The 144,179-nt window shown below is 38.2% G+C and overlaps 2 protein-coding genes across 3 annotated transcripts; both read right to left on the bottom strand.

Annotated features, from left to right (window-relative positions):
• Positions 1 to 58,662: 58,662 nt before the first annotated feature.
• Positions 58,663 to 84,870, bottom strand: TMEM168 (transmembrane protein 168). The gene is made up of 5 exons (XM_017817815.1): positions 84,796 to 84,870; positions 80,313 to 81,579; positions 69,539 to 69,681; positions 66,809 to 67,083; positions 58,663 to 63,215 (listed from the first exon to the last, which is right to left on the bottom strand). The coding sequence occupies exons 2-5, from the start codon at positions 81,447 to 81,449 to the stop codon at positions 62,668 to 62,670; spliced, it is 2,103 nt and encodes a 700-aa protein (XP_017673304.1). The 5' UTR covers positions 81,450 to 81,579; positions 84,796 to 84,870; the 3' UTR covers positions 58,663 to 62,667.
• Positions 84,871 to 87,076: 2,206 nt separating this feature from the next.
• BMT2 (base methyltransferase of 25S rRNA 2 homolog) lies at positions 87,077 to 123,693 on the bottom strand. Of its 2 annotated transcripts, none has more exons than XM_017817816.1 (5): positions 123,530 to 123,693; positions 112,069 to 112,210; positions 102,000 to 102,173; positions 94,895 to 95,009; positions 87,077 to 90,138 (listed from the first exon to the last, which is right to left on the bottom strand). In XM_017817816.1, the coding sequence occupies exons 1-5, from the start codon at positions 123,678 to 123,680 to the stop codon at positions 89,509 to 89,511; spliced, it is 1,212 nt and encodes a 403-aa protein (XP_017673305.1). In that variant the 5' UTR covers positions 123,681 to 123,693; the 3' UTR covers positions 87,077 to 89,508. The 2 variants fall into 2 exon arrangements, with proteins under 2 accessions (XP_017673305.1, XP_017673306.1); XM_017817817.1 differs by lacking the exon at positions 123,530 to 123,693 and adding an exon at positions 122,628 to 122,746.
• Between the last annotated feature and the right edge of the window lie 20,486 nt (positions 123,694 to 144,179).

The following is a 144,179-nucleotide window of genomic DNA, read 5'->3' as shown; positions in this document are numbered from 1 at the left end:
AAAGATTTGGGAAGGGTTCTACCCACATTTGTTGCAGGCGCGTTGGTGGCTAAAAAGGCCAATACGATACAGGCATGTCCGGTTGCAAAAGGCACAGCAGAAAGACTCCTTAGATGGTATATTCTGCAAGGCACGATTCTTTCTGCGTTGTCTTTTCTCCTCAAGAGTGATCCTGCGTGCTTTCTCAAAAGCATCAGCAGCGTTATAGATGGTGTGTCTCCAGACCTCCTGATTGGAGGCCAGAGTAGACCAGTTATGGTGATCAATATGGCCCAGGCTGAGATGTTGTTTTAGGGAGCCCTTGTATCTTTTCTTCGGGGCTCCTCTCTTGCGGCAGCCAGTGGCAAGTTCACCATAGAGCAGGATCTTAGGGAGGCGGTGGTCCTTCATCCTAGAGACGTGCCCTGCCCATCGCAGTTGTGTTCTCAGCAGCATGGCCTCAATACTCATAACTGCTGCTTGTTCTAAACAGACGTATTAGTCACATAATCTGACCAGTGGATGTTTAGGATTGAACAGAGGCAGCGTTGATGGAAGCGTTCTAGGAGATGCAGGTGGTGGCGGTAGATTACTTTTTTCCTATTAATTAAAAGCTTTTGTGTTTTTTTTCCCAGAGTGTTTTTTATAGACTGCTGATAACCATAGCAAATAATATTGTGGTGAAAATGCTAACAAAGGAGATGGATATTCCCTTTTTTTTATGTTTCTGGAGTGTCATTCAAAAACTTGTTTGAAGAACTCAAAATGGCCTCTTTTTCTATTCTGTCTAAATATAAGGCGTAGAATTTCTGCATTCCACAGATACTCTCTAATAATTTCCAGAAATCCATTATTCATTAAATGTTACACTTAATTTTAGGTCTCTCATTTTGCAATGTTATCCTTCACCCTCAAAAATGTAGTATCACTTACAAAAAGGTTATTTTAGAAGCCTCTATTAGACAGACTCACATTAGCAATCCAAACCATTTCTTCTCTATGCAGAGACTTCCAGCCAGGACAATATTATTAAAATGCAGAAGTTAACAGTACTTTTCTTCAACTTTATTTGCCTTTTAACAGTCCTGGTAAAATACTGCTTCATTTGCAAATGCTTCCTATCATGAAAACGGAATATATCAATACTAAATTCTCTTAACTCAGCTGGCTAGGATACACTTCAGCAACATCTCAGATTGTAGTGCTCACCCAAGACAGTAAGTAGCACAGGGGCAAGCTGATGCTGGATGTCGTAGTGTAACATCTACGTTTCTCTGAGGAGCCACACTAGTTATTTTTAAGTTGGAGTTCACACAGCTTTGCAAATCAGAAATTTGTCTGCAGAAGAGACAAGTTTCAGAGCCTATGACAATAATATGCCACAATGTGATTATAATCTCAGGGTTCAGGGCAAACTCAGTTCCAAGTAATGGAATTAAACCTCCACAGCCTACAGTTTCTTTTGTAGATCAGTGAGCATATGTGAAAATATTTGCAACCTTTATTATATAACTTCTCCCTATAACTTCTCAGCACTTATTGGACCACATTTAGATAGCACATCCAGTGTTAGGCCCTCCAAATACAAGGACCTTATAAAAGGAAAGGGGCTTCTTAGGCCTGGAGGAGAGATTGCTTTGGGGGCATCTAACAGCGCCTTGCTAATATCTGTGAGGAATGTATCAAGGAGACTGAGCCAGACTCTACAAAGCAGTGCATGGCAGGAGGATGAAAGATAAGGAGCATAAACTGAAACAAGAGAGGTTCTGACTGGATATAAGGTACATTTTTTTCATGAGGACAGTCAGACACTAGAACGGGCTGCTTAGAAAGGTTGTACTGTCTCAGCCTTGGAGTTTGTCAAGAACTGACACTATAAATCCTTAAAGAACTTGGTCTGAGCTCACAGGTGATCCTGCTTTGAGCAGAAGTTTGGACTATAGACCTCCTGAGGCCTCTACCAATCCTAGTTATTCTGTGATTTTGTTTGTTTGCATTTGTTGACATTATTAAATTCCACATGTATTGCAAGACAGGTTTTCAGCGAAGTAGTCTTCGTTTTGATCCACCACTGAGAGGTGCAGTAACTCTGGTGGTCCAAGGTCAGTTTGCCAGGATGAAAGATTCCCAGGATATTGTGGATCACAGTGTCATCACTGAATGCAATATGACATCAGATGATTTGTTGGAAAGTCTTTTTAGGGATTCCTCTAGCACAGCATTGTAACTCTGAAGAGAGAGAAGCACAACAGCAATCTGAAGAAATTGGATTTTTATCCCTTCTTGCTTGTTTGATATGATTAGGTAGCTCCCTACGTAAAGTAGTGGCTCAAGCAAGTAACTCCCAAGTGTCTATTTTTAGTGTAAGCTCTTTGCGAGAGGTGCTGGGTTTTTTTTGTTGTGATTGTATTTTGACTCAAACAAAGCAAATTCAAATTCAGATGGTTTAGGTATCATAATATACCAAACAAATGATAATCAAGTCAGGAAGATGTACAACACATCTGTGTATTAGTGGTAACTGGAAGATGTTACAATTCCCTTAGTGCAAGAAGGAGAAAGAGAGCAAGGTAAGCAAGATTCCTGGAGGACAGAGCACTTCATATATTAGAATACTATAAGCCAATCACTCTGGCTGGCTGCTTCAGAACTGTGATTTTTTTAATAAATGCTACTATGGTAAAAGATGAATTTCACCTCCAAGCTGTGAACTGGGGAGACAATCAAAGGATAGGTAAAAAGTGAGAGGGAAACTTGACGGAGGAATAATTGTACTCTCCCAATTCCTATATTTTAAATGGCTATCCATGTGTGAAACAGAAAATAGTAACACAAGTTTAAATAAGAGCATGAATATGGAATCGAAGGTAAAACTATGAAATGGGTCAATGGTAATAGTAAAGATACAATTGTATCATTTGTGTGTGTGCCTGTGTTTTCTGATAGGCTGACAGGAGTTGGCTTATGCCTAAGTAGAATTACTAGTAATCTGTGTAGAGCATTGTGATGCTTTGGAAGATACAGAAATAACATTTAAACAGTGAAAAAGTATCTATTGTACTCTTACTTCTGGATAAGGGAGCCAATGCTGGTGCACTGACAGCTTCCCTTCTAGCATTTTCTGATTTCTGAAATAGCAACTCAAATATTCTTTTGCCATAAGTTTTTTATATTACACACAAGACAGATGCATGTGTATGGACATGCCCAAATGGACACACGACAACTATATTGAATTCACACACATTTAAGCACATAAAACATTTTTTAAGAAGTTATTGCTCCTCCAAAATGCTTTTACAGATGCAGTTGCAAAAACAGATTAAATAATCCAGCAGTGTCGGGTCTTATGGATGTAACATTTAATTTTAATGCACTTTTTTAGGAAAAGTGATCATATTTCCTTTTGATTAAAAAAATGTTTCTATCCAATGGGGGCAATTTTACATTTGTCTGAAAGATTGTTTGGTAAACATGAGACAAACTCCAACTGTTAAGTGTTATGTCTGACACTAAAATGATGGGAAATAGCAGACTGAATATGTTATAGGAAAAATTTTCTTATATTTCAAGGTTCAGAATCACATAAATTGTAGAGAAGCAAGATTCAGGGTGGGAACAGTTCCAGGCATGGAGAAAAGCATACAGCAATGGGCAGGACTTTCATATGGACTTTACTGTTATTATGTGGCTTCACTGTATTCACACTGTGTATGGCCAGTCTTTGTGAGCGAAGATTTGGGAAAGGTCATTAACCCTTCGAGCCTGCGCAGTGGATTTTTTAGGTGAGACACAGCGTGCGCTGAACTGAGCCCACCCTTTAATCCTGAGGTTCATCTGCCGGGGCCGAGCAAACTTGGACAGTGGCAGTGAGGTCCCCAGGACATAGGTTTGTTTAGAGTGACCTTCTCTTAGATGGATGGCCTTTCAGGGCTGATGAGCTCCATCTGCCTGGGGGAGTTTCCCTGACTGGGAATCGAACCTGGGCCGCAGTAGTGAGAGTGCTGCATCCTAACCACTAGACCACCAGGGGTCCCCTGTATTCACACTACACAGTGCACAACTGCACATGCCCAGGCTTGCCATGAGTTTGCCTGCTGCCTGCTTCCCCCACTCCTCCCCCTTTTGCCCGTGTCCGATTCTGGTTTGTCCCCCTGCTTGTCTCCGCCCTATGTTCTGGACCTTTCCGCTCCCGAGCTGAGAAAAAGAGTGTGTGTACGCCTGAATAAAGGATTCTGTTTGTACCTTTCCTCGTGTCCCGTCCTTCCTTCGGGCTGCGACAATAAATGTCTTATCAACCTTCCTAAATTTACAATTAAAAAGAATGGTTTCACCTGCTCTTGTACTGAAAATAGCTCCTCTTCCAATTTCTACGAGTTTTCTTTTTACAATGAAACAGATTTCAATTTTTTTTTTCAAATTAATATCCTCCTGATCTTAATTTCACCATGCAAATGAAGAGAAACACTGGTACCCACAGACAGTGAGGGTACTTTAGCCTATTTGCTGGTAAGTCAATGGATTTTCTGTCTTGATCTATGAATTCTCAACAAATACCAACAATAACTTGAAACTTTTTGTATACACTGCTATCGTGTATAAGATCATAGCCACCAACCAACATGCAAAGCTAAAACAGACATGACTGCTGCTATCAGTTACTTAAATGGGGAGTGCAAGATTGCATCAAGCTTTCTGTAGATTTATGTGGTGGTGAGAACTATTTTTTTTCTTCCTTACATCTGAGTTAGTGAAAACTTCTACTCATCTGAGCACATTGCTTCCTTCAGATAATATTTTTCCCTTGTGGATACAATGGGAATTTTGCCACTGGCTTCAGAAATTACCACCAGTTATGTCTAGATCTAGGTACCTCTAGACCATGGAGGCTCTTGGAAACTTGCCCAGTGACTGAAGCTGGATCTATCTCCCTGTGGCTCCTGGGAATTACTGCCTAATTACTGCTCCTGATTTACTGCCTAAATGGTATATGAAAATGTCAGTTGAGGAAATATACATAAAAAACCTTGCAGAGGAGCTGAATCTGCCATATCCTGTTAGCAATGTTCTAGGTTGCTTGTCGTATATGTTCTTTTCCATCTTGTATTATGAACTTGTATTTGAGTCATAAAATATTCACTCTTAGTGTGCAGTATCCAGCTTCACAAAAAGAACATAGAATGTTCCTTTGCTCAGATTACTTGTAGCCCTGTGGAGACAGCACTCGGTTGTGTGTGGGTTTCTGGCACTATGAAGCCAAAGAGCTTAATTTGGATTTGTCTCCCCCGCTTCTTGCTCCCTGAGGAGTGCAGAGGCAGCTGCAGGGAGAGTCCTGCTGCCTTGGGGACTGGAGGCAGGTTGAGTGGACTGCCCAGTGTCAGCTTCCCTGGGACCTGCAGCAGTAGCAGGGAGTAAGGTTTCTAGGGTCACCCCATAAAACTCTGGTTTCAGTGCTGCTCAGGGGAAGTATGAATAGTATTCTGGATCACTGCCCTTGGCTGACATTTACAGTTTCTTAAGGCAGCCTATGGCGTGAGGACTATAAAAAAAGAACATTGTTAGAGCGAAAGAGAGAAAGAAAATGGGTCCAACAGAAAAGGTGATATGAAGAATATCACTGTATTACTGGGACAGGCATGCGAAACAGGAGCAGAGCAATTGCAGTGTAGCCCAAATTGTTTTATGCATTGTCAGCTCTCGTGTGGGATATTAGCATCATTCACTCTTTAGAAGAAAACTGAGATAAGCAGGAGGTTTCATCATGTGAACAGACTTAAACCAAACTTTGCAGTACTTTCTCGATGCACCTGTTCATCTATTAAAAACATTTTGCAAAGGCTTCAAGTCCTGGAAGACCTCCAATCGCATTTGATGTGATTTTGGGGAAAGTTTTAACAATGAAAAATATTTTGATTTTATAAAGAAAATCATTCTTCCAATCTGAAGTTTGAACCTTTGCCCCTTTTTCTGCTGTTTTGAAATCCAGAGACTGCTAAAAATATATTGAAATGTTCAGTGCTATAGAGAATATTTTAGCATTCTAAAATCTCATTGAGAGTGTAGTTTCAGGCTTACATTTTATTGATATCTTGCCAGAAATTATTTCATAAAGATTTTTAAAAGTTTGGAATATCCAGCTTTATATATGAATGTGAATGAGTTATATATTGAAAGTCCTGGAAATTGTATAAAGTACTGTTAGTCAAATCTGAAAAAAAAAAAATCAAGGCAGGCTGAGATTGCTTCTAGTTTTTCAAATCTACTTTAAATAAAAAGCTATTTTAGTATTATGGGATTTTTATCCAAAACTGCATTATACATTACTACCTAAAAATGATAAAGTGTATTTATATTAGAATAGGACGTTGAGTAAGTCACAGTATGTGAGCTGCTACAAAAAGAGAAAATGGGTATATTAAGGTCAACTTAGCTGCAGGTTATCGCTTTAAAATGTTTTTCCATCTATGTCTTTTTGTGTAGAAATAACTAAACAGTTCAATCACTGTAAGCCTAGGAATGCCTTTTGAATTTTAAACAACAAACAAATGAAAAGAGCTGATTCAGTTTTATATTTTTATTATTTCTCCATGCCAAATACTTCTAATCTGGCAGGTTGAAGGATCTGCAAAGGTCATGCATATCTAACATCCTGAGCAACCTCAGGCTGGATGCAAATGTCACAGTTTAATGGAAATTCCATTTTTGGTATCACTTCCCGCTTTCTGACAAATGTGAGGAAAAGCTGTCCTTACATACCAAAGCTGCTTCCTTTTTGATGTATTTTCTGACTTCAGTGGCAATTAGGTGGCAAATGTCCAGACCAAAATTGTTCTTCCTCAAATAGTTTCATTGAGTACAGTTTGCTCAGAGCAGCCATGGAGATGCCTATGGAGTTCCTGGGGATGTTGCCAGATGAAGGATGTTACATCCATGGAAACTCCCACTCTGGGAAGATGAAACAGACATCAACTATGAATTAAGTAGGGTTCCCTGATGATGTGTCATCCCAGTAACACAAAGCAGATAAAACAACCTGTTGCATCTTATAAAATAACAGGCTCTATTCCCTTTGCAGCAGCAGCATCCAGTGTAATTCCACTTTAATGTGCGGAATTACTGGAGTTGCACTGAAAAAAACTAACAGGTGTGAACTGGGCATTGTAGTTTTAGTGTCTGTGGGAAGACCAGTTTTGGACAGAGAGGCTATAGCCAAAAGAGATCTCTGTCTATTAAGTGTTGTGTTTCTTTTTACTCTAGATAATTTGGGAAGGGCATAATTACATATAATACAAAATGTGGTCTATTCTTCACTGTCCTGCATAATCTGTAGTCACTTGGCCAGTACAAATGGATGTTGATCATTACCACTTGGAGTTGTTACTATTTTATGCTCACAGGATGCAGGTCACCTTAGGAAATGCTGAGGTGGAAAGGGTAATGTGAGTAATGTAAACTACCTATGAGCTAGGGAGAAGGGAAGATCCTATAATAAAGGAAACATCTTCATATTACAATACATGTGTTTGAGGTTCAGTTTTGTCATTCTTTCCCAGGAAACCATTGACTGAATCCCATTTTTGTAAGCAAGGAGAATAGAATACAACACTTCATAGTGTTTTCTGAATTTTATTAGACACTTAACCAGTAATCTTAGGAGCTTGTCCCTGGTCGTTTCCCAGTGTCCTTTATATACTTCTATTCAAAGGACAGGGATATTCAGAAAAAAAAATACAAATCTGGTATTTTTCTGCTAGAGGTCTTCAGTGTTTAATCACATTAGGAAATCCATCAAATTCGTGACCATCCAAGTTGGATAGCAGAGTATTCTAGCCCTCTTAGCCACAACTGTAAGTTTAAGTGTCCAATGACACGTATCTGGGATGTCACTGAACCCAGAAAACCAGAAGACTCTGGCAACATTATTTTACAGCAGCGCCTCAAGAACCTCTTCTCTTCTGCTCTGCCAGTTCTACTACAAAAGAAGTATCTACTATACTGGAAAAGATACAGTCCAGTTGTCCCAGCTCAGCTTCCCAGGATGGTGTAGTGAAGTAAAGCTGAATCTCCTTCTTGGTCCAACACAACAGTTTCAGAAGTTCCTTCCTTTGCTGGGCCTTTTTAGATACTGATCCAAGTTGTTCACAAATATTATTTTAGTTCCCCTGCTTAAGACAAAAGTTATTTGTCTGTTTGGCCACTTGCACTGGCAGATTGCCCTTTAACCCAAGGACGTGTAGGACATTCTTCTACCAACTGAAACTCTTTCTGAGTTTATTTTATCTGGCTTTGTCTGAGTTACTTGTGGCCTTCTGGACGCTGATTTAAGGAAGGAGAGGGCAGGGGTGATGCCTTATGGTAAGAGCTTCAATATAAAGCATAAGGCAAAGTTGGATGCTTCTGGTCTTCATCCAGAAGATGAGGATCCATACACACCTGGGAAGTTCAGAAAGTAGAGTTAGGAAGCAGCATTTGTCTTCAAATATTGGAAGAGGCTGCAGAGAGGAACTATTATCAGAAGATCAATCTAGAATTAAAGAAAGGTTCTTAAGACCAAGTGCTCGAGCACTGAAAACCAGTCAATACCAGAATGAAAAGCTGCAGGTTGTCTTAGCTTTTCTGTCCTGTTTTGTACATGCTTGTTTTGGTTTATCGTCACAAAACAAAATTAGAGTTCAATAGCAATAGCAGCAGCTGCAGCTGCAATCCCTGTAACTTCTCCTTTTTACCTGTTGAATAGGACAACCACTGCCCTCTAAAAGGTAACTGAAAAGAAAATATATAATTAATTCTTAATACTTTCAGTTGCTAGTGCTTTCATTTTTCCCCTTCACTGTCCATGCCTTTGATAAAGAGAACAAAAGATTTTTAATGGTAGTCGACAGTAAGCAGGCTTCAGTACCAGCACTGACAGACTATAAGCAACTACTGAATTTCATATTGTGACAGAGCTGTGTTAACGGTTTTAATTTGCAAAGCCTGTGCACTGCATGAAAATGAATCCAACAACTCTAAAGGACAATATATTCCCTTCCAGTATTGAGGGGAATTTTTGCCTGTGAACTTCAGTAATATTCTGACTGTATCTATCTGACTTTCACCAAACTTTTCAAGTGCTTTTCCACCTAGGAGGCTCTGCAGTCTTGTGCTCCTATGGTCCCCACATAGACCACAACAACAGTAGTACTGTTCCAACCAGGAAAACTAGGCATGTAAGGTAGGCAAAAATTGCAAGGAAAGGTGACATCTTTTATCAAAGACCAAATACTGTTGATATAGCTGAGAGTGTCACAACCGAATCTAAAAAGGTCTGAGTGCTGATCTGAGGGAATTTCAACAGCGAGAGGTGACTTAACCTTTGAGAAAAAACAAGTACCCAGTAACAGGCTTTAGAGTAATGCCCTCCTACACTTTTAAACTACACAGAGAAGAACTTAATCCTGGAGCTATGCACTGACATTCTCTTCATGATATGGAGAAGAAGACTAGGTGGGTGTCCCACATCCTATGAGTGTGCCTAACCCATTAGTATTCTATCTTCTACCTTGTGTTGACTTGGCAATTTTGATCAAAAACATTCACCAAGTCATTCTATGAACAGCATAGAATAAATATTCGTCTCAGGGTCCCCAAAAGGTGGGAACTTCTGAGCTCTATCAAAATTAAGACGTCTCAGCCTACTCAGAAACAGACATTGAAGTATCCAGGAGACATTACTGTAGAAAACTTTGTGCTTATGATCTTATGCCTACTATGGCAACTTTACAGCAACACTGTGAGAAGGTCATCACACATTCTCCTGATCTTGAACCTTACCCATAGAGCAGTTTTGTTGTTTTTAAATATCTCTGAAAAATATTGAAATACATAGTGAACAGTATTGTTCAAAGATTAATTTGCTGCTGAGATTGTTTATGCAAACTATATCTTCTGTTGAGTACTTTAATGTTTTAGTGAGTCATATTGCAATTACATGTTTCCCCTTAGTTAGATGGTAGTAATTAGCTATGCTACAGGAAATTGCCTAAATGGAAATTTTATGTAAGCTTCCTACAAATTTATAGAATATATCATGGAAATGGTTTTCCTATGCAGCTGAAAGATATAAGACTTCTCTCCCTCATCCCAATTTTACACTGTTTTAAATCTATTGACTTCAGGAGAGTTCTACATGATTTAACAAAAAACGGCTTTTATCTCCAAATGAGAACAGAATCAGGTTCCTGATTCTGTAGCAGAATTGTCAATGAGGCAACATTCATGAATAATGCTGTGGACTCGGAGATGGTCAGTGCAGAGAAAGGTTAAATACATTGATTTGGACCGTGTTTACCTTTTAACTATGCTACTTCTTTTTTCTTCCTAACGCCTACCCATGCTACATAACTGCAAGAGAGAAATTCCCTTTGTTTTCTTTCTAACCATTTTTTGGAATGCATCATGGAAACTACATTTTGAATCTTCTCTGAGCGTTAGCTTGGTGCTGCCTCTGCTGCTAATCTGGCCCCACGCTTGTATGCACTTAGTACATATATATTAAAGCTATGGCTTGTTTTATCTTATGTCAAAATTGTTACATTCTATTTTAAAAAAATTAGAAAAACACAGATTATACTAGTCCAAAACGGTCAGAATAGTAAGGTTCCACTGTATATGATCATTTTAAGACACTTCCTGGGATTTAATTTTTATCAAAGCTAAGTATTATTGTTCTTATTTTAATAAAGACCTTCTAATTCTGATAATTGTCTAATGCAAATTCTAAACTTGACTCTCCTAGAGTAAAAAATATTTTCTGTTTGATGTATCTGTCAACAAGGATAGCAGCCTTTATAGCTTACTCTTTTCTGATTAAGAAATGACAACATGAAAATAATACAATCAATAAAGTTGCCATTTTTCTGATTCACAGAAGTGCCTTGAGCCCTTTTTGGTAGCTTTACTATTTGCATTCCTTCTGTAAAGCTTATTATCTAAATGTTCTTCTATGTTCAGTACAAGGCCACAGGTTTTGTGAGAGCACAATTTCTATTTAGTTCTTAGCATGGTGTCTTTTTGCAGGTTACTATACAATTCATTAAAGTGTTGCTGGTTCTTGTTCTGGAATAATTAAAATTGTTCAGTGAGAGATACCTCTAAATTCTGCCTGGAAAGAGATATGAGAAATAGCCAGAGAGTCTTCATAAGTATATATACCAGTCACTATCTGTAAGGAGACATGCAGCCTACCCAGCATTTTGATAATTTCTTACTCGTCCCATAAATACATATATTTAAAGAGACACTATATGCTGCTTAAAATGTTTTTCTGGGATACGTTTGCTTATACACAATGATATCTGTGGATCTGACTTTATTTTAAATAATTTTGAAGGACTAAAAATATGAAACTTTGTGCATTTAAAAGCAGGAAGTATAAAAGGAGAAAACTAACATTTTTTAAATTATGAAATTACGTTATGTGTTGACTACTCATGGAAGAGCATACAGAGCTCTAAATGTCTGGTTTGCTGACTGCAAAGCATGCATCTACTTTTTTGTTGTACAGCTCAAGTGTGATTTTGCATCTTGGCGAGAGATTAAATGATCTATGAGAAGAAAATGATTCAGTGAAAGCAGACCTATAGACATAACCCCACTGCTGAAAACAACAATGATAACGATCAGCTAATTGCAGCAGGAATTGTGAGTATGCTGAAATGATAGAGTGCTTTTTTCTCTTGGGAGAATAGGTTTCTTAAAACAACAGGGATAGCGGGTGTAAAATTGCCTTGTTTAGATTTTAGCTAGGCCTGAGTGTTACCCCTCTCATATCACATAAAGAGAGGAGGGAGAGATTATGTGACAGAGAAAGAAAAAAACCTTTATGTGGCCTTTTTTGGTAGTAAGTGGCATCTGCTTGAACAAATCATAATTTTGGAATACTATAATTAACATTGATGGAAAGATATGATGCACCAAATTAAGCAGTGTGCCACTGGATATAACTATGTGACACTTTCAAGGTTAAGTTCCAAACTTTGGTGTAATTTTGCCCAAGGATGCTGTGCTAAAAATTTTCATACTGGCTGCCTGATTCACACAGGATTTTCTCTTTCTGTGGTCCACTACTGTTCTTTAAAGTCTCAGCTGTTTCTGAGAATGAGACAAAAGGAAAAGTTGTTGTTCCACTAAATCAAAAAGAATTTTGGCAAACTGTTCTCTGACCAGGCTTTGCATCAGTGTTAAGTAGGGCTTGGAATTGGACAGGAAGTAGTATTTGTGACCAGAATGCCTTATGCAGTGCAATGTCACTTCAGATTGGTCACATTTCTGAAGTGCCTCAGTTTGTACATTATTGTAGTATGAATTGTCTGTTGCATCTTTCTTCTCCTGTGTTCAATTCTAATTCCTCTCTACCCGCTTTCATATAAGATACAGTTCTGAATGTAAATAGCTAAGTTTCCATCATTTTTTTTCCATTTTAGTTCTGTTTTCATATTTTTGGTGAAGTCTCCCGTTTGTTTCTTTCACTTATAGCTGTATTTGTTCATTATCTCAGTAATTTTTCCACTGCAAGGATAGCTTCATATGAAATGTACAGACATCTGGTAGTAATCTGCTTTTATAATAATTTATAAATTGTAAACCGCTGTTGCCATTGGCTTTTCTGTTCAATGCCCCACAGACACTGGTTATCTGTCCTTTCCTTGTTGCTTAGGCTACTGTAGGTGAGAGGGGGGAAATTTCTTCTTTACTTTGTGGTTTTGTAGAATTATGCTTTTGTGGATACAATTATTTCTGATTTAATATCTATTACAAAATTGTGATTTCTTACAGTTTTCCAGTCCTGAAATTCTTGTAGATAAACAATGTATGCGTGTGAGAGAGTGTGACAGCTCATGTACTAGCACTGTATGTTACCTGTGTGTATAAGTAGAATTACATATCTCTAACCATAACACTGGGTGATTTATAGGAGGTATGTTGTGAAAGGTAGAAGCCTACAACTTGGGCTGCCCTTCAGTCCTCAAGGACACTGTTCACACCATGGGTCTGTGTGTGACTTCAGTGGAACTAATGACATACACTAGGGAAAATACGGACTGGTGTGAGATTGACTCGGGAATCACGATAACCACGTCTCTTAGCAAGATAGCAATTTATGTGTATTGTAGACCAAATAATTCCACTGTGGTTCATCTAAACATACTGGCAAAACAGTCATGAGAATGGTCCTTTGGAAGAATCAAGCAAGCATTGCACGGTGAGTGTTTCTGCAGTGGTGCCCCCAGGCCCTCAGGTCATTTACTTTAACCACTTTGCATGCTACCTGGGAGCTGCTCCAAATCAGAAGATTGCAAAGATAGAAATTAAACTGGTGTTTTCTAAGGAGAAAAAATAAAAAAGGAATTAGCATGGAGAATTTGGGATCATTCCTGTCCAACATTTAAACATTTAGAAAATTAGTTTATACACGGTGAAGGACAACAATTATTTTTTGATAATGACAAAGACATAATGCCAGAAGAAATATATTATTTGGTTTTCTGATGGTTCATTTGAAATTGGATGTCAGTAATGAAAATTGGGACTGTGCCAAAACAGCTTGTTGGTAAAAACAGTGTTTTAGATTATAAATACTTAGGAATTAGATATTAGAATGCTGAATATTTGTTGCTACTGCTGCTGTTGGCTGAATGCTTATTTTTCTTTTTGTGTGCCAGAACAAGAAGATAACTCTCTTTAAAGAACATATCTTCTCCTGTGATTTATACCTCCAGGGATTAAAACTGCATAGCAATTTAGTCCCCAGGTGGACAGACTGATCTTCTGTAGAAGCATGTGATTGACTTTCTACCCTTTTCACAGCATTGCCTCCATAAGACTTGTGCATTGATCTTTATACTTACACAGATCTTTTTCAAAATTGTTGTGTGCTATAAACAAGCAGACATTTCACACAATATGTTGGAATTGAAATTATTTTGCTTCTTTATGCTTGTCAACAATGAATTATGGCTTGGCTAACTCACATATTTTTTTTGTGGCGTTTTATTTAGATTCCCTTACCTACTAAAGGGTAGGCTGGTCTTCAGGAATGGAATTCTGCCATCTTCAAAATTTTAATGGAACAAGCAGGAGACGGGAGGGACAAAGGGGCAATCAGTGTACTAAGAGAAAAGTGCTGTGCATCATTGCAGAATTTCCTCTCAAACTAAATGCTTTCTGAGAAAGCCTATTAGAGATAATCTTCCTTAGGAAGACATTACATCTTCAAGAAGTTTTCTGAGTACTTAAATTTCTGAGGCGTCTTTCAGTTTGAGCCTTGTTAATCTAGGTGGCAATACAGATGATCAAAAATGACCAAGCAGGGGTTCTCAAAATGTTGAGGTGAAGATTGATTTGACAAGAGACAATCTTGTGATCCAATGTCCTTGGGACAATCATAGTAGATAAGTGTAATGAAGAAAGAATGTTGTATATAACTAAATATTTACCTGCAGACAGCACTTGGAATCAAGGAAGAATAAGTATTTAGGACTATGAGTGCACTCATGAGCTCATGGCCAATCCAAGTTTGATATTTCTCTGTAGTGCATTGAGATGGTTGCATTCTGAAAGGATAGGTTTTCTCATAAAAAATAGAGAAATGGATCATTATCCTTGATCTGAATTTTGAGTATTTAATGCTTTGGAATCTAATCTAGAAGTAATCCAATCTCATCTACGTCTAATTAGATACCAATGCTTTGGAGAGATGACAGCTTTTTACAATATAATGTTATGAAATTCTATCTGTTAGAAATTTGATCTATGGTTTGCCCATCTTACATGCTTCAAGAAGAAAAAAAGAATTCTCCAATACTAAAAACTGACCTGAAAGGAAAGAGGCATAGCAGGAGACAATTGCTATCCTAATGTTTCCTAATGACTTTTTGACTGGAAAGCAATGCCAACCAGTATATTTGCTTTCCTAGATGTCTAATCAATAGTTTTGTACATTTTCTGCAAATTTCATGAGCTAATTGTGCTGAACTCTTTTCAGACTCTAATAACCACTGCAGTATTTGTGGCTGAAACAGCTATTTTTCCATTTTTCATTAGAGAAAGCCAGTACTGAAAGTGGGTGGTTAATGTTTTCTTCGGAAGGCATTATATTAATGGTGCTGTTCACCATTTTACCTGCCATGTGTTTTTGACCAGGACAGAGCTGGAAAACAGATGGATGCAGTTCAGTACTGTAGACTGAGGTGATGGTAAGAGGTTGAGGAGACCTGCTGGAAGACACGGAAAATGTTACCTCTTCGTTTCAAAGATGTGTGATTGACAACTGTGATTAAAGTTCTAATTTATGGAAAGTGCATATTGCTTGCTGCTCTTAGCTAAGCATGGCAGGTTTTACACAGGATTTTTCTGTTTCTGCTGCCCAGTAAGCCATGAATATTTGTTTTGGAGGAGGATGTAGGTGCGTAACTCCTATATTAGATACTGGTTTGTGATACACTGTTTACTGTGCTGTCTTGAAAAAGAAAGTGATACTGTGGAGAAAGGAGCAGTGTAATTTTTTCCAGGAGCATACAACAATTATTTCACCATGCAGTTTGAGACATTGGCTTTGACCTGAAAAACTCCTGAGTCAGCTTGGGATTTTTTCTGATGCAACTCCAGGAATGGCTGGGACAGTGAGAGCACTAACAGTGCTTAAAACTAGCTGTTTAAAACCACAAAAAGCTGTCAGCTGAAAATTTTCTGCAATGGGCTCTCAAATTTGCAACCTGATGCTTTCCCTCATTGATAGATGTCCATTCCACTTAGGACAGCAAAATAAGAGCATCCAGTGATAATTAATGGTGGTGAAAAAGGTTTATTAGTTCAGCACTAGGCTTTTGCTACTTGGAATGGGATGAGATATAAATGTTTTCCCTATCCTTTTATGCAATTCCTTTTTTATAAGGCAAGGAAGCCTAGAACCTACAACAGCACCTCCAATGTCCTGTAATTCTGATTAAGAAAGTATGTTCAGAGCAGTTGTGTGGGAACACAAGGTCCCTGGCATCATTTCCAAGGTCTATGTGGCTAATGGCAATCCAAAAACTCTCCTGTAATTTTATTTATTTGTTTATTTCAAAATAGAAAGTGAATGAATTAAACTTTTATTCTGTATTTTTTTGATGAGAGCTGTGATAGCATTTTCCCTCCACTTGCATTTGTAATTCATACTGAAAAGAGGCTAAATATCATGTTCACCACACTCCAGACTCAGACCAGACTTCTATAAATCAATGAAACATGCGATGTAAATCTATTTTGAATGCTGACAAGGAAGCATACCAAATCACATCATGCAGAGGTGGAAGGTGTTTATATTTTCTAAAGAAAAAGTATGTAATGCTTAATATTGGATTGTATAGAACCACATATCTCAAAATGATGTAAGTACTATTTTTCAGTTTTTTAAATTACCTGTCTACTCTCCCCACTATGAGTTGTAATTTTTTAGTACATTTTATATGACAGAAGCAGTATTCAATTTATTAAGATTTAAAAGGAGAACATGCTGATCCATAGAGAGGAACAAAAGACCTTATTAGGCTGGTTTTCAGGTAAAATATGAATGATCTTATTTTTTTCTGGTAGATTCTGTGTTCTCTGGACTCAGTGTCCAAGGACCGATTTTCTTAATTCTTCTTGGAGGGGAAGAGAAAGATTACTGCATACAACCAATCAGAGATGCTCAAACTTTAGCTGAATTGTAGGATCAACTGTAGGACTCTAAATACTTGAATTTGTAAATAAAAGCGTTCTATAATTTTTAGAATGATTTTTTAATTTTAAAAAACAACTTACGTAATAACTCTTGGTTTAGTAAAAATATGCTTGTTTTTGTGATAACTGTGTTAATAACTGTATATCTTTGTAGTACAGGCTGCTAGATCAGAGAGAGGAATTAGGGGCCGGAACTAAGTCTCAGGAAGAGTTTAGGCACTTAAGCACATTTGTGTTTCTGAAAGAGGATTCCTGCACCTGGAACTGTTGCATGCCTGCAGAGGTGGTCAGACCCATGCAGGTATTGTAGTTCCTTGAATGACTTCAGCCTTAGCCTAAACAGAAGCCAGAAACTGAGGTCTCCTCTGCCTCTGTTGTCAAGACAGTCTGATTCCAGAAGGTTCTGTAATACAGCACTTAGTGCACAAGAAGCTGAGCGTGACTGTATTTTGAAGCACAGGTATTGTGTGTTTAGCAGTAGAGACCTATTCCGTGTCTCCCTCCAAGCTGAGGCATGAGAGATGTTAAAAATTGATCTCCCATCTCCAAAAAAAAGTGCAGTTGCTTGCAGGCCACTGCACGTGGCTCTTTTTTTTTCATCAAAACTGCAATCCTCTGGACAAAAATTCAAAGTCCCTGAGTAATCACACAGGTGCAACTGTAGGAAAAGCTCCGAAGTTAAGAGACCTTCTCCAGACAGATGATGCTCAAATTCTTTGTCTCTGCACCTAGGGTTCTTTGCTTCTATCAAATTATGTGATATAAAATACATAGGAGCTTTAATTGCACTTCTGCCACTGCCCTTGTCGCATGGGCTTCAGTGCCCATATTATTTTTCTGTATTTACCTGAAATCTCACCAGATAATTTCTATTAAAAATATACTTACAGATTCATTAGCTGTCCATAATTCAGAACTGGAACAATCAAAATTTTCTCCTTGTTTATATAAGGTAACTGATTCCCCTCCCCCAAACTTCTGTTCTCTGTGGGAACAATATGAATGGAGTACAGAAAGGATAATTCAAAGAACCTAACAATAGCTTTTTTTTTTAGTATCCTGAAGTATAATCCAGGTCTCAGAGCCTCTGTTAATTGTACTATAACTTTTTTTTTTTTAACTTAATGACCTTTACAGTCACAGGGCCATAAAATGGACTGTCATTACTGGCTACCTTTTTTGCTCCAAGGCAAATTGCTTCCATGTTTTACGGTAACCTGTTTCTGTGCTCCCAAGATCTTCACTGTAATTTGGTGAAAGGTGACTCTTCTACAGATCCTGTCTTTGGTAAAGGCAAAAGGATTTTAATCTTTAAAGGTAGGTGTTATAAGAAACTGTTCACTTTTTATTAACACTATTTGAACTACCTCTTTTGTGAGTAATTCTAGCACCTATTGACAGCAAAATTACAGCTATGATGAAGGTTATTTTTTGTACAATGGCATTTTTTTATGAGTTAGACTTTCATGGTATACTACAGCATGAATTTAAAAGGATTTGTATTTTGTCATTTCAATGCTATGATTCTGAACCTAGATGGGCTAATAGTTTCAAACTGGCTTGTTGAGTGTTATGGTTACTGCTCTGGCCAGCTGAAGAAAATGTAATTTTTCTTGTACTTGTGATTAGGGCCTGCAATTCACTGCAAATTGTGAGCTGTAGATGCTGGTCTGCTATTGTGCTCTCAATAGGGCCTGATGGAGAGGGTACTATTTTAGAAAATGGAAGATGTGGTCTGAACTCTCCATGTTTAAAAGGGGTTTCCATATTGGTCTCCCACATACTACCAGCCTGCTTTCACTAATAAATATATCTCACCGTGATTTAAAAAAGTCTTGCTCTGTTCTTGGTAATAGCATTGGTAAGTACCAGCTCCTGGGAGAATGCTTTAGCCTCTGCTTTCTCTGTGGATGAAAACTAGTTCAGGAACTTACACTCTGCAGAGGTAATAGGATTTTGGATTTCCTGATCTGCATTTGATCTTTCCTGTCAACACCTCTGTTGTTTGCAGGGTGGCATGGCTAAACTGAAGCAGATGCTGCAAACCCAGACAGCTCTGTTTTTCCACCTCTGCTCCCTTCTCTGATCTATGTGCTACAGTTGTCTCTCTTGTGTTGACATCTGGTCCTGCAGAGAAATGGTTCCAACTTTTTGGCAAGTTGGGTCCATGAACTGCTTTACCATGGTGTCAGCTAAGTGACAGCTTTGGGTCAAATGAGAGGCTTGACTGCTCAGTCTGGGAAAGGCAGTGGGACTACCTCTTTTGGTATCAAGTAGACATTAGATACCTTCAATGTATCCCAAACTGCTCTTTTGTGCATATGGGATGTTGAATTACATTTCTGACATGCCAAACTCTAATTTTAACTATCCAGGCTAGAGACAACTGCACCAGTCATATATTTAATGAGAAAGTGCAGAACCTCTTGCGTTATCCAGATAACTTACACAAGATGGTTAGTTTTGAAAACCACTGACACACCTAGTTGTGTCATAGTCTCTGGGGCAGCTCTGATGCACTCCGGATACAGCACATTGAGAGAGCTTAAATATGTACAAGGGCAAGAGACCCAATGCATTCATGACTTAAAACTAATGAATATGTGAGCAATGAATGAATAGTAATCATTTCCCTAGTATGACTTGTTTTGTTGTTTTTTTAATGTGGCGGCTCTTTGTTGTAGGAGTGTGCAGCTGCACTTGGGAAATCCATGGCAGCCTGATGCTTAACCATATAACACTCCTGTAATGAAGGAGAAGATAAGTTACAAAAAAAGATGGAAAAAATGGTATTTCTTTATATCCTTCTAACCTCTTGGCATCCTGATTGTAGAGAAATACTTTTAGAGAAATATTTTAAAAATAAAATAGAGAATAATTCTGAGGTGTTTATGAATGAGCAAATGTAACCCACTGTAGCAATCTAGAACTATTAAATATAATCTGTGTCCTTTAAATTATCCTGACATTTAAATTATCTGTTATGTGTCTTCATACTAAAATGTGCTCTTTATTTTTTTTAATGAAAGCCAGAAGCCAGAAATCAGAAAAACGCATGGATAACACTGAGCAACTCTATTTTCCAAGGAATGGGGCTATGCTTTTAAATGGATTTGACTTTTAAAACTGGTTTGGGAAAAAATTGAAATCCTGATATGATAAGAGTGGGATAAACATCATATCTATTCAATTCATCTGATTTATCTGGTTTCTTCCTAACAAATGTAATGTAGTCAACCGATCAATGTGTGCATGATTCTCTTTGGATGACCATTATTAGTCATGTGCTGTGGTTTCATTTTTCTCAAGATGCGACAATGCCCATCTGAAATAGGCACAGATCTCAGTGCTGTTCAGAAGGACACCCTTATTCAAGTCAGATATTTAACCTGGCTTCAGAGTGGCAATTGTGCAGAAGGAAGAAACTCCAATTTCCTGCCGTACTGGCTGATACCAACTGACACCCAGTGGACAAGTCATGAATTTGCTCCCTTCTGCCTGATGCTGCTCTAGTGTTGCCTCCATTTATCTCTTGCATTAGGTGCAGCATTACCCTTTCAGTGGTCACTTCTAGTGCTGTTCAATGCTAATTTGTTGTTTAATGTTTCTGGGGTTTTTTTACAAGCCTGAAATAAATAATTTTTTTTTTGTAGCTTAGTGCTATGATAAGTTTGCAGCATTTAAAATTAATTTGTCAGATTTATGAGTCATCTCCTTTTTAATTAAGCTTTTTTAATGTAATATAGTTCCTGCACCAGCAGCAAGTTTCATTGTTCTGGTTAATAAGTGAAGGGTTAGATCTTCAGCTGCTGTGAAGCAGCATATTTCCATTTAATCCTGTAAAGCAGAGTTCTTCACAGAAACTAGGAGTCTGTCCTAAGACAGACACTACCTGGAAGTATCTTAGAGGAGGTGTTTGAAGTAGACAGATACTTACATAATGGCTGCACAGGAAAAAGATTAAAACGTAGTTTTTGTTAGGGTAAAGCAAACTTAAGCAAGATTAAACCTGCAAAAATATTTGTGATTCTGATCATTTAGCTGTAGCCTTGCAAAAATGGAATCACCATAAAGAGGCTTTGGATGAACTCACTAAAGCAGTAGAACTTTCCTCTATCTTAAAGGTACATCTATATCTCCACTAGGATTTATGGTATGTTTCTTGCATAATAACCTCTTCTTTTGTGTGAAGAATATCCTGGGTTTAGTGAGCTGCTACATTTTCAATCACGGAGTATATCAGAAAAGTGTTTTTTAATATTTGTTGTCTTGTTTCAGTCTTGTAGTTTTTTATTACAGTCAATTTACTATAAAGTTATTGGCAGCTGCATCTTAAAATATAGCTACAGTACAGCAAAATTAGATCAGTGAATATAATAAACAATACTGCATCTAGAGGCTCAGATCAGACTGAGCTGCAAGTAATCCATCTTCTGAACATATTAAGTTATCCTATGCTTGCTCATTGCATTAAGTATATTAAAAATTGACCTGTGAGATTTTTTAAAATGAAATATTTTAGTGAGTAATGGAAAAGAGAGGCCAAAGTCCCCTGTTTTTTTACCCATGTAAGGCTTATCATTAGATTTTAATCTTAATGGTCAGTGTTTTTGAAATCATGAGTTACCTCTTGATACCCTCAGTATACTCATAATTTTTTAAATTATGCAGTTATGAAACCATTTCTGCCTCTAATGTCAGGCTGATCTTACAAGAATCTGAGAGCTCTTAAAAATACTGTACATTTACAGCACTGGGGTTGCTCACTACTTTCTGGGATTGAATCCTTTCCGTTAAATGATGTTTTCCCTACTTTTTGTAATCTGTTTACTGATGTCAATAACATAATACTACAAATGTGGAAACAGCTTCCTGCTTATGTTTTCATTTCCAGAAGTTATCTGTGATACATTTACAGTTATTGATTAAACACACTTCAGGTGGTAGGTTTGCATTGCCTTTGTACTTCTGTAATCTTATTAACTTCTTTTTTTCATTTTTTTTCCCTCCAAGGGAGTAAATTGATTTATATGATCATGCTGTTAATATTATAATTTCTCGTCTGGCCCCTTGGGTTCTAATGTTTTTTAAACACAATACAATTATGGGAAACATTATAATGGAATGACAATATAAATCATCCCCATAGGAATCTGAGCAGTCTGGGGAGTAATTATATAGAGCCCTGCTGAGGTAAATAAGAACAGTAATTTGAAATAAATAAAAGACCAATAGTGCTAATGTGGATGTCTCAAGAATATCATTAAGTTTGTAATGGCATTGTTTACTTGGTGTAATGATACTCCATATAGTGAAATACTGCTGCTTAAATCATAACTTTATAGTTCATGATCCTGTCTCATCTCTTCAGAGACTATTTAAGGTTGGCTGTGTATCCACATCTGTCCTCCAAACACCATCGCTTCATTGAAAAGCATATGCACATGTGAAATGTGAGATTCTCTAGAATATTTGTTGTATTTAGTCAAAAAATGTTGAAACTCCAGGTGCAAAATATGCCAATAGGAATAATTTTTCTCCTTATTTCTGTTTCTGACCGTAGATGCTAGGGGACTTGCATGTAAAGCAACTTGTGCAATTGAAAGCATTCTCTATTTATGCAAAAATAAATGCAAAATTTTCGTTGCATAAACACAACCAAACCTTTAGAAGAGATTTTTTTAAAAAATTGTATTACCTCTTTTATTAATTTCTGAACCAATTTTGGAGCAAGATTAGACTTGTGCAGTCTATTACACAGATTTATGTGCTGCACGTATAGATACAAATTACTTTTCAGTGATCCAAGTGCTATCAGTACAAGGTGTAAAAGTTCTGGGGGAAATGCTTCTGACATCAGGGACTTCAGTGCAGTATTTTTAAAATCTACAACCAATAATGACAATAGTACCTGTTAAAGCCAGGTAAATAAGAAGATGAAAGATGAGATACGTTGTATTTCCTGCATTTTTAATATCACTTCTCGGTCTGGGACTTCTGATCCAACTGGTTTGGGTTGGAAGGGACCTTAAAGATCATCTAGCTCCATCCTCCCTTCCATGGACAGGGACACCTTCCACTAGACCAGGTTGTTCAGAGCCCCATCCAATGTGGAAGTGTCCTTGAACACTTCCAGAGACTGGGCATCCACAGCTTCTCTGGACAACCTGTGTCAGTACCTCTATCACCCTCACAGTAAAGAATTTCTTCCTGATATCTGCCTGTCATCTCTTATATGGATTAAACTCATTCAGTGGACTTAGTATGCTTTAGTTAAAAAATCAGCATGTTACAAGAGACGGGTTAACTGGAGACCAGGCATGGTAGTGGGAGAACATGACAAAAATGGAACCTTGCTTCTTGGCAGCAGCAAGCTGTTAAGTCCTTTGGAATGTATTGTACAATTTCTTGTTTGAGGGAGGAAATGTCATGTGAAAGGGTTGTGTTAGATGTTACCTGGGAGTGTCTCAGAGGAGACACTTGGAGTATACAGATGGTGAGATATAATGGTTGCACAGGAAAAAGACTAGTAGTTTTCATCAGAGTAAAGCAAACTTCTGGTTTTTAGAAGGTGACCTGTAGAAACTATCAAGGAAATGTTTTAAAAATCCCAATACTCCATGCTTATACTGTATATATTAAATGCTCTGATGAAGCATGAAAAACACCTATTCGTAAGAAAAATATTCACAGTTTTATTTGTTGCTTTCTGTCACTTATTCTGCATTGGTAATAGAAGATTGGAATGAAGCAATAGGTGATGCTAATAAGACTAATTGGATCCTGCAAACCCTCTAAGTAATCATGGTAAAAACTATGTTTATGAAGACCATGAAAAGGTATAGAAATTTTAGTTTGTTTTGCTTCTCATGCTCTGTTAAAAAAAAAAAAAAAAAAAAGAGGTCAAATTAGGCTTTAGTTTAAGCACCTGCAAAGCTGAAATGAACCTCAAATATTTTTGGTTCTTGAGTTTTGATCTGATTTGATCTAATCTTCTCATATTGCGTAGTGTTTAACTAAAAGCTTTGCTTCTGGATCACCTTTCAGTTACAATTTCACATCCTTTCTACAGCAACTAGTAATGTTTGGTTAAAAACCATCAAGCCTTACCAAAGCAGAATCCTCCTCAGCCCATACAGTTTTCTCTAGGGAGAAGATAAGGGAAAAACCGATGTGTGATAGATACTAGTCACATTGCTACATGTACTACTGGAAGGTATTCAGATACTACCGTGATAAATGTGGTATAAAAAAAACACATGGAATACAAGAACAACAAAAAGCCAATATATAGCATCTGATGAAGGGCTGTACTGAATTAGCTGACTTGACCATCAATATCTGCTTTCTGAACTCCATTTTGTTTGCTGTAACATGCCTGTTTCATAGATGTTTTTCTGTTACCACAGGCATCCTCTGAAAACAATTGTCCTTCAGAGGTGAGATACTAGTGGAGACTTTGCAGTAGATGTGGCCCTTTAGAGGGATCAAGGCAACCATCATTATAGTTTCAAACCAGCAGAAAGCTTAGAGTGATTCCCCAGGATGTACTGATGTGATCAGGCATTCAAATTTGAGCTGATTAACCTCTGGAAAGTTGAGATAATAACAGTGATGAAAGAATTGTCATTCTGATACTATCCGGCACACAGTACTGTGGCATACAGTATTTTCTAAAGCTGAAATTTAGGCTTGACTGAAAGAATACTGGCAAAAGTAGGATGGAAAGAAATTGAAACTGCCAAAGAATTGGGAGTGTCTTCTGTTTTGGCAGCATGACTAGCTACATTATTTTGATTTTAAGGAGAACAAGGAATTAGAGGTAGATGGAACATTATCATTAAGGTAAAAATTAACACTATTAAGAAACGTGAAGATTTATGGTTACTGAGCAGTGCATATGCACACAGAATAACACAGCTTCACTGGAGCAATTTTAGACAACGCTTTAGTTCAGAGTTAAAGGCTTGATCCAAAAACCAGGTTAGGTTCATCAACCTCCTAACACAACTGAGGCTCAGTAAAGAAAGTACATTTTGAAGTAAACTAGGATCAGTCTTTACTGGTTTTTTTCCCCCCTTCTTTTGTGTTTTAAGAAAAACCTGTAGGTATTTTCAGCTCAGTTTGTATTATTTGCAAAATACTTGGCATGGAACAATATTATAATGTCAGAGAGATTTTTGCTGTTGAGGAATTCAAGTTGCATCTATGTGAACCACACTAAATGAAAATTTGGAAAGTCCCTCGGGAAAACTACAAGCTACTTTACAGAAGAATACGCTTCTTTCACTACATGAATAAGTGATTTTTGGAATAGTCCTTACAAGCAGATCTTAGAAGATAGATCATGGCATTCCACCAGCAAGATAAACCTTTTCAATTCCATTCATTTTTGAGAGGTTGTTAACATCTACACTGCACAGACAAAACAATAGTTTCTCTGTTACCAACATGGTCAATGATGACAAAGTATCTGAAATTTAATTAATCACTCTTTAAAGCTGAAGGAATGAAGTCACTTTGCTGGTTGGGTATTGAAGCTATGATTTCAGGGTCTCGCCAAGCAAAGTAGATGATTAGATATAAAGCTGTGAAGGAGTAATATAAAGAATATGCTTAATTTTAAATACAAAACAAATTCTGTAAAATTCAGTTTGACTTAAAATTAATTACATGGCTCCTGGAACCAATGTTTTAACTCCGATCTTTGGAGTCAGACTTTAACACATACATCTGGAGTATTTCAAGTTCATTTGCTAGATAGCTTGCAATATTAATATGCTGCTGATTACAGTATAAGATTGTGTTGCAAATACTCTGGTAATTAATGTGCAGTTAGTAAATAGACACTTTACTTCTAGCACTCTATGAAAGCAGAGAAATTTTATAGAAAATCCTCCGTTATTTCACAGAACAGATGTAGCATAGTGAGCATGTATTCTGCCTTCTACAAAAAGCCTTTCCAATATGCTTTGTCCTTGCTCTGGAGACAAAAGATGTGGAAATGTAAGGTCCACCCATAAATAGCTTTTTAGTGGGACAGTTGAGACTCATAGTGCCAGTGTAGTATGAGGACTCCTTGACTGAGATTGCAAGATTTGCTCAGGCAACTGGCTAGTCTTCACACGTTAAGTGATTCTTAATCACCAGTGACATCATGTGTATTAAATTTGGCCAGGTGGACACCTTTTTCTTGTCATTAATCTCTCAAGGAATCGGGATCCCTTTTTGGAATCTGGTGTCTATAGCTTCTCCACATGCTCAAGCTTACTCAAGGAGTCATCACTATGTTTTTATACCTTTAATACTATACTGTTGATAACCTAGAAAAAATTTCAATTCTTTTCCTTAACAAGCCTTTCAACTGTCCAAGAATATTTACCATTTTTTTTTTGTTGAGGACAATTCCTGTAGTCTTAAAATGGCATATTTCTGTGATAAGTGAGAACTCATTTGATTGTACAGTGAAGTAAAGAGCTTATTTGAAATGAACAGTCAGAGCAAGCTTTGATCTATTATGGTTTTGCTTTTTGGCAGTAAGAGCCCTGGTTATTCCAGTTTTGGCATTTTGGGTCTTTGTTTTGTTTTGTTTTGTTTTTTCTCCCAGTAGCCACAGGACGGGATTGTAATAGTAGAATCACCTATGGGTTACCCCAGGCTCTGCACGTAGATAACTTTCTCCAGTGCAGGACTTATAGCACCACTGTTCTCCAATGCAGATCCTGCAGTGGATAATCAAGGACTAAGAATATAATGGAGAGGAGACAAAGAATGTGACTTGGGTACTACATGCTGTTTTCAAATGAAGAAATGTCTTTCTTTTTTCAAAAGAAGACAATTTGCCCTTTGCTTATTTATATATCTTCCTTTATCATGGAAGTTCCCCTATAAAAAGAGCTAAGAAGGAAGGAATAATGAGGAAAAATTATGGCCTTTTACTGGATGCAGGAGAAGGGATAATACTAACTGAGCAGGCCCCTAACAAAACCCAAAGAATATGCAGACTCGTGGGCCATATTGCTTTTTTTGGGTAAACATGTCCCCTCAAAAAAGAATGATCTGTATGCCAGTCCTCTTGTGATAGTGTCTTCTGAATTAGATGAGAGGAATAAAGTAATAAAACTGCACTGATACAGAAAAAATATTGGGAAAGTTGACACAGAGGAAGTTTACCTTTTGAAATTTTAGCAAAACAGATTGTCTAAAATTCCTTCTGAGAGCAGGTAGATATTAATGATGAAGCGGTGAATCCAAGGAGTAGAAACTTTGTTCTATATGACCATCATCAACTCGAGTGGAAATGGGTATTTTATTAATTACTGCTGAGCTGATACACAAAATTTCTTCTATCTCTGAAAAAGATTAATGTCATCTCTGAAATTAGTAGTGTACTAAAATAAGTTTAGCTTTATGTCAGCATATTTTTCCAAAGCTTTCTGAAAAGTACTAGTCGCAATCTGATTTGACTCCAAAGATGTGAAAATACATGCTATAATCAGTAACTGAATTAAAATCCCGTCTTTGATGTCATGATAAGAAACTAATGTATTAAATTATAAAAGCTTTCATTTGAACTTACCAATTGAGAGCTGATGTGATTAACTTTTCAAACATTAATGTTGCCAGATTGAGATGTGCATTGACTTTATATTTTAGGTTGCTTTTTACAGAATTTGACCCATCACACACATTCATTGTGATGAGAAATGAACACAAAAAAGAATGATGAGAAAAACTAAATTGCTGGTCTGATAATAGCCTGCTGCTTTTTCAGGGTATCTGCACTGTGCATTTCACTAGTTCCAGTCTGACCATTAGATAAACAAATGTAGTGAGTAGCAAAATAAGACTGTGAGAAATCTTAAGTTATTGCATCACATCAGAACTGGTCTTTCAGTTTTTGAGATACAGAGTCCTTCCTGATTTAGAGATGGGGTTTTTATAGCTGGTTAACTGGGTAAAGTGCAGTATTTCTTTGAGAACAAGCAGCTTAAAAGCTGCTTAATCAGTACCTTTAATTGAAAGTTTAGTAAGGGATTGATTATTAAAACTCCTGTAATCTCTCTGCTGTGTTAAAAGGCCATAAGTGAGGCTGCAAAAAGAAACTGTGAATAGTTCTGATCACAGAATCATGGAATATGCTGAGTTGGAAGGGATGTCCCATAGAAAAGTACTATGAAAGAAAGACAGACCAGGCTGTTACACTAGCAAAGTTTAAGAATCAATTAAACTTTTGACAGAAATCAATTAAACTTATGACAGAAACTGATAAAAAGTAATTTTATAAAGCTAGGTAAAAATACTGTCCTTTTGTGCCCTCAGAACAGTCTTGTAGCTCTTATTTATTGAGAATAGAAGAAGGTAAACCAATTTTTTTTAATATATATAGCTGCGGTGAGGTTGAATTAGTATGTCTTACTTCATGTATATTTGACAGTACTTTTACATAAGTAAGATTACTTTTTAGTAAAATTTTCACTTGTTGGAGGCAGATGCTGTTTTGTCCTGAAGGGAAGCTCTGTAGCTGAGCTGTTACCTGTTAATTGTTCAGAATTGTTCTCAGGTCTGAAGTTTGATCATCAGAGCAACATATTGCAATTGTTCCTTATATATAAAACATGAAAGGATGTTCTAGTGAGGTGGAGATCAGTCTATTCTCCAAAATAACAAATGATAGGACAAGAGAAAATGGCCCTAAATTGTGCCGGGGGGAATTAGATTGGACATTAGAGAAAGTTTCTTCACCAAAATGGTTGTCAAGCATTGAAACAGGCTGCCCAGGGAAGTGGTTGAGTCACCACCCCTGGAGGCATTTAAAAGATGTGTGGATGTAGCACTTTGGGATATGGTTTAAGGACCAATGATCTGCTGAGGTAACGTACATGAATTTATTTTCTCACTATGACAGATTTGATGCATGAATATTCTCTTATTTCTGTCTCTGTCCTAAAATTTTTGTATATTGTGGGTAGATTTGATACTGATTTGTACCTGATACATGATATGTAGTTGCTATGGCTACCATTTTTTGGAAACTATGGCAAGATTGTGACAATTACAATAAAACTAAAAGAGGAATGAGCATTCTGTGGTTATAGTGTTGATCTAAATAAGTATGCTTGTTTCTCTCCCCATACTTGAGAAGATCTTATAAACGATGTGTAGCGAGTCACCACCAACAATGGTCTTCTGGGAAAAAAAAAGAGCGCAATATGAGTATCACTTTTGGGCTAAATAAAACTGTCATCAACATACAGTTCATAGAGGATTTTGCAAAATATCTTATGGTAAATATCAGAAACTAAAATATTCCTCTTTTACAATTTAGCTATACCAATATGTGAAAAATCTCTAGTAGCTGGGTGTCGATCCTGTGGTTTATCATTGAATTATTTTAATAGTTATGGCACAAATTTGTTTTTTCCATTAATAAAATGTATTCTGCAGCTTGGAAATAAAGGGTTGCTCATTATTCCTGGATGGTGTGGTCATTATTTCTTGGCATAGTACCTCAGATAGCGCTGTCCTTATTCTTGAATTTGAACTTGTAGGTAACACATCTTTACTTGGTGATATCTGCAGTAAATTATGGGTCTTTACACACTTAGAGAAGAATCTCCTAGTTTCTTTGAATTCAAAGTTTGGGGGCAGATTCAGATTGCCCAGATCTTACCGTTAGAAGATCAAGTCTCAGTCAGATTGACTGTTCTTTGATTGACTGTTCTTTGATTGACTGTTTTTTGGCATTGCCTAACTGTGGATGCAGATGAAATCAAGTATTTTCATTCCTCTACCTTGGTCAGTGTCTCAAGATGGCTTCTAGAGTAAGGCTAGAGGCATTCTGACCCAAGAAGTAGTTACGTAGGTCCTCTATAGGATCTCTTAGGAATTCCACCGAAATGCCTAATTCAATCAAAATCCATTAGTCAGCCCAGACCACTTCTTGCTTAGCATGCATCGACATCAGTGCAAACCTCATCAGTCCTGATGGCTTTCAAAAGGAAATTTGATTCTGTGTCCTTGTAATAAGGTTACTCATACTGAGAGGGAGTATCTCTAAGGGAGCATTTTCTCTGTGTTTTCTAAAGACCACGCTGATGCACTTTTCCATTTAATAGCCATGGAAACCCTGAGATTCTCAGCTATAATAAAAACTAATTTACCAATTGGCTTCGACTGCTTGATTTTTGCAAGTACCAGGTTAAGATACACGCAACAGTGGAAAGTATGCAGTGCCACATTAAGGAAATAGCACATCAAGGGTGTTTTCATTAACATTCATCTTCAGCGCCAATGCATGTTGTCAGATGTTCTTCATGATCTTCATGGCATCACTTTAGTACTTATGTTATAGGTACTTCAGATGCATTTTTAGTTGCTGCTGGAGAAATACTCATCAATAGGTCATTCTGAAAAATTTAGCTATTGAATTAAGTGTGGAAACATATCTACATGGACCTCATCTTCTGTCCTCACACTTAGTTTGAATCAGTTTGTCATGGTCTATGTGTCTTGAGGTTTCTGACATACTGTAGACTTTATATTGAAAATGAGTAACTGTAGTAATGTTGTTATCAGCCATAGCTGAAGGCTTGTCAGGTAGGCTGGGAATAGTTTTTGCTTCCTCAGTGGGTGGCAGTAAGAAACTGTTTGTGCAATTCCCAACAATAATTAGACAGTTGCTAAAAGTTATCAGTATTGAAACATTTAAAAATATTGGCATTGAAATTTTAATCTCTGGATCATAATGCTGTCATTTAAGGAATTTAAAAATTTACAGTGATGCTGTTGTGTGGATCCAAACAGTGATACAGCATGTTCATACATAGCCATGGTCTAGTAACTGCAGCGGTAGTGGATCAAGGGTTGGACTTGATTATCTCGGAGGTCCCTTCCAACCCAGCTGATTCTATGATTCTATGAAAGGCTCATGAAAGCTAGAAATATTCTTATCCAGCCCAGACCACTTCTTACTTAGTGTGCATTGACATCAGTGCAAACCTCATTAGTCCTGATGGCTTTCAAAAGGAAACCATTTATCGAATGAAAATAAAATAAAAATATTTATTAATACCAAATAAGATTAATTTTTATTTTCTTACAGCAGTACTTCTTTGAAGAAAGAAGATCAAATTATTTTTAAAGAATGGATTGGGCAGTAGTAAAAAGAATCATTTTGTTTAGGAAAACTTGTCTGAAGAATCCTCATAATAACAAGAAATGTTTCAATGGCTTTTCTTTTTCTCAGACATCTGTGCCTGGTAAGTGTACCTCACACAAATATGGAAATCAGTTTCTTGTCTGGACATTTATTGTTTTGTTTTTTTTTAACTGGACAGTCATTCATACCAGAGTCATCATTCTTTCACAAGAATTCTTAAAGGCTTTATTTTAGTTTGCTACCTTCTGTATTTTGCCCTTGTCTGCCTAGAATAAATGAAATGCTTAGCATAATGTGAAATGTTGTATATTTTTAGGCAACTCAAATACTAATTTCCTTGCCCCAAAGTATCTCCAAAAATACTAAATTCAGTTTCATTCCATGTTTACAGCAGGTTATAATCCTGGATTATAGGTTCCATAGACACTATAAAATTTCTTCTGGAGGAAAAAGACTGTGTCAACACTGGCACGTGATGTGAATTTTCTTTACTTATACTGTAGTGGAGATTTATTAATTTAACAATGTAGTTACAATGATACTTTTTTTGGTCGTTGTTTAGATAAAACCTTCAACAGGAACTATATTTTCATCAGCAATATTTCTTTTAATATAGATCATTATGATGGCTTATGGCCAATAATGCAATAAAATTGTTTTCTCCTACAAAAACTATGTCTGTAAGGAGAGTTAAAAATTCCTTTCCCTATGGAAAGCCTACCTTTCTATTACCTTCACTGAAACTTAGGAATTCTGAAGGATATTAATCTCTAAAGTTCTACAGTTGGCTCTGGGGAAACATAATACTTACACAATTCCCAGCAAGCTGTCTCTGCAAAGCTCCTGCCTCTGCTAGTCCAGGCCATAGGACTGTGTCTGTATGACTACATAAAATACGTCTGAACCTGTTCTCTGACTCTTAAACCAAGTGTCACATTACAACTTACATTCATATTACCAACCTGTCTCATCCTTATCTACATCAAACACTGTGGCCATATCGCACTCTCTGTGTGCACTCAGGAATAAGTGCCTGGCCCACACTGTCCCAACAATATGGCATAACTTGGGGGAGTGGTGACTGACACAGCAAAGCCATGCTAAAAGTTAAATATGTATGTTAAACAGCATAAAAACTGCAAGACAGAGCTTGAGTCTGTTCTGTGTAAGTCTTTAGCATAGAAGACACAGCTTTTGAGACTTTGTGTTAGTTGGAGGGTGCTGCCTGAGAATTAAGTTTATATCTGCACTCAGACCTCACTATAAGATACTGATTATGAATAACACAAAGAGGGACTTGATCAGACCCTTTTTTTCCTAATTCTTTCAGTGCTGTTATTACTTAAAATAATGAAATGCTCCTTACTGATTAACAACTTTGACTTATATAAGTCATTCTGTCATTTCCTTTTATTCCATTGATGTAGCAGAGCTAGTTTCTATGCCCCCATCCTAGGCTTAGGGATGCACAGCTTACAAAAAAAGTTGCTCCATTTGTGCAACAACACCATTGTTCTGAATACATTAAAGATTTTATTACATACTTTTTCAAGAAACATGTTTCTGACACATCAAACTTGCTCTTCTAAATTTTTTTTTTTGAGAGAAAGACTGGGTTTTTTCAGTGCAGCACTAAGGTAAAAGCATACAATTTAATCACTTCCACATTAAAAAGTGCAGTTTTTTAAGTATGGTACTCTAACTAGATATCCAGACAACACTGCTGTTTTAAGGAGGCTATCAGATGTGGAGACAATGAAGGAACTGGATGCAACATCAGAAGGTAATATTATATCTTATTGACTTGAAATCTATGCCAAAGGCCTATTTCTCTTCCTCTAGAAAGTCCTGTTTTCTTCTTTTTATTGAGAAGCATTTCTATGGAAATAGAGAAGTATATAATGTTTTTATGGAACATAAAGCAGAGTTCTACTTTGTCCCTAAATGAACTGTGGGCTGGGATTTTTTTGGTTTTTTTTTTTAAATTGAAAATAGAGAAAGAATGGACAGGTAAGAAATGCTAATAGTTGTGGAGTTTGAAGACAGGTAGATGACATTTGCTGATTAATCTCTAAAATATAATATATGTACAACTTTGCAACTAAAATAACTGCAGGCAAATTACCAAATTATGACTTCTAAAATCTGGCATAGTTTCTGGTACTTAAATTAATCCTTTTCAGTGCTACTTGCCAGTAATACTGAGTTGCTAATTAGGAGGGGTGGAGTTTTTTCTTCTTAAGTTCAAGAAGCAGAGAATTGCAGAGAAGGATTTTTTCCTTGAATGTGTCAAATTGATTAAACTGAATAAAGAGAGTTAAAAAATAGTAACACCTTTTAGCTAAAGACAGGAGAAAGAAATATTATAACCTCAGGGAAGGTTGAAAGCAGACTTTTTTTTTCAAATATGGATTATATTTGCATGTGTAGGTCAAAAGGTGAAATAACAGAAAAAAATCTAAACTAATTGAAGTGCTAATGTAAACTCATTTCTGGATGTTGTTTCTCTGTAATTTGTTCTAGGTTATTTGTTTGTCTAAGCACTAATGTGGAGGTAAGATGAGATTTATGTTTTCATGAGGCTAAAATAGCTTCATCCAAATTTGTTATTGTAAAAGATAAAATAGCAGCGTTGACATAAGCAGTTCTATACAATTCCATTTTCAATGTTTCCTCTGCATTTTGCCATCATGAGATATGAAAGAAAGTGAAGTTTTGGGCCATACTAATCCATGTCAGTATTTTCAGACCAACAGACAGTTCTGTAGATATTAGGGATCATTGCTGGGAACCCAGACAAAATTCAAAATAGCTTTAATGTACCTGTGTTGGCGCTGATTCAGAGCTGTCAGACTGTACCTAGGCTAGTGGTAAAGGCAAGTGACTTTCAGAGCTGTTGATGCAATCCTAACATGCCCCGAGGCACTGTACTTAGAGCTCACTATGCTTTAGACTGAGACTAGAAAGTTAAATACAGATGAGATTTCTTAAAACACAGGTGTTAAGAGGAGGGATGCCATCCTTGACATGCTTGAAAGGTGGGCCTGTGAGAAGCTCATGAAGTTCAATCAGCATGCACAGAGGTCAAGGCAATCCCAAGCGTAAATGCAGGCTGGGCAGAGAATGGATGGAGCAGCCTTGCAAGAAGGGCTTGGGGTGTTGGTGGGTGAGAGGCTGGACATGAGCCAGCAATGTGCACTTGCAGCTCAGAAAGCCAAATGTCTCCTGGGCTGCATCAAAAGCAGCATGGCCAACAGGTCGAGGGAGGGTGTCCTACTCCTCTACTCCACCATGGTAAGACCCCACCTGGAATACTGATTTCAGCTCTGGGGCCCTCAACATAAAAAGGATGTGAACCTGTTGGAGCAAGTCCGGAGGAGGACCACAAGGATGATTAGAGGGCTGGAGCACTTTACCTCTCCTATGAAGACCATATGAGAAAGTTGTGTTGTTCAGCCTGTAGAAGAGAAGGCTCCAGAAAGAACTTAGTACAAAAAGGGAGTCAAAAACAGAGCTGGAGAGGGACTTTTTGCAGGTGCATGTAGTGATAGGACGAGGGGGGATGGCCTTAAGCTGAAGAAGGGCAGGTTTAGATAATATGTTAGGAAGAAATTCTTTAATGTGAGGATGGTGAGACACTGTCACAGGTTGCCCAGAGAAGCTGTGGGTGCCACAGCCCTGGAAGTGTTCAAGGCCAGATTGAATGGGGTTTTGAGTAACCTGGTCTAGTGGAAGGTGCCTCTGCCCTTGGCAGAGGGCTTAAAACTAGATAATCTTTTAGGTCCCTTCCAACCCAAACCATTCTGTGATTCTATGACTATGAAGTTAGTGTTTTGGAAAACCGAAAAAGAAACTTTCCAGTTTAGTACAACACTGGGACAGATTTATATGAAAAAATGTACACCAGAAGATCAAGCCAAATTTTCTTTCTAAACTGTTGTCCAGGCACAAACACTATTTGAGGAGGAAAAAAGAGTTTTGATCAAGGAGGTTTTCACTGCTGGGAAAACTAGGACTAGGAAAAACCCAGCGTGGGAGAAAATCCTTTCACATGAGCAGTACTACCTGTTTTTGCCTGTGTGTTTTGAGAAGTTAACTTTGCTGTTGCAAGAAGAGATAAAAGTTCTCACACGTGTCAGAGGCCTCTTGGGAGAGAAAGAAACCATAAAGCACAGAGGAGATTATGACTTTGAAGTTACGTGTATGCAAAAGGTGTTGTTATAAAAGCACCGGAACAGGACAACTGGGGCTGCTCTTTTGCCTGCTGCATGATCCTAGCTGTGTATCCAGGGTTTCTGACTTCAGAATGAACTTTTCCTTAATACCTTAGCCGTTCTTTGGTCATCTGGGTTTACCTGTGTGCGTACCACTTTTAATAGAACCAAGTAACAATGGGCCTGCAACTTTCTAGCACTAGTGAAAGAGCTGGCAGCTAATTAGAGTATCTTTTGTATGAAATAAGTCCTGTAGATCTTTACTATGTAATCCAATTATTATTTTTTGTAGTTACAAAACATCTAAAAGTAAAAACATGTTCTCTCTTATTACTTCAACACATCTTTTTCAGCAGAGGTACTGCAGAGTTCAGAAGATGCATTGACAAACACTGCCTGGTTGCTGGTTGCTTGACCAAGATCCTTTGTACTTCTGACTGTATAACTTTATATTATTTAAACATAATGGCATATTTTGTAGGCAGTGAGTTATCTAGGAATAGTGACATGTAGCTGGTAGTGGTAGTCTGAGGTTGAAAGAAAATTAAGTTTTATAGGTATAGGTAACATTTGTTAATTATTTTATTAGTTGGAATATTCTATAGAGCAATGAAGACTTCTCTGACATTGGTCTGAGACAAAATGAGAGATGCTGTTTATTAAGTGTTTATTAATACATAGGTAAAGGAGGAAAATATAATGGTAATTAATATAACTTTATGGGAAAATGACATTGCTAGTTGCAAAACAGATTCTTCCTCACCAATTTCACGTTTTCATATCTCACCAAAGACACTCTTTAAGCTTTAGTTTCACTGTTCATTAACTTTCTAACTTTTCTTTGACCAAGTTCAATTTGAACAAAAAAAATGCTGACTTTCTAACCAGTGACACGATCAGGGATCTTTAAGAGAACAGGGACAGGACAGAACCCTTTGGAGCTCACTTTGGTTTTGTGGTCTGTTATAAATGGCTTAGAGGTCAAGATTTTTATATTTAATAATATTTAAATGTATATCTTACTGTGGTAGATACTATTTTGAGACAACCCCATTCCATTATAACTTGAGCTGCTTCTGTATCTTCACTAATATAAGCAAAACTTTAGATTTTTTTCCACAAATCTCTAACCTGAATAGCAGTCTTGTAGCTGTTGTCTGCTGATCTTATTATCCATGAAGGAACTCACTTGAAAAGGGAGGAATAAGTATTCACTTTAGAGAAACGATTATGATTCCAATTGTGTTGTGATATGGATTCCACAGTCAGAACAGCTTTCCAGGACATGAGGCATAAGGGCATTCACAATGCAGCTGAGGTTCCTCATGACTGCTGCAAACCAAAGAAAATATGACAAGCACTTGGGGTATATTACACTTGAATGAAAAGCCTTGTAGATTATATTTGTTAAAAAATATTATATCTTATTTCTTGTATATTTAAGGACAAATGAGTAGAAGCATTTGATTTTCTCTTTTGTATCATTATTTCTTGTCCCTCTGTAGTATTTTTATTCCTCTCTGATTGAAAGTATTACAGTCCTTTCGTTGTCTTCCCATATGGATGTCTTTCCCAACCTTGTTTTGCAACTGTTCTCCTGACAGCCTTTGCGTATGTTTGTCCTTTATGTGTTTTTCACTTAGTGATTCATTTCTCTTAGTGAGAATAGTACTGTAGGAGAATATGTCAGTGACAGACAAAAAATGTTGAAACACACTCTTATTTTCTCTCAGAATCTTTATTGTTTCTAACACTGTTTGCATTGTTATCTGTCACAGTGGTTTTAATTTCTGAACTGTGGTTTTAATTTCAAGACCTTTTCTCTGATGAGATGTAAAGTTAGTATAGAACTCAGCACACTGTTCCTTTCTACACACATTACCTTGTGTTTGCCAATGCTCAGTGGCATCTGTTTGACATACAGACTTAGACTCTCAAGACCTCTGGGCCTCCTGCCGTTGACCTGCACTAGCATGAGATTTCATTCAGCCTTTTCTGTTTAGATGAAATGAAGGCTGGGCCTCTTACTTTAAAGTAGGTTTAATGTTTCTGTAGGAAGCACACTTATGTTTAATTGACTCAGTTGAAAAACTGAGTGTTTTTTCCAAGACAATATACATTTTGGGCACTGATAAATGCTCATAACTTTACATTTACTTAACAAGGTATTTTTCTCTGAAAGTAAGAAATTGATATATTTGAGAATACTCTTAGAAATACATCGAGACAATCATACTTTTTGAAAATGTCAAATATTTTATTTCATGACTTAGGCTGCTAACTTTGGATGTTGGAGAACTGTTTCAGTTCCTCCCTTCCCCCAAAGAGGATGTGAGCTCACAGGATTTAACTCCTGAAACAGACAATTTTTGCTTAGTGAGAGAGTGCTCTCAATCTCCACTCGAAATTGCTCCACTTTAAAATGGAATACTTAAACATTCTTTGGGCCATAAAGAGGGAATGTGTATTATAAAGCAAGATTTTGGATTTGTTTGTTTCAGTATTTTCCATCAAGAAGAACTGTGTGCATCTCCTGTACTGGTAGAAATGTGGGGGTCTGTTGTTTTGACTGGTACTGCTGGATTTAAATGCATGTGTTTAAATTCCACTTTAGACACGTACATCCTTCTATGAAACTCGAGTTAAATGCTTCCTGACACAGGGAACAAGTTGAACAAATTTTGGGCCTTGACACTGAAGACATATAGTGAAGGCACCTAAATTCTACAATTGCACACATGTATGATCTTTGGGGCTATTTATAAACTTATATTGTTTTTCCATTTAGCTCAAGCATGTGATTTGATTAATTAGCATTAGATGTTTTGATTCTCTTACTTCAAGTTTGAGAAAGCTCTTGTGAACTCACACCCTTTCAGCATATGAACACCTCGTATTTCAGGTTTGCTCTCTTATTTCTATTTAAATCAGTGGCTGTAGGAATAGGAATGTTTGCATGTTTTCTTTGAATTAAGAGAAATTTGTTTCTCTAACGTTAAAGGAGGAGTTCCTTGAACTCCTTTGAATTGTTTGGGGTTTGGCGGCTTTCAAAGCTATTATCAGAGTATTTGTTCAAAGGTGAGTAGATTTAACTCATAGGAACTATCATCCTCTAACAGGAAGTCCTTGTTATCTAACTATGGAATATGCTTCCTGTGGTTCAGGGTTAGGTAATACTCCATTAATCTCATCAAGTCTATGTTTTCATTTAGATCCATATGTTGACATGTGTGTGGAACAGTGACAGAAGTCAGCTAAAGTAAGATGGTCACACAGCTTTTTAAAAGAACCAGTTTCTGAATTATTGGCATGGATAATCTGATGATGATTTTTTAATATTGTGGAATTGCAGGATTACAAATAATTACACTTTACTATTTTTAGCCTAGTCATTACTAGGAAAATAAAATAACTTTCCTACAGTAATATGTATCAATTTTAGTTCTGGACTTGAGATTATTTTATGCTCAGTCACATATTAGTTTGAAAAGCAATTTAATTAAACTTGTTCCTTCAGAATTTGAAGATTTAGCTTCAGACACATTCATACTCTTGCGAAAGTAATGGTCTGAACTATAACTGAAGTGAGGTGGAATGTCAGAAATTCCTCTGAAATTTCTCAGTACGGAATTGGAATGCAGAATTGGAATTCCTAGCATGTGCTCTTGTACTGAGGGACCAGGCTTCCTGACTTAAGATAGGATTTATCCTTGGCAAAGATGAACTTATACTCACAGTTCTTGGTGTTAAAGCTTGGTGTCAACCATCAGAGCATCAGTGTCAGTGTTTTTTAATTTTTGAGGAAGCCAAAATCACTTCAGTGAAAATTTATCATCATGGTAAGTTTCTCTAAATACAGTTTTTTTTCACTAAGGTATCAAAAAGATTGTGTTTGTCTCAAGTCACTTTGAAATAATTGACAAGAGGTTTAGTGTAATGGATTTTCAAAATAATATTTTCCTGTACTTCTTGCATAATTTTATCATAAACATAGTAGGATGGAGGAATGCATTCTTTTACATTATTTTTCTTTAATTTACTTTTAAGTCATTGAAGCCTAAATTATACTTTTCTGTTTGATCTAATACAATATGTTTGACTAAGGACCATACTAAAGTATTCCTATTTTTTAAAATATTCTCTGATTCTCTGAATATTTTTTAAATATTCTCTAATTTTTTATTCTCTATATAGAATTTTTTTTACCAATGACATTCCTTGTGTTTATTCAGGAAATACTTCTGTCTGGGAAGTTGGAATTTGTTCCTCCCTTTGATTTTTGCATGACTGGAAATCTTCCATTACATTCTCTCTTACAAAAGAGGAAAGCCCAATAATTCCATTGGTACTTCTTTTACTTTCTCTGTGCCAGAGATGGCTCTGTAGACAAGAGAGCCCCTCCAGCTGCTACTAAAAAGTCTTTCTCTTCTAATTTCAATGGAGAATGAATCAGGTTTCACAAGAATGGATGACAGCTTTCAGCTCAAAAGCACAAGTATGTTGCTGTGTGATGCAGATGTATCTCAGCATACTTTTCTGTCTGTTCCTTGCGCAGAGAGTCCTGTTGTAATGTATTATTGTCCAGTACTGCAGTCTCGGTCTGCAGAGCCAATACTACTACAATTAAGTGGTCTATAAAAACTGACAATTTCTGAGAATGCTGAGATTTCAACAAGTCTTTGTTCCCATTAAATACAAAATCTATATTTCTAGAGTTCTATTTGAAATTTGCTTTAAAACATTTTCCATTTAGAAAGTGAAGCTGTTTGCTTTGATTCAAGATGAGCCAAATTCCCTCTTTCTACTGCTCTTAAACCTTGTTCCTTCAGGGAGAAGGAAGATCTCTGTTTCACCAGAAAATTATTCACTGGCTGCAATTGAAGGCAGTGTGATTGTATCTTGTGTGAGGGCTTCCCCTGAGGTCTTCCTGTGTAGTACTTGCAAGATACTTCACATCTTAACTCACACCTGTATCAGAATTTGCACCCCTAAAATGAGACTACTAGCTGGGAGAAGACTATTTGGGGTGCTACAGAGCTGGTAGCAGTCAGCATCCTCTGGGAGGTGCTAGTGCTTTACAGTATTCCCAGACTGTACTTTGTGGGGCCTATCTTCCTAAGGAGGCTATTGATTCATAGAGAACTTGGGGAAGATGAGGATGAGAAGAACTGAAAAACAGGTCTCTTAAAAGCATTATACTCATTAAATTCAAAGCATTAAAACATTATAATTTTGTCCTTTTATATCAGTTCTCTGTGTGGCACTGTTACAGTATTTAGAATTGCTGCTAATTTAAAATAAAATAGAATCTTTACAAATTTCCTTTTTGGTAGAAAATGGAAGATTTTTAACAAAAACCCCCAGAATATTTAACTACATTTAACAGTTCCTGTGACAGCGTGTCCATCTCTGATGATACTAATCAAGAAAACCATCTCAGTCACTTATTTTTATCCAAGCCTACTTGCACATACTTTGTTTTTAACTGGCATCATTATGATCCTGCAGCAAAATCTGAAGGTGATCCTCAGTTCATTCAGAGAACAAATAATGTAAAGAAAACAAATTTAGCAAGGCTATATCCAGAAAGTAAATTCTTTTCATATTTTCTTGTCAATCTATCACATTCTTAGTGGCTATTTAAGCTTGCTAAAAAGAGACATTATTGTAGCACTGGAGCATTTGATTTTCATTTTCACAGTGTAAATAACTCAGATAACTACAGTGGCTACACAGTGACTGCTTTCTATACTCTCCCTGCTCTTGCTCTGGAGAGCTCTCTTACTGTCTCTGCTCCAGGTGGAATAGTTTCTGCAGCTATGCTTACATGGCTTTCACCTATATATTATAAAGCTCCTCCTGTTTTTTTTGCACAGATTAGAAAACAGGTTTGTTTATGTGGCAAACCTGTAACAAATGAAAAAAAAGAAATAAAGGTTACATTGAATATTTGTGAATGCTCTTGTGAATACTTAAAAAAATAGCAGACCTATTGTATCACTTTGAGCTATTTCAAGTATTTAGCTTCTTTTAAAGCAATAGTAAATAGATCTATTAGCCTAGGAAGTTTTCACAGTTCTTGAGATGAACATAAGCTCATTCTAAATGAAAACAAAGCAGAGTCACCTCTCGGGCCAACTAGTGTCTGTATGCCAGCTTTCAGTCTGGGAGTATATAAATAGCAGTAGAAGTAGGAAGAAGCATTTGACCAGATGCATGGCTTTGAGCAATTGCATAGCAGTACATTACTGAGCCTTCTCAGAAAAGCTAATTGCTTCAGACTGAGACATTGCACTACTTCTGCAGGTCTTGGTCACAGCATCTGATTACATGACTTCACTCTGCCCCCTTTCCTGGTAGCTTTGCTGCCTTGGTTCCCTGGATCACTGGCTTCTGGTACAAATCACATGGCATCGTACCTGTTTGGACCTGCCACAAGCCTTGGCTTCCCAGACAGTGTACACGTTACCCCGTTCTAGCCAACAAATCCAGGAAGTCCTCGTGGTTCTGCAGGGTTGCTGTCCTTCCCTTTAGTGTTTCCCTACTTCAACTCAGGTTTTACAGCGTCTTGGACAGTGAGGTACCTGGGAAACAGCTACACTGGGTACTGGAGCTTGATGCAGAAATTTTGAAGCCCTTCAGGCAAGAGAAATAAGAGGGACTTTACGCTGAGTTTTCTAAAAGTTACTCTGTATTCTTACTTAAGCAAGAAAGAACACCCAGACTTATGCAAAACAGTAAAATTTAAGCACTTGATTTCCTTTTGAGTGTTTTGGGGGGATTTGACCTAGACCCGAACTCTTTTGACAATCAAGATGGTTTTTCTCCTTGAGAAAGCATGTCCTTTAAACCTCTCATCTGAAGGTTTAGAATCCATCTCTGGCATTTATTTTCACTCCCTCAAGTCTTTAATTTTCCTCTTTTATATCTCCGCAGCCAACAAAAGGAGAAGCAGTTTTCTAACCTAACTCCCTGCATAACTTTTTCTGTTATTGATTTTCTCATAAGGAGAAGATCTGGTTTCCAATTTCCCATCCTGAAGCATGCCAGTTCTGATTTTAAAAAACAACTCCAGAAAGTAAAATGGATACTATTAGGATTGCACACACAACAGAGAGTTCATAACACGCAGGTTTTGTAGCTTTTAACATATGGAAGCAGCACATCTGAATTTTGCTGCAGATAGAACTACTCTATTCAGTACTGGATGGAGAAAATGAAACCAGTAGATTAATTTTCATTTCAATCAATAAAACAAAATGGTAGGCATGAAGTATTTTTTTCTGTTTTGCACATTATAGCCTAATTTGGTGAGATCGGGAGGACAAAGGCCTAACTCTATGAGGGGTATTGGGTATCACAATATGAAGTAAGTCTAGCTGCCTTCCTGCATGTGTTGGTTAATGCTTATGGGTTCTACTATTATATATTCTGAAGGTGCAAGCACAACCTCCTACTCAGACTTACCTGTTCCAGAGAGGACCTCAGAAATACAGATGGGAAACTTTAAACTACATTGCAGCAATTTTGAACAGAATTCTGAGTGTCTGAACTCAGAAAATGCAGCCAAAGAAGGTCTTAAGACAAGTCTCTGCTAGGTTTGTTAAGTACAGGAACGTAAAATTTCATGCCTAATTTAAGTTAAACTGATGGTATTAGATTTACTCACTGAAACATGAGACCTAGTTTTCAGAGATTCTGTAGACCCAAGCAGATCTCTTAGAAATGCATGTATCCCTTTCTCCAGTATAATCCAGTTTGTTGCTGTAATGCAGAGGAACTGTCATGCTCCCAGTTTCTGCCTTGCTTCTTCCATTTTTGTTGTGGTCTTAGATGTGTTTGTTCCAGTAACTGAGCAATTGGATTTTGTGAGTAATCTTTTTAAATTTTGACATTTTAGCATGAAGAGTAGAGGCACACCTAAAGCAGAGGTAGGACTTTCCAAGAGGTTAAGATCATCACAGTTCCTAGGTAATCTCTGTGCATTCATGAATTATAGCCTTCAACTGGATGTGGGAATCACATTACAGTGCTGACTGCTAGAGTGAAGTTGATATGCCCTTCCAATGTAAAGAGTGGCTGTTTTGGAAGTCTAAATTACATACATGTACTCAAGATTACCTTGAAATCTAGCATATCCTGTGCTGATGTGGAATAGCACTTGTGACTTACAGTCAGGCAGTGGTCTGGAGATTCATTTTCCATTTCATAAAATGGCTTTTTAAGTGCTAGCAAGAGAAGGTCCCATCTTTTGGGAAGATGGAACTTGCAAATCAAGAATCTATTTATATCTCACATGTTAGTTACTCAACACTTATCCTAGCCAGAGCAAAGCACCTTTTGCACTTCTGAGGGACCTGCATGGAGAGCTTAATTCTCTCTTTAGGGAGGCTGTGGGGGGTCTCATGGGTCAATAAAATGTGGCCGTGTGAAGTTGCCATTTGACAATTATTCTGGTGGGGACATACTGCAGCCACTGAACTGCAACACCATCTAGTTTATGTAACATTCATGTTTGTCATTGACAGAAATGTCAATTGAAAGCATTGAATTTAGAAAGGACTGTTCGAGAAAACTTCTTTTTTATTTAAGAAGTGTTTATCATTATTTAAAGGAAATATGAAATGATCTGATTTACATGAGTTACAAGTCAGATAGTTTGGAAAAAAACTACATGTGAATGTTTGCGGGGGCAGAGACTACAGGATGAAAAGCTGGGGAGGAAAAAATTTGAGGTTGCAATGAAGACAAAAGCAAATTATGAAAAGGCGAAGTGTTGGGACAGCTCTGGGGAGAATGGCCAGGTGTGTAAAACTGAAGAAATAGGAGGAACTAGGTTTGTTTGATAGAGGTCTGCTGCTTCTTACCACATACCAAGATCTTGGAGAAACCCATCTATCACAAGCCTGTGAACCTGGGGTCCTTCTGCAAGACCTGAAATTAGGCCTTTTATCTTAGAAGCTGGGAGAGCCACTTACCCTAGGTGATCATCTCGATCTCCAGGTCCCAAGCTCCATCTCCAGCAAGGTGAGAAGGGCATTAGACAATGCAAAACAACCTTCAACTTTTACCAGCCACTTTTTGTTTTGTCAGTGAAGAATAATGCCGGCAGGCTCTGGCTTCCTGCTTCCTTTGCAGGTGCTCAGCACAAAAGCAGACAGCCAGCTGGGAGGGCAGAGGGCAGGTGGCTGCTGCTGAGTTACGGGGGCTGTTCTGGGCTCTCCTCAGTTTGGACTGTGATACTGCAATACCCACTTTGTGAAAAGTCCTCATCTGAGGCTACTGATTTTGTTTTGGCTATGTCATTTCACTGGATACCATTACCTGCCCTACAAACATGTCTTGAAGATTACTTTACAAACGACTTCAAGAAAGTGGTATAGAGAATGAATGCTTAAAAATAGCTATTTTCCTGTGACACTGAAATAGATAAGATGACAAATCCAAACCTAAAGATGTATCTTCACAAGGGTATTTATTTCACATTAAGTTTAGCTACTGCTCATAAAAGAAGCTGCAGCAAACTAACAATGCAAACCAATTAGAGTGTACTGACTGCCAAGACAGTGTTTGTTCTTTGGTTTGTTTTGAAGGTTCTTTCAGTTCACTGCTTGTTGATGTAGTACAGACAAAAGGGAAGCTTTTAATGTATGGCAGCCCTTCTGTTGTGTTTCATACCAGGACCAAGTAGTCCTTTTGCCTTCAGGCCTTATTCAGCAGTGGAGAAAACTGTGGGCATTTTCACCTGCACATCCCTGGCTTCAGCAGCAGCAGAACATGGCAGTGGTACTCCAGTGCTGTGTCAGCCAGCACAGGGCAGATCCCTGTGCCTTTGGGGAAGAAGTAAAAGTTCAGGATGGACTTGTGAAGTATCCCCTGAAGGGGTACCTGAACCAGGAGGCATCTGGGCTAGCCCATTTTATTAACACAGTGAGGTAAAAGCAAATTCTAGAAGATCCAAAGAAAAAACAGCAGGTTTCATGAGTAGCAAAAACCAAAAGAAATGAGTTACCTGTGGATTTAAATCTCAAAGCTGGATGCTGTGGTATTTGATGACACTACCCATGTTTTATGCTATGGCAGTAAGGACATTCAGGATGTACTCACTCCTCTGTGTGGTAACTAGCACCTGAAGTGGGTTCAGCCATTCATTCAAGAGGGATGCCTATGGAATGTCCCTCTCCATCTCCTCTGCATGCTTTTGCAAAATCTGTAGGAACCTAACATCTATAACATGACATTAAACAAGTTTTATATTGATTACCAAGAACATACTCATGCATACAGAGTTAGTAAGTGTCATCTCCATAGGAAACTTGCCAAACCCCAGACATCTAGCAGTACTTTTATTGTATTTGTTTGGAAAAGCTGGGTGGCATTTCATCAGAGAGCAGCCCACAGTGGGCCTCTCTTGGCTGCTGATAAAGCCAGGCCCTCAGAGCTGAGAACAACTTTCTTTTCACAGGGCTGACAAGGGAGAGGTACAACAGCATCTCTCTGGCATCAGCAGCCAACCTGTCTACATTGGCAGTGTTTTTAGTGTGCCACTTACTAGAGTTAGGGTTATAAAACCTTACAGTGAAGTAATTTTATGGATCCACCTAGAAGCAAAGCATCATTTAAAGCAGTTTGTTTCAGTTTTATCATTAGGTTGTTGAGATGACACTTTTGACAGATGACTCAGAATTATGTCATGGTGATAGAGCATTTAATTGCCTAACAAGGCAATTCGACAAGGGAATCCTACAGGGGTTATTATACCTGGTGATTGAACTTCGTACCTATCTGCAGGATACACTGAAAGTACAGCTGTAACACTGCCAGGCAGCACTCCCTTCTCATCTGCTCCACTACATCAAGATATACCCTTACATGCCAGCAGCATTTTGTGAGGGAATCAATCTGCCTGTGTCTTGCTGAGTTTCCGCTTACCTTCTTAAACAAGTACATCTGTGCTTTTTAATACTCCATAGAGTTTGGAAGTGGAACAATTGTTAGTTTACTTCCTGCAGGCATTCAAAGCATGACATTTCTTCCATGGCTTTCCTAAGCATTTCCCTGCCAACATCCTCTGAAAGCCCTCCTTCCCTTTCCCGCTACACTGGTGGGAACTGTTGCTGCTGACAGTCAGCTCTTCTCGATCAATGGTCCACAACAAAAAAGTCACCCACTTGCCCCCACTGGCCACATGTCATGGGAGGATAGAGGGAGGACTCTTGACCACACGGCATCATACTTGAGGAAAACAAGGTGGGGAAACAAATTTTGTCTCCAGTCTAGGGAAGATGCAAGCATCTCTTAACTGAAGGGTGTGGGACACTGCACCTTTTTAGTCATCCAAGTAAGAACATGTTAGTCTGCCTGGTTTTCACAGTAATGCAACATGAGCCATTAGTGCTGTCAAGGATAATTTCCTCCTTTGCAATTCTGAACAAGAAGGAGAGAAGAATCAAAGGAGGAAATGCTTGAACAACATGTAGTAGTTCAAGTCCAGAGGAGGGCCACAAAGTTGACAAAGGGACTAGGACAACTCTCCTACGAAGGCAGGTTGGGAGATTTGGGGTTGTTTAGTCTGGAGAAGAGAAGGTTGTGTGGAGTCCTCATAGCAACCTTCCAGTATCTGAAGGGGGCCTACAGGGAAGGTGGAGAGGGACTCTTCATCCAGAGCTGTAGTGACAGGACAAAGAGTAATGGATACAAACTGAAAGAGGGGAAATTTAGGTTAGATATACATCAGAAATTCTTTGCTGTGAGGGTGGTGAGACACTGGAAGAGGTTTCCCAGAGAAGTTGTGGATGCCCCAACCCTGGCAGTGTTCAAGGCCAGGCTAGATGGATCACTGAGCAAGCTGGTCTAGTGAGAGGTGTCCCTGTCCATGGCAGAGGGGTTGGAACTAGATGATCTTTAAGATCCCTTCCAACCCAAACCACTCTATGATTCTAAGATGCCGACAGCAAGTGTTTTCAAGGCTGTTTTCAGTATCTTACAAGGTTGGAAAGAGAAAGATGAGAGCTTAGCAACATTATAACTGAAGAAAATCTCACCATAAACAAGACAACTTGGGAAAACAAGGATGAGTAGCATTCCTTCATTTTCTTAAATGAAGAATTATTTTCCATCTGTATAATTGAAAAAAGTTCTATAAAAGCATAACTTTCAGCCAAAGAGGTTCTGCTCTTATATTCAGCAATTTTCATGAAATATCTAAAGTATTTTAAAAAGACTCCCTGATATTTTCATGAAATATAGATGTAAGTGTATAAAGAAAATAATTATGATTTCATTGAAATTGTAAGTTGGGCATACTCCAAGACAACACAGGCCCAGTTTTCATGAAATTGTACATTGTATTTCATGAATTGTTCAGACCTCATATTTTACAATATTCATTAAGTTTCATAGCAATATTCATGACATTTAATAGCAATGTGCATACAATATTAAACAAAGCATAAAAAAACCCATCACAGCCACAAGCTTAATAAATCACAGGAATATAAACTCTTTTCCACGTTGTAAGAGAACAGACATCTTCCTTCATTTTTCTTATATTTCATTAAAGCAAGTCAAGCAATGTTTCATAGTAGACTCACAAAATAGGTCTTAAATTCTCACCAGCCGTTCATAGGCTGGCCATTCAGAATTACACAAAGCATGAAGACAGCACTGCTGCAGCTTCACTGAAATTCACTTTAAATTATTAATAATAAAAAATAGCCCCCTCCTGTTGCAGCAGGAATGCTGCTCTGACAGCCTCCATCAGAGACAGCATAATGTTCTTTGGAGAGAGCAGCTCTCCAATTGCTCATAATTTCTGCCTCTGTGCCTTCAAGTCCATAATCTTAACACTAACGTCTGTTAAATGGAATTCTCCAGCCTTGCAACGTGCCTTTCAGTTTTCCAAATTCATCCTTATCTTGCAGCTGAGGGGAAGGCTGTGGTCTATTTGGACTTCAGCAAAGCCTTTGACACCATCTCCCATAGCATACTGCTGGAAAAGCTGGCAGCCCACGGCTTGGAGAGGGGCACTCTGTGCTGGGTTAGGAACTGGCTGGAGGGCCGGGCCCAGAGAGTGGTGGGGAACGGTGCTGCATCCAGTTGGCAGCCAGTCACTAGTGGTGTCCCCCAGGGATCAGTGTTGGGCCCAGTTCTGTTTGATATCTTTATTGATGATTTAGATGAGAGGATTGAGTCCACCATAAGCGAATTTGCAGATGACACCAAGCTGAGGGGGAGTGTCGATCAGCTGGAAGGCAGGAGGGCTCTGCAGAGGGACCTGGACAGACTGGAGAGTTGGGCTGATTCCAGTGGGATGAGGTTCAACAAGGCCAAGTGCCGGGTCCTGCACTTTGGCCACAATAACCCCAGGCAGCGCTACAGGCTGGGGACAAAGTGGCTGGAGAGCAGTCAGGCAGAAAGGGACCTGGGAGTGTGTATTGACAGGAAGCTGAACATGAGCCAGCAGTGTGCCCAGGTGGCCAAGAAGGCCAATGGCATCCTGGCCTGGATCAGGAACAGTGTGGCCAACAGGTCCAGGGAAGTGATTCTTCCCCTGTACTCAGCACTGGTGAGGCCACACCTCGAGTACTGTGTCCAGTTCTGGGCCCCTCAGTTCAGGAAGGATATTGAGGTGCTGGAGCAGGTCCAGGGAAGAGCAATGAGGCTGGCGAAGGGACTGGAGCACAAGTCCTATGAGGAGAGGCTGAGGGAGCTGGGGATGTTCAGCCTGGAGAAGAGGAGGCTCAGGGGAGGCCTCATCACTCTCTACAACTCCCTGAAAGGAGGTTGTAGCCAGGTGGGGATTGGTCTCTTTTCCCAGGCAGCTATCAGTAAGACAAGAGGGCATGGTCTTAAGCTGTGTCAGGGGAGGTTTAGGTTGGATATTAGGAAGAAATTCTTTACAGAGAGGGTAATCAGGCATTGGAATGGGCTTCCCAGGGAAGTGGTGGATTCTCCATACCTGGAGGTTTTCTAAGATGAGACTGGATGTGGCACTTAGTGCCATGGTCTAGTAACCATGGTGGTAGTGGATCAAGGGTTGGACTTGATGATCTTGGAGGTCCTTTCCAACCCGTCTGATTCTATAATTCTATGATTCTATGATTAGTTCACCAGCCATTCAGGACAAGGCTTTGTTGATCAGGGAAGCAGAGGATAAGGTGCGTCTCCAGAGGGAAGATCATCAATTACACCAATTACAGTAGCTGTGGGAAGAAGTAGATGCTTTACAGCATGGAGCATTAATGCTGACAAATGTGTCACTGTGCTAAACAACGCTTTGGAGTAAGGGACTCCACTAATAAAGACAGATACATAATGTAACAGCAAGGAGGAGTAGCTAAGGTCCTTTAACGACTTCCACCCTGTTGAAAACATATCACGTCCTACCTGCACCAGCTGCACCTTCTTTACATCAGCAGAGCACAATCCTATCCCCAGCCAGAGGTAACCTGCTCAGGCCTAACTGCTGGCAGATGAGCAGAGGTAGCAGGTTCCTGGGTGGGGCTGGTGACTGGCTTTTTCAGAGATTAGGAATCTGGTATTAGTGTGCTGCTTCTCTAGCTTTGCAGGTTCTCTGTTGTGTCTCTAGAGACATGATCTGTCTCATGAGGAGGTTCTTCAATGTGAGGAAGTGTGAGGAAACATCTCCTCCCCATCCAAAGAAATGATTTCTGCCTTCTTGAGCCCTGAAACCTTTTTATGCTGCATCAAGGGCATTCAGGAAAACTTGCTACTGGACACAGGTCCATGGCTCCTCATCTATGATCTGCTGGAGCTGTTAGCAAAGCTGCTTCATGTTGACAAGCGGAGTGGAGGCTATAAGGAACTGGTTGCCAAGTGTAGCTCTACAAGACTGTGTGGGTGTCCACAGGGCTGTGGAGCGGATCCCTGTGTCTGACACACACTCTGCTAATGACCTGGAGATGATGGGCTACCTCAGACGGAGAGAGGTAATGGAAACGTGTTAGCAGCTTTTGGAAACCACACCTTGATGCTAACTAGACCTTTATGTAAGTAAGCTCTCAGGTAGGAAGGTGTTTTCCTGTTTTTACTTTTTATTTTTATTTTTTAAATGCTTTGCTATACTCAGCTGTTAATATGCCTATGGATAGCAATAGAGTACAAAACATATCAATTAATGTGTGCAACTACTCATGAGTAACAAATACTCTACCTGTAACGCTAAAACACTGGGACGGTACATTTTGCTACTGCAGGGATGTGTTGTATGTGCTGGGCAATGGGGAGAGACATTGGGATTTCTTCTGGAGTTTATTCAGTTACTTCTAAGGGAAAGTTTCTTCTAGTGGCAGTTTGTAAGAAACTAGCTTAGAATTTGGCTCATGATGATTAAATTATTAGAGAGAAAGCAGTGCTTTGATCTAATTTTTTTGGTTCCTCCTTAGAAGAACATACTTATTTGTCAAGAGAGGCCTTAAAGTATTCTCCTCTGCTCCCAGTAGGCCAGTAAATGAAACCTTCAGCTTTTTCATTGAAAAAGAACATTTGAAAAAATTCTTCAGGATAATTCATGTAACCACTTGAAGCAATCGAATCTCACACAAAGTTTTTCTCCTGCCTATGTACGAGTAAGAGGTGTACTGTTGGCACTTGTGATTCAGACTCCAACACCGACTGCTTTCTCTATCAGTGATAGAACTGCTTCAGTACATAAATATTTAATAGTAATGTTTAATATTTCCAGACATGACAGAGTTGAAGTACAATATACTGAAGTGACCTGCTTTTTTAGTGTGTTGTGGCTGAGAGAGGAAATTTTCATGCTTACTACTTGGAGAAGGGTATCAAAAACTGACATGGGGAAAGAAAAAAGGGTGAGCGTAAGGTGCCAGTAATGCCTGGAAAACACTGCTGACAGTAGGATGTTCCTGTGAAAGCCATTTAGTGCCAGCTCATTAGAGGGCTCTGGCAAGGATATTTGGCATAAAGTAGATCTTATTTACAATTAGCACTTCTGCTGCTCTGCTCTTGGCGTGGAATGAACTTGCAAATCAGGCTGTCTTCTAATATAATGACATTGCCCGGTATTATGAATCATTTTAGTATTAGAGACATTGATCTGAATAAGAAATTTTTTAAGAAGTGGAGAAACATGTAGAGCTGATGTTGAGGGCTGGTACGCACAGACCAATGAAGGATGGATTGCACGCTGTCCCGGCATGGCAGCACTGCACTGCTTCCAAGCCTGAGCTCAGCACCTGGGCCCTGGTCTGCAAAGGTTTTCAGTTACTCCAGTGGCTGCTTTGGCGATTATCTTTTCCTCAGGTTCAATTCCTTTAAAAACTTTTCTTCTTCACTGGACGTCTCAGGTGGCTTAATATTAAAATTTTATACTTGCCAGGGGCTTACTTTTCAATTAGGACAAGTTTGAAAAGTCTAGGGTAGAGTGGAAGAAAGTTTTAAATACAGGGAGATGGTGGTTGGGCATGTGATGCCTCTCTAAAGGTTTGATGAAGCAGAGGGCTCTGTTCTGGCTGCCCATACTCTGTATGGGGCAAAACCCCCATGGGGATTGTTTTGCATTTCCAGAGTAACTCACTAAGTATAAATTTGGCTCACTTCCTAAAGCAAATTCAATATTTAAAAACCACCACCAATAAAAAACATTAAAAAAAAAAGTGAAAAAAACCCCTAAACCAGTCTTTGGAGTAGGTGTCCTCTTTATAAGAAATGGATACATTCTCAGTATGATCAGCTCATTTCCTTCAATATACCTCAAACTCACAAAATTACAAGTGGACAGAGCTTTTTTGGTATTTCCTGGCAAGTATTTCTCTCTCAGATCAAAGACACCACCCAGTCCTGTGAAGCAAGCTAAGTTGTGGAGCACTACATCTATTTTCCTCCAGCCCGAGCATACAGGAATGCAACACGCTTTTCTGCATGTGTGGTGCTTTAGCATTCATGAGCATCTTTATGAAGGCAAGTTTTGAGTCACATGCTGTGTCACACTACAGGGAAGAAGAATATCAATTATACAGCATGCTTAATCATGAGAGGAAATGGATTTGACTAACTGAATATGCAAATGCTAATTCAAAATAAAATTATGAGCTCTTCCTGATGTGCAAAATGCCACTGGTGAAAAATATTTTAATATAATAGTGCTTGACTTCAGGAGAGTGTGGTTTATGAAGGGAAGAAAAAAAATATAATTGAACTTCTTCTTGCATTGTATTATTCCTGAAGCTGTTGCTATTTTTCTAGCTTGGAAAAGCATAGCTGATAGAATCTTTTAAAGCATATTTTGGCATTTAAAATGCAGCTCCTGTACTTGCATTCATGTGTGGTTTCCTGAGATGAAGAGTGGTAAATAAATACTCACTGCTGGTTTTCCTGCAAACACCACAATTGCACAGAATGGGATTTTGCTGTACACAGGGACAAGCTGCTTCTGGAACCTTACATCCCCTTGCCCTAGTAAATCACAGCTGTTTGGCAAGGAGTCAGGAATTTTCTTATTTACCTAAAACTTGGTATTTTCAGCTATTCCCCCATGGCGTGGGTGGTCACAGTTCACTTCCTGTGGCTGCTCACTGAGAACAGCACCTCCCACCCAGTGTTAGAGTAGTCTTTGGGGGAGCAGTCCTCATTGCAGAAGTGTTTCACTTCACATGGTGTGTTGGGCTGCTTCAGAGGAGATGATGTGCTGTACTCAGGAGTGTCACACTCTCCTGAGTGGGGAAACCTAATCCCAAGTATCTTTAAATACTGTTTAAAGTAGCTGAAGTGTTGGCCATCAAGGCCAGTTTCTGATGTCCTCAGTGAGTACTGGAACCCATCATTAATTTAAACAGGAAAATCTCTTTCCTCTCTTACCAGCTCTTGTTTAGGGCATGTGTTTGGAGGTCTTGTCTGATCATACCCACATGGTCAAGCTCTACATGGAGATCATGGCTGCCTGACTCTAGCTGGAGGCCAGATGCCCACCAGAAGTCACTCTATCACTCCCCTCCTTGGCTGGATGAGGGAGAGAAAACAGAACAAAAGGCTCAAGGGTTGGGTTAAGGACAGGGAGAGGCCTCTCACCCGTTACCGTCATGGGCAAAACAGACTCAGGAAAAATTATTACCAATCAAATCAGAGTAGGATAATGAGAAATAAACTCACAACTTAAAAACACCTTCCCCTCACCCCTCCCTTCTTCTGCAGAGTTCAGATGGAGCTCTGGGAAGATGAGGTACAAGCACTGAAATCACCTCAGTGATCTAAACCTTGCACCCATTCACTGCAAACTGCTCTGACCATGACCCTCGTGCCAACCAACAGCCCTACTGCCGGTAGTGCCAGCTGGGCTTCTTGCTGCCCCGCCTTCTCTTTCCCTCAGTAGGGTTTTAAAAACCATTTTAATGGACAAATAGGACTCCGGAAATCAACTTGAATGTTTAACTCCAGAACTGACTACTTCACAGTTCCTAGTCCCAAGTTGCATACTCATCCCATCTGGACTTTCAGCTGGTGTTATTCAGAGTTCATCAATCTCGTCCTGCCGTACTGGTGGCCTGGGAGGCCTGCTTGCATGCCTTACCTTCAACAGGTGAGGGCTTGAAACCCTGGGTGGGGGGCAGCACTGCACCTTCACACCACGCACCAATAGTAGGTGGAGTCTCTGAGGCAAGTCCCCCATTCTCCTGGAGGGAGGAAAATGGCCAACATGATTTCTCAGGAGGGCAGCTCTTCTCTAGCCCTGCACACATCTGAAGGTGCTGGTTTGCTGTGCAATGCATGTGAGGCTGCACACAGCTCAGGTGAGGGACAGAGATGTTGCTGTATGTCAAGGAAAGCTGAACAGAGGGCTAAAAGCCAAGCTGAATTTCTTTGGGTGGCAGGATAATGTTGGGTTGAAAAGTGCCAGCTGGGTCCTACTATGTATCTCACAAAATCAGGAGTGTTTGAGGTATGTTACATCTCCTTTTGACTTGTCAGTAGATAAACCAATGTTTCTTAAACTGCAGGATATACACATTGGCAGAAGCATTGATGTGGGTGTCCAGAGCTGTACAGATACAGGATGCTCCCATGAGAACACTGGGATGTTTTCACTCTGCTGCCTGCAAGCTCAGTAGTTACTCTGGTGGTGCTGTTCTCACAATGGTTTAGTCTGAGTGGGGTTTGGGGTAAATCTGATGAATAGATGTATTTGAGCTTTACACTCAGACTGTGGATTTCTGCTGTGGGAAATACTACCACATAAATGAAAAGTGAAAGACACATGAACCGGAATGAACTGTGAACTGACAGCTTTGTGACTGCTTTTGACTTATTTTCTTTTTGTGGTCTAAAGCTGAGTGCTTTATAAATTCTGAAGACGTCAAAACTGTAACTAACACAACTGAAACCATCCTTGGATTGCTGGAAATATAAAGAGCAGTCACTAACTAGAAGAAAAGAGACACTGAGAAGGGAATGAGTTCTCTCCTTCAAGTGCTATTTTTGGGTACTTACTTCAGTTTTGACATTACAGGTCCAATCAGCACTGACAAATTTTGGATATGCAGGGTCACACAGTGATTGTCTTACAATCTAATATTGACCTAGAGATGAAAATAGTTTCACAGTTTATGGTTCTGGGGTATTTTACTGACTGATCTTAAAGACCCTGGAATCTTCAAAGAGATCCCTGCCAGTTGTCTCATTCCCTATCAGCCATGAGGTGACACACAGCAGACACCATTTGCAGCCACCAAGCAAATGTGCTGGTCTCGGGGGTCGTTCCAGACTTCGCTTGCTGCATAGACACGAGGGCTGCAGGCTTTCTGGGGAAGCAGGATGTAAAATGAGAGCAGCTGCATTGGATCTGGTCAGATCCCCATCCAGTCTGACACCATGTTTCTTAGAGTGGCCAAAAATGGGATGAGCCTTAAGAATGGGTCAAACAGACCTGAACTTAGGCTACTAGCTTTGTGTCTCAGAGCCCATGGTGCAGCTGTCTCCAATGAATTGGTCCTAGATCTCTTGAATCCATAGAAGCATCTGCAATACCTTTTGGCAGGACTTGTAGCTTAACTCTCTATTAAGATAATTTAGTGAAGAACTGGAGAGAAAACTGGAAAAGGAACTATAGTAACAGTACTCCAGCATCATGCAATGACCAACAAACCTTCTCTCCAGTGCACGCAAAAGAGCCACAGGGCACCTGACGCACAGCAGTGAATTTTAGAAAAGTACTAGTTTTTCAGATGGTTGGGTTCTGGTATTTTTTGACCCCTTCAGAGAAATTTCTCTAAGTAATACAATTTCGTAATATGCCATAGAAGCCTTGGAGTAGATTTCCAGGAGCCCCACACTTACTGTCCTCAGCCGGACAAATTGCTTGCCCCAGAACTTGAAATGCTTGAAGGACATAGACATCTATCACCAGTCTCCAACAGGCTAATTCTGATGTTTATGTAGACATTTTTGTGCATTGAGAGCAGGCTGGTCCAGAAGCTTACTTCCTCTTGTCTGTGGGTAGAACCAGTCTGTTCTGGCTTGTTCAGATAAAGGCAAACTCCTGAATGCTGGCCCTGGCCCATTGTGCCCTTTCTGTATTTGCACTTGAGGTAGGCTGCAGGTCCATCATCTGAATCCTTCCTGGTACTTATCTTAGTTTTACTATTTTTATACACCTAAGCCAAACAAGCAGGAATTACAAAATATTTGACTTCCTGCCCTAAATCAAGCAATCTTGTGGTACATCTGGGTGCAAGACATTCAGGATGTGGTTCCTTTATAGGGCTTCCTGCTCCCTTCCCAGTCCCCCTTTCTATTCTTCTCTACTTCACATACCTCCTTCGTGTATGCCAGGACTGTATTCTGTCTTTATTCATCAAACCTCTTATGTTTGATCTTTAAACAATTTATTTCACTGAGCGATTTTAGATATCAGAAACCTGCTTCAAATTCAGCCTGGAAGGTATCATGTTTCCTCATCCAGAGAAGCATGTGAAGACTCACCCAAGAGTAAAAATGAAACAGGTGCAGGGACCTGGTCTTAGCCATCTTCCTCACCAGCAATGGCAGCAGACAGGGAACCTTATTCAGTGCTGCAGCACACATTTCATGCACAAACACCATGGTGAGAATGTGCCTGAGGGGAGTTAACATACACTATTGTCTTCCTACTAATAAAGCCCCACTACTCAGCCAGTTGTAGCTGTGCAGCATCACCTGGTTTCAGGCACTGTATTCAAAATATAATCATATATTTTTAGAAGCTGTCTTTAGAATGTTAGATGGTGCCAGGTCATATACCCAAAATGGAAACTTGCCTACCCTGTCAGGCCATCCTTTGTTAGGATGGGCCACAGCATACTTCTGGCCTGAGGTTACACACAGGTTGCCTCCATAAGAAACAAAACTGACCAGTTCTGAAGCCTCTCTCTAGTTCTCGGTCTGCGATTCCCATTCCCCTGGCCACAGTGCTGCATCTGACATATAACATTACTTTTCCTCTTGGCATTTTTTTCCTTCATTGTTTTCTTCCTTTTTTTCTGCCCTTTCTTTCCTGAGAAAAGAAGTAACCTTTGTCTAAGGATAAAAATCTTTATACTTTTTTGCAATGCAGAAGAAATCTTTAGGGCTTTCAGCTATAAAAACCTAATTTGTCAGGTTTTTTTCCCCCTCCTCATCTCTCTTAATGGATCTCTTATGCATTTATAATGTAGTCAGTACTATGGTATCTAGGGACGTTATACACTATTTATAAAGCAAACTTTTTTTGCAAAAAGTTTCTACTTCTCTTCTGGCTCTTGCCAATCTCCAGATCAGGCTGTTCTCTTCGATTTGCAAAGAAAGCCAAGTTCTCTGTTTTATATTCCCAACACAGACTGTCTTAGAGTAGCCTGGCTTTGCATTTGTGGGATAGCAAAGTCAGGTTCACTGTGATTTTAGCATCTATTAACTATAGAATTGTCTGTACTGAGCAGAGCTGGCTGTATTTCTCCATCAACATCAGCACTGGCAGTTCCTTAGCTCCATGCAGAGCGGTATCAGAGTTCAGAGCCCAGAATGTTTCATGACACCTTGAAGTGACTATATAATTACTACATAAAGAAAATAATTTAGTGTTGTTGAGGAGTAAAATTTTAAATTTCCGTGTCACCAGTTGTAAGCAGCTGGATGCTGCAGGGACCTGTAGGAAATAGCTTCCTACTCAGTATCCCAAATAGTTCAACTGCTGCCTGCAGGGTGACCAACCCTTCACAAACACCTAAGGTGTGCACATCTGGTTGTGCAAGGAAGTTGTACTCACTCTGGGTCTGAGTCTCTAAAGGTGAGCTCTGTAATACTGAGGACTGCTATTGGATCCAGCTTTTCAGTCTCCAGTATAATCCAGCAGTAACAGTGTATTTGTTTTTTCACTCCACACTGGTAGTGGGCAATGTGTCCAAGAGTCAATGGAAACCAGCTGAACATTGATCAATGCCCTTCTTACTCCAAATCAATGAGTTTGAAATTTTTGCTACACTTGTTTTCCAACAATAATGTATGTGTAATAGCATCCAAGCTGAAACATTCTCTCAACATTCACAGGGCTATTTTAACTGACTTTTATTTCCTAGGTAACCAAAAAAGTTTACCCCAAATCCCAAACCTAGTGCCACAGATGGAGAAATGCTTTTTTGGGTTGTCTGACTCTACAGAGACTTAGAATAGCTGCAGGGCAGCACTGAGGGTGAGCTGTGCTGCTGTATAGGGCTACCTCTGAATTTGAAATTGAGCAGAAAAGGACCTAAAGAAGTTTAATAAGAAAAGAACACTGATTGTTAAGCTGCAAAATTAATGGATTCAATTGTGAATTAGAAAGAGTCAAAATTAAATTCCTTCTGTTTAAAAAAACAACAAAAAAAAGTGCCACTAAATCATCATTGTACTCTGCTAGTCATTGTGCTAAAAGCTCTGCCCGTGGTCACTGCCCTTCTCTGCAGCTCTGGACACTGGAATGCCACCAACACACCTGCAACCTCCCATCACAGTAAATGCTTGTCCACTTCCCACCAAAGCCTTCACTTAACAAGTCTCGGCTTGTTAAGAGTAATGCTGGAACTGAGGATGGAGTTTCATGAGGATGGAGTGCAAGAACCTCCTCAGCAATTTCTGTGACGAGCAGATGTGCAGATTTGTCCTCCTCGCCATTCTGCAGCAACACCTTCCTTCTGCTTTATCTCCCAGGTTTGATCCCACTCACACACGAACCCTCCATAACCTTGATCTTACTGGAGACGAGTTTGACTAAATACAAATACTCATGTAAAATGTAGTCTTCAATTATGTCTCTATAAAACAATGTCAAAGTATAAACAGTATTTTTACTAGCTTGTTGAATAAGTGATAAAAAAAACCCAAGGTGAAACGTATTAATAACTGCAAGTAGTATTTCTCATTTCTATTAAATCAGTAAACTACAAATAATCCTTAGAGTATTTTCAGTAAACTCTGTTGCAATTTCTAGCTAAAAATATCCTGCCCCTAAAACAAGCTGTATAGAAAAACCTCATGGAATTCAGGAGGGTGCACAGAAATTTGGGAAGTGATCAAGACATAACAAAAAACATGAAATGGAAATGAGCATCCAAACCAGCAAAATATATTTAAGTAATATCACAAATACACTCAAAAATCTATTTACAGATCTAAAAACTGTATATCCAGTAAAAATCCTCCCACAAAAAGGTATTTATAAACAAGAAAATTAACACAGTTTCATTGTCTACTGCTTGCAACAAAGGTGCTTTACAGCCAGCATAGTGTTAACTATGCCTTTACAAAATAAACAACATTATTTCTGGGAAAAACTTCAACTGGAGACTAGATGACAACAACTACAAGGCATACAAAGCATAAGGAACTGCAAATACATAACTCTAGTAGTGCAAAAACGAAGAACAATGGCTTTTTTCCCCCCAATACTTGTTCAGAGAAAAATATTACTGTGAATATGCAATTTGAGTTCCTATAAAAGACTTAAATCTATGGGACTCAGTACATTTGCGTGTTTCAGCAAGGCTGATACGGAGGAGGTAAATGAAACAAAGTCAACATAAAATTACTAATGTGACACAAATTTATAACAAGCTTTATAACAAAATGTCTGAATAGAGAGACAAACCTCTTGAAAAAAAGGTTCAGATTTTTCTCTACCTAGAAATTTGTACACGCTACCGCTAAACAACTTGTACGCAACTGAGAGAATATGTAACATTCTTTGGAATTAAATTTAAATTTCTCTTTCAGGCATTGCCCCTGTCTTTTATACAAGGAAGAGAAGAGGGATAACTCCTCACATAGATTACAGGAGCTCCTGGTGTTTGTCCTGCAGGTACACACCTAGGCTGGGCAGAGACCTGCAGAGGCACGAGAACGAGGAGCTGGAGAAAAGCTCCATCTGGGAATGTTGGTCATGGTAGGATGCCTTGATGTAAGTCAGCGTAGAAGTGAAGAACTAATGTGGTTGAATTCCTCATCATTTACAGCCCTGGTTTTACTGTGTTTTGAAATACATGACAGTCTCTTTGTACAAAACAGTGTCATAATTCAAATAGCTGTAAACATTTCTTTTAGTTTAAATCAGCATTTTCACCATGCCTTTGTTGTTTAAAAAAATAACAAAATCAAAAGTAGAAATACATTAGCTCATGTTACAACTATTTCAAATTCAGAAAATCAGATGTCTTTAACTGCAAAACCTGCAACAAGTCTGCAAAGACATGATTAGTTTTGCAAATAATATGTTTGCCACATTTTTAGCTGGCTCTTTATCTAACTTTGAGCAAACACCTGAAGATTGCCCAGTTTATCCTAGAAAAAAATCTAACAGTTTGATAAGTAAGCTGGAAACCATTTAATAACCAGAGGCAAAAGAGTAACACCAATTGTTGTGTTTATTCTGCCCAAAGCTAAGCCCATCACTACACTGCATAGTGGATCCTACTCACAGTCTCAGTCCCACACCATTCTTGTTCTCCTTATTGTACAAAAGAAAGATACAGATGATGTCCATGAAAATGTAACAGTAGCAAGTAGAGATTTACCCATTAAGATCTGTCCATTATAATTAGTAGGGAGAGTTATGGTTGATATTCAAAGCTTGTCCAAAACTGAAAGGACTAACTTCTTGACTTCAAATGTTCAGAAGGTGACTATCGGATGTTGCTTTATGGGGACTTAATTAAAAATTTCTAAGGCTCAAGTTGTAACGGTTTATAATGCAATCAGATGAACTTTTACTGAAAGAGCAGTCAAAATAATGGAGATTTTACAAACCAAATGACTGCCTTTATGCATCTGTACTCAAGGGTTGTTGAGCAAAAATGGAAGAGGCAGTGCTGCTTTTCTGCAACCCAACAGATTCTTGTATCCAACTCACACGCTTGAATTAGGAGCTTATGTACCCAGCCCAGGCTCCACAGGACAGCTTAGAACAGAGGTGCCCTAAAGTTATTCAAGAGACATATGGGATTTGTCTGTGCACGAAACCAAAACAAATGTAATGTGCATAATCACAGGAAAATTCATCCTAAAACAGAGGTCAGATCGGTCCTCCTCTGGAAATATTTACTTCTCTTTGTTAATGAGCAGTGGAGCACTTCAGGTCACTAGCATGGATTCAGATGTCTGACTTTTGGACACCTGAAATTAAATGCGATGACTCCTACCTCAGACTCCCACATTAGGAACTTAAGTTGGACACCTGAAGTTAGATGGTGTACCCTCTGTCCTTACTGAGAACAGCCACCTCTTATGAACTGCAATCACAGCACTTAATTAGACAAGACACAAAGGCATTAAGTCTTCACAGGATATCTCTTCTCTCTCATTTCTAGATCCCCTTTTTACATTATGGAAGGGGATGGAAAAAGGGAAAGGGATGGTGGGGTGGTGTCTTGCTAAACAACATCGTGCAATATAGAGTAATGAAGAAACTTAGTGGCTGTCATTTGTAACTCTGAAAAAATCACCATTTTGAAGTTAGTGGGTGCAAATTGCTTTGGCTATTGTAGATCTCATTATTTATTTTGGGAGTTAATGATGGGTATCAGTGTCACCAGATTCTCTAGCTTAGCTAGGTAAAAAGTTCACATGGCATTACAAAAAGTCATGATGGCAAAGACTTAAAGAGCTATTATACTATTTGCATGTATTTAAATTTAAAAAAAGTTACATTTAAGACAAGTATCAGCTAGTACCTAACATTTTTATTAAAATACCGATGAAAACAGAAAAAAGTAAACTCTAGGTCTAGTAAATTGCACACACATATGCAAATAAAAACCCACAAATATTACTGTTTCAGCCACTTAGTTGTTTCACTACTTATGTTCTGTACTTGAGAGATGAGATCAGAAAGCTATGCAGCTTCTCTAACTGAAGGAAAGGCCAGGACAGGATTTCTGAAGTCCCATCCAGCTCTGTAAGTGGAAGGATTAAAACTATGACCTTATGGGTCGGAGAACAGACTTAAGGAATACTCAGGATTCCCTTCTGTCCTAAGGGAATAACGCATTCCTTCCAACAAACTTTGCTTGTGGTTTTAATAGTTAATGAACTCATTGGTCCAACCCTGTACTCAGCATTTTACATTATCATGGTCTTAGGCACAGCAAAGACGACAGATAAACACGGAAGCAAGGCAACACTTGTATTTCCATTTTTTATCTATGGATTATTTTCTTTGTTAAATTCCTTGGATTTTATTTTATTTTGTTTTGTTTTCTTCAGGGTAGCTTTTCAAAGTACAGACTAGTAAGAGCCTGGAAAAGACCAAACCACCCTAACAGGTGAGGGAAAAATGCTCAGTGCAGTTTTTATTCCATATATGAATTAACTACTGCGAATATATATCCAAAGATCAGCAGCAAAGATATTGAATATTGGAAGTAACACTGAATGTTTTTAAAACTCACTTCAGCAAACAATGAGCAGCACCAGAACATCAGAGGGTTGTCTGATTTCCCTGTTTTCTATGGCAAATTTCCACTGATGGCAGTAGAGAACTGAGGCTGGGCTGAAGATATAAAAGCAAGTAAAACTAAACATTCTTGGTAGCTACTTACCTACACTAAGATATTCTTCTACAGTAGCTATTTTTTTTTTCTTTTTGGCTCAGTGCTGTTTTGTAATACTCTTGATACCCCCACATAATTTCAAGGATATGTAAATTGACTGGAGTACTATCTTGGCTCCTTTCCTATATTTGAACTATATAGCGGACACAATGACAGATGAGTGTGCTGTAACATTCCCAGGAGCTCTTGTCCATCAAACTGTGTCTCTGAACAAAGCCTACTCTAAGAAACCCATAGGAACATGCGATCTGTCTCCAGAATGCATGGTCATATTAAATAAGTCTCATATATGTACATACAAACCTGTAACAAAACTCAAAATATCATAATCTGTTTAAGATTGCAGTTTCTAACTTGCATATAGTATAGCTGCTCAAAGAGCTGAATTAGGTGAATGTAGCAGACTTTTTCAGAGAAAAAGAGTAAGATAAAAAATTTTAAGTATGGTACAGTGAGAAAGTTCCCAGAGCTCTCACTTCATTTCCTCTTTGGTTGTTAATTAGGATTTGACAAGTTTGAAACCCTGTCCTGTGTCCAGCACTGTGGGAAGAAACCAACTCATTTTCAGTCTTTTCAAGCACCTAAAGCACGCTTTACAGACCCAGAACAGATTGAGACCACAAAACCAGTTTGCCAAATGTACCAGTGGATAGGTAATGCGTGGGAAGTATATCATCCAGTGTTTGGCAACATCACTTCCCGTTGGCAAATGCAAAGTGTAGTCGCTCCAGTGCTTTGACACACCGTACACTGCTTTCACAGTACGTCCCTTTTCGGACCAGCTGATGTTGCTGTCGGGGTTACAGTTGTACTCAACCCATTGCCTGGTGAAGTCACCAAGCTGTGGAGGGTCTGCTTCCTCAATGTCTACAACTCTGGCCATTTCTGCTCCTTGCACGGCAACATACTGGTCATTTACTTTTCTTACTTCTTTAACCCAAGGCTGAGAGTTCTCACAGTCTAAAACGATGATCAGCCGAGAACAAAAAGTGCCGTTCTTTTCTCTCCACCACTCCAAGAGTGTGTCAAGTCGTAAAGCATCACCCCCTGCCAAAAGGACAAAAAGCTTTAATATTAGGATAAAGAAACAGAAACCTCTGAAGAATTTTTACTGTTTTGACTGGTTTTAAGAATTCCTTACTTTAACAACTTGGACAGATAAGAACACGCTTTCAAGTGATCCTTTCTGGTTGTAAATGTTGCAGATCTCTAGAGAAGTGTGAACTGCTTCCATCTGACTTGCCATGGTAGATAAAACCATGAGCTCACCCTTGATTACAAAAAAAACCAAACACCCAAGGGGGGGGGAAGGCAGTTCCCTCATAGTGTGAAAAAAACCCACAGTCTACTGAAGAAATCTGGAAATAGATAAACAAGGAAAGAAAACCTGAAATGAAGTTTATTTTGTATTAAATCTTTATAATTTTAGGAACAAGGACTCTTTTTAAGATGTCTTTATGAAAACTAAAAAAAGGCTCCTCTAAGAGATAACTTTAGAACAAAACACAGGCTAACAGTTTCAAAGAAAGAATGTCAATGAGAAAGTTACCTACAGGCACAAAAATTCACGTGACCAGAAATGAAGAGATTCTCTCTATAGACACAGTTGTTTTCAGAGCTTCAAGAAAATTGGTATGGATTTACAACTCGGTGAAACAAACCTCACAGAAATTTTCCCACAATATTTATTTCCTATCAGCCCAGAAGATCCTTGCAACTAAAGCGTCCAACTTCTCATGTTCCATCTCAGCTGTTGCTCCAACAGTGCTTTGACAGAGGAGATTGTAATTAAAACAAGTTACCTATAGTGGGAGTCCTTCTGCTTAAGTGTAATGGACGTTGAAGGATCTATGTAGCTTTGAAAAGCAGACTACTTATTGAAGTGTCTAAGGACAATATCTTGAAAACAAATGAATAAATCTCCATTGGCTCCACAGTGATATTAAGTGTGAAGAACTGGTATGCCTAGGTTTTGGACAGTTGGAGATTTACAACAAAAATACTCTAGTTTGAAAATGTCAACTTAAAAACAATGAAGAAGAAGAAAGATATAAAAACGTGATCTAGAATAACAGACAAAGCTTCATTAGCCCAGCTCATGCCTTTGCCTTCACTCAGAGAACATGACCTCCCAGGTCGTTTTACTGCTCATTCTTTATGCATGACTAGTTAACAGTTTCTTTTATACACCACTGTGTTGCATCTCAGCTTCCAACAACAGAGAAACATAATTAGTGAATTAATAAATTCAGTAAGCCTCCTTTGAAAGATGTCATTACAAAGCAAAGAGTACACTGCTACTGCTGTGCTGTATCATGGCATAGGGTGGCAGTGAGAAACTACTTTTTCATTTAGATATGAATGTTTTATTTAATTGTTGCCATCTCTACTCATCCTCTTCACAGGTCAGAGGATAGTACACAGTACTGGAGCTGATGACCAATGTTCCGTCTGTCACAAAATGCTACTGTCCAATACATGGAGCACAATTACAGAGTCAAGCAGTCTTCATCTTTTCAGTTTATATTCCAAGTTATGTACAGGAGTAGTGCTATCTGAGGAAGATCCCATTATACTCCACAATTTAACTAAAATTAACTAAAAAAGGCATGCAAGACCTGTGACAGCTGCCTGTTCTCTCCTTTATGTAGAAGCTGAAGATGTGCTTGGACAGGGAACTGAAAAGGAGCTTTGTCAGAAAACTGAACACTGCATTTACACTCTATCTTTTAGCACTGAAACTTTCTTTTTAACAGCCCCCTTGGCCCTCATTCTAAAAGTGAAGACAGATTTCAATATAGGCTACAGCTACCTACACAGGTACAGAGACACCTGAGCAACCTTGTCATACTCCAGGCTGGCAAGACATAACCCAGGACTGGGCTGGAAGCTTGCCAAATTTTGCAGAAACATTTGGCTCTATATATGCTAGAAAGCTGCTGGTTGGAGCACAGGTGGGAGTTGGAGTTTTGCTGCTCATCCTGCTCCACGCTCAGCAATTGCACAGGGTGGCAGCTGCTCTTATGGACAAACCACCCTATTCCCAGAGAAGTAATTCAGCCACCCTGGCATACACTGCACTTCGCCACTCATGCTAGGCTCACAGTACAACCGTGGCTTTTTAAAATACCTGATACAGATGAAGCCTTTGAGAAAAAAGTAGACATTGCTGTTCAGCAGAACAAATGGTTCAGCCGTGGAGCTTTACCAAAACAGGTACAGAGCCTCCAGATGGAAAGTGACCTGTGCCTGGACACCTACCTCAGCATGACCACACACAAAACTAATATCTGTCTAACCTGTTGAAGAGCACATGCACCTAGAGAGACACTGCTGACAAACAGCCAGGAGCTCACAGGCAGAGTGCTATCCAGGAGCATTAATTCTATCCCAGTTGAAAATTTTCAATGGATTTATTATGAGATTCACTTTTTGCACACAGTGACCTCAGAAGCTCAGTTCCCTACAGCAGCAGAGCAAGGCTAAACCTTCCAATGATTCAACAACTTCAGTACGCTTACCAAAGAACAGAGCTGAGACAAAACTGGCCATTAAAAAGAGATAAAAAATGGGCCAAGAAAATGGAAAATGGTGAAGTCTATGCTAAGCATATGACAGGGCATTGAACTGGCCCTTTATATAAGGGTTTATAGTCTTAAGGCCTGTGCCCACAGTCACTCTCAAGGTCTAGAACACCAGCAAATCATAGCTGTTTTTACAATACAAGGTTTGCAAATATGTTTGAAGACCTGCTTTTCTGGTGTGGACTGTATAACTGCCTCCTATTTCTGTTACTGATTCTATCTTTTACAAAAAAACCCAATGCACATCTTAAGGACTTCATGACTAACACAGTGACACAGAACACTACATAATACATTCTGCCATGTCCAAGGAATGAGAAAAGATCGTGCTTTTCATTACAGTGGATAAATATTCTTGAAATACAGGGAAAAATCTGCCCTTAGAGCAGGAGGTTATTTCCACTTTAAATTTTATGGGGGGGGGAACAGATCTTTAACATTAACTTGTTGAATATGAAAATCATGTGGATGAAAATCAGGAGGATATGAAACCATGTTTAAACCTGTAAGAATACCTTTGGGGTCAACAATATTTAGACAATTTTGAGAACAAGTGAAAGATTAGCTAGCTGCAAAAGGATTTTTATTAAAGTGAAAGAATACTAAAATGACAAAGTTCATGAAGTAACATACCTGGCCGTCATACAAAGCAAGGTAAGGAAAGAACTGCTTCTTTTCAACAACTGCATACAAAAGGGGTGCCTGCATCTCTCCATTCTCTCCACTATCAGTCAGCCCACAACCTGTCCTGTTTTTTCAACTCCTTTTTGCCTCTTAGTCTCTTAACAGTCATGCTCTGTAGTATTACCCTTTCCTTTCTTCCTTCCCTGCCAGGACCTTGTATATAAACCTGTTCTCTGAACACTAATGGTTCTTTGCCATTCTGGACAATGCAATAATAAGTATGACAATGCAATAATAAGTATGACAATGCAATAATAAGTATGACCAAAACATCAAAGTTTTGCAATACAGTATGATTTTTTACAGAATGAATGGATTTGGAAAGTCTATCAATACCAAAACTATTAATTAAAAAATCCCCAAACCAGTTACCTGCCAGTGCCCATTCGCCAGTGCCATGTGAGTGACCACTATAATACAGAATGTAGGTATCATGTCTGGGTCCATCTGCTGTCCGAAGTTCAAGAAAAGACTTGATCTTGGAGTGAAGAGTATCAAAGGTCAGTCCGCTTGTAGAGTAGTCACAACCATATGTCTCAATCATGTGATATGCAAAAAATCTTTGGATGGCATTAAGCATGCCAGTAGACCTCAGATTTAACTCTTGTACGTGTTCAGGTGGAAGAAGAGTTGGTTGGCCATCAGGACTAAAGAGAAAGAAAACAGCTGTGATTATGGTTTATAATTATTTCATGCTTAGTGGGCTTTTAGCAATTGGTGATTTTTTTCCCCTGTGCATATTTTCTCTGCTATGAAGTAGCACTGTTCTAAATTTAAACTGACTTTAAATGCACAGTTTATAAACAAACTAAATTACTGTATTTGTGTAAGGGACCACTATCTCCCTTCTGTCACACTTCACTTCAAAGCATAGTCCTTACTAAGCCCTGTGCTATTCCTGCAGCTGAGAGACAGAGGGAGAGAGAGGAGCTGCAATGTGAACATGTTGGGGAGGTTCCAGCAATTTCATAAAGCCCCACTGAGAAGCACTGTCTACACGAAAGCACTTACATCTGGAAAAAAGCACAGGGAGAATGAGTGCTAATCTGCACAAAACATCAAATGCAAACTAGTTTCCAATAATAGACTAAAGAGAAATCCAAATACACATTTTGCTCAGACATTTTGAAATATGGAACTTGCACATATACAGTAATTATTCCTTGTGTGTGCTGTTCAGACGCTGCTCTTTCAGCGTCTGAAATGCATAAGAAATGCATTTCAGATAACAGTGTTCACAGATTAGAAAATCAAAGTTTTAAGACAGTTAAAAATTAGACCTGGAACAAACCATGTATGTGCATGTGTGTCTCTATACCTATGAATATGCATATATAAGAAAAGAAGAAAGAGTCCTTGGTTCCAAAATGCATTTTATTTCTTTTAATATATGTATATTCTATATAAAATATAGATAAATATATAAAATATAAAATCAAATAGTTATAGTATGTAAAATATAGAATAAAATATATAGTGAAAATACACACACTTTTTTTAGGTCTACACAGCTATTCATTCATCGTTACAATAAGAGATTTGGCCTTCCAAGACACCCAATTATGGGAGCGCTTTTTGGAATGTATTTTCATAAAAAGAAATGCATTCATTGCTCTTCAGCCAATGTAATAAGGGTATTGATAAGGAGCGTGACTGACAGCTGTGCCAAAGTGGCCTGATTTATGTTCAGTTAGACAAGAGCTTTTGTGGCTGAAAATACGATCTTACTCTAATAATACAAAACATGACTTACGGGGGTTTTTTTTCTATACATGTATGTATGTACGTATGTACATATGTATGTATGTATTCTCCATGCATTCTGTTTGTAAGCCAGTTTGTAAAGCCACCTGGTTTCTTCATTGGTCTAGCTAATTCAATTTTGCACCTCCTACCTGCCTAGTGCTTTTATGACAGTTAATGTTCCACTACTACAGCTACATTGAATACCTCATCATTACTGTTTGTCTCAGCAAGTGAAGACTGAGCCCATCACTGAAAGAGGCAAGCTTTATTAATAAGGAAGTTTAGTTCTGTCAAGTCCTAAACAGTTGCTCAAGAGTATCTCATTCATGCAAAATTAGAGGTAACTGCCAGAGCCAGAACAATATAATACAATGAGATAATTATATTGTTGCCATGGAAACAAAAATACTTTATTTTTATTGTAATGCAAATTTTGAACATTTATTTTTTTAATCCCTAACAATAACTGACTACATGGATTCTTTTAAGGGTGCACAGCTGTAGATCAGAAGCTCATAAAATTTGGTTTTTACACTATTTAAGATACATTTATCTAAGATTAGCACAGTAGCTTCGGTTTCTCTGCCTGTAATTTTTTTCCCAATCCACTACACATACTCAAACTGGGCAGTTTTCATAAATTGGGTAGTTCTATTTTTAAGCCTCTTGTTTCAACTGACTACTCTGTTTCTCTTGTAACTTAAACAGATGATTTGCATAGCTCTTCTTTATCATTTACAAAACAAATGGGCCCACACCAATTTTAATTATATGGCTAAAGAAGCATTTGCAAGTTTAAAGCTTATAAGAAAAACACACAAAATGGCAAATAATAATGGTACAATCCCTCCACCCCCAAGCATTTCTCACACAGTAACATTTACGTTGGAATAAAAATCAGCTGTAAATTCTCAATACCAAGACCTGACATGTAGTTCACTCACAAATCTAATTTCATTGCCCTTTAAATGTAGGTGGCATCTCATTTAACAGAATTCAAAATTGTTTTGAACTAATCTGTTTGGTTTATTAAATCTCCTCATGTAAAATATCTGCACTCAGTCAAATGCCCTGATCCTCCTTTGCATGAGACATGGGCTATGGAATCTGCCCATGCACAACTGGTCTGAAGAGCATTCGTAGGCTTTCTAAAAACAAATTAATTAGATATAAAAACTTGGGAGTTGGAGTTACTCATTCCAGAAGATGAGAAAAACAGAAAAATAGAAAATCTCCCTATTATTTAAATTTGTTTTTAATTATTGAAAAATACAAGCCACATTACTGCATTGCCTCCACAACTTAACAGTACACTTACTTACAATACTCTGTAGTTGAAATACATGGTAACTATACCTGCAAAAGTTGGTGGGAATCACAACAGCATACCCAACACACGTTCCTCCTAAGCAGTTTCCCAGCTCATGGAAAAGCCCATGAGCCATGGACTCCAGAGGTAAAACAATGAGAAACGCACTCATGAAGATCCCATTGGCTGGCTAAAAAGAAAATAAAGAGATTTAGGCATTGTACGAAAAATCCTTCCTGTCTGTTGGTTATGGTTTTATGAACCATAGTTCCCTGTGTTTGATCACACATAATTGGGTCCTGAAACATGCAAAATATTATTTGTAATGTATACTTATTTTTCCACATATTACATGGTGAAGTACTCTAAAGACAAACAAAAGACTTGGGGAAAAGGTGGCTGGTAAGCAGGGATCACTCTTCTGAAAGGAATGCATTTGAAAACACTGACAGCACAAGACTTAGCTGTAAAAGCTGTGATCACAGCTTAGTTTTACCCATTCAGGCAAGAAAATCAAATGCCACAAAACTATTTATATGCATAAAATAAGTATATCTGTAGACATCTGCAGAGTCAGGCCTTAATCAGTAAGGTACAACACACAATATTATGTATCTAGAATCAGATTACAGCACACTATATTGCATCCATCCCTAGAGGTATTCAAAAGACATGTAGATGTGGCACTTAAGGACATGGTTTAGTGGTGGACTCGGCAGTCTGGGTTAACAGCTGGCCTCGATGATCTTAGAGATCTTCTCCAACCTAAACCATTCTATGATTCTATGTTCATTGAAAATATACATTCAAATATTCTTGCTTTTTAACACCAATGAGTTTTCAAAATATTCTTTCTGGAACACTATGTATCACACAAAAGATGACTTCTGAGAACATTCAAGAACATTATTTCAATTAAAAAGACCATTATCAGTTACACAAATACCAGAGGAGAAGGAATATCCACTACAGGACTTCTTAGCATTCATAGAGCTAATAACCTATATGGAGTTTTCCTGTTTTGTAGGGAAAAAGCAGTTTTGGAAAAGATTACTCTTACTGATACATAGCTGACTTCTGTACAAAAAAATGCCAGATGTCACTGAGAGGCAGAACAGATACAGATTGATTTTAATTACTTTAGTATGATGTGAATGGGTTAATGAAGCATTAAATATTTTAGGAAAGGTAGAAACAGTATTATAATATATAATTAACTAAGAACTTAAATATTCATGATGCATTTGTTAAATATTAATGTTTGTTATGCAGCAACGGAAATAAATTCATAGCTACGGATTTCTGTCTTGAGAAGAGTCCTGTGGACTCTGACCCTCTCTATGTTTTATTCACCCTCTTTGCATAAATTTACAATATTAATGTTTTTAAAAAATCTGGATATTGCCTTATTGTTTAACACTCAGTGATTAGATAGGGACTGGTAGTTCAACCCAATACATAGTCAAAGCTATTAATAATTTGGAAAGTGAATAATACTGAAAAAAATGACACCTAAACCAACTCAGTTCTTGTTGGCACATGGCACTAACTCAACTACATTCAGTTTTTAAACACACAATGTCTCAGCCTGAAAGAACAGCATTACCCATCTAATGTGCTTCCTGGCTAAGGAAGAATACCATTTGCTACCTGTCCTGGTTTTAAAAAGTGTCCCATCATATTTTGGATGGAAGGACCTCCCCTATGTGTCCTTGAAATGGTGACAGCAATACTTCTAATCACAAATGAACACCAGAGTCTTATACTAAATGATAATTCATAGCATTATTAATGGATAGCACTGACTTCCTCCCAATGCACACAATTATCTGAAATAACCAGAAGACAGAAAAGCTCAAATCACTGTAATAATTAGGGTGCAACCTCAACATTTTCTTGTCAATAAGGAGAAAAAAACCCCTTTAACTAAGAGAACGTATTTTTTGTTTCAAATTTTTCAGCAGTGAGCGCTCTTTTTCATTGCTATTTCCCAAATGCACTTTGAAAAAGAAAAAGACTAGGAGCAGCAGCAATAAAAACTTAGAAAGATTTGGTTAGATTTTATACGGTAGAAACCTTGTAAGAGATAACACTGATGAAACAGGGGAGCTCAGTAGCTAAATTAGTTTCAAGACTTGGAGACTTACTTTTCTAGTTGTAGATACTAAAAGGGTAATTTTCTGGAAGTTACCAAAAAAAAGGGAAGGCTTGGGTGCTCCAGAAATTGAAGGGCTTCTCTGGAAAACCTTCCTATTCATGATCAGTTAGTTAGAGAATTTTCTAAGCTTTGGACCAGGAAGTATTATAATACATTTTTATGACAAATTCAGCTTTTCTAGCATATATAAATATATCTTTTCTTGGATCTTGCTACAGCAAACTGCTCTTACATTGCATTATTGTTTTGATCATGGTGAACATATTACAAAACAACACAACTGCTGATAAAAACTAGAGCAATTATAATATCCTAAATAATACTATTATATTATTACTTTATAAGAATTTGATTGTAGAAGTTCTCTTACAGCATGGCATGTTGTTTTAAATACTCCCTGTATTTCCCCAATTCCCTAAACACATGCAAGTTATTAAACTCACAGTGTTCTACCACAACTTGAAATTATCACAAAAACTCACTCTGTGTCTGACTACTAAAAAATATTTACATTTAATCATTGAAAGTACTCCTACTAATACAAAGATACTGGCAAGAGAGTTCCCGAGGACTTGTCGGATAAGGATCTCACACAGAAACTCTATGGATCATCTCAGTGATCCATCTTTCTCTGTGTCCTGCTTTGACTTTGTACCAAATATTAAACAGGAATGGGAAATAAGCTCTATAGTGTTATGAATCAACTCAGCTCCATTTGAAGTTTCAGCTTTGTAGTTTTTCAGTGGCCATCTTATGCTACAGAGTAGGAAGATGCTGTTAGTATGGATATTTTACATTTATAGACATCTATCTAATGTAAAGATGCTGGCACTTGCTGTCAGCACTTTTTCAAGTTTGATTTCGAAAAAATACGTCACTAACAAGTATAAAAATGACTAATGATGAATAGAGCAGCTCTATAACAGGATAATGAAATATTTTAATTCAGTGCTGCAAAAAAAATGACTGGTGGCATTTTAAAATACCTGAACTATAAGAACTTCAAATAGCAAAAATAATATCTAATTTAGTAATTACAGTAAAACTGAAGATTGGTTACTCCTTTAAGACAAAGAGCTAAAATGCCAGGTGGAGACTCTCAATGCTTTATTAAATCCCAAAGATTTGAAGACTGGTCCTTAATGGAGCAGATGGCCACGGATGCGTAAATGGAGCCAAAAAGGGATTTTGTTCTTTCATCTATTCAACGCATTTTCATTCTGTTTTTGATTGCACTGGCAATCTGAGCCTGCAGTACATCCCTGTACTCTAAGTGCACATTGATCAAGACAGACAGTTCAAAAAGCAAACAGAAGATAGGGACCATCTAGGCAATCCCACTAGAAAAACATGAGAAATCATTTCTTCTCTTAGTCTTAGGGGTTTTCTTGTCTGTCTTCTTCTGAGGGAAATAAATACACAGTGTAGTCTCAATACAAATAATGTAGAAAAGGTAAAAGAAAATAATCTTCTTGCCTCTAACGACTGAAATGACAAAGAATAAAAGATTGGTGAGATTCACTAGTAGTATTATCTTTCCACTTTCTCTAGTTTTTTGAGCAATGGTTAATGCTAACTGTAACTGTTAAAACACCACAAGAATTTAGAGGTATTTTACAGCTATGATATTAATTTTACATTCATGGATACAACAACTCCCACGCCAAAGAGTAACCACTGTTTGAAGCACAACTCTGGAACTGTATGTAATTCTGGACGTGTAAAAAATAGGTAAGAAAAAAGCAAATAAAACCAAAAAACACATTAATTTAAATTGGAAGTCAGTTACCAAGACCTATAGAAGAGCCCTTCTGTTTAAAATAGAAATAAATCACTAAACATATGTCAACTAAGATGATCACAGAATCACCAAATGGATGAGGTTAGAAGGGGCCTCTGGAAATTGTCTGGTCCACCACGGTACTCAAGCAGGGTGACCTACAGCAGGCTGCCTGGGATTATGTCTGACAGACCAACAACTGAGAAGGCTTACAAAAACGTCCTTGTGCATTTCCAAGCAAAAATAGTGCTCTGCTTTCCATTATCCAAGCTGAATAATATTTACCTGTTTTTATACACACACAGAAAAACCCTTCCAAACAAACTGAAGAAGTACACACTCTATGACAGAGGAGGCTCAGGAGAAAAAAGAGTAACATGGTAACTAATCTACAAATATTTGATGGATAGCTTATTTCAAATGAGGACAAGATATGTATATTACAGGTAAAAAGAAGTGCAAAGACAAAATTTGTAAAGCTACAAAGTAGATCAGCTACCAGATGAAACAGTCTTATAACAAGTTACTGAATGGGAGAACAGCCTCTGGAGAGCAATAAATAAACAATTACTTCTGACTGTTAAAACAGCAGTGGGAAAATCTAGAAAACAGCTTGCAGAAAATAGTTGTCACATTCACTGGCAGATGGATTTAATGTGTTGTTTTCCATCCCTGACTCCTGTTCTAACATGGGGAAGCCTGTGCTTTAATCTATGTGCATTTGTCCCAGCAAAACCTCAAGTGGTTGTCAGTTTAAAAACATACTAAATGCACTTCTGCTTTTTTAAATACAAAAATGTGGATTCTGAAATTAATGAGATTTTTACAGCAAGCTTAATATATAGATCAGACTCTTTAGACTAACAATTAATACATTTTTTCTCTTGTCACCAGAGACCCCCTTCAGGACAGAGGCCTCTGGAAGTGGTGGTGACTGCCCCAAAGTGTGCTGTCACTGTAGATGTGAGCAGGTAACCTGAGGGAGCCCTCGGGACAGGACTGGAGAGATAGAGAGATAAGGAGGGCTGAGCACAAATCACAGAGTGGAAGACAGGCAGCGAAAATTAACAGGATAGAGGGTGAGTTTGAGAAGAAGTGATAAGCAGTGAGCAAGGGGAACTTAGGATCCAGCTAGGATCCCTACCAACAGTAGGGAAAGAGGGAATAAAGGTATTATAAAAGAAACTGAAAAGACGAGTCTATAAAGAAACAGCAAAGCACAGTCAAATCGGCAAGGAGGGGAGAAACTGTCAGTGATGAAAAGAAAGAGGGGAACTAAAGATGACCAGACAGAGAGGAAAAAAAAACAGGAGTGGCATGGCTATTTGAGAAAATCTGGAAAGAGGCCAGAGGATGCAGCAGGACCTCTGTAGGTAAAAAAACCAAACAAACCAACACCCCCCCCCCCCCAAATAAGCAAAGTCTGAGGAAGACTGGATTAAATATACAAGGAAGAAAAGCAGGGATAAAAAGAAGAAGAAAGACTGGGTATGATTTGCATTCAAAAAGTTATTTAACCTGTGATGTTAACAAAAATATGTACAAGTAAATACAGATGTTACTGAGAAAACCTCTTACTATTCAGAAAATAATCTTGTTTTTAGAGAAGTTCAAAAAAATCACCATCTTCAAATTTTATTAAGGCACTGTAAATTTAGCTTTTAAGAAACACCAGGCAACCACACCAGAATAAAGAATACATAATCACTAACTCTCCCCAAAACATGAGAGTACTCCAACATACAATAAACTAATTTATCTCCCATAAATAATTAGAGTTAAATGGTACTGTCCATTTAAGTATTCAAGCATATAATGAATACTATTATTTCACTCATAAAATAATTACTCATTTAACTTATAAAATTCACTAAAACCAAGAGTAATGTACTGAAAGTACTTCATTACATTACATTACCTGTCTCTAACATAGTTCATTTTTCTCTTGATGATATTAAATACAAGTCTTCCAGGGATAATAATTTTCTTTGGCCAGTAATTCAGAAAACCTGTAGTTAGAGCACTTAACAAAATCTGATTATAAGTTTCTGAGAAAAAGAGTGCCCCAAATCTTTCCAAGATCTTTGCCTGCAAATTTCGAGACCTTCATTACAATTTTTTCATCATTTTACTGGCTTCTGAAAGAACTAATGTCTGAGTCATTTGCATGACTTCTGCTGGATCTTGTCCCATCCAAGGGCCTAATTATGAACAGGCACATGACTAATTGCTGTAATAAGTTGGCGCTCTAGAGTCTATTGATTTGACTGCAATTACTCACACAAATGTAAAAGCAGGTGCTGAACACTTCCTGCAGATTTTGCAAGGAAAGTGTCCATGTATTTCTACCAAGATTGCAAGGTTTCTTTCCTCTGCAGCTAGAGCAGGGATTATTATCAGAAGCAGATCATGCCCCACCTGAAACACGCCCCACTGAATGATAAACTGTTACTCCACTTTTTATTGCAACCAACTTTGACAAATCACTTTTAGAGTTCTTCCCAAGCACATGCCAAAGCACCAGAAACAGACACTTTCAACCCTTGTCTCATTACAAGAGCTATGTTCCCCTTAAAGAAAGACCCTTGGTTAACAGGACTTTCAGCCTCAACAGCTCTGTATCAGTCAGAAAACCAGTCTGTGCTACAGTGAGTTAATTGACCTCACTTTAAAAACCTTTCGTAGATTTGATATTTTTCTGGCAATTTTAATCAAATAGAATACTTCTAGGCACCAATTAGCAGACAACTGGCTCTTTAGGTCTTGACCTTTCATACACTTGAGAGCTATATGAAGCACAGATATTACAGTTATTAGAAATGTTAAGAGGGCATATATAATGTGCTTGTAACAAAGTTTTCCATGAAAGAGAACCCCTCCTCTCCACCACTTCATTTCCGGCTGTAACCTAACAGTTACAGCCACTCAGTTCACTTAGATTTTTTTTTTTTTATATGTTTTTGCTAATTATTTAAAGCTGACTGCTAGGAAGCACCTTTCCAAGGCTCAGGTTTTCAGCCAATTCTGTTAATTATATAGGAGGTCAAACGGCAGACCATGAAGTCATTTCAAGCCATCTCTCTTATCAAATGCAGTATCATAAAACAACTATTCAGTACATCTTCAGAGTGAGGAAAGGTATAAATAAAAAATGCTTCACCTTCCAGGTAATATTTAACAGATTTCAAATATAATACATAAATCCCAAACTGATGTTGCAAAGACTGAAAATTGTTAATCTTACTTATACAAAAAAACGCTTTAAACAATTTTTAAAAGAGCAAACACATTTTCAAAAACTGGTAACTTGAGTAATCATTGGCATTCCTAAGAAACTCTAAGGAAAAAATACGATGAAAATGTAAGTTAGAAGAATTTCCTTAATACAAGAATGCAAGAGTGGCTGTATTAGTCTGCACCAAAGGTTCAGCTACAAGAATCTCTGGTCTCCAAGGAGGTCAAATGGACTCCTAGAAAAGACCATAAGAACAGACCAAGCATGTTTCCCAAGCACTCTAACCACTGGTGGCTCAAGGACTTCCTGAGCCAGATGTGGTTTCCAAATAGTACACAAACCTCAGTTAATTTACTTCCATGAGCTTGTCCAGCTTTCTCCTGAGCCTCTGTAGCCACTGGGCACACACAGATACACAGAGGCAGAGCTCACTCAGCACGGAACGAGGAACTATTTCCCCCAACCTGCCTCTTGCCAACCTGACTCCCCTCAACATTTGCACTGAAATTGATAATTTATTGTCTCTTACTATTTACCTTCTACAACATCAAACCTGTTTTATATGTTCATCATATTCTCACTTAGTTCTGCTTTCTTCTGACAGAAGCACCCTTATTTATTCATTTCTCTCATGTAAACTCTTTCATGTCTATAATGAATTTCATCACCCTTCAACAACCTTTTCTTGTTTTCTTATCTATAGGAAAGCAAGTAAGAACTGCACACTCATTCAAAATATGAAAGCTACGGATTTATACAGTGGCATAATGATACCTCCAGTCCTTTCCTAATAATTCCCAATATTTAATTTGCTTTTTTGATCACTAATAAACATTAGGCTGATGTTTTCATGGAAATGAATCTAAGATCTCTTTCTACCACACAGTGATGCTAGTAGGTTTTTTCTTGTGGCAAATTTTTCTTAAAAACAGAACAAAACCAAACAAAACCCTGAAATCCCAATCCATTAGGAATTCAGCAATAACTATTAATTTTTTTCAATAGAAAAGGCAGAGATTTATCTCTAACAGTCTGATTTGTCTCTTAATTATTACAATACATATAAATCACCATTAGAAAAGTATATATTCACCGGAGAAGCTTGTTTGCTGCATTACTGTTGAGCCTGTTAGACCTCCTAAAATAGGAGACTCAAAAATCCAGCAAAGGATTCTGGAGTTTTAAGGCCTTGAATTCCCCCTAGAAAGAGGAAAAAAACCCCTAGTTTTGTTAAACCTCTAGAAAAAAAAGGAAATGCCCTGTAAGAGGATAAATTGTGTGCTTATGTATCATTGCTTTCTTATTTCTAATTATTTTGCAATCTGACACTATCCAGCAAAATACAGAAAAGGCCACAGCTTCCTGCAATCACTATAATAAATGATACACCTATTTATTAAATTACGTTCTGCGCAGATCTGATAAAATATTTCATTTTCCAGTAACAGATGAAATAGACACAAGTCATCTGCAAGGTGAACATCACATCTTTTAAAGTAGAAATGCTTTTAGTTGGGGCAACTGCATTCATAATCTTAGGCTAATTCATTACTAAAATACACAGTGAAAGAAATATAAATATAGTAAGATAAATGCAATTATCTACTAAAAATAAGCTATTATAATAAAAAACTGGATTTCCTGACAAATGAAAGTATTTGCACTTTCACCACTACAATTACTCCTTCTCTTACTGAAAAGGCAAATGCATAACCTCTCAACAAGGGTGATGAGCTCATCTTACTTACACACAGGATGCTATAAACTGAAATTAGCCAATAACAAACACTACATTTTTAGGTGGATTACCAGTTTGTTTCTTGGGTACTGTACAAGTAATGCACAAGTAATTCCACAGCACAACTGCGCTTCTTCACAATTAGAGAGAACTAAAAATTATCACAGTAATAACAGTTGCAGTTATTCTGGGTCAGAGAACAGAGGCAGAAAGAAAATTACAATAAATTATCAACCACTCCAAAAAGAAAAAATGAACAAGATGGGTATGAATCCAATCCTCCTGGGTTACCCCAACAGCTTGCAGCAATGAGGCAGTTCTAAAGGAAGCACCTGTGTGCTTTAAACAGATGGCAGGGGGAGAGGGGGCCCTTCCCACGAAGGGTTACAGCTGGAGATCCTGCCCAAACTAACTCCCTGCAGTCAGGCTCCGGGCACCACCAAGAGAAACTGCCTCTTTCCAGAGACTGTCTGGACAACTTAAGCCCTTGATTTATTCTGACTGCTTTGTTAGGTGTAACTAGGTGGAATGACTCTATCCAAGGGCAAGGATAGAGAAATTAATAAGACTATCTGATAAATACGGCAAAAAAATATTTTTACTGAAAAGTAGTCAACTAGCATATAAAAATTAAAGTCTGGCATTTTGATAAAATCACATAATTGTCAGAAGAAAAAGTATGGAAGTTAGCAACATCAGCATGCTGGTAGTCCATCTTTGTTTCTGTCTCCCAACCCACTTTCCCATTTCTTTAGGTGCATCAGCACCTTTACTTTCTGTAAGTACATTTTGGGGATTTTTTTTTCTCTTATTTTTTGGTTCTATTTCCTTATGTCCTTTCTGCAAGTCCACACACCACAGCTATGAGTGCTGATACTTTTCTAAAGAAAAAGCAAAACTACCCAGCGTTCCTCGCAGGCTTGTCTGTTAACCTCTAATGCTCTTCGTGCAAAAAACTAAACCCCAAAGCAAACCAAAAATTTCATCTTCCACCAATTTCTTTAACACCTTTCATCCGCAAAGTTATTTAATCTAAGAAAATCTGCAGGACTAGAAATTCTGCAGGAATGGGCAGGAAATTGTTTTGGAAACACTGTAGAGACATTTCTGTAAATTGGATCTACTGTAAATGATATTTTTATACATTATTATATGTTTGCAACGCATATAAGAGACACATAGGTACAAAAATCATTGTTGTCTTGGTTTAAACAGACTCCAAACACCCTGCTGCAACCATGACAACACACAATGTGTCTCAACTTGGGCACTGAACAAATATTTTTAACAAAACATATGTTTTCTGCTAAAGAAAAGATAATATCCTTAATTCATACATGGAAAGAAAAGTCAAAGGACCCTGTGATTTTAAGAACTGGTATTTCAGATGACATATCCTGAGGTATATAACCAGACTTGAAAGTGAGACAATTACAGCACACTTACACCAACAATGTACCAGTTTATCAGGTGATCTCTGACTCCACATAATTGGTTAAACAAAAAGCAAAAGTATTGAAAAAGACATTATTTAATACAACTCAATCTAATTAAAATAATCTGCAACAAAAGCTCTTGATATAGTGAGCATTATTAGGGTTTAGCACAGTGATTTACTCTGAAAACAAATTTTATGGCACAACGTATTCAAAAGCAAAATAATTTTGTAAGTAGTTAAATGCAAGATACTTTGCACACTTCTTCTCCCCTGGAAGCATTAACTCTTCCACTTGCCTTAACAGGTCAGAGTCAAGGCAGCACACAGTGTTAAATTTGAAGTGCATGCTGGTGAAACCAAGAGTTCAAATTTTGAATTGCTGAGCCACGGCACACTATCAAATTTTAGAAATTTTAGGGAGCCGACAATTCTCAGGAATATTCTCAAGAGGAAGATCAAGATAATTACTTACCTGCCAAGAGACGGCCCCCAAAACAGCAGTCGCAACCAGGCTGAAGAACACCAGCTGTTCCGAAATCAAACAGAAGTGACGCATTCCTTTAGATGCCATAACTCTGTCCAAGCTGTTGTTTTCTGCACGGTGGGTGTAGTATACCTTGTGACAGTCATTTAGTTTTGTGTGAAATCCCCAAAGAGTTATAAAAAAAATCACATGACAGATCATCCAGAAAATTCCGAAAATAGAAAAACCAGGTATCACAAAATACCAGAGATCTAAATCACGTAGTTTAAAGGCTGCGAGAATGAAAAAGGTGAGTTCAACGACTCCAACTGAGAGGACAGAAAGCCTTCTGCAAATTTTACCACGGTACAGGTAGGGCTTCCACCGTTCAGTAACTGAAAGTCCACTGAAGTAAACGTCGAGAAGGGGATCAGAAATCAGGCAGCTGAAGAAACATGCCAAGGCAAAAGGGTTTGTGGGAATTTGCAGTGATGGAAAAAAGAGTAGGGATGCAATGGCCCCAAAAATTGCCAAATTTGGAATTGCCAAAAAAGACTTCATACGTAAGTCGATAATCAACATGGCCAAAGCCATGACCAACAGAATAATACTCATAGATTTTTCTACCAGCATAGTTGTGCTGGCAATGGCAAATCCAACTAGCTCTAAAAATTCAACTGTTGTCAGTAGAGTCGGTCGATGATGGACACAGCCACAAATCCTCTCAACCAAAGCACATAATATCCTTAATACAATGGCAGAGAGGAGCAGATATTTAGTAGCTTCTTCTTTCACATCCGTTTTGAAGGCAGAATTATTAAGAAAACAGAGAAGGCCAAGCAAAAAACCAAACCAAAGATTGGAGAGACTCAAACTTGCTGTTTCCATTGAAAAATAGTAGTACAGTATGCTGGCAATTCCAAGAACAAAGAGCCCCAGAATAAATATTACCAAAATCAGTGCATCCGCAGTTTTTTCCCATCTGACATAAAGGCCCATGCAAATGGCAACCAGCAGGTTGATTCTGGCAAGATAGCCAAGGTATCTGACTGATGAGTGCATGTTCACTTCCCTGTTTGCTTCTTCTAGCCTTGTCATTGCTGCATAGAGACAATGACTAACACAGTAACGCAGTGACCTACACATGTAAACTGCAGTTAGGGGGTTTCACCCACTGGACTGAAAGTAAATATTCGGGTTTCATTCAACAAATACAATGCAATCGCTGCCTTCTGTAGTATCATTTCAGTAACAGTGGTCCAGAATCCTCAAAGTCCTGGAAGAGAATTAAAAAAAGTTTTAGTGGTAAATAATCCCTTTTAATATAATTAAAACATGGAACATAAACATGACACGCCCTGTCTCACCAAGGAGTTAAACATCTAAATTAACACATAAAATGATCAAGCAAGCGTGCTGTTAAAGGTCATGCAAACTGGGGTCATTATTAAAACCAACATAAAATGGGTTCTGCATAAATCTTGCTTCATAATTTGAATGAGTAGAAAACAAACCTCACCTGTGCAGTTTTCCACAAAACTCATCCATTAGGTACCTATATGAGATATCCGTGGATATCCAAAATATCCAAAATATTGCTATGATAGCCATTACCTTCTAGAATAGTTCAGTTTGTTCTAAAACACTGTTTTCTTTCACCGTTACATTCAGTAAGTTCTCGCTTTATAGTAAATATTTTCAGTATGCTTTGCAAGACTTCCTCTTAACAGTCAAATAACTACAGGATTTACAAAAAGAACTTCACGCTCAGTTAATGAGCGTAACCCACAGTAAATAATGAAAAGGTTATTAGCATTTATCTCCGTTTTGCAAAAGGGGACTGGACACACAGATGTATCAACTGATCTGGCATGATTTTCAGATTTTTCCTAATGTAAAATCAAAGCATTAATTTTCACCTATTCAAGCCACTTCCTCCCCTCCCCCAAAAGCAAGCAAAAAAAAATTATCAGGATCAATATTACATTTACAACAGAAGCACCTCCTACTCAGATCCATTTAACTGACATGATTTTCTTATTAACATAGTATAGGAACAGACAGTAGTGTTTTTAATGGGAATTATGTAATGTTATGGGCACAGTCTCCAACACATAAGAAGACTTAAAATGGAGCTTCTATCAATTTTACGTAATTAACTAATTCTCCATTTTACAGATACTTCTGAAGTTACTGGCATGACAGAGCAACCAAAGGGCCAAGAACACTCAGTGCTCACTACCTGTATCTATAAATCTGGGGGAACTGAAATTCAAAACTTAGACTTTATTCTCTCTTCATTTTTAAATTCTCATTTTTTAAACCAGCAAACAACAAATGATAAAGTGAATTGACTGATTTGCTTGTAAGTTTTGGCAGATTGGAAGACTGGCACTTAGTGTAAATCCAGCTTAAATAATTGGTATAAAGACAGACTAGGCCTAAGGCATTCTATTACTTAAATTATTTATTTGGTAACACATAATTTCAAATTACATTAAATATCTAATTAAACAACATTAAACAACACTAAAGATACTACTTGGAAGAACTATACATTAAAAATCTGTTTACTTGAAACAGAATACATACCATATACTTAAAGCAAATGGTTATTACATGAAGTTATTGCAAATTAAAAGTTCTTTGGATCTCAACTGTGCATTTTTACAGTTTTCATTATTATTAGCATTTTATCAATATTAACTTAATTCTGACTTGTCTGGATTCAAGATCTCACAATGTTTCTCCCCTTACTTTTACCTACTGTTCCTCTCAACCTTTAATCTGTTTTTACATTATATAGGTAACACAGACCTGTTAGCTATCATATTCCAGGTCATGATACTTTAGGTTTCACAGCCCTGTCTGCAGCCTCACTGTCTCTTGCACTACAATCAACATTTGCTTTATGGACAACTCAACCATTTACTTCAACTGCTACACATGCCCTGCCTCCAATTCTCTCTTGTTCAAACCATGAACATAGAGAAACAATTACCCAACTCCTTCCAACCCACAGCACTGACGTGATTATTGCTATGCTGAAGAACATCTGCCATGCCATCCTGTTTATCTTGATTCCTGAGCCTTTCTGGAACCCCTCCAAGTCAAGGGGCTCACACTATATGCGTTCATTTGGACAACAGCCCCACAGAAGCAAGCAGAAATGAGCCCTTTCTCATATGCAAAGGGCGGAAGATCCCATCTAACACCTGACTTAAAATTTTGCTGTGATCAATAAATTATTTTCTGGTGGGATAGGTAACACGAGCAAACTCCCTTGCAGGCAAGCAGCTACTGTGACAGAAAACTGCCAAGAGGATTTTTGCTGCCATCACACCATGAGCAATGCGACAGAGAAGCTCCTCTGCTGCTGCCCCACAAGCTGCGTTCGGTGCCGGGGCTGGGCAACACATCTGTTCCTTGAGGAAAGACACAAATGCTGCTTGAGCATAACCTATTTGCGAAATGACAGCTTTGACTGTGAATGCAATCTCCTCTCCCTGGCTCCACCTTCTAAACAATTAGCAAAAATGTTCAGACCTAAACCACGCTAATAATCATTAGCATTTTTCTAACCAAAATACACGGTCAACTTTTTGGTGAAGAGCGCAGCTATTACCAAACACACAGAAGACAGCAATTCAATTTTAAAGAGATGTTTCGGTAACTGATTTATTGTCTCAAACATAGCTACTTGTTAGTAATTTCAATTAATACTTTGGCTGTTTACACAAAGACATGGGGAGTGGTGGTGTTAGTTTCGTTTTAAACTAATGGCCTTAAAGTTTTGGGTTGAACACGAGCGACATATCTCAGCAAATCACATTTAAATTCCAAACAGAATGTGGACGCCCACTTTTAAGTATTTATCAACTTTTGCAAACATAATTTTAAGCAAAACCTGGAGTCTCAGCACAGATTTAGAGATTAAATTATCTAAGACCTTTCCTATATGTAAAGTTTTTACCCTAATTTGTCTAAGAAAGTTGAAAAAAGTACCAAAACCCAAAGTTGGTTTAATAGTTTATCTTCGGATGACTTTAGGTCCAGGTGAGGCCCACCTGAAGTACTAAACCCAGTTACCTACAGCTTTATTCTTCCATTTTAGCACTTTTTTTTTTTAAACGCAATTCTGTAAGACTTTTTTTTAAAAAACAAAAAGCCGTATTTAGCTAATATATCAACACAGAAGCCTTAACCCCCCGATGAACAACTCCGTTAGTTTCCAGAGGTTCACACCGCGCCCACAGCGGGATCGCCGGTGCCGGGCGCGGGGAGCGCTCCCGGCAGTGCTCCATCGGCGGGGCCGGCCCGGCCGGGGCAAGTCAGTGCCGGCACCGGGCTCCGCGCCGCGGGTCCCGCAGGGGGCCGCCCCGGGACGCCGCTCGGTGCCGGCGGTTCCCGCGCCCGCGCGGGTGTCTGCCGGGCCGAGCCGCGCTCGGTGCCGGTCCCGCCCTGCTCCCGGCCCGGCCCGCTCCGTTCTCACCTCCACAGGCGGCCCGGGGCCTTCCCGCCCCCCGCACCGGACGCCGCCATGTCGAGCCGAGCGCGGCGCTCCCGCTACGGGCCGCGCCGAGGCTCAAATGTCGCCGCGGCGCCCGGGCGCGGCCGGACAGAAGTATTTGAAAAAAACCCAAGCAACAAACCACCAAAACCCCCAACCAAACCTATAAACACCGTCAAGTAGTGCTTAGGCACGGAAGCGGGAAAACTGTGTTTGAATTACCACTGCAAGGCCAAGTGAGCCCTCTCCATCCTCTGGCACGCGGGTGACTCGACCACCTGTGTTTCCTTACACTCTCTGGCGGAAATGCACGTTTTTGAATTGGGCCTTGCAGGCAGGCGGGCAAATAGCGGGAAGTTCTGGATCTTAATAGCTCCACGGCTTAGCGAGGCAAACCTAGGGGAGTCCGAAAGCAGCTCAGACAGCTGCTGTGCAGTGGCTCTGTGAACTGCAAGTGGGCTGGGCTGCTGGGGAGATACATTCTTTGTTGCTGTAATTGCTTCATCCCTTACTGTGCCCAGTTCTGGGCTCCTCAGAAGAAGCGACATGGAGCTCCTGGAGTAGGTCCAGCAGAGGACAACAACGGATGACTACGGGATGGAGTACCTCCCTTACAAGGACAGGCTGTGGGAGTTGGGCCTGTTCAGCCTCAAAAAGAGATGACTGAGAAGTGACCTCATCAACGTGTATAAATATCTAAAGGGGAGGGTGCCAAGAGGAGGGACCCAGGCTCCCTGTGGAGGTACCAACCACTGATGAACAGGAAGTTCCACCTGAATATGAGGAAGAACTTCTTCACTGTGCATGTTAATGCACACTGGAACAGGTTGCCCAGCAAGGTTGTGGAGTCTCCCTCACTGGCGATACTCAAGAACTGTCTGGACATAGTCCTGTGCAACATGCTCAAGGATGACCCTGCTTGAGCAGGGAGGTTGGACTAGATGACCCACTATGGTCCCTTCCAACCTTAACCATTCTGTGATTCATCACAACTAGCCTCTTCTGCCCCTAGTCAAAGAGTACTAGGGCTGACACCCTTAAACATCTGAATGTGACCGCCTGTCCTTCCTGCCTCAATCATTCAGACAACTGATTCACAGGAATGTCAGCTGTCTCCAGAATCATTACTACTCTTCAAATTTTAAATAGAAACAGGCCTAAAAGTTATATGGGTTAAAAAATGACAAAAACAACAACAACCATAAAAACTGCAACCTCCCCAACCAACCAACCCAACAAAACAAAAAATCCACAAGCTGTTTCCCTTTAACAAACAGAACAGTGGAACTGTTGCTTAGGGAAGGTCACATGCTTCAGATGCTTTACCATCATTCATAGACAGTATTTCATTAGTACTGTATCTATCCAACTGTGATTTAGGAATACTCTTCAGGCAACTATTGATACTTCTTGGTGAATATTTTACTTAGAAAGTAAAAAAACTCAGCAAAGTTTCTGTGAAATCAAACCTTTCTAAAAAATCTTCTTGCTATTCTACAGGTCCAAAACAATTGAGAAAAACTGAGGAAACAAGCAGAAAACCTGCTGCCGATTCATGGAGATATGATTAAAAGCCTTAGAATGATCACACTTTTAAAGCATGTCAGCAAGACTCCCTGAAGCAGAAAAGGACAGAAAGGTTCTGCAGGAAGCAGTACTGAGCACAGCTGTGAGATGCTATTTACTGATTCACTGTCAAGCAGAAGACCAGAATATGCTAGCGAGGCTCTGCCGTGCTGGGGACACACTTCAGATCTGCTGAAATTGAATCTTCCCACAATCTGGATCTGAGAAGGAGCCTTGAATTTTCAGTTCTTTTGGCTTTCTTTTGCCATTGCCATCCTTTTCTCAACACCTCCCGTACTCAGAATCAAGATATAGAAAAGTACAGCAATGACCTCAAAGGGGCAACCTACAACAGGTGCTACAAAAATATTTCAGAGAGATAGAGAAGAAATTAAGAACATGTAGTGAGATATGAGAGTAACTGAATTAGAAAGAGGTCAGTCAGATCCTAAGTGGGCAAGCAAAGAAACTTGATACAGGATCAACTGCAGGAACTCCAAAAGCCCTTCTAAAAAGCAAAAACTTCAACTGAGATGTAGAAGCTGAAACTGAAGTACCAAATTTAACATCTCTACAAGACAACTATTTTCTTGATGATAAGGAAAATAACTCTGCATTGATTTCACTGGATTTCAGCATGAGCAGATTGTCCAGAAAGAAAAGACAATATCTCCACCCCAAAGAATTTTTTTAAATGTTTTCAGTTTTTCAGATGTTTTTTAATAAATGTGCTTTGTTCTGAAAAAGTAGTGACATAAAAGACAACAGAAATGCAAATACACATTTTCTTCATTTTCCTCTCCAGCACCTTAAGAATGAGAGATCTCTTGCACATGCATAATTTTCAAATATTTCATAACCTAGAAATATTCTTCTTGAACCAAAGCCAAATATACAACAACTCCTGATACCTCCACTTTATTGTTCAGGGAGGTATAAGTATTTATGTAAATCCCACTTTCTTCCTCCACCACAATCTACTGTCCCTTGTGAAAAAAAATAATACAAACCAAAACAAAAAAGGAAAAAACCCCAAACAAACAAACCACAAAACCAAACCACCAATGAACTCACTTTGGGTATTTAGAATGATAGTCAAGAAAACTAAGCTGTTATGAATCTCAGGTCCCTAACCCACAATGTTGTCACAAACCTGTCAAAAAGGTTTGAAGTTTGAATGTTAGTATTTTAAACCATTTTGGGGGGGGATAAATCTTAATCTGAATTGCCTTTTTTTTTTTTATTAATCACAAACCAATTTACATTAGTCAATGCCAACATATATGTTTTGTGAATCAGGACTCTTGTATGTCTAAACATAATTCTTTTTTTCATCAAAATATAACTGTTTGGTTTGTATTACTATATCATTTAGATTGAATAACAAATTTGAATCAGGTGTTTGGGAATGCTTTAAATTCAAGAAGAGACACAAAAAGCTTATGTTAAAAAATACAGCACCATAGTCCAGACCACATTTGAGTGTAAGCTAGACCAATGCTGATTACTCTATGCAGGAAATAGTATAAAAGAAAAACAGGTAGGTTAAAGTGTGAAAGTTTCAGTGCAAAATTCAGTGGAAGGAGTAAGTTTCATTTTCGTAGCAACCACTGTAAAATCCACACTACAACTTCAGTTTATCTTGTAACTTCTGTACTATAACTACAAAATGTCAGGTTAATATGGTGTATTTCCTCACAACCACCTGTGAAACTATATTAGTATTTTTTACCAATTTGCTGAAGTTGACATGGCACCTAGTTCAATTCATTTATTAGGCACTTACATATAAATTTAACAGCCTAACATTCAAATCTGAAAATTCTGGCCATTATTTTTAAATGGAGGGAAATCTAAGCTAAACTCATAATGAATCCTCCTTTATTTTAACCACTGAACAGAATTGGTTTTTCTTGCAAAAACCCAGAGATTCATTACACAAGTTAAAATAGATGTAAAAATAGATGTAACAGATGTAAAAATAGATGTTCCATCTCCTTCCAGTGCAGACCAGTTCTCAGTCAGCTATGGAGTTTTTATTTAACTGAACAGAAGATTTTTGGGTCCTAATAAGCAAACAAATGGTGTATGTTAACTTCACATGTGTGGTCTTAAATGTATTTTGCTTTATGCAAATATGTATATCCTTGAAAAACTTGTATGATTATGTTCCTTTTTACAAAATCAGTCTGTAGTTACCAGAAAACTTAGAGGAGGTCTACAAACAAGGACAATTCAAGAAAAAGTTGTTTGTTTTTAAATGCATAAATAATTTACTTTAAAACATGACAAAACCCACCCCGTCTCCCCAAAAAACACAGTTGGAAGTGAATACAGAACACCATAATTGGGGAAATACTGATATATGTTAGTGCTTGTACACTCATAAAATTGCAAAAACATATTCCAGCTCTGAAGTGAAACATAATTGTCTAGACGTACCATACTTCTCTGGGGGGAAAAGCCTCTTCAGAAATCTCATGTCTAACTGCTATTTATGCAGTGAAATTACACATGTATAACTATGGAATGAATATATTCCAGTATTTTGGTGTTATCTCAAGAGGGCTGCAATAAACATAAAATCAAATGTGCAAGCATTATAGTTTCTCCAGCCCAGGCTTAACCAGAGTGAAACAAATTTTGGAAAAAATGTTTTGTTCCATGATTAGAGAAGGGACATTTGTAACCAAGTGTCTTAACCTATCTGCACATTTAATTAAAGTGCAAATTATTTCTTCCTACATATACTTCTCAAAGCCCACCAACTCCAGTGCCTTAAGCTCAACCACACTGAGTTAAAATACTGAAAAAACATTTAACAAATTAAATAGAATTCACACTTCACAGCACTAAAGAAAAGAATGGTACCTTTCTGGAAAAAAATTAGTGACACAAATCTAAAGAAAGTAACAGCAATTTATGCTATGACATGAGTCATTTGCATAAAACTTGTATTTTTTTCACTTTCATACAAGAATAAATTTTAAAATTCAAAAGTAGAAAAAAATAGCAAACTCTGTAAACCTTTGCATTTTCTTTATGCAAACCATTTTTGTGTGTTGAGCCCATGTTAGTATAGCAAAATTAGTTAAGCAAGAGGTGTGAAAGGGCCTTTCAACAACTACATTAACTTAGAAGCAATATAGGATCTTCTAGCTCATAGAAAGGAATTGAACTAGACTGGCTTTCTCCAGAGTCTGAGTCATAAGGAGCATCAGGCAGCTCCATAAAACCGTAAGCTAGCTGTTCGTCTTCTGTATCTGATCGAACATAGCAGGAAGTGTTGGAATACTCCTCATCCTCTATACTGTTGAAATCCTGTGGGATATACAACATTCCTGGGTAGTTCCTGCTAACTAAGTCACTGGTTGTTTGCAGGGAAGTTTTTCTAAATGCCATCAGGTGCATGTGAGAAAACTTAGAATACTTGAAGCGTTTAAAACCCAAGGACTCTATGGCAATTTTCCAGCTTTTCATCATCATAGCCCGGCGATTCTGGTGAGATGAATCAGGAGTTATTACAAGCAATAAGCCATTTAATACGAGAAGTTCATGTGCCTTCTTGCAGCATATCCATCGTTGGTAGGGTGATGGAAAGTAAGAAAGGAGGAGTGAGAAAACGACGACATGGAACAGTTCTCCAGGTAGAGAATCAATGGGATTTTTCAGTTGTTTAAGAAAGGCATCTATAGCATCTTGTGCCAGTTGGAGAGGTTGCTGAATTTGAAGATTTAGGAAGTCACATTTGTATACGCTCTGGTGGAATAACAAAAACAGAAAACCAAGCACCAAGGTTAGTTTAAAGAGCAAATACAACCAAGACCCACATTAAAATCAATGACCTCTCAGTTCCCTTGAGGAAATGTCAAGCCTGTTGAAAATTCCTCTTACTATTAAATCAAGCAATCTAAAAGAAAAATTTAACACACATGCAAAATTTTAGATGTGCAGTATTTTACTAGAGATTTGATAGCTGAGAACTGTTAATATAAAAAAAATATTTAGCTCAAATAGAAAAAGTATAAATTCAGCTATCTCAAAAATGATTTAAGAACTCAGATAAGCCTACACTGCTTTTTTTTTTCCAGGTGCTGAAAGCCTTTTGCAGGAAATGAGTAATTAGAAACTAAATTTGAGACCTCAGTATTTTCTACCAGTTCTTTAAAAAGAATCTTAGGAACTTAGTAGTTTGGTCACTTGGGAAAAAAGCGTCATTCTTTACTAGTACAAAAATAAAGAATGGTGAGGCAATATCCATTATAAAGTTACAAAACACTGACTGCTTTGCAGTCATAGGTACATGTTTTAACTTTGCTGTAAATGCAAAGTGTAGTGGTAAACATTTGGGCAATTATCAAAATAAGGTAAGGACTACAAATCATTGTACACTCAAGCTGTCAAAGACAGGAAATGACAGCACAACACAACATACAGAAGAGTAAATTCTTAGCATCCTTAATCACAAAGCACTCAAAAATTAAAGCATGCTATTTAATGAATTTAAGTTTTGACTTAATTTATATCATCAAAACCTGGGACTGACTTTTCATAAAAATGTATTAAAATGTATTAAGATATAAAGTTTTGATCTGATAGCAAAAAAAATTTTATTAATGCCTAGAGAACGTGCAGTGAATGACACTAAACAGGTAAGTGAATGTCAAAGCAGACACAAAACACTCCGTGGAGCACATCTGAAAGGTTACACCTGCTGCATTTTAATACCATAAAAATATTTGTAATGTGTTTTATGAAACAATATTAAAAAAAGATTACTAGAACACTATTGCAGAGGTGTTCATTAAGGAACTGATATGCACAATTGTTTCCAAGTACAAGATAATGTAATTTCTTTATATACATAAAGAAAAAATGTAATTTGGTTATATAAAATCACAATCTCTCCTGAGAGTGAGCAGAAAATTAGAAAAAGTAATCAATGTTAAAAAAAGTCTGAGATTTATTTTTCATTAGCTTTAATCTTGGCCTTCAATATGTAAAAATCAAGAAAAAGATTTGCATTATGTGGCTACAACTAAGAAATTTTAATTGCAATCATTATACTTGCAGGGCTGTATTACATTTCCTTGTAATACTTAGAATAGGAAACTAACAGTAGCAATTTCATGATATCCTCTGTTAAGTTTTAAAAGAAGCATTTGAAAACTAATTGTTCAGAGTGACATGCCAACTTTACTTAGAACTTCAAAACTTAAAAGACTTAAAAAGTTAGTGGTTACACAAATACAGTTGAAAAAACAATTTAGACTGCAAGTATTTCTGAGTAGTGGAGAAATACTAAGCAGTTATGCAGAAATAATGTTAGACAGTTTCAGGACTAAAGTATGTTTCGAGTGGACTCGGAATTCTGTAGGCAGTTTTAGGACAAAAATGCTGCTAAACTGGAGTTTGCTACTAAACTCTAGATAGGGAAGTCTTGAACTGATGTTAAAGTCCTCACACATACTGAAACACCAGTCATATCTCAGTGCATCTGCTGACATTTAGGAACACAATCCTACTTATGTGAATAATTTTCACAGATATTTCACAAAATATTCTGAGTTGGAAGGGACCCTCAAGGATTGTTGAGATATATATTCTAATTTTTAATTCCAGTACGCTTCCAAACTCTTTTTTTTGTCTGACTGTATTTACTCCAATACAACATCTGCTGCATATTCAGCATGTTTTGCAGCAGTATGAAATTTTACTTGGATTTTCCCAAAGTGAAGATTCTCCCTTCATTTCAATCTTTTCTTTTTTTTTGTAGACAAGTTAAACTCCTCTAAGAAAACAACCACTTATTCTGGACTATCTGTGTTTTAGGCAAAATGTCTGAAGGAATAGCCAAGAAAGACTCTAGGTTGTGTCAGATTACCCCAGCCTTAGTTTCCCTCCTCCTAGTTTCTAATACTGCATGTTTCCCTCAGTGTACCTTACACCAAGACACTGGAAATGGGTACACACTGCCTAGCTAAAGGAAATATTAATCTTTTCTTGGTGCAGTTCCCCTCTCTCTCTCAAAACCTTTTAATGGAAATATATTTCCATATTCATATACCTACAGTTTACATTCTTTGTACACAAAAGAGATGCTAACATTTTGAAGACATTAATCCATTTGTTACATAACTAACATTCCAGTTCCTCTCCTAGTATTTCCACAATTATATCCTTCTTATTCCTCAAAAAAACTGAATTATTTTACTCAATTGCTTAGTCTATATCCAAAGCATTTCTATATGCAGAAAGTGGATTAATCTACTTTTATTAAAGAAGGAATTATTTAACCCTCTACAAAACATTATTCAAGACACTGACTCTGTAAGAAGACTCTGTACTTAAACATGTTTCAAAGAGTACTTTGGCATCTTGCCTAAGAGATCTGCTAGATCAGAAAATGTTACCAGTTCTTCTATTCTCAGCTTCTACCACAAGTTATCAGATCAATTTTTCAGGTTAGAAGATATTAACTACCGTAGCAAACCTCTAGCTATTATTTAAAAAAATCTTAAATCAGTCCACGCAACTGCTGGCCTAAAGATAAATTTATTCAGGAGGTTATGGTGCCGATGCAGCTCATAGTAGAGTCATCTTCAAAATATCAGGGCTTATTAATTCTGTTTTGGAGGTAGGCCTAAGCTTATTCTAGCACATGCATTTGACTGTGCAAACTGTACTCCATGTCACTCCAAGAACACTTTCTACTAGGTTTCAAGGTGCCCTGAACATGCCAAAGTACCCAAAAGAATGGAGTAAGTTAAGTCAGCCAGAGAGAGGCCTCACAGTAAATATGTGTGTAGCTACATGTACAGTTGCACTCTGGGAAGCTCCTATCATGAAGCTACAGTACTATGTCAGATGACAAGAAATCAATTATCATTCCCTTGTACTGAGAGAGAGTCTAAAGAACTGGTTAGTGCACAGAAATTGTGTATGTTCCTCCACTAACTCTACAGAAGTTACCTTCCTGAGGCTTTTCCAACAATGTAGCTTTCTTATGAAAACAGAATGATAGACTAGATAGAAAAATATTAACTATGCATACCCAAAAATTAATAGTTAGGTTCAAACGATATAACTTTAGGTGCCTAGGCTCCCATTACAGTCACTGGAGAACTAGTCAATACAAAATCCAATTAATCTCACCATCAAATACCAGACATTTAGCTTTCACTATTTTTAATAGATCTCCACTAACTGTAATAAGAACTTAGAACTTGAGATGTAGACACTGAGGATCTATGTATCTTAGCTGGAAATTCACTTGTCATGTATTGCCATTTTGGATGCTAGTGGAGGCCATTTCAGTGGGCTGTGTCTCTTGTACATGCTGTGCCATGCCCAACAGCCCTATGCAGATGTCCTACAGCCTCTGAAGTGGTGGAAGGCAAGAAGATTTGGGCAACTGATGCCTATTTTTCAAATTAGGCAAGATGGTGTCCACTTGAAGTTTGTGTTTTACACGAAATTAACACTGAACTGCTTCTAAAAGCAATTAATCAGACTCAGATTTTTAAATAACATCTTTCAGTATCTTTAAGCATATACACAAAATACAACTTAGGTGTTAGTGGACTAAACGTGGTAGCCACAACAAAATACCACACATTACACATGTAAACCACACTGCAGCAAATAAGAGAACACGGCTTTCAAAGTAACTGTGTTATTTTACTTGTACACTTCTTCTCACCTCTCCACTTCTAAGGAGGATTACCTTAGGCCAAAGATTTTAATAGAATCTGATTTTAAACTGTAAGTGGTCAAGGTGTGTATGGTCAAAGGCTTTTCTGTTTTCTGTCAGAAATATATATCTGTGTCTTTTTCATTTTTATTCCACTTCATCATTTTGCTTGGTTGATAAATGTGATTAGCGCTGACAAAAGTTGGGTCAAGAACAGAAGACAGAAAGAACATATGATTACAGTAGAATTAATGCATTTGAGAACCTTACTACCTAGAGAAAATGAAGCAACTTACTCCATATGTGCTGATAAATTTGTCCTCTGGATTGTGAAAGTTCAATAATATTACTAGCAATAAATAGAAATGCTCCCTCATAATACACTTCTGATTACTAAAGCTCCCCAGGAAAACTCACCAACTACAGTCACCGATCATTTCCTTCTGTCAGCGAATGCAGCTTCTGAGAGGTTCTTGCCTAAGCATAAGCCTACTTAAGTTTTATTTATGCCTTTTAAAATGCAAGGACTTATCTGAAATACCATTAAAAAAAAAGACAGCTACTAAAATTTTCTAATTTTAAGATTAATAACGCCATTATAAAGGCATAGCTCTTGAAAAATATATTTTTAAAAGAAAACACAACTAGGGTTTAGAGCCTGTTCATGGGAAAGGATGTAGTAGGAGTGCCACAATTCCTATTATAGCACAGATATTTTGAAAACATACTTAAGTATTAAATATGCTTTTTTTCATAGTAATTTTGAGACATTCTAAAAATCTGAGAATCAATTTTATATTAAATTCAGCAAACATTACATACCTCAACAGCTGGAACAATGTCTATGCCAACTGTCAGAAATTCTTCAAACTTCAGAAATGGATTAAAGCAGCTACCAACATCAAGTAATCTGATCTTTCCCAAGGAGTGAAGGAACCTAAGAAGCAGCAAGAATTCAGTTTTATCAAATGTTATTTTTAAAACTATACTCTCAATTACAATTTCAGATAGCTAATGCAAAAAATTCTCACAGAACACCACAGTAGTGACTAATAGAAGTGAATGTCTTACTTCAGTTGCTGAGATACCTAAAGAACCAAGCTCCTTCAGTAAAAGCAGTTGGTGCTCAGTCAGAAGAGTCTTGTTCAGAGCAGCTGTAATATTATTAACTTGTGTACTTGTAGTAAGTAAATAAAAAGGCAAATTGTGTGTCCACTAGACAGGCTTTCTCTTATTTCTTTGTGTTTCTCACTTACCTTTTTTGTGGTATTTATTGGTGTTGAAGTCATACTAGACATCAGAGTTAAAACTGCAGGAGTTGAAAAGGGAAACTGGCAACACTATGAACTGTGTAGTTGACAATTCCATTTTAAAGGGTATCTGAAGTCAAGTGGCATAATTGGTTTAATGAAGACAAGAAAACACATTCCAAGGTAAAAACCCCAACAACTATAAATGAAAGCATTTAGTTATTCCTTGCAAATTTAAAACAATATTTTATTTGCTTTATGTTAGCTAATTTTTAACAGATGACTGCTGGAGGTTCACTCCAATTCTGTTCCCAATGGATGCTGTGAAAGAGCTAGATCAGTCCATGCAGAGTCACAAACATAAAAACTAGCTGTTCAAGTTGTAGGGAAGTTATTCTAAACATTCAAATGAAATGAAGTATCTCCTCAAAACTACTAGGGGGGAAAAAGTCTATTCCATGCCATGCATTCAATTTTCTTTTTGAGAATCCAAAAGGTTTTTAATGAGAAACAGTCAAAGACAGTCATCTAGTTTAGGAAAGAGGGTCCTAAATCAGAGTATTTCTGAACTACTCTAAAATGAAGATTTATCCTGTAAGAATTCTGGGGAACATCTGCCACTGTGTGATAACCCTATTCAAGGTGAAATTATAAATAAGAAGGCCAATATCTGTAATGCTAAACACTTAAATATGCTATCAAACAAAGGTAAAAAAAAAGGGGAGGGGGGATTAACTCGAGAAATCATGACTTCATTACTTACTCCTTAGACTGATAGAAAGAAGTTGACATTCTGCTAAAGACACTTTAATAGACAATGGTGTTCCAGAATGCTACAGAGATGCACACATACCCTTTCAAAACTTCATGGGAAATGAAAAACAACAAACAAAAACCCCACACTGAATAACTGGCCCATCATCTTCTCAAACAGATTCCAAAACTTCCTGAGTTAAAAAAACAGAGAGGTGATCAGAAAGAAAACAGCAGACTGAAGAAAGAAAAAGAGGACATTCTTGTACTGTCTGGTAGATTTCCCCATTACAGCACAGCATAAGATATGCTACAGGCTGGCAAATGAGATTTGCCTTTTCTTTGGAAGCTCTGATGTCACCTATGACCAAATGGAAAACCAATCTGAAATGCCTTTATGAAGATAAAAGACACCATTGTTCTTTTCTTGAAGCTAAATACATAGTTTAAGAAAAAAAAAAAAGATGTGTGGCAACTTTTGAGGATAGTGACCGCTGACTTACCTCTGAAAGCATTCTTACCTTCTAAAGGATAGCCTCCTTTACCAAGGCCCAGAGTAACATTCGTGGTCTTCAAGTTTGCAACAACAGGCATTTTTTTCATGACTAAGGCAGTTACTACCATATATAATGTAGCATCAGGTAACATCAATGCACCTGTACAGAAGTACTGGCAATCAGCTGTCTTGTCATTGTTTAAAGGTTTTGCCTTGTCCTGGTACTTATCTAACCTGATATGCTGCACTCTTGAAAGAATTAGAATTAGAATGTTGCACTCAGTTATCATGAATATTAAGGACTCAGCTGCTACATATCCTACAATCAAAGACACATTTTTTATTTTCCTTGCGTTCTGAATTTAGAGACCCCTGCTGCTTATTCTTTCTTTGCAATTGCAAAAAACCAGTAAATGCTGGAGTTAAACAATTCTGTTCCAGCCCACATGTACAGACTCTACGAACTCACCTGTTCTATAAAGCATAACTTGATGACTGCATCCACATAATTAAAAAAAAAGAAAAAAAAGAATAATATATACAGCAGTACTACTACCACCCAACAGTTTGAGCTCTTTCTATTAGATCATTTACAGGGCTGCATCTAAAAAATTTCCATGATGATTTGTAACATATTAGAACATCCAAACTCCATTAATAGAGGCAAACAAAGTCACAGCTTTCACAGGGACTTCACGGAGAAGAGAACGGTAATAAACCTTCCAGTAAGCAAATGTTGTTTTTTGCTTCAAGTCTCTGTAGCCAAAACCAATTGTGATCTCCAAAATATCACTTGTCATGTTTCTGGGAAAGAGTCAGCCCTAGAGAGATAGATAACTTCAAAAAACTTTCAGAAACAGATCTGCAGGGCCAGTGGAGTCCAACCAAGCCATGGCGGTACTCATAGCAACAACAAAGCAGTAAGGAATACCGCAGAAAAAAAAAGCCTTTAAGCAACAATAAAGAGACCTAGGCTCTCTGGGCTCTTTCCAGACTCCCAGTCACCTCCCAGAGAGAGGATGTTGGAGAAGCAAGAGAAAACATCTTGTTGCATTTGGCAGAATAATAATGCCAAGTTTAAGTATTTTGCTTCTATATGGAAGAGAAGACATCCAGGACTTACTTCTCTCAAAATACCACCATGACCAAGGCATACAATGCAAAAATTATCTTTAAGTTAAAACTGCAAATATCACCAAGCTACTCCGTAAGTCAGTACCCAGTGTGATTTCAGAATGAAGATGACAGCAACAATGTTTCCAAGCTTCGATAACAATATCACTGTAATCTGTGCAACAGGAATTTGCATAGTGTTGAGGCAGATCCTGGTGGCCATAAATCACAAATGCGGACTGAGCTCAAGTAGTGTCTTTTCCCATATAAGGGTAGTACGAGATTTCTCAGACCAGCATATCTCCTTGTCTATCAGATGGAGACACTAATGGCAGATTCTCACCCATTCAAACACAAAAATGTATGTCTTTATATGCTTGTGCTCCATATGAGAGTCCAATACAGTAACAACAAATCAACAGACACACATGAGACCACAGCAAACATAACGAGAGGAACATGGCTCTACTGTGCAGAGAAAACTTCCCATAAAAAAGAGAGACAGACTCTAGAGATCTAAACATTTTCCTTTAAAGTGTTCAATGAAATAGAAGAAAATTAAGCAGCACAACCCAGAATCATCTAATTTCCAGAAGAGCCCACTTTACCTATGGTAGAGTGAAGAAAATCACGATGATGTATTTATTCTGTCTTCCTATTTACAAAACCTGCATTCTTTGCTGCAGCATTAGTTTTGACTGCTTAAAGGGGGACACTACTTCACACTACTACAGCATTGGAGCACATTTCTGGAAACCTACAACTCTGTATTCCAAACTAAGCAGAAGCAAGAACCTCCCATCTACACTAATGGAAACTAAGACATTTGATACAGGGCAAATTCACTCTGATAAGTGTGTCACATCTAAGGAGTCCTGTAGTCTATGTTCAATATATAAATATACTTTGAAACCACAAAAGTAGCAGATTCAGATGCTCACTTGTGTCTTGACTTCCTGTTGCTTATCAGGTTTTGTTGCCTCTTGGAATCCTGGTACAATGAATCACTTAGTAGCAATCCTCAGACTGCCAGTTATCAGTAGGAGCAGGATACTAATTAGGTGCTTGAAATAATTTTGAAACTGTTAAGAAGCACTTAGATTCTGTTACCAAACATACACAAAGAGCAAGGACCACTGATTCCGGTGGTCTGAAGATCACTAGTTCAGATACCTACTTTTCAGAACTCTAACTCTTAAGTCAGATTCCTCAGTGAAACTGTAACTGTAATCTACGTGATGATCACTGACCCCATAAGTCACTGACTTTGTTAGAAATGTACTCTTGCTGAATTCATTGTTAATCACCCTTCAATGTCCTGTTTCCTAATGATTTTCAGTCAAGGCAACATTAAAAACATGGGAAGTACTTTACCACTACAAGCAATCTCCAAGCATATCTTGAATCCAAAGTTCTTTAATGTAGGTAGTAATGTGCAGATAGAAAACCAAAATGGAAACAGTTAAACATCAGAAACTGGTAAATAAGGAAACACAACCTGGAAAATCAGTGCATTTTAAAAACATCCCACACTTGTTCAGTTTAAAAACTTGTCCCTGCCCATGGCAGGGTGATGGGAACTAGATGATCTTTAAGGTCCCTTCCAAATCAAACAGATCTATGATTCTAACTTGATTGAATGGACAGCAGCTCTTGATTATTAGCCCACTTAAAAATGCATCTATTATTCAACTAAGTGCTATGTACAGGTAAGTAACATTTTCTCTTGGAAGTAGATAAAAAGAGAACAATGACACGACCATAAGAAAAGTCACCTAATCTCTGACACAATTCACTTCAAGTGCTGATGTCCTAGTTTACAGTTTTAAGTTACTCTACTATTTATCAAGGATGGGATGGGGAAACAGTTCAGAAGCCCTATGCCGCTGCCAGAAGAGCAGAACCAAGATATACATCGGGTTCTGAGTGGTAACACTGGGAGGCCTCAAATCTTTCATAACATCCACATATAAAGATATCCAATGGGAAGGTCTGTCTTGCTGAGACACACATGAAAGAAGGAATGTACTGTCAGAGGTCAAATCAGCATCTGAGAAGAATCCATACTAAAAAGTAAGACTGCTCAATTTGACAGAAAAAGAAGAGAAACAATACTCAGAAAGAAAACAAAGGAGAGCCTGATTTATTGAAGGGAGGAGCTGTTAACCAGCATATAACAGTCACTTTTATCTTGCAAGATTGAGTCACTTTGATGCTCAGCTTCACAACAGATGCAGTTAGAGACATTAAAATGTTAGAGACATTAAAATGTCTCTAATCACATGTAGAGAACTCGTTCTGGGATGGAAGGAAGTACTGTGGACAATACCTTACTTTTCATATAGACGAAAGTAAAAAAAGGACTGCCACATTAGTTATTTCTGAGAGAACTCATCAATTTTATTCTGGCAAAGAGGTGAGAAACATGAGCAACTGGAACTGGGTTCATCAAAGTAGCTGACTTTCTGATCTGCAGCAAACTTTGTGCTTCTGGTTCCTACAATATTTCCCACCATCACCTTTAAGAGCTGAGTGCCTGAGTGCCTACTTCTCTCCGCTTCTCCCAGCATCTTTTTTACTAGATGGTGAACTTTTATTACCATTTGTTACCAAACTACCTTTGCTCCTTACCAAGCACAGGACAGTCTCTCTATAATAATTTGCCAGTACAGGTAAGTTCAGGAAGAGTTCTTACCTGGTTTTAATACTACTTGAGAGAGGATTATATATGGAAGGAAAAAAATTATTGTCTTTACACTTACCAGAGTCACAGACAGTAAAACAGAAGAGTCACAGACTTAGTCATAACTATAGACAAACTCACAACTCCTAATTGTAATACTACATGATTGGAATGTAGATTAGACCACTTATACCTTGTTGATTTAAGGTCTGTACAGCTACTAAAAACCTTACTATCATTTGTTGCTTACTCAGGTAAGTATTATAAAACTTGCCTTGGCCAAGAATGTCTTTATGGGTGTATACATTTTTAAAGTTTTGACAATGAAAATAAAAATAATCATCACTCACTATATTAACAAATACTTTTAAAGTAAGTTATAAAATTTCTCAGTAACTACTTTCTATACACACCAGTCAGAACAAAAGGGAAGGCTACAGACTACTTGTAGCAAGAAGTAATTCCAGTGAAGTTAGCTCTGCAACAGCCATTATTAACTGTAGAATGTATGAAGACAGAGTACATGCAAAGAGAGTGTTAATGCTTTTTGACAATGCCTCCCACTGGAAGACAAATGAGCTTTAAGTAGTGTATGATCATCAAACCTATTGATTTAAACAAACATGAGAGACACAAAAAATACCAGTTCCTAAGGACAAACATGTGCTTATAATAACATCAGCAACTTGTTCATTCTTTTCCTAGCTGATACTACATCTAACTTCAAGTAAGGGCTGATCACAGAAGACGTGCTACAATAATGAGAAAAAAAAATCTCTTCACACAACAGAACAAAAACCCAGTACTGCGGGCAGTTCTAAGAACTGGTCTATAAAGAATATAAAACAAGTCATAAGTGTTGCATATACAGACTCTATGCTTATGCTTTCATTATTTCATTGTATTTGCAAAATATGATTTTTTTTCCCATCACACATGGAATAGCCACAAACATGACCCATATTATTTAGGAAGAAGAAACAGAGGGTGAGACTTCACTGAAATAATATAGTTAGTCCTGAACACCAAAGATAAAATTCTTACTTGAGTGAAGGTCATAAACAAAATTAAAACTGTTGTTAGGAAAATACCTCAAGGATACTACAACTTTTGCAGAGCCAGTCATCAGAAAGCTAGCACATTAAAAGTTAACGGTTATAATTCAAAATTGCTTTTGAAGTATATAATTGGAATCAAGAGTTTCTCTGCAATTATTTATGAAGAGAAAGTTTTAAGTACTCTGATATTTACATTTGGCACTTAGTACTTACATAAGCAATTGACTTTTCAACAGTGCTGAACAGCCATTAGATTCTAACTTAATTAACATCTCCCTTATTTCACCTCAAGGTTTAATATAAATTGCATTGCATACCAATGACATACTAAAGTGAAACTGCTCTAGCACTTAAATGAAGATGACTAAGTTGTCATTCTCAAGCAATTTTTTTATGGCATTCATCTAAATATACTACAACATAAGTAGTTCTTGAAATGTATATATTCACATGAAAATGCCCTTTGTTAACTATTAAAAACACATCAGACTGATCTGAGTTATGGGGAAAAATGTCAGCGTAAATTTTAAAACTCACAAAGGGGAAAAAAGTCTGGAAAACAAATAAAACTTACTCTTCTGTCATAGTTTCATGATTCATCAAGCCAAAGTTTGGCAAAGGATCTTCAATCTTGGGAGTCTGAGGAACATTTAAAACCGGAGTGGTCTTAGAAGCAAGAAGGGCTCTTTTTTCATCTTTCTCAAGTGCTTTTCTTTTTCCACCGTTCTGAAAATATTCTCGGCATACACTGAAAAAACAAAAAGAAAAATTCCCCAGGAAAACTGAATGCTCTTTTTGGTCATTATTATAGGTAAGACACAAACCAAAGGTTTGAGAGATACAAGTGCTGTCAGCTTTTAAACAAATCTGGGTTTTACTGCAACTTTGGTAAACTAGCTTTAGAAAGGATGTGATACGCTCAACAACACATTTGAAGTCCAGTGGTGGGGTTTTGTATTTTTTTTCCCCCTCAAATTAGGCCGTAAGTCACAGTTGAGTAAACAGATTCAAGACAGTTTTATCTGGATAGACCTTTAAGCAAGACAGCAGAAGTCTTGTCAGAACATCACCAGAGGGTAAACTGCAGCTGTCACCTGAGCACCACAGTTCTCCACTATGGTGCGAAGAGTTACTAAGTAGCTCCCTGTAAACACAGAGGATTTTGAAACATCTGTGTCTTGTCAGGCACATAATATGAGAGAAAAGAAACACAATCCAGGGTTATGGGCTGACTTACATTCACCAGTTTTCAATTTTAATTGAGTTTGCCTGGGCATTTTTTGTTTTTAACTAACAGATATCTGCAGTAGCTGTATCATTGTGAAAGATTTATTTTAGCTTTCAGTTTTCCCCCTAATTTATTTTTCTTACAGGAATTGGAACAAAATAAACTAGTCATACTCAAAGAGAGATGTTAGCCAGTTTTACGAAATTAACGTTACCAAAGAAGTTAAATTACACCTGCACACTTCAACCAGTAGTCAGCATTAGGGCATGAGAAGCAAGCATTTTGTTCGAGAATAACTGAATTTCATCCAAAAAACAGAACTAGAATTGGTAACAATTTGTTGCTTTGCAATTAAAAACCTGACTCCCTTCACAATGCAGTATTTTTAATTAGGTGTACCAGCCAAGTATTTGCATGGAAAGTTTAACAGAAATAGTACTTGTTTGAATAATGTTTTCTGAACAACCCACTTTTGTAATGCTTTCTTGAAATTCATTCCATTTTCCTCTAACAAAGCTGTAGAGGTTTGAAGGAAACATTCCAGAAAACATAAATTCAAGCGTAGTATAGTAATATCTTATACAAAGCAGATTCAAGATAACGGTATTTCAGATAATAAATTCAGGAATGGACATGTTGGTATAATGCTGCATTTAAATCACAAATTGCGACAAGGACTTGGAATACACGGGCCTTATCCAAAGTTTTTATGGTATTTTAGGCACCAAATATACACCATATAAGATGTGAAGGATAAAAAAAAAAAGTCATTGGAGTGGAGTTGCGTTAAGTTTCTTAGATGGAAACACACAATCAGACAGGTACAGACAGAAGTCACGTTACTCCAAGACAGGTAGGAAAGAAGCACCTTGAATCAGAAATGTATAACCACAGAATCAGTAAGGTTGGAAGGGACCACAGTGAGTCATGTAGTCCTACATCCCTGCTCAAGCAGGATCATCCTAGAGCACATTGCACAGGATTGTGTCCAGACAGTTCCTGAATATCTCCAGTGAGGGAGACTCCATGACCTCTCTGGGCAGCACAGTCACTCCCACAGTAAAGAAGTTCTTCCTCATATTCAGGTGGAACTTCCTGTGTGTCAGTTTCTGTCCATTGCCTCTTGTCCTATTGCTCAGCCCCACCCACAAGAGCCTGGCTCCATCCCTCCCTTCAGATAAAGACATTGATGAGGTCCCATCTCAGTCGTCTCTTCTCAAGGCTGAACAGGCCCAGCTCCCTCAGCCTTTCCTCAAAAGAGAGATGTTCCAGTTCGGGCTGCAATACTACCAGACATATAGACTGTAAAACCATACCAACTCCATCCATTACAGATTCCACTTATGGAAAGACAACAATTCTAAAATCAACAAAGTTAAAGCAGAAGGAGCCAGTCATTTAACTTGGCAGGAAAGAGAGTTAAAAAAAATCAATAAGCAAAAGAGAACCAAAGAAAAACACTTGAATTACTGTTGGTATGCTAATTAAAGTGTATTTTACACTATATTGGATTATTTATTTATAAGCATGTGATCAATTTAGAACTATTTAGTTCTGTGTGTCATTTAGTAAAAAAAATGAAACTTGGAAAGAAAAATTTTTTTCCTCAATTTGTCAGCTATTGGTACCGTTTCGTTAGCAGCTTCCAGTCTCTTTATTTTTATTCTAAGTCTTTTCCTTATTACATCTCTTAAAACATCCAGAATCAATGGCAGTTTAAATAGTGTTATACTGCCATTGACGCTGACATATAAGCCACAACACAGTTCACAACCTTGGGAGAATGTATTTTTTTTTCCTCCACTATTCATGTTATCAATTAATTCCCTAGAAGCTGGTAAACTGCCCAGCTTAACACTTAGTGAGCTGTGTGCAGGAGAACCACCTACTCATAAAGTACAGTTTAATTTCCTCTTGTCACTGACAAGGCATTGTTTCCTCATTTTTGGTACTGATGCAAATCAGTACTTTTCCCATCCTTCTATCCCTGTCCATCAAGTCAACTGAGTTCTCATAATTCTGTATTCTTCTCAACTGACCTTCCTCATCTGCACATAAGACACTACCAGAATCAACCACAAGGAGAAGCATCTTCTACTCCTTGGTTTTCCCTGGTGGACAGAGGGCAAGAGCCACAGGAAGGCCCAAGAATGGATAAAATTCTTCATGTTCAGATCCTAGTCTGCATACCAGTGCAGTACCACGAAGTACAAAAAACCTCCATCCAAATCCACCTATCCAAACAAAAAAAACCCCAGGTCACAATCCACTTCATAACCACTGAGGGTTATATCTCCCTTTTATGCTTTTCTGAAGGCACAGTGATTCTGGCATGATTACTGCATGTTGCCCTTTTGGCTCCTGAGCCTTCAGAGGAGCTGCCTATGTACTCCCCTTGTGGAACTGAACCACACACCCACTGTGGGGTAACAGTGAGCATGTGGGCAGGCACTGTGCTAGTAGCTAACCAGAAGTAACACACTCTGTAGTTACCCCACAGTAACTTCTTGATGTAGTCACGTTTAACTTCATGGCCTTTAAAAGCTGTCATTGGTCACTGGTTTTGAGTATGCAGTTATATAAAATTCTGCATTTAACAGTTGTCTCAAGTAATGAACAGAGCATCTCAATTATCTACAAAGAGAAAATTAAGGAATCCATTTTATAATTCTGAGAACTGATGTGGCTCCATTTTTAACTGACATTTAAACATTCAGTCTTTAATGACACAATATTAGGTCTACAATTCACTTCTTCACTGCTTGTGAAGAATTGTGCAATGTAAATGCTACCTGAGCTGACACTTGCTACAGTTCACACAAAATGTGAAAAAAGTATTTCAGGTCTAAACTGTTTTAAGTTTGCTGGCAGAGATTCAGGTCGGGTTTCTGGGTGAAGTGTGCAGTTCATGTTGTTGCTTTAAAAAAGAAACAAAAAACCCAAACCTGTGTATTTCCTCAATGAAACTTGTTTTCCATAGTTCAAATCTCAAATGGTGAATAACCTGTTCAAGCTGAGCCCCCTGCTCTGCCATGTGGGCTGGACATGTAAAGGAGGTCTCAGTAAAAGCCAATATGAATACTTAATATTGTGTTAATACTCTCCAGCAAGAAAAGAGAAGCTTAGTTTTCAAAAAGAGTGATGACCAAACCTAAGCATTTCAATAGAATACGTAAAGAAAAAAATGAGGGTGCCATTTCCAAAAAACACTATATGAAATTTAAAAGCCGCGACAGAATTGGTAAATTAAATTAAACTAAATTAAATGGCGTGGTCAACTTTTATCATGGCAAAAGGCAGTTTCTGATAGCTGTAATCAATGCTTGAGGATTTCAAGCACTCAGTTTTACTGGCTAACTGACACAGTCCATCTCTTTCCTTCTGCTTTATAATGAGGAAAAGGCGAGCTTGACTCATGTTCCTTATAATATTTACTAACCAAAACCTAACACTGAAGATGACTTTCAGTGAGGACACAGAGAAATAACAAATTTCCCTTCAGAGCTGAAGGGAAGTCTGGACTTCCCATCATGGTTTCTGCCAGCAAAACATTTCTCCCCTCCTCCCACATGCTGAGGAACAAATTTATAAATGTCAACTGTCAGAGCTGCTAGTATGAAAAAAATAAAATTGTAAATGCTTCTACAGGTTTAACCCATCCACCTCTCAACATCCAAAGTGAAGGAAGGGACTGTCAATTGCCCTTGTACACATTAATCATACCTATAAGAGCAGAAGTTTCCTTTGGACTGGAAAATATTTTGCGATTGTCATGCACACCCAGCTTCAGGCTAAGGAAATTCAGTATTCAGCACAGGTGAGAGCAGTAGGTTTCTCAATGTAAAGTGTTATAATTTTTTATCAGTATAATTATATTTTTTCAAACTTCAAGTTGAGAAACTTGTATACAATACATTTTTCCATGTTGTTTTTGATACTTGGTCTCAGTTCTAGGGTTTTGAGACATTTTCTTTTTGAGAAATGCAACTAGATCTGTAATCAGATGTTTCTCTGGTGGTGTGTCCACCCCAAGCCAGTTTCTGGAGGAAGTATCTTTTATTATGAGAGAATTCAAAGCATTTGAAAATAGCCAGCAGTTATCATATGATCATTGCTCTAATTAGATCTAGTGTTCAACAAATAGATATGGTTTTGTCAGAACAAAGCAGTCATAGAATATCCTAACTTGGAAGGCATCCACAAGGATCACTTAAGTCCAACTCTTGGCCCAGCACAGGACAGCCCCAAGAACTACACCATGTGCCTGAGAGTAGCGTCCAAAAGCCTCTTGAACTATGGCAGGCTTGGGGTTGCGACCACTTCCTATGGAGCCTGTTCTAGTGCCCAACCACCCTCTGGGTGAAAAATCTTTTCCTAATATCCAACCTAAATCTCCCCTGACACAGGGGAATGTCCTTCATGACATTCCCTCAGGTCCTGTCACTGGTCATCACAGAGATCAGTGCCTGTCTCTCCTCTTCCCTTCACGAGGAAGTTGTAGACTGCCATGAGGTCTCCCTTCAGTCTCTTCTCCTCCAGGCTGAACAGACCAAGTGACCTCAGCTGCTCCTCATCCGCTTCCCTCAGGGCCTTTCACCATCTTCATTGACCTCCTTTGGATGCTCTCCAATAGCTTTATATCTTTCCTATATTGTGGCTCCCAAAAATGCACACAATATTCAAGGTGAGGCCACCCCACTGCAGAGCAGGGCAGGACAATCCCTTCCCTTGACCGGCTGGTGATGCTTTGCCTGATGTCGCCCAGGACATGGTTGGCCCTCCTGGCTGCCAGGGCACTGCTGACACATCTTCAACTTGCCATTGACCAGGACCCCCAGGTCCCTTTCTGCAGTGCTGCTCTCCAGTCTCTTGTTCCCCAGTCTGTACATACATCTAGGATTGCCCCATCCCAGGTGCAGAATCCAGCACTTGTCTTTGTTAAACCTCATACAGTTGGTGATTTCCCAGCCATCTAATTGTCGTGGTCTCTCTGAAGGGCCTCTCTTCCTTCAAGGGAGTCAATACCTCCTCCCAATTTAGTATCTGTACACTACAGTATCACTGGCAAACAACGTGTTTCACAGCAAAAATTAAGACTGTCATACAAATGTGAACACTGAACACCGTCTTTTCCTATTTTAAATGGTTTCCCTCCTCCTGTTTATGCCACCTCCCTCTTAATTCCATTCTCCTAAAAGTGAATTGCTTGAATAACTGCATTCATCAAAAAACCTGCAAAACAGCGTTTAAGGGGCTTGCAAACATTCATTGATTTAATCTTCCAAACCAAAGATGATCAGCTTTCCTAGCAGAGACCTGTTATTCTCAAAGATCCTGTATGAGATTACTTAGCCTTCCCCCCTTCTTTTGACTAGACAGGTCCAGTTTCTAGAAAAGAACCCTAAGGCTTTTGTGGAAAAAATTAGATTTTTCATAATTTCTTTATCATTCTTGGAGTTGAACTGCTGTTTGTTGTTTTTTAAATGCAGTGGCCAAGGTGATATTTTTTCTAAGAGCAAAGCTAAATAAAGTCAGAGCAATACTTTACATATCTTGTTGACAATCTCATCCATACCTTCCAGTATGAAATTTGCCTTTATTGCAAAAGCATCCCATGAGTGCTTCATATTCAGTTTGTGGCCTGTTACAGAATCCAAATAGCTTTTCAAAAGACTGACACAACCAATTATTCCCTGGTCTGTATTTCTACAGCTGATAATGTTTAATATAGTTGATAACATTTAGTATAGTTAACAACAGTGTTAATTTTAATTCTGTTCTTAGAGTGACAATTCCTTTCTCTTTGCAAATTTACAAATTTAATAAATAAACTTTATTCTAGCAGACTTCTAATAAAAGTATTGATTAGTTATGGATACAGAGCAGACACTAGCAGACTCCTTCTCAATAAATCACATTTTAAGATAAGCTCCTCATATCTGTTCTCTGCAAATTCTTCCAAAAAGTTCTGCATTCACCTGACACTAATTTCAACAGAACCATATTTCTTTGCTCACAAAACAGTCAAAAGAGTTTTTTGAAAAAATATAGGTCTAGATAATGTTTTGTCATGATAGCAAAAAATAAAATCTGCACTTCTAACTATTTAAAAAAACAGTCAAGTCAACATAAGTCTTAACACTGATGCAAAAGCAACAGAAAGAAGCAAACCTGCTGGTCTAGCTCATTTTGTTCTAACTAGAACCAGAATAGGCTGGCATTCACTGTCCACACAAATGTTCATCAGCCTACCTATGCCAGCAAAAATTAAGAGTTAGGACAATTAGTTAGGGTAAGCACCATCTTACCCTTTTCTTCATTTTGTGTTGTAATACAAATGAAAGAGCATCAGAAGTGTTAATTTGCAAATACCATTTGCTATTTGCAATTTTCTAAATATATAAAAAGAAAGGAAGGAAAGAACAGTTGAGTGTTGTTCAGGTTTTTTACACCACTGCTCAGGGGATCATTAACCTGGATCTGGAAGTGGATGAAGTTTTAATCACTCTTCTGCTGTCTCTCTCCCCAGTTCACAGTTCTATAATGTTGCCTTGAAACAAATAAAACTGGCCCCATACCACTCAGCATATGGCCACCAGCACAGTCTATAATGTACTGCTTTCCATCTTTTACAGTTCCTAGAGTCTGGATATGTGCTTCTTTAAATCAAAACTAGAGAGGTAAAATAATAAGTTTTATGTCATCTGGTTTAAGAAGTAATGTCAGAATTTTTCTAGTATCTTCAATTAAATAGCTAGAAAGACTTTTGAAAGGAGAACTCGGCAACAAAACTGTTATTCTTGATCCTGAGAAGTACACATAGCTTCTCTAGTTGTTATTCTGCCCTCTCTGATTTATTTTATCAGATGCTAAGAGAATATAAGGAAAATGAAGGAAAGAAAAAAAACCACAGTCTTTTGTGCCCTTTCTTTTTTTTTTATTTTCACTTCTCAGTTTCAGATCTCTGAAAAGATATTCCTTCAAATTAAAACAAAACTCAAGTCTCTCCTTTCTTCAGCACGGATACACTGGTGGTTCCAAATTATTTTCAGCATTTCAGTCCCAAATTAAAATTCATCTAATATAAAACAGCTATCTTCCTGCTGTCATGGTGACACAGTAATAAGCATTGAGCAAAAGCTTTCACTGAAGTCTCATGTAAGTTCTTTTGAGTGCAATTATGCAATCAGGCACAAGGAAGAGTAACAACAAGGGGACCTGCCACCTGTCTGGCACACCTCTTGGCCCTGTGAGAAGGAACAAAATATTGCAGAACACTAAGTCAATCTGGTATGTTCTGGTATTTAGCAACCCAGGCCTCAGTTTATGCTCAGACAGAAATGAAAAATGCCCCTCTCTTTCTGCTGATGTAGAAACTTTTGACCCCTTGACTTCGCAAACTGAAGTTACACGCTTTATCTGAAGCTTTATACTAAGACAGAGCATTTTAGTGTCTCTTAATGGGTGAATTCTCTTCTTTATACAAGCTCAGGCTGCAAGGCCCAAACTGGACACTTATTTAAATGTTTACTTTGTAAATGATCTATAACAGAAACCAAGTGAGAGCCCAAAACCTTCAATACACAGGCCATCAGCTGTCCTCCTCTGTCCACAAAGAACATTCTGTCCTACAGGGTAACTGACAAGCTTGCCACATGCTGAGGGAATACTGCTTAGCCGAAATTAAAGTGCACGCAGCCCTATTGAAAAAAGTTTCACACCTTACATGACAATCAAATTGCAAGAAAATATCAAGCAATATTCCACAGAATCTGCCCTGGGTCCAGTACAACTAGTTTTTTCACAGATAACCTGAACTGCGGGTCAGTTCCAGTTCCTTAAGGGATCTGAGAATGACGCTAAACCAGGGCAGGGTGTGGGGAAAACACTGCAAGAAATTACAGTACTAGAATTCAGTATGATTCAAGAAAGTGTAATGAAAAAAAGAGAAATACAAGTATCAGCATTTCCACCGAAGTAATGAATAGCACAAATACAAAAAAACAACTAGCAACTGAGGAAGCCTGCAACAGAAACAGGCAGTTGGGGATCACAAGTGATCATAAATCAATGCCCTGCCAACTAAAAAAAACCCAAACAAAACAAGCAAACAGAACCCAAAACACCACCAACAAAAATACCAAAATCCCACCAAACAAGATCAACAGCATAAACAAGAGTTTATTACATCATCAATAAAATCTGTTTATTTTATTTATCCCTGACAAGGCCATTGAAATGCTCTATCCATTTTTAGGCATAGTTCTTTATAACCGAATCACCTCTCTTGTAATTGGGATAAAGATACATAAAGCATATCCAGAAAGGGATCTATAAAGAAACACTTATCTGTGGTGGGTTATATCCAAGCTAAAGGATGAAAGTAAGTACAGGAATGGTTTTCAAATATGTAAGAGTCTATGGCAGGAAAAAAATCCCCTAGCTTGTTATTACTTGCTCCATTTCCAGAAGCCACCGAACAGCTCAAGTTGCCACCAAGGTGTACTCTAGATCAACTGTTTCACAGTCAATCACCTCTCCTTTCTGTTTTATGGGCTCAAGGGAATTTAAATTTAATGATATCACATCTGCTATTCTTTGCTGCCTTTTACTCAGCACTTTGAAACACTCACCTGCAGGACCTACAGACTGGCACACAAGATTACTTTTCCCTTTTCTGAAGTCATTTGCAAAGGCAGGACCACTGATAAATTCTCTTCCCATTAAAATTTCAACAGCATTTTGTTTTATTCTGCTGTACAGATTCTATACTACGTCTTGGATGCCAGCAATTCTGAATGACTAACATTTCTCCTCTTTTAAGAATTTATTTTCCTCAAGGATTGAAATAGTTTACCTTCTCATTTCATTACTTCACAATTCGGATAGCCCAGCAAAAATTAGATGCTTATGACTAATAGGAATTTTGAAGTTTTAAATACATTTGAAACAAGTTTCATGGTGGTTAAAGTCTGTTGCAGGAGATTAAGAATCAAAAACTAAGTACCAGAGATTTACATCTAGAGATCAAGCCCTATTATATGCACCTATTATATCAAACCAAAACCCTGAAAATTAAACTTGAGCTACACTCAACACATTTACTCAGTTTAGGTTGAAAAGCATGGAAAATTAACTCACAGGATTACTTGCAAACAGCTTCAGTATGTCAGGAAACAAAAACAGTTGAAAATATTGCAAAAAAGATCACCTCATAACAGAACACTTCATAAGCTATTTCCTTAGCAAGTTGGAACACTAAGAAGGTATTGGTTTTAGGAAGAAATAAATAATGAACATGTTATAGAACAAATCTAAAATACTGGCAAAAAAGTAAAAAACACTTAAGTTTTGTATTATAAATAATTGCAAGTAGAAGAGTGCAATTGTGTGTTTCAAATACATTAAGATTTACCTGCAACACCATTCAATTCGGCCTTCCCCTTCACAAGTTTTTGCCCAGTGATTATCTGCAAGGTTTTTCATTGCCACAGCATATTCACACAGAGTTTCCTCATCCTCACAGTGTTCACGCCAGATCTTATCAAAGTCTCCCACTAAACAAAACAAAACAAAAAAAATGCACATCAGATACAAAGTCTCTCATTATCTCCTTGGCAAAATCCCCATCTTCCAGTTAAAAACTTACATAATGCACCAAGAGATTAGTTTACCTGTTCATAACAAAAAACAAGGTCCTCTTTCTCTAGTCAAACACAAAATTCCAAGTTTTGGAGCAGGAAGGGGCTATCGAGTACTTGGGAAACTAGAAATGTTATCAGTACACAGATTTTGTTCAGCTTGTTCTCTGAAATTAAAGTCCCTGGGAAGTTTCGCTTTCAGGTTTCTGTGCATGAGCATTAACATGACAAACATTTTAGAAATAAACGACTGAAAGGTTTTTTCTAACATTCATGCCCATGGCAAATATCGTGGATGATATTACATGAAAAAGTCACAAAAATAAAGTTTAACACAGAATACAGATTTCTTTGGATACACTGGAAAAGAAATTCAAGCCTTCATTGATTTCTGTCTAATCAAGCCAAGCCCAGTGAAATAGCTTCTAGGGGACAATACTGAAGAATCAAACTATGACCAGGAAATCACAAACTCGTCTGCAGATCTCTAGGGACAGATTTATTTCCATGCTGGTTCACATGTTGAAAAGAAGTCTTGCAGAATAAGTTCTGGCACTTTAAAGTAATCAAACATGATGATTTTCCTTCTTTTGCTGCTAAGTATCCACTTCTAGCCTGCTTTACATAATGTACTGCTAAACAAAAACAAGATAAATGCTGGTAGTGGCTAGCCACAATTCTTATTGTGCTTTCTACAGCATGTAAACCCTTGGTGTACCTTACTAAAAGCGTGTTCCTGCTCTAAGAAAGAAAAATACATGTTCGCTAGTATGATGTTCACTAATTTGTTTTGTGTTTCTTAATCATAAACGTGTGCACACATCTAGAATTTATGTCAATCTGTAGAATAAAAATTACGTATCGATTTTGCACCTACAAGCTAATACAGCTGAAAATAAGTCTTCAAGAGTACAACTGTACTTTAAGCTTTGATGTGGACAACCAACACACTTTTCACAACATGGTTCCGGAACCAGTTTTTGTAGCACCTTTATATTAGAAGGTAATACTTTGAAAGTGTATCAGCCATAAACTAACAATTAATGTCTGTTAAAGCCTGAAAGTAGCTTACGGTAGGACCTGTCCTCATATCAGCAAGATATTTGTTTCTAACCCACTTATGGTAGTTTCTTTGATGTGCTTTGTTTCAATTAGCAGTAACTAATGAATTTCTTCCAGTGACAACCTTTTTATTTTTCCCCCCCTATCCAAAGCAGTAACAAACCTCACCTCATCTGTCCTCCACTTACAGAAAGTCTGGCTATGATGGACAAGTATAGACATATTATTTAAAAGATTAAAACCAATCATCCAGGTTACTCCCTATTTAAGTTTGATTTAGGGATGTCATAGCAATTTTCTCTTAAAAAATAATCATACAGCACACTTGTATAATCAAAATGAGTCAAGTTTAAAATTATGTGTTTATATTCCCTTGTGTGAGATGGCAGTTGAGATGGAAGGGAGTGGCTACGATTTAATTTTATCAAAACAGGGAAGCTATGCAAGAAATCACGTACTCTGCCTGCTATTCAACAAGCACATACAAGACAGTTATTGCAATGGACAAAAAAAAAAAAGGTATAATACTGAATAGCATCCCTCATTATTTCCCAAATGATCCAAGTTCAGAGAGATATGCTTTATACGAAAAGGCACCAGCAAGCTGACCACCAGAGCAGAGAAAACACCCACGTCACAGGCAGGCCCCCACAGCAGTTTCTGCTAAAACCTGTGGGCCACTTTTCCAGAGCTTTCAGGAGAGTCTTATGTACATACAATCATGCAGAACAGAACATACTGTACTGAGAAAAGAGAGCAGAAAATAGCACAGAGAGTGGCCTACCAGCAAAGAAGGCAAAACAAATATAACTCTGAGGAATCTGTATTAATCTGTATTTCTTGTGTCATCGAAGTGCAGACTCTATACAGCACCAAGCCAGAAAGCACTAGCCAAGTTCAAAGTAATTCTCCATAGCCAATTAATTCTGGTGCAAGTTAGATAGAGTGTCATAGTTTCTTTGACACAATACTCTGAATCTTATTGAATGCTCCAGATAATTGTGAAATGCTTGAATGATCTGCACCTGCTAAAGATTTGTTTGAAGAATACATGGCTAATTAGAAAGTAAAATGTAAATGAATGAAGACTTATTGAAGGAAAATACCACAAATACAGAATCCAAAGTTTAATACTGTTCAGTACGTCATCTGGTCTGTTCTTAAGTGATTATTCTATTGCTAAATACCCCTTTTCCTTAACATTAAAAAAATAAGACAGATGGGAAAGAAGAAATATGCAAAAACCAGACATTCTTAACTAGCCAGTCCTTACTTACAGCAAAGTAGTGATGTCTCGTAACACTGAATCCTGCTCTCATAGCAGCTCTTACTTCCTTCTGAACAAGGCATAGATTTGCACCTCTCCCTCAAAGTCAGACAAAGGTCAAAAGCATCCACAGATAAAAGATCTTAAATTTAGATATACAGCAACAGACCCAAAGCTGACAGACAGCAGGCTGGGACATGATCTTTGGGTTACAAAAGAGCTGCCTATGACAGTAACAGCTTCTTGGCTCTGGGCTGACAAGAAAATAAAACTGAATTATATGAATTATACAGGATATAGAGTAGAATGATTTAGGAGAGAGATGCAGAACAAAATTGAAAAATTCATCACGAAGTAATTTCATCACACATCCTATATCAAGTCAATTCTGTGTGCACTTCTGGTTTGTCTTCATTTACCAATACAGAGATACAGAAAATGGCTATGTGGGACAGATACGGCACAACTTTTGTATAAGGAACACTTAAATAGAAAAAAGAAGAATATAGGTGACAGGAAATGTAAATATGGAGCAACTGTCCGGTTGTTCTAAGAGCAGGAGACATTCAGAAAGAGCAGCTTAAAAGCAAAAAAAAAAAGTTATTTCCTCATAAAATGTATAATTGAGTTTAAAGTCCATGCACCTGGGCAAACTATGAGAAGAAAATCCATGACAAACTCCATACTGAAGATGCAATTTCTACCTCAGGACCTCCTAGACCATGAAATCACTCAAATATAGAATGGTAAGCAAGCATACAGTGATAATCCAGCAGCACTTCTCACTTACTCTTGCCTAAGCATCTGCTGTCGACCCACTGTCAATACTGACTTTTATAATGCCCATTTCTCTGCCCTTTCATGAAGAGAAGCTCCAAAACAACTGCAGATAAAAGGGTTATCTTAAAACACTGGCATCATTGTGCAGGGACTTTCAAAAAGAGTCTGAAGTCAAGCTTCCCTTGAGCAAGCAGAATGGCAGTGGATTGTTTTGTTTGGGTTTTTTGTCCCCATTATTTTCCAGAGTGAGCTTTGAGAAGACACAAACGGGCATACAAGATTCACAGAAGCCTTAAATTCAGAATCATTCTCCAATACTGAGTTGAAAATGCAAATAATCCTTCCTATCTCTTGAGATTTTACATGACTACAATAGGTCTTGCAGCATCCAATTTCAAACTGATACCTAGAACACATAAAAGCTATGTATTGATTTTTTTAATCAATACATTATAATGCACTGTGTATTAATTTTTACAGCAATACATTATAATCCATGTGCAAATACTGCATTAACTCTACTAGAGTTAAACAGTTATTTATGAATCAATAAATTCTTGCTTGTATAACCAAAAAGGCAGTAAAATACGCAGGAAGGTTTCACTACAAAACTAACAGTTACTAGAAAAATAAGATAAATAAAATCTTCTGTTAAGCAATCAGTAACACTGCAAATAAAATAGCAATTTGTGGTAGGCTAATGCAATGGAATAAAAAGTCTTGCATCGCTGATCACATCTTGAAGTTAATACTTGATTTTGTGTATCAATTTTTTCATCTCACATACTCATGACCATATCATAATATAAAGGTGACTCAACACTCTTATTGTGCACCCAGAGATCACCTTTTAGGCAATTTAAAACCTCTTTTGAGCACTGAATTTTCAGAGATCTTCATACAGCTCAGATCTCCATCAAGGAACCATTTATGCCAGTGTTCAACTGAAAAGTTTGTTTGGCAAACCTAGCTCATAAGAGGAGCTTCACAAACTCAAATCACTACAGTGACGTTATTCTAAAGTTATTTAATATTTGCTCAACTTTATCCAGAATTACCTAGAAAATAAATAAATTACCAACTTTTCACCTTGAAGATGAACTAGTCCTTTAAAAACAAGAAAGGCCAAAGCCCACCGCTTCCAAGAATTCTGTCAGTGAACAACTGACTGACCAACTTGTTCTCTGTAGCACACCCTTTTCTAACACAGTAACAAAAATCTAATACTATTTACCTAGAACAGATGAATCCATCTAAGTAATTTCCACCCACATTAATATTGCCTGCAGAATAGCCAAGCCATAACCCTGAACTCTCCCACAGAGTAATCAGTAGTTGCTGAATACTGTCACAAAGAGAACAGGTCAGGCACACAGAAGTTATTTTTCAATTATGAGATAATTTTAATTGTGGGTAACAGCAACGGAGACCTAACATTAGCTGTAAGTTTCAGCAACTGAAAACATTTCTAATAGAGAAGAATCATACCAGATTGGTAAGAACTCCCCTCATTCCACATTTATTTACAAGGTCTCATCAAAGCTCCCTAGAACAATGTGAGAAGACCATTCTTGATGGGATAATCCTACACCATAATTCTTCTCTCCAGGAAGTCTATTATCAAGAACAAAAAAATACATCTTTCTTCCATCCCATTTTTTAAAAAAAAAATAGTTTTAAAGACACTTATTTGTAGAGTGTTAAATTGAGCTGTCATTTAAGGTGTGTTTATGAAGTTAAGAGAAAAATTAATTAGTCCATTATTCTCCAACTTCTGACAGAACATATCAGTTGGCATTTTTAACAAAACACAACCCTCTGAAATGTAAAGGAAATAGAGCTCAGTTTTGCTAAAGTCAGTATTTTTCATTTTGGAATGGGATAAAACCCCAAACAACTAATCTGAATAATTCTGTTTTATCGAGCAATAAAATAGTTGTCATATAGAGTTATAAAAGTATTATCTGCACCCACAAGAAGAGATGTATAACTACTATTTTCCTTAATTTCATTGGTACTCTTCAAAAAACAGTGCTGCCATCTCTGAAAATCTCAAAACTAAGCACAAAATACTTCATTCATCACCAAATAAACTTCGCATCCCAAAATTTAACTGACATTGTGCATTTAAGCCTTCATGTACACACAGTGCAGGTTTAGATATTAAGCAACAACTTCCTTCAAAAGAAACATTACTTTAGCACTTGAGAAAAAGTGGGATTAGAACTGCCACTATTTCCTTTTGGAAAACTAAAATGTTCTGAATTCAAGGTAGCTGTAATTGAGTCAAAAAAAAAAAAAAAGAGACCAAACAAGGGTTTAAGGGTCTGAAGCCTTGGCAAATACAAATAATGTAGAAAACCAGATTCAATCCATTCCTTTTTCAATACTTCCATTTACAGCAAATTGCCTTCCTATTTTCTTCTCTACCGGAGCTTTGAAGGCTCTGGTAGAAGAGAAAATAAGGTCAGTACATTGACTACCAATGAAAGACAGAAGCAAAACTGACATGTTAATATTTGTATAATAGTTATTAATATTAATAATAAATCAATAAAAATAAATCTTACTCATTGTAAAAAAGCAAACCTATCACAAAACTAACACGTGTCCATGACAATACTGGATACCTTCTGGATAACTGGATGACAGGCTGTTGGCCATAGCAATGCCTAGCAAAATATCTGAGTTTTCTTTTTTGTTGTTGATGGTAATGCACTGCAGAATGAAAAAATCCATCTCATTTTCAGTCTCTTAAGACCACCTCTCACTTGCTGGAAACAGTAAACTAGCTTCTACAACATATTAAACAGTAAATGGGAAAGGCAATCTTACACTGTTCACTAGGCTAAAGCTGAAATTCACTTTCTATGAATATCTGATAAAATTTCCTCATTAACCTTGTCAGTTGAAATTTAGCTGTACTACTAATGTATGGATGCAGTGGCGATGATAAGAAAAATTAATTATATGAAGAGTATCAGCAATTATACCTACATAATTTTCAGTATATACAAGATAAACTAAAAGCATATCCGGCATTCCTTGTGAAAGACATTAGGCATTTTTGGCTTCAGTGTTTTCCAGTTTTACACATCTATGTACAGAACATGAACTTCAACTTGGACAAAGTTCAAGCAATCAGAGCTAATATTTTCCTTCTCTTGTCTGACTAGTATTTGTTTCATATTTCTCAGGATTTACCTGAAATACTTCAGAATAAAATATTTTAAAAACCTGAAGTGTAAGAATCTAATTTTCTCTGTCTCAGTATCAATGTTCCTTCCTTCTACTTACATAGAAAGGATTCATTTGACCAAACGTGGATTTTTACATTTGCCCTGTTAGATAAACCTCCTATCCATCTGTTTACGCTGAACAGACTCAGAGGGCGCAATTCAGGTGATATTTCAGCATCTACGGGGGTCAGCTTAGATCACCTTGAAGACTGATCTGTGTCTCTGATCTGCTACAAGTCTCTGATGGCTGTCACACAAACGCTGAGGAGCTTGTTTGTGATAGTTTAAGCAATTACTGCCCCCAGGTGTTGGATCTGCTCTGCTGGAAACTTCACTCTCCTCTTCCCCAGGCCTGACTTTGTGGGATGGAATATGAGCTCACCATAACACCACCAATGTGGAGATGAAATTCAGTAGTTTTTAACAGAAACTACTGAATTTGGTAATTTGTACAAATGCAGGAGCAAAAATTGGAAGCAGTTGATGCACAGGTACAGATTTCATTATGCTGATGCTGCAATAGGAACACAAACTTCCCTACTAGGGCAATAAAGGAGCAGGGAAGAAGGTGACATATACCTGTTTGTTCAATGGGTGCAAGCTTGTGTTGCAGCCAGTGCTTTTTCAAATTTATGGGCTAACTAAATGATAGCAATAATTAAATCCTGCAAAAAGTAAAATATTATGGGATTTCTAATGAAAGCTTTGATGCAAAACTGTGGTGTGCAAACTTTAAAGGCAATCGAACCTCATGTCATAAAATTATATCAATTTTCATTTTAATTAAATAAAATTTAGTTTCTATTAGTTGAAAATGGAACAGTTGGTATTACAAAATGTCTTCTTCTTCTTCCAAGAAATTAATGCAAATGAGGAAACACAACTTGAGATCTTGAAAACATAGGTTTATTTCTACTGTAAAGCAGTTATATTTAGCAAAAAGGACTAACAACTGTAAACTTATCCTGTAGAGTTCAATGATAAAGTTTTCCTGTCCTGTGAAAAATGACACCATTTCAGAATCTTTCACATAGGGAAGAACTTAAGCTCTCTCAAGGTTTTTCATGAAAAACACGAGAGACAAAGACTCCATGAAGCAACTGACTTCAGACCAACTCTTCTGTCTAAATGTCTAAACCACATCTATTCAGGCTACATATTATCATCAGGCAGGATCCTTAAATTCTTCCTTATTTTCTGAATTTGAAAAACCTTTTAGAAAGTTGTTATCTACTTAGATGAGTTTCAACAAATCTTTCTTTTAAGGAATCAAACTACTATCTAGAAATGCTTCTGCTAGTTTCTGTGATATCGTAACTAGTAACATGACAAACACCAATTCTGTGTGATTCTTTAAGCCTGAACAGCCTTAACAGGTGCATGCAAGGAGAAATGAACTGTTTTGGTGAACATACAGGAAAATATGTCATAAAATACCTTTACAGACACCTCCGCAATTTTTTCCACTTGGACTCAACATGGGATTTTGAGGGAGAAGTATAGGGTCTTGCAAATCATCTTTCAGACTACACACAAAACCATCTATAACTGAGGGTCATGTTGCAGAGAAAATGTTACTTGATAAATACAGCTCTGTATGACTAAGGTAATAAACAACTAAGAGAAAAAGAGGATGCCTCTGTATCAGGAGAAGGGATTTTTATCCCAGTAAAAATTAAACCTACTTGGCTACTACAACCAATTGGAATTAAACATACATCACATAGCAGATGTTCAGTAGATCTCGTGTAGTTCCTTATGAACCATTAAATCTGCTTTTACAAGTCTATCTGTCAGGCTCGACAGACATCAGCCTACATGCAATATATGAAACATCCATGCATTTATGCAACCAACACAACATGCTCCAGCCCACGGCTACAGGTGCCCAAAAGATGCATAGAGGAAAACTGTAAAATTTGGGGTCACCTGTGATACAAAGCAACAGAACCAAGTTCAAGAGACTAAAGTACTAGTCACACAGCAGAAAAACTAAAATTGTTTAAGAAAACAAAAACATGCACTTCAATGCAAACTTAAAAGCATTTCAGCTTTGCCATTTCAAAGATGGTAAATGCTTGTCCCAAATACACTGGCATGCTCTGGGACTATGATATGACATGAGTCACAGTACAGAAGTACATAAAAAACACACGATCCTTACTAGTAGAAGCAATTCAACAAGTGCAGAAATTAAAAAACAAGCCAAGGTTCAGTTTTGATCAATCTCAAGAGTTAGTTTTTAACCAGAAAAAACAAATTTAAAAAAAAAAAAAATCAAACCCTTTAGATGACATGATGCTGACTAAACTGTAGCAATTCCTTAGTAACAGCAAAAAAATTGCTGTGATGCATCCCTAGTTAAGAAATATTGCTCTTGCACTTTGACAAGTATGCAACTTCTTCAAAAACATGTTAGCTTGCAGTTTTGGACCACACTGTTGCTTTTCCACTGGCTCATCTTCAAAAAAGAGGTGAACCAATGCAGAAATGAAACAAAATTATAGCAATGGTGACAGTTATAAGTAACTCAGATAATACACTAGCTTACCTTTTATAATTGTCCATTAAAACACAAACCTTGCTAACATCAGCAAGGCAAATGAATTCTCAAAGAAATCAGCTTATTAAAATCAAGCCTGTATAACTTCTATTAACACACATCTCAGTGTCTCAAGGACGCATCTAATGCAACACTTCTAAGAGAAGATAATAACTTAAGATCATATTACAATATCAAGGGCTTTCTTAGACATATCTATCCTGTGCAAAATAATAATGTAGCTTTCAGAAGGATACTCAACATGCTTTTTCATCTACCAACAAAATTAATATGTGATTCTATTTTAGTTCCTACAAACAACTGAAGTCCATGCAACAGCAATTTTGCATGTTTGCTTATCTAGACAAAATGGAAACTAGCTCACAGAACTCTAGTAAATGTAAGAAGAGGCAGAGAGAGTTAAAAAAAAAAGGAAAAAAGAAGACAATACAAGATTCTTGAATAATACAGAAAAATGCTTTTGCTTCATACAGAGTGAGTGCACTGCACCGTGGAGTCAAGACACTTTCCTTGTGTAATGAGCTGTAAGCACATAAGCAAGGATGTGGGTGCTTTCTCTTTGTTTTTTCATATCCAAGTTATAATTCAAACTGTACTGAGAAATTACAGATTATTTGTTGATTTTTTACTTTGCTTTAGCAAACTGCCATCTTTGATTTTTTCAAGCTAAGTTACTTGCCAGTCAGTGTCACCGAGTATTACAGAAAAAAAAAAATCCAAGAAAAGATCCTTCAGAGGTCAAGCATGTCCTAGTATTACAATTTCAGAATGGCACTAAGGGCTTTTAAGAAGGAGATTCTCAGATCTGCTTTTAGAAGCATAGAGAGATGTAGGGAGAAAAGACACCAAAAATAAAATTCTTAAGTTAAAAGAACCTAACATATGAAGTACAACTGACCACTAACCACTATTAACTTGTAAGGATCACCTGCTATTGGATGAGTAGGTGGAGCTCTCCTTGTACAGATGTGATGAACGGTTGGTTTGAACTCTCAGCGAAATGACATATCATGTTGCTAATTTAGTGGGACTAGAAAAATCACCCTAAAGTTTTCACTAATGCATGATTTACAGGACATATGAAGTAAATGAGGGTGCTATTCTGTCTTTTGCTTAACCAGTTACACACAACCTACTCTTGCACACAAACTTGTTCTTTGTTGAGAAGCAGGCTTACAATAACTTCCATGTAATTTAGGCTCTCATCTAAAAAATTCAGTTGTTACAGAGATTGCTCACTTAAAAAAAATAAGTTAGCAGTGCCAACGTTTTTCTGTCTTAATCTGCAGGCACTCTGGAATGACAGAGAAATGTGTACTGCTAAAAGCTGGACTCCTTTCCCAGAATTTCAATATTTATATATATTAGGTTCATTCTCTCAACATCCGAGCGAAGAAGGGAGATCCTTCAGTTTTGACTCACCAAGGCCAAAACAAACAGCAACATTCAATCAGTGTCTAGATAGGTAGGTATTTGTGCCCAAATCCCATGAACTGGCTCCAGGGGAGACTTTGGAAGTCCAGAAGGCAGTATGATCTTGTTTCTTCAACCAAGTGTCATATGCAGATATAGAGAAGAGGCAAGAACTGATGCCTACAACAGGAAGAGCTCCCATTTTATGTGTTCTTCTAGAGGTATGCACCAAAGAGCTGTGGACACTGCAAGAATGAATAGATGAATGTTCTGCAATCTGTGCTAGCATTTCAGAGAGGTTTTAAAGCATTCCAATACCCCCACAGGAACCTTGCACAAGGGCATTAATACTGATGACAAAGTAGACTTTTCATGGACTCCGAGTAATTTATTTCACAACAGCTTTACCCCAACCCTTTCGCTTAGTGCTCCATACCGAACTACTGCTCCACGACTGAAGGACAGGAGGCACAAACAATTCACAAAGACCTGTGCCTTTCCAGATCACCTTTCAATCTCTCTTGGCATTCATGACCTACTGTCCTCTCTCTTGCAGATCCTCAGTTTGGAAAACTGCTATTCGACTGGGACGCTCCCACCCCAGCCAGGAAGGAGGCTCCGCTGCCAGCAGCTCCAGGAGAGCGGCACAGCCCCGGCAGCCCCAACCAGGTGCCCTCGGCGGGGCTGCGGGCAGCCAATGGCAGCGGCGACCCCGCTCTGCCGGGGAGGAGCAGGAAGCGAGCGCGGAGCTGCTCCCGGCCGCTGCTCCGGCCACCCTCCCCCGACACACCCTCTCGGCAGCGCCAGGGGTACCGGGCCGGCCCGCCGGCCCCCGCCCGCGGGGGGACGCCCCGATCTGCCGCCGGCGGGGGCAGCGGGGCCCGGCCGGGGCGGCCCCTCCCCCGCGTTACCTTCTCGGTACTTCTTGCGCAGCCGCCGGTGGACGCTCTTCACCACCCCGGACAGCTTCTCCTGCTCCAGCTTCCGCTCCTGCTCCGGGGGCGGCGGCGGAGCGGCGGCGGCCCCGCCGGGCCGGGGCCGGGGCTGCGGAACGGCCTCCATGGTGTTCCCGCTGCTCCGCCGCGCACGGCCCGGCCGAGGGGGGCGTGAGCTGTGCCGGGCTGTGCCGGCCGGGCATGCGCGCCGCCCGCCGCTCGGCCTGCCGGGACAGGGAGTCCGACGGGGTGATGCTCCCGCCGCAGCCGCCGGCCGCTTCCTGGGGCTCCTTGCGGTCCCTCGTCCTGGAAGGCACGGGGCTGGCCAGACCCCCAGGTGTGGGCTGGGTTATTGCCAGCAAAACTTCCCACGCTCCACATCTGGAGCGAGTCACTGCGGTGATCGGTAAACCAGCGGGAGAAATGAGGGAGAAAATACCCTAAAGGGCCAGGGGCAATGCGACTTCCCCCCCTCCCCTCCGTGCATTACCCCAGTTCGCATCCTTCCCAAGAGGCCCCCGTAGCAGACATCTGTGGGTTTCTCTGACACAGGGGGGCAAAACCTATTCCCCACTTACAAAAGACCTTGTAAGGTCTTCTTTTTTTCTTTCAGAAAAAAACTGAATTCAAAATACCCTCACGCAAACCTGAGCAGGTTGATGTTCGTGGTGTGGGTGCGGGCACTTGAAGAGCGCAGTTTTGTACAGGCTTTTTTATGTGTTCATGGAGCTGCCGGGCCCGTTTTTCAGCAGAGCACAGTTTGTGACATTTATTTGGGTGGAAATATGCTGCTGGAGCAGGACCAACACCTGCAGCCAGCAAAACTGCACCTTACAGGGGAAAACCTTTGTCTGCAGATCTCTGTGCCCAGCTTCAACCTTTCCCCAAACCTGAAGTACTTCAGTTCTCTCTGTCATTATTGGAAATAGGATAGACAAAATCATTTGTCACAAGATTCATGGCAGTGAAGGTACTTCCTTGTTTGCTTTGGCCAGAAGCAGCTGTCTTTTCTGAAGAAGTTAAAAAATATGAAGGAGGTAATTGCGGCTACAATGAAATCAGTCACAAATCTGACGTGAGTCGGGTTAAGATTTCACCCTGATGAGAAGTCAGTGACACGTACAATTTTATGCAATGGGGTGTATATCAGGTCCGCATCAGATAGTCCTGCCAAAAACATTTTACAGCTAATCACAGAGCATGGTGGTTTTCTGCTTTTCTGATGAAATTCTGTTCAAGGTGGAATTGTCAAGGCAAAACATTAATGTCCAAAGAAAAGTTTTTCGTTGTTATTGACTGCAAAACCATCCCCTTTTCACCTGACTCTGAGCTAGGTAGGCAGATACTGCATCTCATCCATCACCCTGAAGTGCCCACGTAATGCTCGAAGGTCCAACGTTTTCAGTGCTTATATTTCTCAGAAAGTGCTTAAAAAACTTCAGCGTAGTTTGAATCTTCCATCCTTATGTTTACATGTTATTATGTATTTTATTGTCAGAGTATTTCCATTTGGTTTGGTTTGGGTTTTTGTTGTTTTGTTTGTTTGTTTGTTTGTTTACTCAAAATACAGGGCAATGATGGAAGGAGAATTTAAATTTTTCCTACTGACATCAGCATTAAGAAAGAAAAGTTCAGTGTACTGTTTGAGTTATTCTTTAGCTACATTTTTCTTTCAGTTTTGAAACAGAAATAACTGATGATGAAATAACTGATGTTAATGAAAAAAATATCAGTATATATTGATTCTACTTTGACGTGGAAAACATCCAAAAGTCATCTTCTGATATGGATTGTTGTATTCCATATTCACCAAACTAGTTCAGGAAGTTAAATCTGAATTAGAAATAAAGCTTGGTGCTGGGGTTAATGATAGCTTTCTGAAATATTTTTATTTCTAGTTTTATATGTGAGTCCACATAAGAAGGATTAAGATGGTGTAAAAAGAGATTACAATGATAGTCACTAGGAACATTTCAGTTAATGGGGAGCCTACACGATGGTTAATGTTCTTTACATTTTCACATTATGTAGGATTTGAGGAAGCAGAGAATGAAGAGGAAATGCATGAGCCAGTCTTCTGCATGTGGCATGATACTTGGGAGAGCACTGAGGGAGGCTTCTCAGAAGAGTAGGGGTACCAGAGCGACTGAAAAGAGATGGAGGCATTTGGAGGATGCCTAACAGATACTGCTGTGGCATTAACACCCCCAGTCATGAGCCTCCAGACTTGGAAATATAGGTTATCCAGTCAAAATATGAGTGTGTCTGTGGTTTGGAAAATCAGAAATCTAATTGTAGAACTGAAGAGTTGGGGGGAAATTGTACTTATGTGAACTATTCTCTCTCAGAATAATAAGTTACTATTTGAATGAGGTTATCATTGTGGTTTTTCAGTTCTCAGGAGTTCTTTCTAAAACTAACAAAGTGGTTTTAAATACAAAGTAGCTTTAATTAATCACAATTATTTCAAAATTTATAGTATTAATATTAGACATACTTTGTTACTGTGATTTTTCAGTGTACAATTTTATGTGACTATCCCTTTTTAATATGTTATTTTATAGTTTCAAAATTTTGATTATTTTCTGATATTTTAGAAATATGTCAACAAATGAAAGAATTCAACTCTGTGCCTGCACAGACAACTTTCATATGTAGAGATACAAGCTATTATTAAAAAATAAGAAGTAGAGAAGTATCTAATTTTTAGCATGTGGTTTTATATGAAAATAGACCAAGATGTAAAATTTATTCTCCCTTCTTAAAAAACTAACTTAGAAGTTTGCTTTCAATAAGCAAGTTTAGTTTCAATAAGCATTTTCATTCTCTTTACGAGAATGAAAATGAAAGAATACCTGAGGAAGGGGCTTTATGCTCACAGGACACACAGATACTTTCCTCAGAATACATGATGAAAGTTGGGTCTCAAAATGCAAAGTGATTGAAGGAGGTGCTTTGCCTAAGTGCTGTATGGAGATATCAGTGGGTGATGGAATGGGCCATTAAAGCAGGACCAGTTCTGTCAGGCCAGATGGAACTGATGTTCCAGTGCTCTGTCAAGCTGGAGAAAAAACATGCGTGATCTATACATTTCTTGAACATGGTACAGAAAAATGAAGATGAACATAAATCTTGTGTTTGTCCCTAAGGCACGAGAGTAGAATGATCAATAAGGATATCCAAGGTGATAAAGACAAAATATAAATATAAATATAAATATAAATATAAATATAAATATAAATATAAATATAAATATAAAACAATGCCTGCGTCCTGATAGGGATGATGGAGTTTGACTATCTGAAAAAGAATAGTTTGTAGCAGCTGGTCTTACTACCTTGAATGTAGGAAATGGATGAATGGATGAATGATCCTCTGTGTATTAGTTACTTTCTAAATAAATAAATAAATAAATAAACTAAAAAGGCCAATTTAGGGCAGACTAGAACAGCTTCTTTTGACATTTCTGCAATATTTTAGTGCCCATCACTTTTTGTGAGTAGCATTAGAATCAAAAGTCTCATTTCACAGGCTGGAAGGAAGAATAATCCCAGCACTTTCCAGTACTCGGGTGGCTGGAACATTCACTGAAGATGTGGGAAAACCAGTTCACATCCCTGCTCTGCCCGAGGGCATCTGAACCCACATCTTCACTATGGGATTATATAAAGTGGAAGTGCTCTTCCTTCCTCAAGGTAGGGTGACAGCAACCTGTATTTTCAGTCTTTCTCCCCATGGAAACTGTGGAAGAAAAGCAACATAAAAATTTTCTGAGTTGTGCAAATCAGCAGTGCTTTGCTTCCATCTCTTTCACTGGTAGTTTTGACAATCAAGTCTCCTCAACCTCTTCATCCCTTCTATCTTACAGATGCTTGTTGTTTGAAAAGTGTCCAAAAAAATTGATGTCAAAGAGGATAAACCTTTCTAGACAACAATCTCTCCAGTGTGAAGACATCATCATAAGATTCTCTAATGTAATGTAATCTGCAAAAATATTACTGAAAGCATGTTTTGATTTTAATGGAATACTGAAACACTGTGGTAATTTAAAAGGAATAAAACATTCTTTGTTAGATGTGGAAATGTTTTTGCTACATGTATCCAATGGGCAGAAAAACAGGCAGCAATGGAATATTAAATGAAATTACTGAAGATTTTTCTTCTTCAGTAACTGTGAGTCTTACAAGCCATGGAAATAAGAGAATGTGACTTAAAAAGTAGGAGAGTTGGTCCATTATTACATTCTCCAAACACACTTCAGTAATTTAGTAATTAAAATTACATAGTAATTAAAACTGCTACCCCATAACAATAATTGTATAACTACAGATCCTGGATTCCATATCTGGAGACTGACACCTCTAAAAGTATGTTTACACCAGCAGTCCCTTTACTTAGTCCCCTGTGTATTTTAGAGGAAAAAAATAGGTTTGCTATTGACTTTGGTTTGCATCTGAAGTCACAATATTTACATAAATAAACATTTTGCTTCTGGAAAGCAGATTTTTCTACTGAAGGACCAGTTAAAGTTGCTCCTCAAGTAGGTAGAGGCACACAGCTTCGAGAAGGCTTAAAATAGGGGCTCATTGTAGAGTCTAATTAAGTATCCTCAAGACCATGAGAATTAGATACTGATAAGAGATTTTATTTATTGAATTCGTGTCTTTTACTTGCTAGCTTGTGTTGCAAAATGGCAGGAATAATTTTAATGGCAGCTAGCATTTCTGATAAGCAATAAATTCCCTGCCTCCATTGTGGCCAGCATATACCACCTATGTCTGTCCATGGAAAGGAGCTGTTTCTTTTGCCACAGGAAAAAAAAGTTAAGAATTTGTTAATCCCTTCAGACTGTCACTTGTGTAATAGTAAAGTGGGAATTAAATTTCATGGAACTACTGAAATATTTACTGAAAAACCAGCAGAGTACTTTATACCTAAGTTGTTCAAGATATTATGTACATCTGTAGGAAGTAAAGCAAACCTTTGATGCTGAAAACAGACAGTGCATTTTTTAATAACTTCTGTATTCATTGTACAACTTCTTTGCAACATGAGCATTGCAAACATGCTTAATACTCTGTTAACAGAAATCATGAAATATAAACGTAACTTAATGAAAAGTAATCCTGAATTCCCTTAAAAATCTGGTTGTTTTTTAAAATAGATTTTAGTCTGAGCTCGTTCCCCTGTTATTTGGAATTACCAAATGAACAGAGTGAATGTCATGATTGCTTTAACAAAGACTACTAGCTACTCTTTCTAGATTGAGTTTCTTCTCAGCTGATTTCTTGCTGCCATAAAAGATTATCTCATAAAATCACATTGATTTAGCAAGAGATGTCAAAACGTCCAGCAGGTCTAACTGGTTTTCTTCCAATGTCAGTCAAAATAGTGTGTGGTTTTAACACTGATTCATGTTTCTGTCAGCAGCTGTGCATAAACCTGCTGAGTAATCAATTCAGACACAGTAACTTTAAGAAAGTTTGGTGCTAGTAGGAAAAGTTTTGTGTTTGATTATTTATGCATCTGTGGAACCTGATAGTCCGAAAGATGTTCTCAATTCTTGAGATGCAAATTCCAGTCTTCCTGTATGGGTCAGGTGTATATAATTCTAGTACAGCTCAATAGCAATGTAGCTATATAGTAGGTCATTTTCAACTTGGGAAATAGTGCAGTATCCTGTAATCTTGTATTGCAGGTATGATAACCTGACTCATAAACTAAGATGACCTGACAGTCTGATTGGAGTAGCATGTGCTAAAAAGTACCCAGAGAAAGACTAAGCTACATGTGAATTTTTAAGACAGGAAACAAAATAATTTTACAGGGATGTTTCTGTGATGCCGTGGATAGATCAGGGTATGCTGTGTCATTTCACTTTTCTCTTTCGTTCTTCTCCTAAGTCCTGGGAGGGTGTGGTGAAGATATTTTGGGTATCATTAGATATAACCCATACAGGAAATACATCTCTAGAATGCACAAAGTATTCTTGTCTGTTCCAAAGATTGGCCAACTCCTTTTAATCTTTTCCGCCTCTTGAATACTGTCATGTGGTTTATTTGGGACTCTACCAAAATTCAAGTCAAACTTCCAGCTAAGAACAGCAAAAAAGTCTATTCATACAACATCAAACAGAGCTCTGTCTTCAGGACAACACATTGCAGGTGGTGTAATATACTTCAAGAAGACCAAGGAGTGCCAAAGCTCTCGCTTACCTTACACGTGTGGTATTCCGCTTATGCACAGATCGTGTTTTAGGTTTGGTTAAGTCTGGCCTCAGTGATGCTAATGCCTAAGATGTTATCAATAAAATTTAAAGGGTTGGTATTCTCTTAATCCTTTGTAAGGATCAGAATTTAGGAGCCTAAAGAATGGTCAAAGGAAAAATGAAACCAGGAATATTAATGTTGTTTCAGAAATTTTGACAGTAAGTACAAAAATGTTCACAATAGTTTTCCCAAGAGTACAAGCACCACAGATAAATATTATCTACCGCTAGAAGAATGGTTTCTCTTTACTTCTCCAGAACATCTAATAAAACAACTGTAACACAAATACCATGAAGTGAGCATTCTCCATACTAGATTTTGTTAAAATTTTGTCTCCTATTACTATGGATTTAGAATGATCTGATAGCAGCTGCCCTGAGGTATGAATGAGACTATAGACTGCAGAAGAATAAGACAGTTCTGAAATGCTTATTTAAAGATAGGTAGAGTTGTGATAAAATTAAATAACCATTTCAATTTGTTGAGGATATGCTGATAGCCCATTGTGTTAAAAAAGGTAGGAAATGGAACAGAAAGATACTGTAGCAGTTAATGGAGATACATTTCATACTGATGTACGGCTTTCAGTTAAGGCTTTAAGTCTTTCATATTTCTGGCTAATAAAATTATCTGTAACCTCTCTTTATGTGTAAAGGTGTTCTTGAACATTAACCATCTTGTTAACACCTAGAAAAACTTTAGTCTGGAAAGCTTCCTTTATTGAGGGCTATAATTGTGGTTGGAGTATTAAGTCTTGTTAAACTAATGAATTCTCACATGCTGAAAACATTTCAGTAATAATTTAAGTAAAATTTTTAATTAATTTTTTAAAATAATTTTTAAGTAATTATTTGAGCTACACCTATTAAATTAAATGCAGGTTAAAAAATAAAATAGTTGAACTACAAGGAAGTAAATATCTGTCTTCCAACCCCCTTCTTTCAGTTCTATGTGACTTTTCACACACGGTGGCCATAGCAGCACCTCTGCCCCAGTCCTCTGTGAGACCAGGGGCTGTCATGCAGTTTTTTGCTGTTCTGCCATGTTTTCCCTCCCCTAGGGAGGTAGGTTGTGCATGGCTCCTACCATCTTCTTCACCTGAGCCTGTGTGATGGCAATGCTGTGCCAGGACTCCGTCCTTCCCATGCCGCCCCCCTCAGGCACTCACTACTGTCTCGTTTTCTTGCTTGTCTCCAGGATTTCCACAATTCCCATCACTTTGTCACTGGGCACAACTTCAGTCTCACTAAAAGCAATGGAGGGCAGCATTGCTGCTGCAGCCTGGCCTTGCAGCCATGCAGAGAGACTTGGAGGTGAAATGGCTGTAAACTCATTTGTCCTAGATGGAAGGTGGTTGATGAAGGAGGAAACACGTGAGGAAGAGGTGACATCTGTCTCATGGCAAGGTTTGAACTACTGCTATCAGGAGAGCTGACAGTGCTGACAGTTTATCCAGGGAGGTTGGGGTGATGGGGAAATGCAGGCTGAGAGACATGTCCAGCAAACCATGCAGGAGACACATGTGAAGACACACACAAAGGGAAGGTTGCCACTACAAAGCATGGACTGTGGGAGTCTGAGACATACAGCACTTCTGTGCTTTCTCCCTGAGCAGCTTCAAAGCATTTTGGAGTATGACCGTGATCTCACTGGTATCTTAACAGGAGCAGGGAGAAGCACCTCCAAGCCACGTAGCAGCCTGCACCTTCATCTGGCTTTCGCAGAATCCCAACTGTACGACCTGAATGACTCTGTAATTACAATCACAACATATTTTTCAACCCCTACAAATGCCATGTCTTTTTCATTAATTAAAAAAAAAAAAGGAAGAGCTAACTGCAAATACTTAAAATCATAGAATCATTAGCATTGGAAAATACCTATAATATCATCAAGTTCAACTATTAACCCAGCACTGCCAAGTCCACCACTTAAAGATGTCTCTAAGCACCATATCTACACATTTTTTTCAACTCTTCCCGGGCAGTAACTTAATTCCTTCAAATTTGTGGTTGTCAAGTGAACCCCTTATCTTTACAGACAATGTGTTCTGTTTTTCAAAAGAGGCTGAATTTTGCTGGGGATCCAGTATTGAAGTCCTCACATTTGCCATTTCAGCATGTTCCTTGACACACATTGCATGTGATGTGTCAGAAACATTTTCAAACCAGTCCAAACACTCCTTATAATGCCGATGACTTCATTACAGAGAGACGATATTAAGAATGCTTGACTAATAAAAATGTCTCTTTAGGCTATTCCCTTCTCTGCACTGGTTACCCAGGAGAAGACATTGTTTTGGAAGCCATAATGACAACATACTAAAAAACAGGTAAAATTATAACGTAGGAGGTTATGTATAAGATTGTAAGAACCAGAGATAGCACTCCTGGTTGCTGAAACATGACAGGTGGATTTTTGCTGAATGGCTCCTTTAAATCCAGGGGAAATGGCTTTCAGCTATCAGGTCATATGCTCAACAGGAACACAACTTCATATTATAAAGTTATAATATTTGCCTCTTTTGGAGCCCAATGTGATCAGCAAAATGCAGCATGAGGCTTGTCACACAGCCTGACAGGTATGAGAAGTATTGCTGTCCTTGCCTTTTCAGAAGTTAGAATGGTCTCCTGAAGGCTTCTCTACATAAATAGAAACAGTATTTTCTTAGGAGACATAGAAATAATTCTGAAGCATCAAAAAAAGTAATTCTGGCCAATTACCTGAAATAACGTGTGACCTTTCTATCTGTATTTGTACTCATAAAGGTGAATCTTATCCATCATTACTTAAAGGTCCCCAAACCAGAACTAAAAGCATAAACAACTTATTTTTATTTTTTTATTTATTTATTATTTACTAGTACTGAAACCTGTATGAGAAGGTGGGAAGAAGTTTTTGGTTTAAAAGTATTTCAGGTTGTACTTCACTTTGGTAAGAGGCCACCTCCATTTTTTTTACCATTCAGACTAAAGTCTAAAGACTCATAGATATATCAAAAGGTCTGTCTGTCCTTACAGTCGTTGGAGAGTTGTCCATGTGTGTAGTTATTTTTACGTAATTAGCTGTTTCAGAAGAAATTGCCCGTGTCGGACAAATAGAATCCCATTGGCCTGTGAAGGCTAATTTATGAAAGAAGCATCTCAAATTAGATGGTATGAAAGACATTGGTTTTGGTATGGACATTGGTTATATTTAGATCGTGTTTGGCGAGAGCTCCTGAGGGCACACGGATTTTCACCCTGTTCACGGATACAGCACAAGACATCCTATGAATCCTTGTTGACTTATTTTTTTCAGGCTACATACAAATATTTTGTATTCTATGGCCTTGACAATGCTTAGGATGCCTAGGATTACCTAGGACAAGTATGCGTTCTTAGTCATGATTTGTGCCTGATGTTTTTCCTTAATTTGAGCATGCAATTTGTTGTGGCCCAGCAGTTGCATTATGAATAATGGAGGCAGAAACTTCTGAACGAGGGGCAACATGTCCAGCTGGGAACAGCAGCTTCTGTAGCCACCCCAGTGTAACCTGCTGGAGCCAGAGTGGTAAGAGAAACAAGACAAATGGCTATTGTACTTTAAATTCACACTTGACTTGTTTGTTTTGCAATAGCTTCTAGATGCACATGGACACAAATGGGACCCTTCCAGCAATTTTCTTTTGCTGGAAGAAATTTGTGCTCCTGGGGATTGAATGGGTCTTCCTACCTTAGCAGTTAAGAGTACTACATATATGTTTCTGTTATGCGAATCGCCCTTGCCTGTGAATCTCCTACGCTTGATGTTCTTTGTTACATCACTTAAGGCCTTTGGAGGACAGGAACTAGACTTCTTTCTGAAGAAGATTAGCTGGAAATTACACACTAGAGATTTTTCTAACACACCTCAAACATAATGGGAACACGTAATCTTTGGGATGTTGAGAAAGAATACAGAGGTTGATCCTGTTATTTTGAATTGTACTCCAGCATAATTGCCTTTTTTATCCTGAATAAGAGAAATGCCAACACAAAGGTGAACTTTTAAAGCTCTCCATTTCTGAGATGTCTATAGAAGTGCTAGGATTTCCTTTTGCAATCTGAGCAACTTGGTGAGATTTTTGAAACTGTGAAGAGAGAGGCTTTCCAAAATGCCTGTGTTATTGCTATGGCACAAGAGACTTCCAAAAGACTTACCTAATCCTCAGGGAGTCATGCTTTTATTGGAATTTCATTTTAAACAAATCATCTTCTAAATTCTCTCCTCTCTAGAGTATATGCTCAGTGACTATAATACTTGTTGTTCTGATATATCAAGTTACCAGGTCATCTGTGGATGTTTTTGAGACTTCTTTTCCTGAAGAACCTGGCACTTAAATGAAGGTGACAAGCGAATGGCTATAGTCTGAAGTCTTCTTTTGCTACTGGAGATTGCTGAATTCACATGTGCTTGCCGGGTCTTGGAAATGACTGACATAAGCAGCTACCACTTCTGACAGCAGGTGCTTATCAGGTCTAAATTTTAATCTCTTAAACTTAGTGGCAAGACTTGCGTCAATATGCTTAGTAAGTGATTTGTGATCGCTATTCCTCTGCATATACTCTTTTTACAACAGTTTTACAAGCAGTTGGCTCTAGGCTAGTGTAATCTGTCTTTTCTCTAACACAAAAATGGTAATGGCCATTGGATCACATGTAGGCATCTGGTGTGTAAACTTACAAATCTTGATTGGTAAATAGGCAAAATAGCTGCACAGTTTTGGAACAGCCTGTAATTCTGACTGCAGGAATACTAGTCAGTGTGCTCAGAGGACGTGTGTTTTCACTTCAGGCCTTCACTGTTTCTTGTGTGGTTTTATAATTTTATGTAGATAGAAGTCTGATGTAAATTTCTTTATAAACATACTTGTAGACTTGAGACCTTAAATAAGAAGACCAGAAGAGATTGCAACCAAAGAGATTTGTAAACAAAAAAACCCAAATAAACAGGTTTACAATCTTTTATAAAAATTAATTGGCACATTGTGCTGTTTTTACCATCTCCGTGTTGAATGTCGTCATGAATGCCATAAGAGCAACTTGCAAGTCTCAAAATGGGCATCTTATCCAATGTGCGAGACCCCACCATATTCACGATCATATGGTGTGGAGAATTCCTGGTGTGTAGGAAGTATTCTCTGGTTTTGGCCTCACTGAAGGATGACTGCCACCGTACTGTGGGTCCTCTCTGGCACCACCACCTCTTAATGCCGGCACAGCAATCACAGTTTGCCCAGCTCTGTCTAGTATGGAGTTTACCAGCACAGAAGGAAAGCATTGTACTGTAGATTAATGACATTCAGACACCAATGCAAGTAAGCATGAGGCAAAGACCCATTAAGTGAAGGTCACACACAATCTAGAAAATCTGACAGGTCCATGAATAAATTGAGATTTACAACTGTAGCGGGATTAGAACAAACTGGGCTCTAGATACACTACAGCCCTAGATCAAGTGCAGTTCTCCACTTCAGTACTGAGATTATTTCCAGGCAAAAAGGAGATCATTAATTCCATCTGGTCCAGACTTTGAGGAATTTCCTAACGAGGAGCAGGACTGTATTTCAGATTATATATTCCAAAAAAATAAAGAGATGTTGATGCAAATGCATCATCTCACAAGCCATAGGTAAATTATCCCTGTAGAACCTATGCCTCAAGCTAGTGCAGATCAGAATATTACTTTTAAGAAAGTAATCTCCTTTAAGAAAGGAGATTTCTTTAACAGTAATAAGGGGGGAATTGAGTCCAGTTCCATCATGTTTTATAAATCAAGAGAAGTCATCTGTTTCTTATCAAGTCACACACTTTTTGTAATCACTTGTGTACAGATTACATGCTAAGAAAAAAATGACATTTTGCATTATATAGGGTGTTAGACCTTCTATCTCAGACAATCATTTATTAAGTTCTCAAGTTGTTTATGCCACCTGGTTTCAATGTGGAGATGATGTAAAGACACTCGTTTGTCAACTGTTTTGGCACAGGGTCACCTCTGCTGGAGTGCCACAGAAATCTTGTAATTTCCAGGACACTCTCCAGAATTAACAAAGAAGCCTAACCTACACTGCATGTTTTGAGCCATCCATCTTTGAATAGCTGAGAAAGAAGTTGCTACCTGCCAATTGACTCTTAAGTCAAAGCAAGGTGTGCTGGTTTTGGCTGCAGTAGAATTAATTGTCTTCACAGTGGCTGGTAGGGGGCTATGTTTTGGATTTATGCTGAACACAGGGTTGATAATACAGAAATGTTTTTGCTATTGCTGAGCATTGCTTCCACAGGGCCAAGGTCTTTTCTTTTTGTCCTGTCAAGCTGGTGAGGGGGCTGGGGGTGCATGGGAGGTTGAGAGGAGACACAGCCAGGACAGGTGACCCAAACTGACCAAAGGCATATTCTAGACCATATGACATCATGCTCAATATAGAAAGCTGGGGGACGAAGGAGGAAGGAACGGTTTGGAGTGATGGGCGTTCGTCTTTCTAAGTCACCGTTGTGTGATGGAGCCCTGCTCTCCAGGAGGTGGTCGAACACCTGCCTGCCCATGGGAAGCAGTGAGTTAATTATTTGTTTTTCTTTGCTTGTGTGTGTGGCTTTTGCTTTCCCTGTTAAACTGTCTTTATCTCAAGCCATGAGTTTTCCAGCTTTTATCCTTCTAGTTCTCTCTCTGATCCTGCTGGTGCAAGAGTGAGCGAACGGCTCCATGGGGCTTGGTTGCTGGCTGGGGTTAAACCATGACAGTCCTTTTTGTCACCCACTGTGGGGCACAAAGAGTTTGAAATAATGACAGATTTGATTTGGATTTGCTAGACTGAATATAAATCTCTTAGTGGTGTTTAGCTAGTAATGAGCAGGCTCCTCTGCTTGCCATGGGGCTCTTTTTCCCGACTGCATATTAGAGTCTAGTTCTCATTAGTGGCTGCTTTTCACTTTCGCTGTTTGCTCTAGTACTATACTGTTTATCACCTTACTGTATTGTGCCTGGGAACATTTTGATAACAACCATGGTAATGGACCTGGGCTGGCAGATGGCCAGGGTATTGCTGCTGTTTTTTGTGCTGCTGTACTGGACAAAAGGAGGCTGGAACTCTACTGTGAAATTAAGTTGAAGGGACTGTGACATACTGAGTCCGTGATGGAGGAGAGATCCACATGCAGCCCATGGAGGACCCCACGCTGGAGCAGGATTGCTGAAGGAGGATGTGACATGTGACCCTATGAGAAGCCTACTCTGGAGCAGGTTTTCTGGCAGGACTTGTCACCCCATGGGGGATCCATGCTGGAGCAGTTTGTGAAGAACTGCAGCCTGTGGGAAGGACCCACACTAGAGAAGTTCAAGGGCAACAGTCTCCTGTGGGTGGGACCCCATGCTGGAGCAGGGGAAACAAAGATTCCCTTGCAGCCCATGGTGAAGAGCATGGTGAAGCAGACTGTCCCTCTGCAGCCCGTGGAGAACTATGATGTGGATTATACTAATGGTAGCCTCTAACAGGAACTCCTTGTTACTAGCCAAGCTGGGAACAAGGAGAGAGTACATCAAAATGTTGAAACAGATAATCTGGACAAAAGGACCAGGGATGGGGATCATAATGGATGTGCCTTTCAATTGTTGTAAGCCATGATTTGAGTTGTATGTTTCAGGAATTACTACCACCCAAACCAATGGAGGAGAAGCCTTACAGGAAGCAGTTGCAGTGCAGCAGTGACCTGACCTGAGCTGGCTTTGGTTTCCGGTAACTCCAAGCAATACACCACTTCTCCTGTCTCAAGTGACCACCATAACAGATAGAGCCCAAAGTGATGGACAAGATGAATTCAAAATGAAGAACTGAGCCATAAGTCAGGTTTTTGGTATGATTTCTGACTCCCAATTCAGTATTTTAATTGCAAAATAGTACTTCATTATTGAAGGGTACATACTTTGAAATGGTAACTGTGAGAGGCTGAAATTAGTTAATGGCTTAAACATTGTTAAAATCACTGAAAGATTTTTGTCTACTGTAGAAAACTGTGAAGAAGCAGATTTCCAGGGAAGCCCATTCCTCTCTGAATATGCCCGCTAATTTGGACTGGGGTGGGAACCTGAGATAAGATAAAGATGGTACTATTGTCTAATTATCCCAGACGAATGTACCCACAAGTGTGAAAGACTGGAATGTCAATGGCTCAGACAATCAAGGTGCAAGCCGATGATGTGCAGAGTAATCCAAGTGCACAGGGCATGCACACCCATCACCCCGGGCTACAAGCTGGGTGTTGAACAAGAGAAGGAAAGAGACAAATCCTGCAAGGTAGGTAGTGTTTCTCTGGCCTTACACAAATTACTCAGCTGTGATTACTCCCTTCCGGGGAAGTAGCGAACATTCACATGTTCAAGGTATTCATCTCTGCTGACGGGTCGTAATGGGCTGCAATGGACTCAACTGTGCTGATGTAACAGGCAGCTGTAACATCTTAGAAGGTGTCATAGACTCATGGAATGTCCCGTGAACCAGTACTACATCATCCATTGTAAAACTCTCTGTCCCAGGGGAGGTATTGGGGATGTTCCCACCTAGCCTAAGCCCAGTAAAAGATACAGATTCCTTCCCGCACCCACAGACTCCTTCTCTCACCACCTGGCTTCTTCCCTCCCTACACAGGTTTCTTCCCTTACCACTCAGGACTTCCCTTACCACCACAGAATTCTTCCCTCATTGCCCTGGTTTCCCTCAACAGTTGCAGACTGCAACCATCACTTTGATGAGACTGGGACTCTCACCACCAAGAAGACCACAAGAGGAGGATCAACGGGATGCCATTGGAATCCATAGAATGGTGATCTTTTTCCTATTTAATCTGTCTCTCTGTCACTCTCTTTCTCTCCCTCACCATGTCTCTTTTCCCTATTTCTTTCTACCTCACATTTACTGTTAAATAAAAATTTGTACTATTGACTTTGGCATAGGGTCTTGTTTGAACCTTAATTCAGGCAGAGGCATCTCTCTCTAATAATTTAAAGAACCTGATCATAACAGAGCCAAGTATTATTTATTTTTTAAAAAATTTGCAATATTTGTTGTACATGACTGGAGGTGACATAATGGACCACAGAATAAAAGCAAAAATTAAAGCTTAAAATAAATATTTGTCTTTCTAGGTTTCACTAGATGGATTTTAAGTTTATAGACTGAGTGAATATAATACTTATGAGACTGCAGTTTCACAAAGATTTTTTTGATTTTTACTGGTGAAGCTGAATTATAGTACTTGCAGATTTTCTGTAAGTAAAAAGTGTACATTTCTTACCTGTAGATGGAAAGTGACTGCATAAATACAGCACTTAGATACAGAGAACATAACAGAGTAATACAACATTTTTCTATGTTGTTTAAAATAAGAAAAGATACAGTAAGGGTAGTCTGCAATCAGAAAAATAATTGCAAACTGATTTTCAATATGCTTTAAAAATTTGAGAAATAGAAACCAAGAGGAGGAAAGATCACATGCCAGGAACACAATTAAATTCAGTCAACCAGTTAGATGATCAATTAGACAACATAGCAAGGGCAAACAGATCAATGGTTCTATCTTCAAATGAAAACAACATTTGCATCTTTAAGGTAAGCATAACCTCCTTTCACATCAGTTGAAATTCCAAATCTTGTTGGGTTTGCCTCCTTTTATCTCTAAATAATTACTTTTGCATTCACCTATTTTGTCCTTACCTGAGCTTGAGAAGAGACTGGCTTTCAGAAAGGAGTCGACTGCTGATATCACATAGTTTTCCTTAGAACTTCCTATAGTAGGAGACTGGTTCATAGAACTCATTCTCCTTCACCCTGAAGTCACAGGTTCAGATCTATCTTAATTGGAATTAAAAATAATTAATTTCTTATGACTGCTTTTCAGTAGCTTCTTATCTGTCAGGGACAGTTCCTAATGGACAAATACCTGTGTGGCAGCTGGATCACCAATGGCATCTGCGGGTTGTTTTAGGAGTGGTGAAAGGAGTCACTGCATTTACTAGGACTGATCCACCACAGTCTCAGGAGATCCTGTGATATGTGTGTTCTTCTCAGAATCTATAGATCGTCTTACTTTGTGTGCAACTCAAAGTTTACTGCTCTTAAAACTGAACTGAACTTGAAGTAGAAGGTCAGAAAGCATAAAGGAGGAAGAGACTTCTTAGGAAAGACTGTTTTAGCATGGAATAAAAGTGTGTCTTGCAGTATCAAAGGATTTTATTCTTTAAAATAAAGAAGCAAGTCCTCAGGAAAGAGGAAAGTGCACTGCCACTTTCCAAGCTATTTTCAGAATGTGGAAAAGAAGGATCCATTCCAAGGTATGAACCTGAAAGATTCCACCAGCCCTACATTGAATGTTAATGGTCACTTTGGCCCTTGTGTTGGTGAATTCAACAGGGAAAACTTCCAGTCATAAAGCTCGTGCAATGTGGAGATGTTCTTTTTAGCCTCGAGCTGTACAAAGCAGGCATAAGATGCCCTTATTCTGCCTGGTGTGCAAGCAGTAACACATTGTGTACAGTAAAGACAAGAAAAGTCAGATTTGTCATTCTTACACTTGAGAAATTTGGGGAATGCTTCTTAAATCATAATTCTTGTGAAACAACTTATTTCAAAAAGAATAACTGATATTACTGGTGATTATGACGATATTGTCTACAGTAAACTAACCCCCTCAGAATCTAAATATTGTGCTGTTCATTTACCCCAGGGAAGAAAACCAGCTGGAGCCACAGCTGCACTTGCAGCAGATGTCAAAGGCATACTGCTCATTGCCTTTAGGTGTATATGAAAAATCCTATTTACATGGAGAAGCAAGAGACTAAAATGATGGTGTCTGAGCTATGGAAACTAAAAGCTAGCATTCATTGATGAAGGTCAAATGAAATACAATTCAACTGTTTGGGTCTAGTAAATATAATAGTAAGTTAAGCTGATACACAAATGCATCAATTCTGCAAAACAGAAGTGAAAATTTAAACTCAAATCTTTACTGCAAGGCTTTGTCTTCCTATTAGTCTGGAAGGGTGTGATTGTGAATAGCCTTCTCTGGGTATATAAGCTGTGAAAATGCATGGTGAAATGTGCCATCAATGCCTCAGGAATTGTGTGCAATTACAATGTATAGGACAAAAATTAGTTAATTAAAAAATCATACTCAAATCCTGTTTCCTGCTCCCCACAAGCAAAAGCTGCCTTTGTTTAATATTTAGGTTTGGTTTGTAAGTTAGAAGTCACAAGGAAAGCTACAAATTTTGGTGGGGAACAGAAGTACAAGGACACACATTTTTCTGGCTGGCAGTATGTAGGTGTAAAGGGATCCAAAGGCACTCTGAGTTCTGAGAAGAAAAGTCTTGGGAAAGGCTCAAAATACTGCAATTCAGAGCAGCTGTGGGATGTGAGAATGCTGGGATTTTCTCAACCTGCTTTCCTGTCACTTGTTTTTTAGCTGCTTTGCAAAGTCTAAGTTTTGGTGATTGCTGTCCTCAGCTGTCCTTGGCATTATGTCTTATTGACAAAACTGTTAGGAAGCAGCCAAGCTCCCTCTTTCTGTCCGTAGTTGCGTGTCCCAGGTCAGGGCTCAAAGGCGAATTTGCTCAGCGCTGACAGGAGCAGTATGCAGAGAGTTCATTACTTGCTGTGAGTCACCCACCCAAGCTGCCAGAGAGAAAAAGATCCTTTGTATTTTCTGCCTGCTCCTGGTTCTTGTTGCTGTTGTGAGACAGGAAAAACAAGGCATCCTTTGACTCCATTTTTATTTTTAGATGCATTTCCTCCTCTTGCTTTATTCAGTATTTGACATCTATAAAACACTGGGATACAACTGACTTTTTTACTGCTTTCACAGATAGACTAGATTCCCAGAAGTGTTTGGAAGGAACCTGTGGATGCCATCTACCCCATCTCCTGCTTGAAGCAGAACTTGTCCTGGAACTATATCAGATCAGCCGTGACTTTGTCTAGCCAAGTCTGGAAAAATTCCAGGGATAAGGGTCCCTTTGCCTTTCTCAGCATGGGCAGTGTAACATGAGTAGAAACAGAAGCTGAACATAGTCTTTCCTTTTCCACAAGTTTTCTGCTTAGTAGGAATACAATCAGCAGAGGAGTAACTTGTTCTTCAAATCAGGAAACTAAATTTGCAACAGTTAACCTTGTTGATACAAAGTAAATCATGCTGTAAAGTGGTTTGTGTTGTAATGTCTTGATTCTCACGAAGCATCAACTTTTAGAATCATATCAACTAAGAATGTCATCTTACTTTGCTTTATGTGTAAGTTTGTAATGGTATTGATTGCAGAAATGTAGTGTAAAATGTAGCTTCAGCATATTTCAAATTTAATACTGCCCTTTCACGAAGCAGAAGAAAATGCTCACCTGTGACCAAGCAGGAATTTTCCGGCTGTGTGGGGCTTTGAGGGAATCCAGAGATGGTAGTGAAATGCTTCAACAGGTGTTGTTAATGAATAGGTGCTGGAGCAAAGGATCATAAAGCAGCAGTTCTTATTTCTACCCTAAGGTGTAAATAGTGGTAGGCTTGCAGCAGGTACTCGAAGGAATGCTTACCTCTCCCTGATAGGACTGGAGCCTCTGGCACAGTTATTTTATGTTCTTCTCCACTTCCTCTCAACCCACAGCAAAGGTTTTCTGAGAAGTAATTATAGCAGGATTACTGTGTGGTGGCAGTAAATGTGCTTATTTGCAGTGTGACTAGAGAAGATGGAGTTGGGAGAGTAGGGGAATATTCCATTGGATTGTCTGAATTCACAAAATTCTGAGTAAGGGTTGATTGAGTTGGTTATTTTTCCTTAAGGCTAGTTCCCTAATCATGTTGCAGAAATGCAGAGGAAGACCTGAGGGTGATGGAGAGCAAATGAGACAGGAGTTCACAATGTGATGAAGTTGCAAAAAATTAGTATTGTACCAGATATATAAATAGGATATGACTTTTAAGGACTAGAAAATAATTCTGCTTCATGCAGCTTTGCTTACACTTGCAAATGCTATGTTCAGGCTTAAAAATATTTTGGAAATTTGATGGAATCCTGGACAGCTGACAGTAATCCTAAGGTTTTGGGGAATCACTCCCATGGAATTAAAAAGGAATTTAAGTCTAAAAAGAAAAAGCTGAGGCTACACTCTGTTCCTTGTCCTGGAATAACCTATGATATTTCAGTCATGTAAGACAATTGCTGATGTAAAAAAAAGGGAATGTCCTGAAATAAAAATAACTGTCCCACTATTTAATTCTAAATGAGCTTTGGTGATTTGCCCTCTTTGAAGAGTGGCTTCATATACAATTTTAGGCCAGTGAAGTATTTCCTGCATCACTGAAAATTGTCAGATGCATCAGAACGAGGATAGTGGTAGGCACTAAACTCCCCCATATCAGCTTGTCTGCCAGCATGTCTTAAAATACCAGTTATTCTTTTCCATAATTTTACATGTGAGTTACTACTTCTGAGCAAATATAAATGAAGAATGCAGATTTCTTTCCATGTATAGCCATGCACAGAGATATCAGTATATTTCAATCATGAAATGTGTTTTATCTAAAAACATGGGTCTAGAAATGAGTATTAGTAGATCGGCAGATTTCTAAAGACCTATATGTTTGCTAGCTCGAGGTATGTAACCATTGGCTTAGGATAGGAAGATGTTAACATCCTCAATTAAAAACAGGCAAACAGCTGATGATGTAACTAGGAGTTGCCAGACTGAATGCATCTACCAACTCCAAACAGCTTCAAAGTTTCCATAGGCTGTTTGTTTACTGTAGTTTTAGTATGTAATGCATAAAAATACTGGATGTGTCTATAACACAAGACCAAAAAAAAAAAAGTCTAAGCTCTATAGCTGCCCAACTGCTTTACAAGTCATTTGGGAAAAGCAGAGCCTTACCTAGTGTGATCTCTGTCCTTGGATCACATCTCTAAAGCATCTTCTGTAGATAGAAACATCATGGGTGTCAAATACCAACAGGATGCCTGGTACATTTTGATGCTGCTTTAATGTACGAGTAGAGTCTGCATGGCTAATTCCAAGAAAAACATATAGTCTTTACATTGCATGCTATTGTAACCCAATTTTGCTCCAAACTAGGAGAATCTGAAAAAAATTGATAACTGGAAGTGAAAATCTTTTCTTCTAGGCCTAAATAGTTAGTAAAAAAATCATCTCTTATTAAATATCCATCATATCTTATCATATCTTATCAAATGAGAGAAATAAAAGACGCTATTTTTATGAGTAGTCTCTACACAAGAAAAGGACAAAGCTGAAAAGCTGAACGAAGTTTCAGTTACTAACTGCTCCTTTTGAGGAGGACATTTTT

The sequence above is a fragment of the Lepidothrix coronata genome, unplaced genomic scaffold, assembly GCF_001604755.1.
Source record: "Lepidothrix coronata isolate B3197 unplaced genomic scaffold, Lepidothrix_coronata-1.0 Scaffold63, whole genome shotgun sequence".
In the NCBI taxonomy this organism is placed as follows: domain Eukaryota; kingdom Metazoa; phylum Chordata; class Aves; order Passeriformes; family Pipridae; genus Lepidothrix; species Lepidothrix coronata.
The sequence above is the reverse complement of the archived record's forward strand: the minus strand, read 5'-3'. Positions and strand labels throughout refer to the sequence as shown.

Bases quoted from the DNA above. Each gene is read 5' to 3' on its own strand.
- BMT2 (XM_017817816.1), bottom strand. From the start codon at position 123,680: ATGGAGGCCGTTCCGCAGCCCCGGCCCCGGCCCGGCGGGGCCGCCGCC. The intron at 112,211-123,529 runs GTAACGCGGGGG...TGTTTTGTTTAG, and splicing joins GCGCAAGAAGTACCGAGAAG to TGGGAGACTTTGATAAGATC. The intron at 90,139-94,894 runs GTATGTAATGTT...TTATTCCACCAG, and splicing joins ACATTGTTCCAGCTGTTGAG to AGCGTATACAAATGTGACTT.
- TMEM168 (XM_017817815.1), bottom strand. From the start codon at position 81,449: ATGTGTAGGTCACTGCGTTACTGTGTTAGTCATTGTCTCTATGCAGCA. The intron at 67,084-69,538 runs GTATAGTTACCA...CTTTCTCTTTAG, and splicing joins ATTCCCACCAACTTTTGCAG to TCCTGATGGCCAACCAACTC. The intron at 63,216-66,808 runs GTAACTGGTTTG...TCCTTTTGGCAG, and splicing joins TGGCGAATGGGCACTGGCAG to GGGGTGATGCTTTACGACTT.